The sequence below is a fragment of the Panthera tigris genome, chromosome B2, assembly GCF_018350195.1.
Source record: "Panthera tigris isolate Pti1 chromosome B2, P.tigris_Pti1_mat1.1, whole genome shotgun sequence".
NCBI classification, from domain to species: domain Eukaryota; kingdom Metazoa; phylum Chordata; class Mammalia; order Carnivora; family Felidae; genus Panthera; species Panthera tigris.
In genome coordinates this window covers 6,965,407-7,109,585 of record NC_056664.1, presented here as the reverse complement: position 1 = coordinate 7,109,585, position 144,179 = coordinate 6,965,407, and the positions used below count along the sequence as shown (strand labels likewise).

Sequence of the window (144,179 nt, the reverse complement as noted above, 5' to 3'; positions counted from 1 at the left end):
CAGATATAGAGGAGGGAGAGAGAATTCCAAACAGGCTCTACACTCTCAGCGTGGAGCCCAACATCCTGAACTGTGAGATCATGACCTGAGCCAAAATCAAGAGTCTGATGCTTAACCAACCGAGCCACCTAGGTGCCTCACAGATTTTCCTTTTTTAAAAATAGGTAATGGTGAGGAAGTCATCCTGCAGAAGTCCACATTTTATGTGGAATTGGAGGATGGGCTGTGGTGGAAAAAGATGAGGGGGAACGGCTTTCCCTGCTCAGACATCTACTTTGATTGGGTGCCATGTTTTTTTTCCCTCCAAATTACATCTGTCTGCCATTACAACTGAGGATCTGACAGCTCTCAAAGAGAAAGCACTATGTCCTGAGTGCGTTTATCTCTCTTGATTCGTGCTTTCCTATTCTTTCTGGCATGGAGATTTCCTTTGCTTTCCTGCCAGTCAAGTAAAGCATTTAGAGAAATTTTACACAAGATAGTTTGGGATTAATTTAAGTGTTTGCTGTTGTTGTTGCTGTTGTTAGGACAAAGTCTCTGGAAATCTCATCTAAAGTATTATCAGAACAGGTAGTGTGGGAAGGTCTTGTGTATTCTTTGTGAGCACATGTTTGTTTATCCGCCTGGACCATGAAATCTATTCAGTTTGAACCTGCATTTGAGTTAGTTCTGATAACTAACCTATTACCTGGTAGAAAATACCTGTCAGTAAATACATTGAAAAAAAAATTTTTTTAATGTCTATTTATTTTTGACAGAGAGACAGACATGAGCGGGGCAGGGGCAGAGAGAGAGAGGGAGACACAGAATCCGAAGCAGGCTCCAGGCTCTGAGCTGTCAGCACAGAGCCCGACGCGGGGCTCAAACTCACAGACTGCGAGATCGTGACCTGAGCCGAAGTTTGACGCTCAACCAAGTGAGCCACCCAGACGCCCCAAATATTTACATTTTTAAAGGACTGTGGCAAGGGAATGAAGGTTGGTATGACTTTTGAGAAGGAGTGAGTGGGCAACACTTTAAAATTCAGAAGAAATGTAATGTGTGGTCAGGAATGAGGAGAAGTCACTGGACATGGAAGTTAGAAAGTAATTTTTAAAAAGGAAGTTTTAAAGAAAGAGGTGAGCAGAGGAGCAAGAGATAATGGGGACGTAATGTCTCTGAGCAGTGATGGGAAAGGATGGAAAGGGTGCGCTTGATGGGGAGGGAGGACTGAGCAAATCACAGCTCTAATAGGAAAGATCTTTCATCAGAGCTTGGAGTGGGAGGATCTAATGAAGGTTGAAAAATTCGAAGAGGAGAGAGTCATGGATGAGGCAAGTCCATTGAGAAGGTAGGAAAAATACAGAATCCAGAGGAGAGTTAGTGCAATTAGCTTTAAATCAGAACAGAGAAAGAAAGAATGAGTGGAAATAGAATTCAGTCAATAGTAAGAAGCAAGAAAGATTGAGGCATATGTTACCCAATGAAAACTATTTTCTCATTTATTTATAATGTATTTCCCACCTACCTGAGAAGAACTAGAAGCAGCTGGAATTGTAAAAAAGAACTAGCAACTGCCCACAAATTTATAGGCATACGTAGCGAACATTGAATTCTTTATGAGAAGATAGCAAAGAGAAGAGATTGGGGGAATCCACTCATATGATTCAAAAGGAATCATCTTCTAGACTCTCACGCATTGTCACTTAGCACTTTGACTGGAACGGTGCAGAACACCAACTTTTTATTACGTCACAGCTCTTACACCTACTGGACTACTGTCGGGTTGTTGGGAGCTATACTTTGGGAAAAGTCGTGAGTCTTTCCTGAGGCCAGTGTGGAAACATCCCCGTCCTTCCAGTTAGATGAAGACAAGAGTGGGAAATGAGTCTGGACTCATGTTCCCTTCATTTTCAGCTTTGGAAACCTGGAGATCCCAGGGTGAGTTTCAGTCTATATGGCAACTTCAATACACGTACTACATCTGCTATCAAGGTGCTAAATCACGTCATGCAAAATGTAAGATGAATTTCTATATGGAGCAGACCTAGAGAACATTGTTATAATTAAAATTTGCTTCAGGCTTCACTAGCATTTCAGGTACAGTTATGTTAGAAAACTTTTTTTTCCCCAACAGCACTTAAAATGTTGTATAATAGTCAAGCGAGATGATGTGCAAGGCGGGCAAGCTTTCTTTGAATCAGTGTCAGGAAAGTATATATTTTTTTGGAAATCTTCTACTCTTAGATCTGCACCGTTGATTGCTTTAGATAGAAAAGAAATCCACAGCCCTGAATATCCACTTAGCTGAGTCACTGAAAGGCAATGGCCCAATACAAATATTCTAATAAAAGATGAAATTAAGGAGGACCCAATAAGAAGCAAAGATCAAATGGAAAATGTTCTTTCCAAAATGAAACGCTTAGTCCAGGAAAGCCTCCGGTGTCAAGCCTTGAACCTGAGAAGCACTTGGCTCTAAGATCTCGACTTCCTGCATGAGCGCGTCTGTTACTCTCTGTGTGGCTTCATGTGATATGTACTTCTCAAGCTTGGAGAAAGAAAATGAATTGCAGCCTGGACGGCAGGGCTGTCTGAGGACAACATTTGATTCATCTGTGCTCCTTCTCCCCCCAGGCTGCTATAATCCAACTTCCTCTTTCCTGCCCTATGTCCCAAGATCATGCTGCCTTGTGTGGGTCATGCAGTGTGTCCCATGAGATACACTCCCCCTTACCACCCTGTCAGTCACAATGCAACTCATATTCCTCGTTTGCTCAAAGTATCACCAACTAGTAACCAGTGAGTCATGTTATTTATTGACAGTATAACTAATTCCTCTTAATTAATGTATTATTATAGGAGAAAGGAGTGGCTAAACTGGAAATCATATCAAGAGGTGGGATTAACCAGTGGGAAAGGAAGCACTGGCTCAAACTGATCCATTCTTGTCCCAGACTTCTAGGTGAAGAGGAAGAATCTCTAATGTTTAAGGGTATTGAGCGGGTAACTTTATGCCAAACCCTGTGTTTGTTGCTTTCACATGCATTGTCTCTTTGAGCCCTTCCAAGAACACGTGGAGAAACAAGCCAGGGGGTTTCAGCATCTTTCCCAGGCGGGATTCAAACCCACGTGTACGTGAGACTTAAGTCATGTTAATTCCTCGATCATGATACTCCAGGTGTGGTTTCTAATCATACTTACAGTAACATCCAAAGTCTCTGACATGTTCTTCAACGTCTTACCCATCAGGCTTCTGTCCCCATCTCCACCTTTATGTCTATAGTTGCCCTCCCTGTCTGCAGTCATGTCACCTCCTTGTCCTGTTCTTCTAACGCAACAAGTTTGCTTACACGCAGGATCCTTGCACACCCTGGTCCTGCTGCCCGGAAGCTCTTCCCTTAGGTATCTGCCTACTCGACTCCAGTCCCTACCCAAAAGTTGCCTCCTCAGAGAAGCCTTCCCTGATTCCCTGCATAAAAGAACACACACGATGCCAGATCACTCTGTATTCCTTCACCCTACTTTATTTTACTTCGAGGCCTTTTTTCATTGCATGTGACTGATATTCCATTATATCCTGTTCTATCATATTTTTCTTGTGTTTCTCACTAAAACATAAGTCAGCTCCATAGGTGGGGACGTTTTATAACATCAGTGCTCAGAACAACATCTGGTGATTAGGGAGGTGCTTAATAAATGTTGAATAGGTGAATAAATGATGATTTGGTTTTTATCCACAGCCCAGTGCACCATTTCGATGCCACAGTAATGTTGGTTTTATTGTCGTTGCTAGTGTTCAACACCTTACAAACTGTATGACATTTAATTTTTGCACGCTCACATAAAAGCATGTAAGTGAGAATTTTTATTATTGCCTCAATTTTGCAGATAAGGATATGTTATCCTCAGAAAAGCGAAATAATAGGTCACAAAACTAGTAAGCAGGACAGCTGGGATTTCAAGCCAGGTGTGCCTGCCTCTCAAAACCACACTCACAACTGTATGGACAGACATGCCCACATTGTCTTGTCATTGATTTTGCTGTATTTAGAGAATCACTGACTTAGCCCTGCCCTTTCTTATACAGATGAGAAGATCTGAGACCAAGAGTAGTTTCGAGCACAAAAAACACAGCAAGATCTGGAACTCCTACTTCTTCACACTTTCCTGCACATACCAGAGCAGCCCGTGATCGATAGAATCTCATGAAGAACGTAAGCCACCGACCAAGGAGGACACATGTTTAGGTACTTCCTGACAACGCGAATCAAAATAATATATTCAGGGGCAACTTCAGAAGGGAAGTATGTGAAATTCACTTTGGGAAGTGTGAACAATATTTGGATGAAATAAGAATCCTCTGGGTGTCAAACTGAAATTCGCCCAGAGTATTGGTGAGATTTTAGCACACAGGTTTGACAAAGGCAGACTTTTGATTCGTAACAGACTTCTGATCTAGTTCGTAACCATTTTTAAGGTATTTAAGGGAACGTAAGCTGGATAAGTCAGAAGCTCACTCCGGCCCACATTTCTTCATAAACAATATACACACTTGAAGACAATTAGCCCCAGCTGTTGGGGCATATTTCAATATATTTGACTCACAGAGGCTGAAAATAGTATTGATGTTTTATTGCATTGAAGGATAAAATCATCAAAAAACAGATTATAACTACAGAACTCATAAAAAATGGAATATGGAAGAATGGATAGAGATCCAGACAGAGGGCAGTACTCATACATTTTTTTTTTTTAATTGCAGTATAGTTGACACCCTTGCTATATTAGTTTCAGGAGTACAACATGGTAACATGATGAAATCTGTGCATGATGCTGTGCTTACCCCCGGTGTAGCTGCCATCAGTCACCATGAGCACTATCAGAACACCATCGATTACGTTCCCTGGTATGTATGTGTTTTAACTCCTCAAGTTTGTTGTTTTAAAATATAAGAATACTTCCATTCAGAAGGCTCCCATTGAACATTTTTACTGATTACCTACCAGCGTGGCAGAAGCCGAACTGAATATTTATCTCTGTTCCCTCCTCCAAATAATACTAAAATGATACAGAAGAGAAAGACAAAAGAAGGACATATTTTCAAGGAAAAAGAGGAACGGGGATGAGACAACATCAGAAAAGAACATATTTTAGAAACTTGGGAAATGTAGGCGTGTAGTCGCTCGTTTATGGAACAGAGGGTGTAGTGAAGCCTGTAGAAGAGGGCAGAGCCAAACCAGAAGGAACGTGTTGACCCTGTGTGAGAATCCAGGACATGCCCCGGAACCAGAGGTATCCCTCACTGCTGAAGGTGGGAATCAGATGGGGCCACAGCCAGGAGGAAAGATGAAGGTTTAAGGAGAGGCATTTGGACTCCAAGGTCATCTGCCCAGACTTAGGGGGCTAGTGACAGGCTTCCTCTACTCCAGCAGAAGACTAGAAGTGGCCATGTGGACAGATTGGTCCAGGTAGACTCTGGGTTTGGATACAACAGACCCACGCAAAGGCAGAAGTGAGGTTGTGAGTCATCTTTTTTTTTTTTTTTAAAGTGTTATTTATTTTTGAAAGAGAGCGAGAGGGAGAGAGACAGAATCCCAAGCAGGCTCCACACTGTGAGCACAGAGCCGGACTTGGGGTTCCAACCCACAAACCATGAGATCATGACCTGAACCGATATCAAGAGTTGGACGCTTAACCGACTGAGCCGCCCAGGCGCCCCCATGAGTCATCTTTCTGAATGAGGACTAGAGCAGTACCTACAAACTGAACTCTAGCCCTGTTCCTGGGCTCATTGCCTCCAGTAAGCCCCCTCAGCCCCAGTAGGTCAGACCATTCCAAATCCCATAGCTTCACCTTCTCCCTTTCAGGTGGGAGATCTCCTTTCTGGAAAACCAACCAGTTCAAGAGAGGAGATCACCAGACAATGCCATTTAGGCATCCTCCAATGATATGTCCTACTCATCAGGGTCACCCAGCACTGGAGACCTTCACAGAAGAAGCTGCATTCCTACTTAAGTGTCACGTGAGTGCCTCATTTTTTTGTTGTTGTTTAATTTTTGTAAACGTTTATTTATTTTTGCGATACAGAGACAGAGCACCAGCAGGGGAGGGGCAGAGAGAGACACACAGAATCCAAAGCAGGCTCCAGGCTCCGAACTGTCAGCACAGAGCCTGATGCAGGGCTTGAACCCATGAACCGTGAGATCATGACCTGAGTCAAAGTCACATGCTTAACCGACTGAGCCACCCAGGTGCCCCTTGAGTGCCTCATTCTTAAACAAGAATGGACAGACATCACCACAAGAAACATAAGGGAAAGACGTTCACATGAAACCAAGAGACGGAAAGAAAAAGAAAAAGAGATATGCTTGCAATCAACACAGTACAGAAAAGAAAATTTCAGAAGAATGATTATTAATATCTCTAGAGAAGAAAGAGAATATATCACACCCATGGGAAAAAAAAAGAACCAAACACTATATAAAAAAGTCAGAATTGGTGAGAACTCGTGTAAACTAAAAAGACTACAGTAAAAAAAAAATCCATAGAAGGTTAGCAAGATGAAGTTAGGGAGAGTGTAACACAGAGGGGCTGTTTCCTATGTGCGCCTCCCTATAGAGAAAGGCCTGGAAACCTGGGGCCTACTTTCCAACAATCCCTGCAGTCCAGGATTGCAGGAGACACCTGCATGTGGCCTGGGCGGGCGAGGTGCATGTTGCTCTGGTGGCCAGCAAATGCTTGGGTCTGGGACGGTGACATTGTACAGAGGCCTCTGGACATCTTGCTGGGAATCACCCACTTCAGTGTTGGGGGTGGGGAGCTGCAGTGCTCAGGATCCCCGAGTCCCTGAATCTCAGGAGGGCTCTCACTTGTCCTCATTCATTCCACTGGCCCTTCCAGTGATTTTTAAGCTCTTTGTTCCTAGATTAAATTGCTGATTATGATACCTTGAATAGTTTTTGTGTCCTAAAGAAATTCTCCCATAGTAGGTAAGTAGGAATGAGGACTTTCATTGGGGCCAGTGTGTGTGTGTGTGTGTGTGTGTGTGCGCATGTAACAGAGAGAGAGCGTGAGAGAGAGGGAAATTGGAGGTAATCCAAGCATTTGCCAGTAGAGGAATTAAGAAGTAAAACGTGGTTATAGTTAGTGGTGCACAATAACGCATATCAGTTGCAAACCCCCACAGTACAGTATAAAACAACTTGGACAGATCCTGAAGACATATTTAGTGGGAACAACATGGAATGAGATTCATGGACTGCATTAGTGTAGATGGGAACACCAACACAGGCAAAACCCCCTATGGCCTTCCCTCTGGAATGTGCGTGTATGAGGGGAGAGGATGAGAGCTAGGATCAAGGCGGACGAAGAGGCCAGGATTAGGTTGCCCTCGGACAGACTGATAGCTGTGATGCTATTGATGAAGGGGCAGGACTATCTCAACTCTCCTCGCCTGCAGTTCCTCTCTGTCTCTGTCTCTCTCTTACAGGCATGCACACACACACACACACACACACACAACTAAAACTGGGCAGCCAATCTGGAACTATTGTCTACTGATGGTTAAGTCCAGGAGTGATCTGTCACCATGGTGGTAAGCATGGCAATGACAAGTAAGGGAAAAGGTGACACAAAACATTTTGGTCTGTAAGCTCACAGAAGACAGGGATGCAGTCTAGTTCACCCCTGCGTTCCCAGTGCCTGCAGATGCTCAGTACATTTTTGTAAAGCTGAACTGAATTACAATCAGCCTATATCCTACAACCGAGTTCAGGTTCTGGGGGCAAAGTTCCTAAACTGAAGCAAACCATGAAAATTCTCAGATCTCTCTTTTCAGTGTTCCTGCATCAATAGGATATAGTAAGGGGCGCCTGGGTGGCTCAGTTGGTTAAGCGTCTGACTCTTGGTTTCAGTTCAGGTCATGATCTCAAAGTTCATGAGACAAGCCCTGTATGAGGCTCTATGCTGATATGTCAGCACGGGGCCTGCTTGGGAGTCTCTCTCTCCCTCTTCCTCTGCACCCCCTCCACTCTTGCTCTCTCTCTCAAAATAAATAAGTAAACTTAAAAAAAAAAATAGCGTATAGAGAGCAGTGAATGGCCAGGCTTGCAGTTGCCTTAGTTTTGACAATAACAATGTCAAGTACAAGGACACAAAGTTGCCCTTCTATTTCCTAACCCTGAGCTTTTATACCAGCTCTCCGGAGAAAGCTTTAGTCGGGGGATCGGGGTCAGTGCCAGAGCAATGTTTGAGATCATAAACAGCCACATACAGAATCAGAGGACTCCCTCAATGACCATTTGAGAAAGCAAAACAAAACTATTTTTCATGCATTTTAAAGATTCTCAGTTTTAGACTTGAAATGACCAGGACTTTATATAATTAGGGAATCCCTTTCATCACTTCTGAGGATCAAATCATTTCCCACAAGACATCTCTATAAAACCAGACAAGTTGACAATTGTAACAAAGGTTAAGAAGTATGGAGTGTCTACAGATGTGTGTGTGTGTGTGTATAACTATAGTTATACACCCAGACACCCATACACACACACACACACACACACACACACACACACACACATATGTATATGTATGCACACACACACACACACACACACACACATATAATTCATTGACTGGACCCAGAGAACATTTGGCCTTATAAACAGCTTTATTGCTTAATTGGTAATTAGGTCCTGCTTGCCTGTGTGTGGCATTAACGTAAATTGCAAGAGAACAGCACCAGGTGCATTCAATTAAAAAAACTTTAAATGGAGGTATCATGTTTTACCACTTGGTCGCATTTTGAAAATATAGTCAACAGGTTTATTCCTGTTGTCAGGGTTGCAGTAAATGGAAATCAGGCTGAGTTAAAACAGACATGTCTTGAGGGTTAATCTTTCTGTCTCCTGATTTCCATCACCTACTTTGAAACTATATGGTCTTCTGTGTGTAGAACTTGCCAAAGCCTGTGGCTGAAGCCTGCCCTCTTCTTTATGCACAAGAAGAGCTACATTTTTTTTTTTTTCCACTGGGAGTGGTGTTAATCTGAGTCAGGCTAATCATCAGAACTAACAAGGCACAAGGCCAATTATATCTACTATTTCTGTAAAATGGCTCAGTGGACGTAGGCAGAGTCTGAATAAGAGAGACTTAAACAGAGGCATTAAATAAACTGTGAGCCTATTTGTAAATGTCCTGCCTCTTTTTACTATCCACTGAAGGGCTCTTGGCATGTGTGATGAACCCCGAAGAGCGGCCATCAGAAGGACATTAGAACATTATGCAGTGCAATTATTTTTAGACTTTTCTGAGCAGAGGAGAAGTTTATGAAGTAGCTTAAAGCTGAAAACTTGGGTACAGAGGGAAATAAGAGACAGTTAGCTTTAGATACTGGATTTCTCCGGGAAATTAGTCAATACCGATCCAATTAGTTGTTGCTAATAATTTCCTGGAAGAATATTCATGTCCCTGCAATAGCATAGTAGTTGCAATCTTAATATTTCTCAGCAGACATAGATAGATACATGCACACATTTTCTCCCCTTGCATCCGTCTCTCCAAAATTGAATGATTCCTAGGGTGACTTTTTACATGAAATTGCTAGGATCCCCATAAAATTGTTTTCTCTCAATACTCCCACTTGATTGTGTACCCAGAGCTGTACAATTTTAACACACTGTCTTTGTATCATTCAAAACCACTAAAGGAAGTACATAAGCTGTATCTTCAAGCCATATAATGAAGTAAATCTGTAAAGAGGTTAAAATTCATATATTTCATGTCCATCCATCCAAATCTTGCTCATTCTTTAAGAAAAATCTCAACTCCTGCCACATCCATAAAGTCTTCCCTGATTATTTTTGTATAAATGGGTACAAGTTTTTTTTATCATTAGAATCTGTTTTGTATTCTCTAAATATTTCATGCATAGAATTTTTTCTCCTCCATTAACTTTCAAATTACTAAGGGAAGGGTATTCGTGACATTTTATAACTTCCTGACACCTAATTAAGACGCTATAAATTCATGCTTTGAGACTTTCCCTTTTTGATCCAACATATGGCAAATAGCAGATAAAATATAAAACATACAATTAAGTAACTTCAAAGTGCTAAATGTATCGATAGGCTAGAAAATGGAATATGGCATGCAGAAAGGTAGAGACACTGACACTACCGGAGGGTTGGGATCACGGACCGGAAGCACGCAGAGGAGACCACGTGTCTGGATCCTGGGGGGTAGTAGGAAATAGGGGCCTCAAATTCAGGAGACACAGAGCTGGTCTCACTGCCCGGCCAGCGTGGAACTTCCGGACACTGAAAAGGCAGCTGAAAAAGCCCGGATTGACTAATTTGTGGGGATGCGCCATTTATAATGTTGCCTCTTCGAGAGGCACAAAGAAGCAGATGGCCCTACAGCCGGACAACCTGGGGCCAGCCACCGCTTGGCAGCAGGAAATGAAATCATGACAGATTAAGTGACGACGAGAGAAAAATCTCCATAGTGGTTTTAAAATTGGTATGGTTTTAAAAGAAGCGTGTTTAGAATCTATGAAGGGACAGAGAAATGATTAACTCCATGAAGAGAATGAGAAAGTAGGAAACCAAAACAGATAAAATAACGAAGGGTAGATAGAAAGAACTAGAAATTCGTAAAGTGAAAACCATTGTTGCTGAAACGAAACAAATTGGGATAACTGATAATTGAAATCAGACACAAAGAATTAATACATGGGACTATGGTTTTGAGAAATTTTGCAGAGTGTAGCACAAGAGAGATTCCAAACATGTATAAGAGACATGGCTATAGATCGAGATGATGTAATGTATATATACAAGTGTTCCAAAAGAGATCTGAGGAAATATCTGAGAGGCTTTATTTAAAAACGAGGTGGGGGGTGCCTGGGTGGCTCAGTCGGTTAAGCCTCCGACTTCAGCTCAGGTCATGATCTCACAGTTCATGGGTTTGAGCCTCGCATTGAGCTCTGTGCTGACAGCTTGGAGCCCGGAGCCTGCTTTGGATTCTGTGTCTCCTTTGCTCTGCCCCTACCCTGCTCGTGTTCTGTCTCTCTCAAAAATAAATAAACCTTAAAAAAATTCAAGTAAAAACATAGGAATTGTCTAGAGTTGAGGACAGACATGAGTTCAGAGTAAAAGTCTTCAAGTATCCCTCATAACGAGTAAAAATAATCCCATGGTTGTCTTAGTGAAATTGCGGTATATCAAGGACAAAGGCTTGATAGTTGGAAAAAAAGACATGATGCCTGACAAGAAATGCCCTTTACCCTGGTGGCTGGCTTGTCAGCAGCAATAACAGAAGTAATGCCTTCTTCACATTCTTGAAGGAATACGGTTTTTTAAAAGTTAATTGATTAATTAATTTTTGAGAGAGAGAAAGAGCATGAGCAGGGGAGGGGCAGAGAGAAAGGGACACCCAGAATCCGAAGCAGGCTCCAGGATCCCAGCTGTCAGCACAGAGCCCGACGCGGGGCTCAAACCCACGAACTGTGAGATCGTGACCTGAGCTGAAGTCAGATGCTTAACCGACTGAGCCACCCAGGTGCCCCAAAGGAATATAGTTTTACTATAAATCATATACACAGCTCATAAACTATTTAATAGTGAGGTTATCATAAACATATTTTGAAGTATATCAGGCTAGGAGAATTTGCAACTGTGCACACTCATTAAAACAATTACCAAGTGACGCATTTCATTTATTGAAAGTAAAGAAAAGGCGTAGAAGAAATCAATAACAAAATATGTAAATAAATGTGAAAACTGTGAAAATATTATGAAATTCTAAAAATGTAAAATTATGGACAATTACAAAGGTGTTAGGGGTCTTTGACACGTGTTATAAAGTCTTTGGATTTGGTTAGAAAATTTATAGAGTTATGTATGCTAAATAAGAATTGCTGAAGGAAGAGAGTTACCAAACCAGCAAAGGGAACTAGAAAAGGGAAAACAGTAGTAGTGATGATATGATAATTATTAGAGATTGCCACTGTCAGTCTAGAGGAAAGTAGAAAAACAGGGAGAAAACAATAACAACAACAACAACAACGAAGTCATAGTAAATCAAAAACACAAAACTGGCTGGTAGACGTAGAATTCATCACAAAATGTTAAAAAGATTAAATCCTCTTAATAAAATATTAGACTGAATGCAATCTATCCAGAGACTGGTTTCAAGGGTATAATTAAACAAAAGGGCATATAAAAGTTAATATTAAAGAACTGTGACTCAAATGCTAATCAAAAAAGCTGCTGCTTTTTTGTACTGAATCCAAGCAAAGTGACATTTCAGGCAAAAGCCTTCAAAGGGCGATAGCATTCTAATAAAAAGCCAAACAATATAAAAATAAAGACTAGGTATACTGTTAACAATAGATCCTCAACGTGCACAAAGCAGAAACAAACCCAGCTGGTATTGTTTTTATTTATTTATTTATTTCTATTTTAGAAAGAGAGAGAGAGAGAGCGCAAGCGGGGGAGAGGGGCGAAGGGAGAGGGAGAGAGTGTCTTAAGCAGGTTCCATGCTCAGTGCAGAGAGGTCAGACGCTTAACTGACCGAGCCACCCAGGTGCCCCTAAACATTTTAGATTTATCTGTTCAGTAAAAATGTTATTGACTTTGGGGTACATGGGTGGCTGAGTCGGTTAATCCTCCAACTCTTGATTTTGGCTGAGGTCATGGTCGCATGATTTGTAAGTTGGGGCCCTGTGTCGCGCTCTGCCCTGCCAATGTGGAGCCTGCTTGGGGTCCTCTCTCTCTCTCTCTCTCTCTCTCTCTGTCTGCCCTTCCCCCACTGGTGCGCGCGCGCTCTCTCTCTCTCTCAAAATAAATATACTTAAAAAAAAAAGAAAATGTTATTGACTTTGCTATTACTACAAAAGAAAAAAGCACAGTCAGCCATCATGAAACAATATGGTAGCTGGTAAAAGTCTCAATATATATGCTCATATATATGTGTATATGCTCATATATATGTGTATATATGCTCATATATATGCTCATATATATATATGCTCATATATATGTATATGCTCATATATATATATATATGCTCATATATATATACACATATATGAGCATATATATATATATGAGCATATATATATATATATGAGCATATATATATGAGCATATATATATATGAGCATATATATTTCATATATATATATGAAAATGTTCAAAACAAAACACTTACGTGGTTGCAGTTTATTGTTATAAACATTCTGACAGAAAAAGAAAGGCTGGCCATTTTTTTTAATTAGAGAGAGAGAGAGTGCAAGTAGGGGAGAGGGGCAGAAGGATAGAGAGAGAGAATCCCAAGCAGGCTCCATGCTCAGCCCAGAGCCCAAGGTGGAGCTTGATCCCATTCCCCTGAGATCATGACCTGAGCTGAAATCAAGAGTCAGAGGCTCAACCGACTGAGCCGCCCAGGCACCCCCAAAGACTGGCCGTTTTAAAGAGAAGTAGGCCTTCTGTCTGTAATATTTCACACTGGAGAGATACCATGTCCATAGTAACTTTACTCGATGTGCAGTTAACATCCTTGTACCTTTAGGGGGCGCCTGGGCGGCTCAGTCGGTCAAGCGTCCAACTGCTGTTTTTGGCTCAGGTCATGATCTCCTGCTTTGAGAGTTCAGGCCCCCCAGTGGGCTCAGTGCTGACGGCGAGGAGCTGCTTGGGATTCTCTCTCTCTCTCTCTCTCTCTCTCTCTCTCTGACCTTCCTGTGCTCTCTCTTTTAAAATAAATAAATAAATAAACTTAAAAAAAAAACCCACATCATTTTACCTTTATATATATTTTCCAATCAAACATGATTGCATAGTTATGTTTTACTCATTTAGTATTCTAAGAACAGATGCTCTTTCACTCTTGGGATTAAATCTGCACCTTCATTTCTTTCTTTCTTTCTTTTTTTTTAAATTTTTGTTAACGTTTATTTATTTTTGAGACAGAGAGAGACAGAGCATGAATGGGGGAGGGTCACAGAGAGAGGGAGACACAGAATCCGAAACAGGCTCCAGGCTCTGAGCAGTCAGCACAGAGCCTGACGCGGGGCCTGAACTCACGGACCGCGAGATCATGACCTGAGCCGAAGTCGGACGCTTAACCGACTGAGCCACCCAGGCGTCCCTGCACCTTCATTTCTGCCTCTCCAAATGCAGATACATATTTGGGTTACTATTTTCTTTTAAAGTTTTGTTTCAGTAATCTCTACACCCAATGTGGGGTTTAAACTCGTGACCCCGAGAGCAAGGGTCACACGCTCTTTCGACTGAGCCTAGCCAGGTGCCCGACCCAATATTTTTAACGTAAGGATGCATGGAAACGGAACTCAAATTGCAACTGGGAAAGTCTCGGCAACTGTAACTGCTCTAAGGACTGCTAATTTTCCCCATTTCATTTTGTGATCCTTCTAGTAACTCGCTATTTATGACATTTCTGCTTTCTTAGTATCTGCATCATTCTTCACTCTTCATTTTGTCTCCACCAAATTTTCTGGTTGATTTTTTTTGAATGATTGTGCTCATGATGAATAGGTGGGCAGGCAAAAAAAAAAGAAAAAGGAAAAGGCAGTGTAGTATAGCAAAGTGTTTTAAGAATTGAGAAAATAGATCTAAAATGCTTCTACCAGTGCATGGTGTGTAAGTGCTCAATAAATGGTAAACATTAGCAGCTCTGTCATAATTTTACTTATGAATATATTCTCATGGTTATTCTCTGATGAGCAGGGCTTTTGTTATGTCTGATTTTGAAGAGCAAAGCTGATGAGATGATTCCTAAGTGTCTTATTTATTTCAATTTTACAAGTATCCAAAGTGCTACATTTTGTCTAAAATTTGTCCCACCATGAAGAGTGACCAAAGAGAAAAGGGATAACACCATTTGTTCAAAAGCTTATCATTTGGGTCATATGGGATATTTTTCTGAGGCATCTGAAAGTGTGTTTTCCTCACCAACTCCTTCTAAACAATGAACAAACTCTCTGAAAGACAGAAGCAGTGCTTGTTGGAGATTTCGCTGATCTTGAATGCAGTGTTGAATTTCTATGCTCTGATTTTCTGTTACTTGATCTCTACTCTATGCTTTACGAGTCTTTGAATTTATATGAAATCTCTAAACTCCCTAGAGTATTTATATATTTCAACAAATAATGTACATGTTCCCTCATTTAGAAAAACCTGAATTGTTCTGGAGGCAAAATATTTCTTTCTCAATGTTTAAAAAAGACAAAGCCATTCACTTCCATTAATCCTTTGGTGATAAAGATAAATACCAACTCAATACAGGTATCTATACTCCAAAATTAAATGAAAAATTTAAGGCATTTGGTAATAATGAAAGATGAAAAACTCAATCAAAATTATTGTTCTTCTTCAAATACCATTTTCATGACTTCAAAATTAGACATCTTGGTTTAAAAACCCCCTCCCTGGGGCAAATGGGTGGTTCAGTGGATTGAGCATCTGATTCCTGGTTTTGGCTCAGGTCACCATCTCACGGTTCGTGAGTTGGAGCCCACGTCAGGCTCTGTGCTGACAGTGTGAAGCCTACTTGGGATTCTCTCTTCCTTCTCTCTCTCTGCCCCTTCCTCGCTTGCTTGCTCTCTCTCTCAAAATAAATAAACTTTAAAAAATCATAAAAATAAAAACTCCCTCCCTTTTATTGTTATGCACATTGTTGATGATTTCCTTAAATGGAAACGGTACAAATTATTTATTCTCAAAGTTTAGCATTTTGGTAATTATTTTGAAAGCTAAGAGACCTTTGGAAGGAAGAGTAAGAGATAATTGAGGCAAAGACTGAGATTATATCCTAAAAACTTTAGCAAGGCTTTCTGAAAGCTTTGGTTATTTTAACCGCTTGCGGGACACCTTAATATAATGGCAAGTGCAGAACTGAAATTGCAAAACCCATGTCCACGTTTGCTTACAGACAAGACTCTGCTGATCTCAGATCTTTCAAAAATGTGTTTTTATTGCATGAAGAACACGTCGCCCCCAAAACGTAAGAAGAAGTATGTAATTATAATATAATGAGAGAAACACTGGCAAGGCATGAAGCTAAATTTGGAGCCAGAAACAATTTGTGGGGAAGAAAACAACAGTAACTCCTCCAAAAGGATCACGTAATGCAAAAATAAAAAGATTTGCACTTTAACAAAACAGAGTAGAACTCGCTATTTTAATAGTAATGACTTGTAGTAATTGAACATTTATTAGATGCCAGACATGTTTGACACAAATTATTTTGTTCATTTCAAACAGCCCTTCTCTCTCTCAAATGGGTCCTAAGATTATCCACATTGTATTTATTTATGTTTTAGTTTATTTATTTTGAGAGAGAGAGAGAGTGAGTGCACGCAGGGGAGGAGCAGAGAAAGAGTGAGTGAGAGAGAGAATCCTAACAGGCTCCTGGCTGTCAGTGTGGGGTCTGATGCGGGGCTCAAACTCACGAACAGCGAGATCATGACCTGAGCTGAAATCAAAAGTCGGACACTTAACTGGCTGAGCCACCCAGATGCCGCGACCCACATTTTAGATTGAAGGAACTAGGTTTCATATAGTCTGACAAATTGCCTACATTATATATTTTGTTCTCCCTTTTCATTCAACTTCACATGTTAAGCATTCTTGAAGTCACTAAATTGTACTTTAAAAAACCTTAAAGACACCGAATATGGCTATCTAATTATGTAATTATGTAAATAGACCCCGTTATATGCATCTAATCCCCAATTATTGAATACTCACCAGCATTGATAACTTACTTGTTTAAACTTTGCTAATTATAAGGATAAAACAATAATTCATCCATTTTTCATGTGACAGAGTTTGAATAAATATTATCATGCAAGATTCAAATTAGAAAAATATTCATACTATGGAAACATTTTAATGTCTTTTTTTCCCAGAGTAGTTTGTAAAAGCTTCAAGCCTCCAAGAAATCAGTATAATGAATTATACTTATCTGTAACTGCCACTTTTATTAATCTTAGGGTGGCAATGTTCTTTCCATGATGGAGAAAACAGCAGTTTTGCGTGACATTGGTGATTGGTCACGAGGTCCACGTCGCCAGCATGCCTAACCACTTTGAAAACCTGCACCTTCTGTCCCCAGTCCCCGAATCCCATCATCAAGGGTAGGTAAAGATTTGACTCACTCTTCAAACTGATAATAATAAGCGCCTTGGGTCATTCCTTAAATTGTTCTTTAGCTCTGGGGCATCCACAGTGATACAGTCTATTCCCACCCTCAGCTTCTCTCTTGGATTCCAGAAGGCTGTGAGGCTTTAAGGCGTATGCTAAGTGGACACTGATAAAATATAGGGGTGACGAAATAAAGAAGCAGGGAACTTCCTGTGGCTTTTAAAACGGACAGAGAGGGGATTTTTCTACCCACGGTCGGGGAGGGGATTTCTTTTCTGTCTGATTATGTCTGCTAGAACATTCTAAAAGGAAAAGCCTTAACCCCACATACCAACCGTATATAAACGCTTCTGTTGGGTAAACCCAGAGGTGGCTAATGTTTTTAACGAAGACAAAAGCACTCAGAAAACAACTGCATTTATTTTATATCATAGTTCACGTCAGACTAATTGAATTTTAAACTAATTAAACAAGAAAACATCAATTAGGTATCTATTGTCTCTTGTACAATTATGTTGTTTTACTGCCTGTGTCTCATAGTTGTTGCCAAGCAGCTTTTTAAATCCTATCCCGAATTTTCCGAGACGGAAACAGAAGTGTTACACGTTTTGGACTCGAAGGTGTTTTGATAGGTATGTCTCTGCTGAAATTAGGTCCTTTTGACAAACAGGTGTTCTTAGTACATTTGACTTTTCAAACATCTTGACCTACTAGAAACAGCTGAGCTCACGGAGATCTAGTGCCTGAAAACTGATGATTGTAGTTGCTCGGGAGTATTTTGTATAACAACCCCCTCTACACCTAACCAGGTCACCATGAACACCACTTCCTACCCTCTCTGCCTCTCCGCTTTGAGCAAGAAAGATGATAACCTTTTCTTAAGTTTATTTTTTATTTTGAGACGGAGAGAGAGAGAGAGCAGGGGAGGGGCAGAGAGAGAGAGAGAATCTCAAGCAGGGTCCTTGCTGTCAGCACAGAGCCCCATGTGGAGCTCAGACTCAGGAAGCCTGAGATCATGACTGAGCAGCAATGAAGAGTCATTATCTCTTTACCTACTGAGCCACCAGGTGCCTGCAAGACAATAACTTAAAAACAAGTTGGTTTCAAGGGTCAGAGAAGCTAAGATCCTGCCGCTTGATCACGTCGCTGGGAACGCAGGTATAAAAGGCACACTCTTTGGGAGAGTGGTCCCAGTTTAACTCCTTAAATGCATTTCACTTTTCCCCAAGCTTCCTCCCATTCCCCCACTTCTGGAGTAAGCTACCATTAGGTGATCACGTTCAGTTGAAGAACACTGGCTTTAAAAATAGCATTTCCACGTAACAAGACCTCTTATGTTGTCTCGTGCAGAAGTTGCACTGGATATGAAATTGCATGTGTCAATGGACTCCAGCTGGCAGAGGGCTTCTCTTCATTCTTCAGCACCCTTATTCACGAATCTACTCCTTTCGATAGATCTTTATCCTCATTTAGTCTAATGACAAAATAATAATAACAATAGCATAATAATAACAGCCTAATCCTATCCATGATGAAACACGCCATCACACTTTGTCAGTATATCGTGGCCTCTCACAGCCATTGTCTGGACTGTCCTACCCATAATCTCATTTAAAACAATCCTGAGAGGGGTGCCTGGGTGGCTCAGTTGGTTAAGCATCCGACTTCGGCTCAGGTCACGATCTCACAGTCCATGAGCCCCGCACTGGGCTCTGTGCCCACGGCTGGGAGCCTGGAGCCTGCTTCAGATTGTGTGTCTCCCTAGCTCTCTGCCACTCCCCACTCTCTCTCTCAAAAATAAACATTAAAAAATTGAAAACAAAAACAAAAAAAACCTTGAGAGAAATTTTAAGTATTACTTTAAACACCTTACCAGGCTGGTAAACAAGTGAGGATTGCCAGAATTCTCTCTATTGTTTCTCCTACTACCCCTTCCCATAAGCTTGTCCTGATAACCACACACCCACTGATTTCTCCTGAAATTCCTTTGTGTTGATGCAAAGAACATAGGATTTGGAATTTGAAGACTAGCTTGCGTTTCTCTGTAAGGAAGTCTCTGGTGACTTATCTCTTAAATTATATTTTTAAGTCCTCAAAGATCAACATCTTCTGTGCTGGCCCTGTATAGCACCACACCGCGCAGTCACCTGTAAGGGGTGACAAGAAGAGAATGATGGTCTGTGCCTAATAGAATTTCTTTCACCCTTTGCAGGTATGGATCCTTCTCTACTAGGTTTTCTTGCCTCTATTTCCTTACATTTCGTTTCAGTTTTTGATAGGTTTTTGGTTATTTGCTCTACCCCTCGAATACTCCGTCCAAATAATACCTTCACATGTACGTGTTTACCTGGTGTGATTCAACTACCAGACAATGACCTTTGATGTTTGGCTTCTACCACTATGGCCCATTTGGCCGTAATCACACTCACTCCGAGTCTCCCCAGCCTTTTTCCTTCTTTCCAACTTTGCTACATGATCTGTGCTTTAGTGCAGCACAGTGAGCGTTGAGAAGAAAGGCCACGTGTGCATAGTAAGACCTCTGCTTACAGAAACATCACATTCCTTCCTACTATGCGAATGCCCATGATGTCCTATTATCTTTTGCAGCCACTAAACATTTCTAGTTTTCTAGTGCTTTCTCTGTGAAGTTGAGAGAGGAAATGTATCAGATTTGTCTTTGTAGCAGACTGTCCTAAAGAATGTTCTAAGAATATGGCTCCACAGAAAAGCGAAAAGAACTTGTCTAGCATTTCAAAGCGCATCGTATTTGTTTTCCCTTGTTGAGAGAGGGTAACTTCTTTTGCCCAAAGTGGGTCTCCCCCACCCAGAGGCAAAATGGCTGATTGGCCCCAGCAACCCAGAGAGAAATCTGAGTTGTTCTGAAACAGGTTAATGGTTTTAATTCGCCACTGGTCATTGTTGGTTACACTAGGAAGGAACATCCGTGTAGTTAAATACATGATAAATGTTGAAAGGTCTTTGTCCTTATAGCCAAGAGTACTATTCTGAAATATAAGGCTAGGTTGCAAAGTACAAGCTCACAGCTAGCTAGCAGGACTCAAAAAAAAAAAAAATGTAGAAAGTTTTATAACAAGTGTGGTTACATGGAAACTCCTGTAAGTATCAGTTTAGAATAGTCTTGTATGTGGAGAAATGTCTCTTCTTAAAATAATCTCTCAGCTGAGATCATGCTTTTTTTTTTTTTTTCTTCTTTTTGTCTAACCTAGAGGGAGTCCTAGTTACCAACAGCGTATTTGATATGAGCAGACCTTTACCTAATTCTTAATCACAACCAGCCCACTTTTCCTCTATTGTGGGAAGATTCTGGGAGCATTTGATGTATCATAACCGTGAAGTCTTATCTCTTACAATAGGCAAGAATCACTGAAAGGGCAAAGGCTACCCCTCTGATATGGCTGGTTTGACACGATCATGATGCTATTAATATATTGTGCCCCCCCCCCCCCGCCCCTCCCAAGAATACTACCGGTTCAGAACACTGGATTCCAGAAGATGTGAACTCGGGACATCCTCACACTATCCGACTCTGTCCCTTTGCCTGACCTCCACTCTGCTCTGGAGTCCCGGAGGAGGCTCCAGTGTCAGCCTTCAAGGAAATCAGATTAGGAGGGAAGCCTCTGACCCCACCACGCCATCAATGGCTCCTGAGGCAAGGGTGGAGTTTGCTGTGCTGAGATCAGGACCCACGTGGATACCTCGAGTTTGCACTAGCCTGTTACCGGTTTCCCCGCGAACACGCTCTCATCGTGTCACTGCGTTCTCCCAACACTGCCCCACGTCACCCTTCCCAGGCTCCTCCTGCACACAGCGTGACCCGCGCAACCTTTACGGCCCAAGTGCTCTACAGACCGATGGGCCCCGGGCCACCCGGCCATCCGACCTGTCAGCTCTATCATTCTAGAAACCACGGCGCCCACACTGGGGTCTCGGAGATAATGCACTCTTCGCGCTAGAACCTTCTCAGGGCGCGGGGCGTTGCGCGCGTCGGCGCGCGCGCGCGCGGGGGCCCTCGCGGGGCGCGCGCACCCAGCCCAGCGGCCGCCACCCGCTCGCGTCGTGGGGCGCCGCCGGGGCCTCCTCCGAGGCCGGGTCCGCACCCCCGCCATGTCGCGCTACTGCCGGCCCAAGTACAAGAGCGGCGACCTGGTGTTCGCCAAGCTGAAGGGCTACGCCCACTGGCCCGCCAGGATCGAGCACATGGCCGAGCCTAACCGGTACCAGGTGTTCTTCTTCGGCACCCACGAGACGGCCTTCCTGGGCCCCAAGCACCTGTTCCCGTACGAGGAGTCCAAGGAGAAGTTCGGCAAGCCCAACAAGAGGAGGGGCTTCAGCGCGGGGCTGTGGGAGATCGAGAACAACCCCACCGTCCAGGCCGCCGACTACCAGCTGGCCCGGGGGCAGGCCGGCGCCGACTGGCCCGGGCCGCGGCCGGAGGCCGGCGCGGACGCCACCGCAGGCCGCGGCGACCCGCAGGGGAAGGCGGGCGGCGACGCGCAGGCCGAGCAGGCCGCGGAGCAGGCGGCGCCCAAGAGGAGCGCGGGGGAGCTGCCGGAGGGCTCCCCCAAACGTCCCCGAGAGGCCGAGCCCCGGGAGGCCGAGCCGGTAGGGGAGCAGCCGCCGCCGCCGCCGGAGGAGGAGGAGGAGGAGGAGGCCGAGGCCGCCGGGGAAGCCGCGCCGCCGCCCCTCGTGGAGCTGGAGATCGGCGGCGCCACCGCCCCCGAGCCGGGCCCGGCCCAGGCACCGCCCGCGGAGGGGCCCGAGCAGCCGGGAGAGGCCGCGGCCGCGGAGGCGCAGGCCCCGGGCGTCGCAGAGCGCGAGAGCCTGTAGTCACCGGTTTGGAGAAGAGCCCCCACCCCGTTCCTGCTGCGGCCTGGCTGTTAACTGGGGAAACTGGCCACGGCCTACGAACTGGGACGCCTCCCCCACCCCCCACCCGCTCTCCTCCTCCGTCCAACCCCTTCCCCCCCACCAACCGCGCCCGGCCCTGGGGTTGACCTGGAGGGGCAGGCCACCTGGCCCCCGGCACCCCTGTGATCAGAGCCAGGACTTCCACCCCCACCCCCACCCCCTCCGGGGTTGAGCTGAGCCCACCGCGCCCCTCCCGGCCTGGAACTGTTTCCTAAGGTTTCAGTTGGGGCGTGGACCTGCCGTTTGCACCCTCTCTCCCTCCCCGGGGCATTCTGGACCTCTGCGTTGGAATCAGGGGTAGGAGGGGAAGGGGTGCAGGATACAGAGCATGGGTGGTTGCGGAGGGGGACTTCCAGGGGCTGGGAAGGGGCAGTCCTCAAACTGGGCTGGTAGTGGGTGGCCGTCTTCCAGAGCTCCTGCCCTGCCCCCCCCCCCCATGCCTGTTATACCCAGCAGCTCGCATTCCCCCAAGGTGGGAGGTCCTGTCTCCCATCTGGGTCTCCCCTTTTGCTGACCCAGGGATTTGTCGTTTTTTCACCAAATAATTTGAGAGCTTCCAAGTTGTTTGTGAGGTGGGAAGGGTCAGCTTTGCCCAGCTCTTTGGAAGGGAGCAGTGAGGAACATCTATCCCCATTCAGATGTCTGGGCTACTGGAATGTTCCGGGGAGACTCCTGGCCACCCCTTTTCCCTCTCCCCACAGCCTCAAGGCCACCCTACAGTCATCTGTATCACTCAGGCATAAAACAAAAGGCACGTTGTTTAGGAAACCTAATTTTTAATGCAAAGAATTTTATTTTTTATTTTTCAAAAATGAACTACCCTGGCGACGTCTTCAGTCAGCTTGCCGCTCTGCCATGGTTTACCCCAGGTCTGAGATGGACTAGGACGTTCTCTTTCCGTTGGGGTTTGATGACTTTCTTTTTGTAGTTAAGGCTTTGGTGTTCCTTGGCAGGTGCCATTTTCCATCCACATCCCACAATCTGCCTCCTATCCCACCCCCCAGCATTGTCACCAGACCTGAAATGTAACTTCCTGAGAAGAGAGAGGGCTAAGTGCCCCCTGCCAGCCTCTTCCTCCACTCTCTCTGGATGCCTCTCTTGTCTGTTGTCTCTTTCACCCTTGCCCTTCTCTCTTGGGCTCTGATGAAAAATTGTTGACTGTAGCTTTGGAAGTTGAGAGCTGAACTATTTCAGTTCCAGGAAATAAAACCCGTTGATTACTTTAAATACATCTCGGGCCTGTTCCTTTGGTTTCTGAAGAATTGGCCCTTCACTTTAAGGCTCCTCCTGTTTTCTGTCCATCCTGTGTGAAAAGCAATCATTTGTCGTGGACAGGGATATTTTAGAATCCCCTCCACTTTGAGAAACCTTCCATAGTATCCACCCCCCCCTGCCCCCCGCCCCACGACGCACACTGTTTAGAACCAGTGGGAAAAAGTCACCTTAGAATGTATGAATGGTGACACCCTGGGACAACAACTGAGTTTCTAATATTCTGCATTTACCAAACAGATTTAGAGAAGAAGAAGGGTAAGAGGATCGGTCCTTCTCTTATTGTCGTGATTGCTTTCCAAGATCTCATCACCACTCTGCTGATAAAAGGCTCTTGCTTTATATTTCCCGTTCTTAAAATATGTAGTGTCTGCAGAATATTTTGTGTATGTGTTTTTCCCCAGTGGTTTTGTGCATATATCTGGGGATATTGAAATATCCTTACTCATAATCACATGCTGGTTTCCAGGTAGGGTATTTGTCAACATGTAAAGACTTAGTAAATAGCAGAGTGCTTTTCAGTAGAACACACGAGGCAGCTAACCAGCACGGTGGGCAACAGAAGACGTCACTGTGCAAGATGATGCTATTTTACTCGAAGGCTTATATCCAGACGATTCCTTGTTTTTCCGCTACTGCTATTGCAGTATTATTAATACTAGGAGTTAGTCTTCAATGAATGTTTACCATGTGCGGAGAAGAACGACCTGGTTCAATCTTTGTAATGATCTGGGAAGGTGCGCATTAAAATTCAAATTTCCCATCGGAAACAGCTTGGTTCAGAGAGGTTAAGTGGCTTTTCTTGCACTTCACAGGGCTCTCGGGAATCAAATTGCAGATTTCACTGGTCCAAGCCTGAGCTTTGTCCCCCGAGTTACACATTCAAAAACAGCACTGACCATGAAATCCGAAGTCAACAAAATTGCCATTTTAGTATCAATAACAAATAATGATGAGAGCAGCTAAATGATATGTTCTCCACGTAAAGTCTTTATTAATACAACTACCCAATTAGGTACCTACTATTCTCTATTTTAAAGCTGGGGGAGCTGAGGTTCAGAGGTGCTAAGTAATTTTCTCAAAGTCAGACAACTAGTAACCTTGTTTTATTATAGTTTATGGGTTCTTGAATAAAACATCCTATTGGAATAAAATAGGAGTGCTTATTTTTCATCTACTATTTTGAAGGGAACATTTAGAAATTGACAAAGAATTTTTATATTAACAAAGAATAAATTAACAAACACTGCTAATGGGTGTGTGAAAAAAAATTAAAAGCAAAAAACAAAAAAAAAACCTGACAATGGTTTTGTCATTAAATGACTTGTTGAGATGGTGAGGACAATTGTACATTCCCTGTTTTTCAAGAAGTATGTGACTACGGGAAGTTCAAATATGGATTGGTATGTTTGCCACAGGCAGGCATGTGATTTTGATAAGTTTTTTTTACGGGGGGACGTCTTCTGAAATGGTTCAATAACTTGAAAGCTAGAAAATGAAATTACTACCATTTGAGTCCTTCATTTTGTGTTATCTCTTCCTTCCCTTTTTGTCTCTAATGTCGGGGATAGAAAAAAGTTGGTGTTTATTAGGAAGCATTGCATACGTTTGTCTTCTCAGCGACTATAATACGGTCATAATGGTAATGCAACTAACCGTACCCCTCAACAGTGATGCGCAGAATTAGCAAACACAATGAAAACTCAGTGAAGGAATGGAAACATGGAAAATCTGTATTCTCAGCCCTCTTCTCCGACACAGCAGACCCTATGAGTGTTTTTGGCTGTCTAAAATTTCCAGTCATTCTAGTGCTGCGGTCTTTTTTTGTTTTGTTTTGTCTTCTTCTGAAAACCGTGTGCCTCGGTGACAAAATTACTGATCGATAACCAGCTACCTTGCCAAACGGAGAGCACTGCTGGGCTGTCTGCCGATGCGGTGTTGGGGGGCATTCAAATGTGTTGAGGAGTGTTTGGAAGGTCTCGTTTGAGCATTCCATGCAAATGCATGCTGAGCACGTTGTCAGTGATCGGCACACACACTTAACATACTGGCTTAGGTAAGGCTTTCCAAGTGTTTGGTATTTCACACAAACGTCACTGGTTACATCACTTTGGCAAGGGACTTTGCCACTGACAGTTGTAAATTCTCTGTCTGTCTTCTAGCTCTCAACCCGTTCTGCAAATTCTCACCAAAGGTGCAGATTCTTCTTTTTGGCTCGTACCTCCATTTTATGCCCCTGGAAGTGTAGTAGATATTCAGGGCACACGGGACATCTTCAATTCCCTTCATCATCAACACTCTTGTCAAAGAGAAGCTTCTACTAACCTCTGCTGCGTATACATGCTGCTACTTGCATTCGGAAAACACTGCCCCCCCCCCCGCCCCCCCCTCTTCTGGGCCTGGCCAACTACTCGAGGTAAGAGCCACCCATGTGTTCCCATAGTTCCATGCTCGCATTGGCCATACTGTCATTTCCTGTGAAGTTTGTGCTTTTCCACTAAACTGGAGGAGGAGAAAGAACATATGTTTCGTTAATAGTTTATCCCCATTCCCAAAACAGGCCATAATTTCCCAAAACAGGCCATAACAAGCACACGGTAGATATTTGGCAGTCACTTAGAAGTCTGCTATGAGATACTCCTTTGAATCATGATGCTGGAGTAAAAGTCATATGTGAGGTTGAACCCATTCTGACCCCCACAGGGAGGCAGAGGAAACTGACTTGTCCACTAATGACATATGCAGGTTGGGGTGATTTTACGTCCATTGTTTTCATCATGCCCAGGTCCCCAGGCAGGGACGAGAGAATTCCGGTTGCTGCCTTCTTCAGACAGAAGCCATGTATTAACCCTTCAGCCAGAAATCAACAAGAAGTGTGAGTATGCCAAGGGGAACTGGGACCTGCCACTCCTTCAGCCTTTTATGATATAGATGCCTCACTGGTGTAGACGCTTCTCAGAATGGAAGGTATTTAAAGGAACAGGATCTGTTCACTACACAATCTGGCTCCAATCTCACAAGCCAACTAGCTGGCCTGTATAGAAACACTTCTGTTTCCTACTCCTGGTGGAAAAATTGACTGTATTAGACTTTGAGATCTTTAAAATAGAGACCTCCTAAGTGGTTTCCTAGAGTAATTCTGACAGCGGGCGATTTTCCTTTTGCAGTCTGGTTTCACATGTAAATTTCAACTTCACCGAGATGGTCTTGAGAACACACAGAAAAGACTGCGGCCAAGGGCTCCAGATGGCCTGGGGCAGCTTGAGGCGTATGTGGATCAAGGGCACCCCTCGTCATGGAGTGGCCGAATCTTTGGCGTGGGGACGGGCGGAAAACAAGCTTCACCTGCTTCCTGCCTGGTGTGTGGTCAGTGCCTGAGGACTGTGGACCATTTGGTGAGTGCCCTTGCCTCTCTGATTTTTGCCACTTTGAGACCGGCTCTTCTTTCCGCCCAGAACACGAACAGCTGCATTCGCTTCTCCCCTGATGAAGCTTTTCCTAAATGTACTACATCAGAACTAGGTTTTGCTCCAAAGTTGGATAAGACCCTGGTTTTCCTGTAACAACATCTAGTCCACTCCCTGATGCTCAGTAAAACAGTAAAATCCCTTACCCAGTAGGGTATACGTTCTATGGAGACAGGAACCGTGATCATTTTGCTTCTAAGAGCCCACCAAAGTGCCTGGTTCACATGAAGCTCTCAGTTGATGGCTGTTAATAATGAAATGAATGGATGACAAATCACCCCCACTCTCACCCCAAACGTCAGAGGAAAACTTGAGAAATTTTGTCATGCCCAGTAAAAACTCTAAGGGGAGCCTAAGGATTTTTTTTTAAAGGTGTGTGCCCCACTCATTGAATTAGATCATTTTGTCATTTTATATAGGTAGGAGTTGGTCTCATAAAATAACAAACCTTAGCAAGACTGAAGCCCAAGGGAGATCAATCAAATTATCCAAGGTCGCCATGTGAATCAGGGTGTGAATAAGCATATTCAACACAGTCATCTGGTTCCTTTTTTTTTTAAATGTTTATTTTATTTTTGAGAGAGGGAGAGAGAAAGGAAGAAAGAGCACTAGCAGGAGAGGGGCAGAGAGAGAGGGAGACAGAGAATCCCAAGCAGGCTCCGTGCTGTCAGCACAGAGGCAGACCGTGGGGCTTGAACGCACAATCTGTGAGATCGTGGCCCGAGCAAAAGTCGTACACTTAACCGACTGAGCCACCCAGGCACCCCCACAATATCTGGTTCCTTCAGTTACGCGTCCTCTTGAGTGCTTTGAGTCTTCCTTATCAGCTTCCCCTAATGAAAGAAGCAGCTTGGTGGCAGCTGGCCTTGGAGCGCCCCAGACTCACCGTTAATTCCTGACTTTGCTGTTGAACAGCCGCGTGATCTCAGTTTCCCTCAACTGGAAGTTGTGACCATGATTTTCATGTGACGGTTTGGTTGTGAGAAGCACATGAGCTCATACGTGTGAGAATGTCACACACTGTACCCAGCACGAAGAAGGCACGATGTCGCTGTGAATCCCCCTCCCTTCAGCGTGGTCCGGAGAGCTAACGGCACCGTTTGTGATCATTGGAGCCACCTTAACACGCTTATTTAGGAAAACACTGGGGCCCTCGGCCAGATGCCGTGCAGCTCTTTACCGAGGTCCACTTGCCAATTCTATATTTAGCCTGCCCAGACACAGAGAGTGGCTGAGATCTTATTCTCCTGTTTCCTCATATGGCTCTTCAAATAACTTCTTTAAATTCCCTCACTGTTAGCAGAGTTATTTTACACACACATATCCAATTATTAAACATTCCTCTTCTTTGGCCTGACTCAGCCCTCCCGTGGCCGATTTTATTGTTCCTGTTATTTCCCCAGGAGCCACTCACTGTTTTCCAATGGGGACTTTTTAAGCCCACCTCCTCGAATACCTCCTATGGGCCTGATTTTTCTTTTTTTCAACGACAGAAATAGTAATTGCGTTGCTCTGGCCGCTTCCTGGCTCCCTTGCCTTTTTGCCAGGGTACCTATCTGTTCACACCTAATTTTAATGAGCTGCCCAGTTCGATTACTGGGAGGCACTGGGGTGTTACAAGGGATCGACCATTGTTTCCAGAAGCCCTCCCAGGTTTCGTGTCCTCCTGTGATTTACCGAGTGTCACTTAATTCTGCTTTTTTTTTTTCTTTTTTCACACCCCGGCCGACTGCTCATCATAGTTGTCACCCACCTGTCTTGGCGACCTACTCAACACTTCATTAAAAATACGTGCAGCTCAGCTCCTTTCTCCCCGCCCCCCTCTCTTCACTTGTGACCAGGCCTGTTTTCCCCTTTCACTTGCCATTATTCTGCTGCTTGGGCTTGGTGGCTTCTTCGCAGGCCACTCCTCAGGTCCTCAGCCGTGTCTCTGTTTCTCAGCCTGCACTTCATCCGCTTCCATCCTTTTCATTAGTGTCCCTGTTTTCACTCTCAGATGTTTGGGACACGTGCACTGATTACAGTCCGTGGCTGCCTTGAGAACAACACCTCGAATACGTTATGGAAACAAAAGCAAGAAACAGGAAAAAGGCCAGAGTAACGTTGTATGAGAGTCCCTTTTGTGTGTGTGTGTTTTTTTTTTTTTTTTTGAAAATTAAAAATCTGCTAAATTATTAGACACCTAATAACAACGTTGCTCTCGTTGGCTTGTCGGATGTGGGACCTGGAGAGAGGAGCATTCTTGCTGCAGTCCCAGCGGGGCGTGTGGGGAGCACTGGGGACAGAGCGGTGACAAGACCAACAGCCATCTACCTTCATGAAGCTCATATTCTAGGGGAGAAACAGATAAGTAGACAGTAAATAAATATAATGAAAGTTTCCCAATGCAGTAACATCAAAGTGGGACAGAGAAATGACTAAGGGGCATATGTTTTCAACGATATTAAAACTAAACTTTGTGTCTTATAAGACTCTGAGTGAGTCTGGGGCTCACTGCATATTAAACTGTTCTAACAGAACTAAATGTTTCTGTCCTACTGTGACTTCATGGCACTATTGTCTCTCCTGGTGGTTCTCGGTCATTTTAATGCATAGAAAATGACCCCAGAGTCTTTCATGCTGGTGAGTGTCCCTGTATCTGTGCAGTGACAACACTAACAAAATTGCACCCGTTTATTGAGTACTTACTGTGTGCCGGAGAGTCTTCCAGGGGCTTAGAATCCATCAGGAAACAATTATAAACCAGTACCTGGCTTCTTGGTGCTTCCATTTTAGCAGGGAGAGAGAGGCAATCAAAAATAAACTTAGGGGCAGCCCGGTCTGTTGAGCGTCCGACTTTGGCTCAGGTCATGATCTCTTAGTTTGTGAGTTCGAGCCCCTCGTCGGGCTCTGTGCTGATAGCAAAGAGCCCACTTAGGATCCTCTGTCTCTGCCCCTCCCCTGCACACACTCTCACTCTCCCCCTCTCTCGAAAATGAACATACATTAGAAAAATACGTTTAATAAATAAGGAGATTCTATTTTATCCTAGAAGATTATGCAAGACACTGGGAAAAACAAACTAAGGTAAGCAGGGCTGCAGAGTGGCTGGCGGGGATTATGTCACGGTAACCAGGACAGTGAGGGTGGTGGCCAAGATGACCTGTGGCCCTGGGGCTCTCCCGTTTCCCAGGCCCTCAAGCCAGCACATGGGAATATACTTGAATAGAGCAGCATCTTTGCAAAGATGATCTTGAATCAATGTAGTTATGAAAACAAATAATTCACAAACTTAAATACTTTATTATTTATAATTACACTTATAATATATGATATATGTCGTATTACGTATATTACACCTCACCGCAGAGAAAGACACACGAGTCCTATAACACTCGAAATGAGAACCGTTGCCCAGTACCACCCGTTGCCAAGCTGTCACACACATCCATGTGGCGTCTTTCGCGCTGCGATATAGACCAGGATTTTATCTTTATGCTATTTAACATATTTTGGCTCTTTTTTTTCTTTTCCCACCCCAAACAGAAAGTGCTCAATCACGGGGGCCGTGAAATTTCCCAGATCTTCTGCAATACCTAGCCGAGCACTTCCCAAAGAGTCATCCGTTGTTATTAATTAACTGCAACTAATGAAGTCACAGTGTAGGCGGGCGTTGGCCCCGCCTCTCAGCAGCCAGAGAGCATGTGCACAGGTGGTGGACGTTTCGTACCAGACGTGAGTTACGTTTAGAGGCTGGACGCCAGGGCAGCGTCATGGAGTCTTCTTGGGGCATGTCGTCATCACAGCCTAGAGTTTCAGGTTTTCGGGGTTGGCGGATTTGCCTAAACAGTTCCCCACCCCAGGCTTCACTAGCCAGTGTCCCTGAATGCAAACCCAGCAGTACTTGCTGGAGTGTGAGCGTGGAGAGAAGTGTGTGCGGGTGGGGAATATTCCACTTTCTGTTGTAACGGTCAAGGGCAAGTTTTGGCTTACATTTTAGGAGGATACTTCTAGGTAGGTTGAGTTTCTAGTTAGTGTTAAGTCATTTTAGGCTTTAAAACCTCCACTTTTTTTTTTTTTTTCCTGGTCCAGAATCTGAATTTGTTGTTTCATGACAGGAGCAGAGTCTGGAGTTATAATAGACATAAATCAAAAATGTTTCCAGGGTCCTATATATTATCCCATCACCCAAGGAGAAGCCTGATGGTATCCCGGATTTTTGTAAAAGCTAACTTAGCCAGTCTTTCAGATGAACGCTATAAGCCAAGGGCGAGTGATGGTGCAGCATGTGTAAAGAGATGTGTTTTAGGTACGTTAAAAGTCTCCTTTCACACTATAGAGAAAAACAATAGTTTTGCTATTTCCACTTGATTGGCATTCCTAACAACTGCTCTGTTAGAGGGCTTTGCCATTAGATGTGAATGTCACAGCCTTGGGAAAAAAAAATCCACATTAAGGTCCCTTGTTGAAGCAGAGAAGGGCTGTTTGGATCACATCAATTAATGAGGGAGCTGAGTATCAACCTTCTCATATTTCTTATGACTGTCACGAGAAACGGACAGCCTGACTATATTTTAATCACATTGATACGAATGTTTCAATACCAAGTAGACATAATTCAGTGCAGGTATTCTGTAATATTTCTGATACTGCAGTTAAAAAGAGAGAGGTTGATGGGGGGGGGGGGGTGGGAGGGAGAGGAGGGTAGGTGATGGGCATTGAAGAGGGCATCTTTTGGGATGAGCACTGGGTGTTGTATGGAAACCAATTTGACAATAAATTTCATATATTGAAAAAAAAAGAGAAAGAATGATGAAAATAATATTTTACCATCCCGGTGCTCACTGTGCAACAAAAAACCCAAACACAAGACTTACTGTGCTTTCGTACGTCTCCTCCCTCAGTCCTCCCCCACCCCGGACAATATCACTTATATCAGCTCCCCGAAATAAATATTACAGCATACAGGGTGCCCTCTGATTGTGCTCACCCCATGAACTGGTTAAAGATATTCCCTCAAAGCTGAGCACAAATGGTAATGAACAGGTTAAAAATGGCGGACTCCAGTGGCCCTCGAACCTTCACACCCAAGGCACAGCTTGCTATGTGTGTTACCATAGAGAGTCAAAGAGAAACTTCCTTTACAGCAGCTGCATATTTAATCTTTTTTTTTTTTTCTGATTGTGTGAGCCCAGGGTGGATACTACGTATTTATCAATTTTCAAAAACGAACCAACCCTCCACCACAGCTGGATAATGACAGGGTGCCTCATTGCCGTACTCGGAGGGGGCTGTTTTGGTTGTTGAAATAAATAGATGCCCCTAAGAGTTAGATCATAAAAATAGTCCGCGTAGCATGTATCTGCGGGGCCATTCTTTCTGCGACCTCCACCCCCTCCCTCTGATAATGGCCATTATCCATAGCAGGGCACTTGAGGTCACTAGTGTGGTCTTTGTGCACAGGACCTTACTATCTCCGTCCTATGCCATCGTCTAGATTGTGAGCCACGGCAAAAGGATTGGAAAACGAGTTTGTTCTTTGTATATGAGACGTAGATTTGACCTTGTGTCGTCCTCCTGCATCTTCTATGATCTCACAAACCCTAGACACAAGACTTTCAAGCAGTCTGGTAAAAAAAAAAATCTCCAACTGTGCTTTGGTTTTGAGTTTAAATCATAATATTCCAATCATTTGTTTGTTTTGCTATGAAGATGCCTGGGGCATCCAGCTACAGCTGAGAGGGCAGGCTTGGCATTGTTAGTAATTAGAAGGAGCCTGGTAGTGATTCAAAGTAGCTAAGAATTCATACATTTAAAAAAAAAAAAAAGCCCACAAATGTGTTAGTGAGATGTAGTTTGCTGAATTCATTGTAGCTGTGTGGCTGTCTTTTTAACCTTGCTGCCCTACTCATTACACATGCAGTCAGTCACCAAAGACCCTGGTTTCCTGCTGTGCTCCTGAAGCCTGATAAAATGCATCGAATATGAGATGAATCTTCTGGTCTTCCTCTCTGTTGGTCACTGTCGCTGAGATTTCGGTTATGTTGATATAGCTATAAATTGAAATAAATTCCTAACACCTAGTATGTTTGCTAGGGCTTAGTAGGCACAGAATGAATGCCCAATGGATTAGTAAATAAGTACAGGACTAAATGAAAGGATGTTGTTTATGATAGTTCAAAGACAGCCACTTTATTTTACCAAAGAAATTAGTCAATAGAATTACCTGATCTTGCACACCCCAGGGGAAGTTCTCAGGGAGACAAAACTCAATGGCGTCTTCTCAGTGTTGTGTTAGTTACTAAGAAAGCAGCACGTGGGCGTAGCACAGTGTCACCTTACCAAAGGTCCCAATTCAAGGGGTATCTTCTTGATTCTAAAGAAGGTATTAACACTCGTTGAAAATAGACTCTCTAAAAATAGAAAGGGATGCTACGGCAAGGGGAGAAATCATTTTAGCAGTGAATCCAGGAAACACGGGTGGCATAGCAAATAAATGGATGTCTCAAGATAAACAACACGATCAGGTCATTTGTGATCATGCCATTTAGTCACTTCATTTCCATGAATTTCAGGGTTTCAGGTAGGCAAAGTAGAATCACGGAAACTTTTGGGGGTTGTTTACATTTTCATTTGGGTGACATCTATATATTTATTTTAGCAGCTCTTCCATTAATAAAACTGGATCCAGGTTTCTTGATCTACTCTTTGATTTGCTAGCATCATTCATCTGGAATTTAAATTTAGCTGGAGTGAGCCAACTTTCACTTTAATGTAAATGTGCACACAACAGATAACTAATAAATTTCCCGATGAGACTTTACTACTTATACCCCATCCATGTACTTTTGAGTTTTCATAGTATTATCAACCTCCTGAAGATGAACATAGTCATAAACAGAAGTTCAAGCTAAAGTTAAAGGGAATGAAAGAAACGTCATAAAGAAAAGTGAAAAAGAAAAGGGGGGATCTGGGGAATATTTTTGGAACCAGGCAAAATGGTCAGATTTCTCCGTGGGGAAGCCAGGCCCGGTCCATTTCTCCCTGATGTGTCCTGATGAGCAACTCAAGAGCCTTATCAAGTGATTCTGGCAGAATCTTCAGGAAGACTCCCAGGAAACGTGCACTGAGAAATTTGGAGAAATCAGCCACAGAGCTAGTTTTATGGAAAATGATGCCCTGTAGCTCAAGAGAACAAATTTCTCTACATGGGCATAATAGCAAGTGTTTAGAGAAATTTTCCAAATAAAATAAAATAAAATAAAAAATAAAATAAAATAAAATAAAATAAAATAAAATAAAATAAATTTTTTTAAGAGCCCCAGCTTACTTTATGACAAAATTCTTCCATCTTCCTTTCTAAGATGATAATAGCAAAATGTTTTGTTTTGTTTTTTTCTCCCTTGTGGTAGCATGTTATAAATTTACATCGGAAATTTATAAGAATTTCTGAAAGCTGTAGATACGCATTTATAACTTCACAGGACAGTTTTTAAAAGCTCAACATTTGAATAGTTTTGCATTAATTGGGAAGAGGGCTATTTAGGGAGCTCTAAGGATGGATTATGAGTTTTGATCTAATGCCCTTTGAAAAATGAAGAGAGTGTAATGATTTAAGCCGAACGCTAAAGCACTTCGCCACATTCTGTCTCTTTACCTGCCTCCTGGTCAATATCGTTTACAGCGTATCATTAAAGAGGTGTTGAGGTTCTTTCAAAGGGGATTTTAGAGGGGTGCAGGTGTGAGGGACTTATTTCCTACGCAAACAGGGAGGTGAGCGTGTAACTTCGGGATGGTATAAAGCACGGGGCTTCAACCTAAGTCCCATGTTCCCTCTGTGCTTCAAAGTATTTCACAGTCTTATTTAATGCCACTGTTTCTTTTCTGGCAAACAGAGCTTTATTTAGTGACCGGGATGACTCATTCCCCAAATCGCAGAAATACGGGTTTTCCGTGGCAGTCAGCATTTCTGGTTTCTGATCCTGAGGAGATTCCATGGGCATTAACACTGGCCAGAAGAAAACCGTGCAGCACCAGGGGAATGTGACTTCCCTTTCCTTACAGAGGTGGGTAAGTCACCCTCACAAGCAACGGAAAACATAAAACATTTTGAAATACAGATTTGCTTTGGCTGCAAACGAGGTCAGAGCTTGGTTCCCCAGTCTGAGAACTGGAGCCACGTGCGACCTACCAGACCTACCAGCCACCGTCCCAGATTGCAACCAAGCATGCGGGAAATGGGAGCATAGTGAAAATGTATGCATTTGACAGTATGATCCTACAGGGTCAGCTTGACTAATAATGTCTTTCGTGCTGTGTGCAAATGAAAGCACACTGGAAACCCCGTAAACTCAGCCCCAAGAGTGTCTCACATGCAGACAGAGGAGGCTGTAACAGTGGGGTCTGCGCTCTAGCATAAATCAGGGAGCCGTAGGGGAGGTTTGCCCATTGGCTTAGATGTGTACGTGATACTGACCCGTGGCGGGTTGCCTGTTGCTTAGATGGACATGTGATTTGAGTTTCGATTAACTAAATGATCATTCAAAGTAAAACTATGAACCCAGGAGTTTGTAAAAGAAAATCCTTGAACAGCCAGAATAGGTGTCATTATGCTTAGGGTGTTGTGTAGGGGTGGGACCCAAGGGGGACAGTGGAGGAAGGTTACCCTGACCCACGTGATGAGTCAGAAGCAACATCTCCCCAGGGCCTCGAAAGAGCCCAGCTTGTCCACCTGAGACAGTAAGGATCAATTCACCTGCCCTGGCAACAACCTAAAGATGACACCTGTAAGGACTTTTGGTCCTTTTTGCCCCACCCATCCTCCTGGACGGTCAACACAGAGGTACCAGGGCACAGAAGAGAGAGGAGAGGGGACGGGGGGTTGGATTGTGGTCACAGGGTGAGTCACACCGGGCCAGGAGAGGCAAAAAGTGTTCCACAGGCTGTGGGCTGAAGTTTTCAAGTGAGTTCAATTAATTTTTTTTTAATGCTTTATATATTTTTGAGAGAAAGAGAGCATGAGCAGGGGAGGGGCAGAGGGAAAGGGGGACAGAGTATCCAAAGTGGGCTCTTTGGTGACAGCAGAGAGCCCAATGCAGGGCTCGAACTCATGAACCGTGAGATCATGACCTGAGCAGAAGTCGAGAGCTCAACCAACTGAGCCACCCAGGCGCCCCTGAATTACTTTTTTTAAGTAGGCACCACACCCACTCTGGGGCTCGAACCCATAACACTGAGATCAAGAGTCCCATGATCTACCGGCTGAGCCAACCAGGCACCCCTAAACTGAGTGAAATTAGCTTGGACTTTTAAGCAACTGATAATAGTTGACAAATGACAGCATCTGATTGAGAGGACATTAAATTTCATGGAAAAGGGATTTTACAGAGCAGGTCTGAAAACAGCGGTGTGAGAAAGAAAAATCACATTTTCCTAAGTAAACATTTCAGTTTAACCTCATATTCAACACCTTTTCCTCGGTTATGTTGAATGAATGACTGAATGGATGAAGGAATGAATTTGGTTCTTGTCACTAACTGCAGTTAAGTGCGTGTTTTTCTGCACTTAAAACAAAATCAAAGCCTCAGTGAGCAGATTTTCCAGGAGACAAAGAACCTGGCCCATGCCCTTTACCTCACAGCACTGGGAGTCTGTGGTCTCTGTCCCACGGGTCACGTCAGCCCCAGCACATCACAAATTGTCAGGAAAGCCAATCTACAGCTTTCGTGTTTTTGTTTTTTTGTTTTTGTTTTTTAATTTCACTTAAATTGCCAAAAAAACCCTTCTTTTTCAGCAAGTTATTTGGTTTTTGAGAAGATTAACACTCTTCTATTGATGTTTTTACTTTCATTAAAATTTTTAGAAATGCACATTCTAAAAAGAACAATTTGCCCCAAAGGGAAAGCAGGATGGCTAAGAATAAAATTTTTTAACTTCCAATACTTGGTATTAGGGTTGACACAGCCTAAATTCCAAAAGGATTTAAACTTGACAATTGTGAACGACAGTATGTCCACTTCCTCTATGTGACAGTTTTTTAAAAGTGTTATTCCAAGAAAAGCAGCCGAACCCCTGCATGTTGTTTGTTATTTCCTGGCATGGGACGTTTGCTCGCATCAGAGTTTCACTGTTTGAAAGAGACTCTTTTTTTTTCTTCTAATATGAATATGAAGTATCTCCTTTGGGGTCGGAGGCATGCCTAAAGATGTATCATTTGCCTTTTAATGGGGCTTTCTGGTGACTGTACAGTTTTAAATTGTTCTGGATGCACCGGCTCTTCCTTACTGAACGTTCTTGCTGTGTGCTCTACAAATATGGATGGAAATAATTATGGCGAGGGTGGCTTCACGAGATGATGTCACTCCAGAGGACAAAACCTGCACCGCAGGGAGCGTTTCCAGTAAAGCATGGCAGAAACTGCGGGGTAATCAAAGTGCAAATTCCAATTTATTTAAGCAATATTGTTCTTGCTCCTCCATTTCACAAAGCTGTCCTTTCTCATTAAATTTCTGGAAGAGAAGGAATGAATTTTACCAGAATGAATCTGAATGCTAGCTGACCTTTTTTGAAAACTCTGCCTGGAACCCTGGCATCCCAGCTGCCTTTTCACACATACGGGGAGAAAAGAAATTGAGGCTTGTGAGGAGTAAAGCCCAATATATGCAAGACGCGATGCCATCCGGTGAGGCTTTTGTTTGAGGAGAGGTTCGCGTGTATCGAGGGCAGTGCATTTGTCGGTGGCCCCGGTAAGGGCTTGAGCAAGATCCGTGTCTAAGGATTTCTGTGTCTTCTGGACGGGACAGCCCAGGGACTGGCTTTGGTCTGAGCGTGCCTTTTGCTTTCTAGCAACAACCGAATGAATAGAAATATAATTTATAATATCTGTGTATTGGTGATGATTTGACAAAGTTCAGTTTTATTTGATAGTTTATTGAGTTTGTGGGGCACCTGTGTGGCTCAGTCTGTTAATTGTCCGACTCGTGATTTTTGGCTCAGGTCATGATCTCACGAACTGTGAGATCGAGCCCTGCATGGGGCTCGGGGCTGACAACGTGGAGGCTGCTTGGGATTCTCTCTGTCCTTCTCTCTTTGCCCCTGCACTCGGGTGCTCTCTCACTCAAAAATAAATAAATAAACTTAAAAAACAGTGTATTGAATGTGTTGTTTTATCAGATGCTTTTTTAGGCATCAGTGATGTAGCCGTTGACAGCCTATTGGGTGGAAGGATTACAAAATCAGATACAACACAGTTCTTGCCCTTAACATGCTCATCATTAGGAGGGGCCTTCTGATTCGTAGGCACAAAATTACAATACAGTGTGGTCCGTTCTATGATGGAAGGAGGCCCAGAGTGCTGTCGGAGGACGTAGAAGGGACCCCAACCCAGACGGGTCTGAGCAGGAAGCTTCCCAGAAATATCAGCTGTCTGATTTACATCTTTAATGACCAATAGATGGGGGGTCGGGGGCGGTGGTGTGTGAAGTAAAAGAGTCTGAAAGCAAAGGGTCTACAGTTTTCCAAAACACCCAACACAAGAAAAAGCAGGGATAATGGGGCACAGAATCACTTCCCTTTGGCTGGAGAGGAGAGCCAGTGAGGATGGGGAAGGCATCTAGTGGAAAAAAGAAAACAGGAGTTTGCCCATAGGGAGTCTTGTCTTCTATGTTTTGTTAAAAATATGTGGATTTCATTGGAAAGGCCACGGTGGTTATGACAGAAGTGCTCTCGTTCAGGCTGGAGGGGCCCTTGCTCTGGAGCCCATGCTTTAGGAGGCTTTCATTTAATATTCATAGGTAAATAAATAAACAAAGATAGATAAATGACTAAATAAATTAATGACTAAATAAATAAATTTTTAAAGAACACAAGGCTACCTCCGTACTTGGGTTCATGGTGGCCATGAACCATGGGTGACCCAGTTCGGCACTTAATCCTCCACAAACATTCAGGACCCAGGAAGGCATCTCTGGCCTGATGTCCACAGGAGACTGGGTCCTCGCTCTTTGAGGATCTGTGGTTTGCACTGCCCAACATTGCAAAGGAACACTGAGAAATGGAAAGAACTTGAGAGGGGAAAAACGGAAGTAATTTGCTTTTATGAACTTATGCTAAATGGATAAAGCTTCTCAAATAATAATGTATGCAAGAATTATTGCCTAATGAAGGGTAGTTTGAAACAGGACCAAGAAAAGATCCGTTTCCTTCTCCTTATGTTCTAGTTTGTAGACAAAGAGGCACAGGAACTGGGGTGGTCTTCCAAAAATTTGCACGTGAAGGCTCAGGAATATTTTACGGTGTTAAATATTCATATTGCTTTAAAAAATTCTCATTTTCCCCTCTTCTGTTCTCCATATATGTATACGGAGACCACACTCACATACACACAATAGATACATAAAAATATATACATAAAAACACAAAGTATGAACATTTTACATTGCTAAAATTTGAATGGCTTTCTTTCCATGAAAATATTACATTCTTTAAAATTACATACAATTTCAGCTTTATTTTAAAATATTTTCATTTAACATTTTGAAATACTTATTATAATTTGTCATTTGCCTTTTTAATTCTCAATGTTTTAGGAGAAAAGACTTTGAAAATATGACAAATAATATTCATTTTTCACTTGTACATTTAGCTTACGTCTTTAATGAATGAAAATATAGTAAGCTTTTGTAATCTTGGAATATTTCTCATCTTTTAGATCACTACAGTCACTAGAATGATGTAAAAATATTGATTAAAATAATATATTTCATAATTTTAATAATGTGAATATTAGAGGATATATAATAATTTATATTTTTGTGTGTTTTTATGACTCATTCTCACATCATCAGACTCTAAACACAACACTCAAGCATGTACAATAATAATATAATTAGTTTTATTGTTTTCCTGATTTCATTCATGTAAATAACATCTTACATTTGTGGTGATATTTTGTCCACATAAAGGCATACATCTCACAGGATATCTTCTGTTTCTCAGTTTATTAAATGGGAACTGTACTCTTACTGCATTTAGCTGTCTGTGTGTGAGATTCCACCTTGCCCCAAGCCCTTTTTAACCAAGGGGGGAGCATGATCAACACCACCCGTGAGAAATCTCACTCCCCTAGAAACAATAAGGCAAATTAGGAGGCCAATTAAGCCAGTTAGGCCATCCTCTGGGTGGGTAATGTTTCCACCTTTACCTTGAACTTAGGAGTCAACCTCATTCACTTTGTTCCTTAGCATAACTTCCGGAGAGGTGCTGAGCCCTGCCATTTTAGGTTTCCTGGCCAGCAAGTTCTTGGCCGCAGGCCTATCCGTGTTCAGACCAGGCATTTTTGACAGCCACAGGGGTGGATGGACTGAAGGCCTCCTGTCCTTAACTGAAAAGAAAGTTGAGAGATTACGGAGGCTGTCTTAGGTTTCAAAACCCGAGGCTCTTGCAATAAGTAACGGCAACCATTAACCACGGGGACTGTTGAGGCAAAAAATAACAGTGTTTTGAACCCACAGCAAAGCCATTGGCGGGAAAGCCCTCCAGACTTGAGTGGCAAAATAAACGAGACTCTTTAGAGTACTTGAAACCTCTAGCCTGACCACTATGCCAGTGAGTCGGAAAGGCTTCCCTGGATCCACTCAAGGTGCAGCCTTCCAATCTGATCAACCATGGGTGCCTCAGGGGTTGGCCATCCAGTGTCTTGTGACCAAGTGAGACGAGTGACAGAGAGGAGCCAGGTAGGTGTGAGATACTATTTCAGATACTCTGCATAGGTTTATTTTCTGGACAGAAAGGAATTATGGGACCAGAGACCAGAGTTCATTTTTCCTTTTTTTTTCCAAAACACTTTTCATTCTGGCTTCCACCTAAAATTGAAGGGGAAGTTTCCTGCCTACTGTCACTGAAATAAGATGTAGAACGAATCCTAAGCGAGAGCCAGGGATTCTAATTAAAGTTTTTCTTGGACTTACACATTTAGAAAGATTTCTCCTCTATTTTTATCTTAAAGAAAAATACAGAAATTTGACGGTGATGCCTTGGTGACATCAAGTTTCTAAAATGGGAAGGAAATTTTGTTTAGAAAAAACACTCAGTAATCTTAGAATGCTTTTATGTTTTATTATCGTTGATAGGAGAATATATTTTGATGGGAATATTGAAAATTAGTAAGGACTAAATTAAGGAGGAGATGAAATGGATTAGTCCTGATAAATTAAAGTTTATGCATATAAATGTATAATTTATGGATATATGCATAAATTTACATATATGATAATACAGAGACAGTAGTATTTTAATAAAGTGTATCATTTCTGTTTTCAATTCGTATAGAGTTTATGAATTTCTCATCACATCAGTAGGACTTCTGAAATGGACTTATGTAATTACAACTAGATTTAAAATGATTTTAAAATCTATGACTGTGATTACTCTTATTAGCAGTTTAACTTGCCCCAGTGCATTTTATTCTATTTTCTGCATGACATCTATCCCTTTCCCACAGGAGTAGCATGTGGCAGGCATCGTCAACTCCAAAGACAGCTTCATACAAGATTAGCATCTTCAACAAGAGTGTCAGAGGCATGTAGATGAGGAAAATGTAATCATAATCACTCACTACAAATTTCCTGGGCCAAAAATCGTGCTTGAATAGCAACAACAAAAGGTGAACTTGGTTAAAATGATTGATGGGCGCTTCTCCTTTGCTCAGTTGTATTCAGAACAGCAGAGGTCATATCTGGCTGTGTTCTCATCATACAGTTGATTATTGTTCTGGTTTTGGTCTGGGGTCTGCTCCTTACCACCATGTGAGACCTTAGTCAACTTACCTTTTCCTCAGTGAACTCATCCTTAAAATGGGGAGAATAACTGTCCTGGCCGGGATGTAATATAAGTGAAATACTACCTGTTGTACAGATTGAATGGCATGGTAAGAGGGACGTGCTTAGCACAGAGTCTGGCACGTGATCCGTTCGCGTTATATGTTAGCCGTTATTCTAGGACCTGCAAACCGTATTTAACTAACACCTGAGTGGCTGTGCTTTCCTTTTTATTTGTCCCTAGTAACTGGCCACATTGGATATTTGTTTTGAGCCATAATGAGGATGAAATATAAAGATAAAGCAGTCATCCCTCATATTATAATTGGAAAGAATCATCTTTAATAAACTTCAATTATAAGCCCTCAGGCAAGAATATTCTCTACGAGGCCAAGGATAAAGAGAGCCAATGCCGCCAAAGAATTGCACCCCATTTAAAAATTATTCACCCACAAGCCCAGGACAAAATAAAGTTGATTAGTGTCAAGTAGCAATTCTGTTATTTTGACCACCTGGATCGTGTCTGGCTGAGATAGAAGAAGATGGTTATTATTTTATTTTACTAAATGAGTTTTAAGTTGTTTTTTTTTTATATAAGTCATCTCTACACCCAACCTGGGGCTCAAGCTCACAACCCGAGATCAAGAGTCACGTGCTCTTCTGACCGAGCCAGAGGGGCGCCCCACTAAATGAGTTTTTAATGCATCCATCCCAGTCTCTCTGTGGGCGTGTTTAGACTCAGCAGAGAGCTCGATATGACGGACAAGCAGCGAGGAGTTAGTGGACAGCAGAACAGGAGCACTTCCCAAGATGCCTGAAGGCAGTAAAGTCCGAGAGCCCCGATCGAGAGTCTACCGCAGGAGGACACGTAGACATGAGCCACAGAATGGAAAACTCACAGGTTAGCACTTTGGAGTATTTATTTTGTCTACTTCTAAAATATTTAGTCTGGAACATTTAAACGGATACTTTATTGGTGCACACGCTCGTCCAGATTTACAGCAGCCGACACCGCGTGGAGCTTTGGCAAGGGTTCACGGCTAGCCGATTGTTTAGAAAGCTCCTATGTGAAAAGCCAGATCTTTCTGTGAACGTAGATAAAAAGTGGATCAAGCCAAGTGTATGGAAAATGAGATAATGGGAGATTCAAAGAGTATTCCCATGGGGGCCCGTTTCTCTGATGTCCAACTGAACTACATATTAATGAAGGATGGCAAACTCTCACAGCTGATAAGCAGGCTGTCTCCTGGCAATTATCATAGCTCCTGTTGCAAAATAGGTACTTTATTTGGACTTTATCCATTCCTTGACTTGCTCTCTGTGAGGAAGCACAGCCTCAAATAATTGCGGGTCTATTAGCACATCAATTACCTAAAGACCTTGATTTTAGCAAGGAGTGGATTTTAATCAATCACTGCAAATGTTATCGAGAGATTAGTTGTCCCAGAGAATAAAATTAACTACAATTAGACTGTAATAACTTGCAAGTGTCACTAGCATATATTTTCTAGTTCCTTTAGAACGAATCCATTCGGCTGCTACCTGGTATAGGAAAAAAAAAATACGTTCAGACTTTCACCATAATAACTGGAATTAATGTTACCTTTTAACTTCCTTCCTTGAAATGAAAGGAAGAAACTAAACTAATAAATAAATAGCTCACCCTTGAGTGTATGAGAAGTCTTACTAGACAAGTCAATTTGAGATGATTAATAGAAACTACAGAGTTTGTTAAGGGAGGATCTCATATCAGTCCTGAAATTCAGTCCTGTGTTCTTCTTAATGTTATTTTTATTTATTTTGAGACAGAGAGAGACAGAGCATGAGCAGGGAAGGGGCAGAGAGAGAGGGAGACACAGAATCGGAAGCAGGCTCCAGGCTCTGAGCCATCAGCACAGAGCTCGGTATGGGGCTCGAACTCACAGACTGTGAGATCGTGACCTGAGCCGAAGTCGGACGCTCAACTGACTGAGCCACCCAGGCGCCCCCAGTCCTGTGTTCTTAAAGCATTGGTAGAAGAAGGAATGACGAGGGGTGAAACGAGAAAAAGCAGCGGACAATTGAGGTAACAAGTGACTGATCTGGCAGATCTCGGAACATGTGAACAGTCTCCAGGCACCCGGAAATACTTGGTGAGGGAACTTATTAAAATATCACACTTGCCGTATTCATGTTGAACGGGGAACTGTTACAGTGTCTGTAATAACACACTTGAAGACACTTTGGCACACTGTATGATATTATGTGTGTGACACTTAGTTCAAGCTTCACTTCTGGGGCCATTCCATTTCTATAACCAAGAATCCATACTCCAAGGGTGGCGCCTGACATTATATGAAAAAGGCAAATTCCAAAGATGGCCACTGAAAGCCCTTTAACTATCTATAGCTCAGTCAACACCTGAGGGTTTTCTAATCAGCATAATGAAGGTCAGACATGGATTTGCTCAGGGAAATTAGTGGCTTGTTTAGCATGATCGCTGGTAGAACCGTATTCTGATTAGGTAGAATGAAAATTGTTCTAGGGATGTGACCTGGCTAAAATATTTTGGTAATGTTGCTCATATTTGGGTGGGTAGAATGTGGGGATGCAGGAAGGCCCAAAGCCTTCTTAGGAATAGCCCCTGCTCTTCACTGATAGCATGCAGGGAGCCCGCTTGGGATTCTCCTTCTCCCTCTCTCTCTCTGCTGCTCCTTCCCTACCTTTCTCCTATCTCTCTCTCTCTGTCTCTGTCTCTCTCTCTCAAAATAAAAGAAACTTTTAAAAAATATTAAAAAGAGAAACACCCTATCCGAGAAGATTCCCTCAATGCCAGGCCTGTTGCCAAAATTAAACCTAGCTGCCTAATCTATCTCTTTGTTTATGCAACATCATAGAAATGAGTGAATGTGGTGTGTGCGTGTGTGCAGAAGGGATAGGATTGAGATAGCGAACAGAATTTTAAGAATAAGGGCAGCTAGCAGAGTAGGGCCAGGAGAAGAAGGGACTAGAGTAAGAATGAAGTTGGGGTGCTTTTCTGAAGTCAGTGCGTACAATGGCAGAAGAGAACTTCATGGAGAACCATTTACTAGGACTCTTAGCTCAGCCCATCTCCTGCCTTGACATATCTTCCTGTGGGCAAAAAGGCTCATGAACTAAAATAGGCACTTGGGGTGGGGGAGTTAAGCAGACAGCTGGAGCCTTCAGAGCCCTGATGCTGGGCCACAGACTTGAAGGCTTTGGGCTGGCCACCTCAACGATCTGGGTCTAATTTTAGTGGGGAAAGAAGTCTCTGGTACCACATTCGTTGGATTCAGCTTTCTTACCAACACGTGTGTATTGCCCAAATCAGGAAGGGGGTTCCCTATCCTTGACTGCCCTTAAATAGTTGTGTCCGTGTTTGGCAGATCTTCATGGAGAATACTTGCTCTGTTCATTTGTAAAACATGGAGAGAAATGACCGGTGAGTTCCCATAAAGTCACAGATAGACCTTTCCTAGGTCGCGACTGACCTGTCCGAGACGAGTCTTACTGGTATCTGGGCCTGGAAACCTCGGGGTGAGAAGCAAAAACTGTGAGCATTGATTGGCCTGGTTTGAGTCCCATTTCCTCTTGTAGAGGCTCAGTTTCCACATCTCTAAAATGGTAATAATAAAGATAAAATAGTAATAATAATAATAATAATATCACCTCCCTTTGGGATGCTGTGAGGTTTAATCACATCCACATGGTATGGAGCATATGGAGGTACTTACTGAATTCTTCCACACCCGTCACCCCTGGAGTCAAATAGCTCCAGAAGCCTGATAGCCTCTACAGGGATAGATTTGCTTTCTGAAAAGGCTGTGTGACGAAATCTCCTTTATTTTACATGTTAATTTTATTTCAAAGTGGAGAGAGAAGCTACAACCTGTTTTCACTGATATTTGAGTAAATAAAGACCACACATACTCCACGGGAGAGATTAATGTCCTGGGGGAACAAGGTGAAATTAGGCGGTGGAAAAGAGCTGCATGAAAGAAGCGGCCTCATTTTCCACGTATGGACATATTCTCTCATTTACTGATTCATTCAGAAAGCACTCCTTCTCAGACGGCCATATCAGAAAGCACTGGAAAAAACAGGGGCAAGGGGAACAAATGATTTGTGGTAGGCACCGTGGTCGTCCTCCCCAAATAATTCACTCTGAACTTGGAGAAACGCCAACACGTCACCAAATGTTTCCTTGGTTTCCTTCCTTTCCCTACTTCATTTTATTTCATTTTTCTAGAGAGAGAGAGAAAGAGAGAGCAAGCAGGGGAGAGGGGCAGAGGGTGAGAGAGAGAATCTTAAGCAGGTTCCACACTCGGTGCAGAGCCCGACGCGAGGCTGAGCCCACGAACGGCGAGATCGTGACCTGAGCCGAAATCCAAGATTCGGTTACTCCCCCGCCTGAGCCACCCAGTGCCCCCTCATCTGCCTACATTTAATTCGTCAGCGAGGCCATCCTCCTCCGCTCTCAGAAAATGAACTGAGTCCATCACTTTGAGGCCAAGCCCCCGTCACCTTGCTGGATCACTGAAGCGGTCTCCTAGAGCATGACCCTGCTCTCACTCTTGGTCTTACAGAGTCGGTTCTTCACACAACGGCCACGGCAGTAGTTTTAAAAACGTAAGTCAGATCAAGTTCCTCTCCAGCTTAAAACCATCTAGCAGCCTCCCCTCCTGTTTCAGCTAAAAATTCCAATGCACGAAGGGGGCCTTGGGAGCCCGGTGCCAGATTCTCAGACCCGCGTGCGCCCTCTCTCTCATGTCTGGGTTCTTCACATTAGCGATTCCCTCTGATACATCCATGGCTTTTTTTTTTTTTTTCGTTTTTAATGTCCTTTGGTTCTCAGAGAGGCCTTTCAGGGCTGTCGGATCATTTGGCGGCACTCCATCCTATTCTAGTTCTCTGCTTTGCGAGGATGCTCTTTGATTTTGTTTGTTTCGTTAGTAGTTCGCGTTTGCATAGAGGTTCCTGTGTGTCGCTCATCATCTAAATCCTTTTACGTGTTTTAAGCGGAACCCGTCTCGGGTGATCCCCTTGCCCTTCCAGAGCGTCCATGAACATCCACGGACACGGTCGCAAAGGTGGGGACCGCCTGTCCTTTTTTTCCACCGTTGTGTCTTTAGACTTAGCGCAAGGTGTAGGTGCAGAGGAAGGGCTCAGTTAATACCTGTTGAATAAATGATTGGTGACTCTTAAGTTTCTCCTGGATTTTATAGCCATTAATTGCCACTAGATGGTAATACAAGGATCTCAACATTATGTGGAAAATGCAATTTCTCAGGGCGCCTGGGTGGCTCAGTCGGTTAAGCATCTGACTCCTGATTTGGGCTCCGGTCACGATTTCACGATTCGTGGGATCAAGCCCCACATCAGGCTCTGAGCCGACAGCGTGGAGCCTCCTTGGGATTCTCTCTTTCCCTCTCTCTCTCTCTCTGCCCCTTCCCCGCTTGTGCACGCTGTTTCTCTCTAAAAATGCATAAACATTTTTAACAAATGCAATTTCTCACCTTTCCCCCCAAATAACTTTTTCCTCCTGTGCTCTGTACATCAGCAAACGTGAACAGCCACCTGCACCGTGGCCCGAGAGCCGGAAACAATGTCACGGTGACCCTGAGCAGATTTCTCTTCTGCCCGCTACTAGTGAAATAGTCTAAACTCTTTAAAATCATCTGAACCCCCAAGGTCCTGTATGAGCTAGGCCTTGTTTCATTAGTCGAATTTGTCTCCACCATGTCCACCCTCCTGCACCGCTCCAGGTCGTACGTTATGATGTTACCATAATAAATGCCTGTTCACGTTTAAGGAGGCATACACGCTGCCCTCCTCAGATCGCAACACTGGTCTCTCCCATTTTATTCCACCCACCCAGCACCCCTGCCCCCGACCCGGCCTGGCCCCGACAACAACCTCACGCAAGCTTCTCCTTGATAATTCCCATCTCCTTTAAAGACTCATTTCCTCTGGGAAATGAGCTTTCTCTCTTGCCTCCCAGGGCATGCTGAAACATGGCTCTGAGTCGGGATGCCTGGAGCAGAGTCCCGAGAATATGTATTTTTTTTTAAAAAGCCCCCCAGGTGGTATTGATTCGGGACGATCGTGAATCATCCTAACATACGGCATTGTAGGTGGGCATTTATTTGTCTGTATTCTTCACTACACTGTGAGCGCTGTGAGACAGGGAACACATCCGTCTTGTTCACTTTCTAAGAAACATACAATCTCGTCGTAGGAGACCCTCAATAATTTTTTCCAATAAATAAAGGTGTAAACTTTGTGACTTTTCTTTGACTCTCCAGGGCTCTGTAAGTGGAGAGTTGGTATATAGGAGTATCTGGTAAGTGAAATGTAGCTGAGTCATTTTAGTAATCATGCCTCACACCAATCTACTGTAATATTATTCACATTTTTCCCCTAGCTTTGATATCATACCCAGGATTGTACATGAGATATCTGTTAGAGCTTAAATCCTGAGTGTTAATGGTTTCTGGTTTTCCTTATGTAGAAATGGAAAAAAAAAATTGCCAAAAGTGAAAGCCAATATTAGCCTCCTTGACAGATTCCGTACCCTTGATCAATATTTACCAAGAGCTTCTTTTGAGAATAACGTTGTAAGGTATGTGTTAAGAATAAATTGTTAAGTATAAATGCCATTACCAAAGTCCAGGTAAATGTCAGGGTAAAGGTATGTAAGAGTGAATTAGATGAAAGTGTACGCACGCACGCACACACACACACACACACACGCTTCAAGCTAGGGTAACATTGCCTGTGAATGTTAACTAACATTTTTCCAAATGTTATGCTGCAACTAATTTGAAGCCTTATCAATTGAAATAGAAATGAAATGTTTTCCCCCTTAAGAACAATTCTTTTTTTTTTAAATAGCCCCTTGTGTTCTACCTGCAAGTTTCTTGCTAATCATCACAGTGCAGCGTGTTTTTTTATCACCCTTCCCTCTTTGCCGCTATGCAAATCATAAAAAATGTCTTAAGATAGTTTGGAAAATCTACTGGTCTTCGTGTTTTTTAAATGCCATAATTAAATATGATTACCTCAGGGTATTTATAATACTTCAAGAACTAGGTAGGACACAAAGAATTGCTCGGATAATTGACATGACTTTCTACTTTGGTTTTGTCAAAAGGAAATCTACGTGTTGGCAACTCTGTCTTCCAATTATATAAGGTAGTCAATTTCTTCATTAAAAGCACATCTTGGGGTGCCTGGGTGGCTCACTGGGTTCAGCGGGTGGCCGACTCTTGATTTCAGCTCAGGTCATGATCTCACAGTCCTGGGATCAAGCCACACGTTGGGCTCCATGCTGAATGTGGGGCCTGCTTGGGATTCTCTCCCATTCGCTCTGCCCCTTCCCACTCTCTCTCTCTCTCTCTCTCTCTCTCTCTCTCTCTCTCTCAAAACAAACAAGCAAAAAAAAAAACTTTATAAAAGTCCATCTGTATCAGCTTAATGTGTAATCATTGTAGCGCATTTTGATAAGTTTTACAGAGTATAAAATACAACCCTTAGTGTCATATGTGGAGGTGATTATGGTGAGTAGTTGGTATCTTTTTACAGGAATGGAAATGGACTTCTCTTCCAGCAATTTGCCGTTAACTGGTGGAAGCAACTTGGCTTACTGTGTTGAGAAAAGCAGAAGCTGCTTCTGTGCCCAAATGTAAAACTAATGGTGATTGATTAGTAAAGACTAACAGGGGCCCTGGAGGGAAAGTGTGGGAACCATGCCATGCAGTTGCTAGCCTTGATTTTGAATGAAATACCCGTGTGGACAAGGATGTGTAGAATTCATTTTTTTTTTTCCTGAACAGATAAGGCTAATTCCTGAGGAAATTAGATACTGAAGGTGCACAAAATGCTCTCAAACCCTGAGTTGTGTGCGAGCTGGGCCACTCCTTATTTGTGGAGAATTAAGCACATTCCGTCAAATTTATACTACTGAAAGCTGTGCCTTTATTCAGTATGCCTTCTGCCAAGGGCGTGACCCTTTTTATTAAGTGCATCCTCTCTTTAAAAATAAGTATTCCCAGGGCACCCGGGTGGCCCAGTCGGCTAGGCATCCGACTTCGGCTCAGGTCACGATCTCATGGTTCATGAGTTCAAGCCCCGCATTGGGCTCTCGGCTGTCAGCGCAGAGCCAGCTTCAAACCCACTGTCTCCCTTTCTCACTGCCCCTCCCCCTGCCCTCAAATAAAAAAACATTACAAAACAAAACAAAAGTCTTCCCACCTCCAGGCTACGAAGCATATGGGGTTCTCCTCTTCATGACCACCTTTGAAAATTGGCTTACCATTTTGGCCCGAGAAGAGCAGAAGGAGGAAGAAGGAAGGGAATGAGACCGTAGAAGAGGGAGAGGAAATGAAAATAGGAACCTGAAGAGGGAGAGGAGAACACACAGATTTGGAGCCTAATTGCAACAGCCAATCCCAAGTGGAAAGGAAAACCAGTCCTTAAAAGGGCAGTGGAAAAGCCCGGAACCCTCACAGCCAGCCTCCTCTGGGGACGCCGACCGGGACACTGCCCTCCTGCAATCCGCAGGGTCTCCTGCAGTTAGGCTCGGAGCAGCTAAGTGCAACAGGCCTCCCTCACCTCCACCCCTGCCCTGTGCGCTGAGCCCTGGGAGGGGAGCAGCCCCGGAAGACAGCCGCAGGTGCACCATGGTGTCGCAGAGGTGGGTGGAGATGGGGGCGGGCGGGGGGCGGGGGGCAGCTGAGAGAATAGAAAGGCGACATGCTCAAGTAGCTTCTGTCGTGGGCGGGGACCTGGTGACTGACCCGGAGTAAAGTCGGACACTGGAGGGAGGAAATGGCAGGAAGAGAAGGGCTGTGGGAATCTGAACTGCAGGACATTCTCGGTGCCTCCCCCTTCCCAGTCACGGAGCAAAGGAAGAAAGATGTGGGTCAGTAACTTGCTTCACTAATGAGTCTGGGGAGAGCTGAGAATCCTTCAGCCCAAATGACCATTTGTGAATGGAAACAGGAGGAAAAAAATGCGGAAAAGCATTTGTGCTGCATTTTTGGCACTTTGGCTGGTATGCCAGAGGGGAAACTGTGTTCAAAACCTGTGGCTTTATTGAGATAGTACGTGTACTCTGCATTCTACCCGAATAAGGAAGTATATTAATTTTCACCCAGATATAAGAACCAGTGGCTTCAGCTGAGAGAGAGAGAGAGAGTGGTTCGAAGTTCGCAAGGACTGTGGACAGAAGACCGCTGTACCAGCCTGTGAACTCACCCCCAAGTCGTCAGCCTCCTGGAAGAGCCCGATCTCTGAGGCTTGAGGAGTAAAGTGGGAAGGAGCTGATACCTAAATTCAAGGGAGCCAGCTGCCATCCAGAGGGGGTGCCTCTACTGTAGTCTGTTGAGGCCACTGCAATAAAATGCCACAGCCCGGGAGGCTTAAAGTAACAGAGATTTCTCTCTAACAGTTCCAGAGACAGATCGGAGTGCCAGCATGTGTCACAAGGACCCCCTCCTGGTCGCAGCCTCTTGCATCCACATGGAGGGAGTGGCGTGGGGGGGGGAGCTCTCTGGAGCCTCTTTTTTTTTTTTAATTTATTTACTTAGAGAGAGAGGGAGCGTGAGCAGGGTAGGGGTGGGGAGAGAGGAAGAAAGAGAATCCCAGGCAGGCTCCACAGTCTTAGCACAGAGCCTGACCAGGGGCTCGAACACATGAACTGTGAGAGCATGACATGAGCCAAAGTCAGATGCTCAACCAACTGAGCCTCCCAGGGGCCCCCGGAGCCTCTTTTGTAAAGAGCACCCGTGGCATTCCTGAGAGTTCCACCTTCATAACGTAAGCACCTCCCACCTACTGATACTATCACCATTGGGGGTTACGATACCAGCATATCCATTTTAGGGGAACACAAGCTCTCAGATCACAGCCGCCTCTGAAAAGGAATGCTTTGAGGCGGCGATGACGACAGCGTTTGCAGAATTTTCACCAATTCCTCTTTATGCTGACTTCTCATATCTTTGATAGCAAGTAATGAAAATAGAAACCACACTTGAACACCTTTGAATGGCAGCGGTCTGAATAAGGTACAAGTATCTCAAGGTGAGGTTAGCTTTTGAATATTTGCTCTGGTTTTTACTCTAATTCATACATAGTTGTTATAATGATTAGAGTATAGTATGTAAATTGTCTAGGACACAGAAGGCTTACAATAAATGTTAGCTCTCATCTTCTATTTACCCGAAAAGTTAACCCTGATTTATTGGCTGACGCGTACTAAGGCAGACTTTCACCAGGTGACTGTTTTGAGAGTTATATAAATTTTTTTTTTTTACTAATTATTCTAATGTAAAATTTTAGATGTACCTTCGATCTTCTGTAGTACCACGGGAAATGTAACTGCCATGTAAGATGTTTGAAATCAAATTCTGTACTGGTATAGCAAGGCAGGAAGGGGATGGCAGCGGTACGCTCAGATGAAAAGACATTAATGTGCTTGCTTGGCCAGAAGTATGGCCAGGTTGAGAGAACCAGAGAGATCCCAAGCCATAGGATAGGGCAGCCAGATGGGTGGAGCTGTGGCCTTTCGTGAAGAAATGCACCCACTGGCAGCCAGTGGGCGAGCAGGGTCAAATTTGGACACACATCCTGACCTCACTCTGCTCATGCCTTTTCTACTGGAGTCTCCCATTGCCTGAACTCAGCGAGAAGCCAGAGCGAATCTGGGAAAGGGAACAAAGGTTATCCCACTCTGTGTGTGTGTGTGTGTGTGTGTGTATGTGTGTGTGTGTGTGTGTGTGTGTGTGTGTGCGCGCGCGCGTATGTAAAATCAAAGTCGAAAGAGGCTCATTCCAGGATCTCCACCCTGAGTACCCCCCTCCCCCGTTCCCAACATAAGGTCAAGTGCTAAAACCTGATTATTTAGGTTTGCAAGACAAATAACTTAGGCAGTTAACTATATCTGGGCAGAAGGTCAGAGCAGTGATTCATCACGTAATTTTCAACTTGTTGTTTGCACTGATAGGATAGCAGGGAAATGACTTCACTGGCCTGAAATCCAGTCTCTGTTCTTTGGAGAGAAAGAAAGATGGTTCCAAACTGAGATCAGATGTGAGTGGGTTAAAATTTCCATCTGCTTCTTGAGAAAGGCGGACATAAATCCCCCAGCGAACAGGCCATCTATTATTTACCTCACTTCATCCAGTACTCATGGCACTAAAAGTATCACCACGGGGACCCCAGTTTGGCCTTTTAACTAATAACTTTTTGGGGGGAGGGATCTGTTTTGCTCTTCGAGAGGGATGGTATGTTCCACCAGATGAAAGCTTTCAGATGTTCATGAAATTGGATTCATCCCTGACCCACTTCCCTGTGCGTGGCGTTTCCACCTGAGGGTGAACTCGAGGGATAGCCAATTGGGAGATAATGTCCTAAGCATGCCTCTCACATTTGTTTTCCAGGGCAAGCGATGCAAGTGAGGATTTCAGTATAACAAAGAGGTAAGTAGCAGTTCCTCTGTTCAAGTGAGTCAAGAGCAAATATGCAATCTGTAATTAGTGAGCGGACGACCTAGTCACTGCTTTTTATTTGAAGAGATCTGGGTTCCTACAGGAAACAATCTCTGAGTTTGGGAAGGACCAGAGATGATCATCTCCACCAAACCTAGGAAACACACCCAAGAAGCCCCCTCGTTCCTTTGGTCCAAAGTATGTGGGGCTGTGGAAGAGGCAAGCCATAAACGCTGCTACAAATTTTGACACCAAAGGATTTTTTTCTATCATATATTGACAGTGGTCAGTCCTATGCTGTTATTTATACTTACATTTCTCTGTAGACAGCCTTTAGATGAGACTGCCCTTTATTTCAGATGCTCCTTAGATCTCTGTGAAAACAGTGGTAAACCATAGACTTCCAAGAAATCCACTGAGCCTGGGAAATGTAGAGAAAAAGGCACTGAGCTGGGTGTTACTGTAAAACGTTTCTGAGAATGTTTTATCCATTGGAAAGTAAGTGGGCTGGTGCTTAAAAAGTATTTCACTTCCAAATTGCCTCAGTATGGACGTATGTTTCTATGTAACGTGCCAGAATATTCTGTTTTTGAAAAATGCATATTTATTTTTGAGACAGAGGGGAGGGGCGGAGGAGAGAGAGGGGGACAGAGGATCTGAAGCAGGTTCTGCGCTGACAGCAAAGTCTGACGCTGGTCTCAGACCCACGAACCCGTGAGATGCTCACTTGAGCCAGTATCAAGAATCAGATGCTTATGCTACTGAGCCACTCAGGTGGTCCCACCCCCGTTTTTGAATGTTTATTTTTGAGAGTAGTCTTTTTAAGGCATAGGCATTATGTTTGTTTTGCTTAAAGCCCCGCAAGTGTTTCCTCGTTTTGCTTAAAACCCGAGCCCCCTCAGTATGTGTTTGAAGGCCAAGTGTGGTCTGTCCCCCGCCTGCCTTTCCCACCTCATTTGCTCCCGCCTCTCCTTGAACTGGACCCTAGCCATGCTGAGCCCTTTGCTGTTCCTTGAGTGCATCAACCTTGTTCTTGCCTCGGGGTCTTTATACTTTTTGTCCCCTTTGCCTGAACAGCTCTTTTCTGAGCTTTTCGTTGGGCCCTTCGTCGGTCTTTACTCCTAACCCTGATTCGTGTTCTCTTCAGAGCACGCCCCATTAAGTGAAATTTTCCTATTTGTCTATGGGCGTGTGGTCTGTCTGTCTTCCCTCTAGAATGTAATCACTTTGAGGACAAAGACTTTTCCAATGAGAGCTTTGTCATTAGCCCATAAGGCAATAATAGTTGGCCACAAATAAGCTGTTTCTCCATAACCAGCTCTTGAGTGAATGAGTGTGGCATCTCTGAATTGAAGCCTTGCATCCTGAATCCTCTTCTGGTTTTATCCGTAGCCTCCAGATAAACCTGACTTGGATTTGAACTTGAGTTTACCCCTTATAAAATACGGCAATGTCAATTCTTGATCTCCGAGAGTCACATTCTTCCCAAGTAGCTTGGGATTCTTCAGACAAGCTATGTCAAAATTGTACCTGTAGCCATGGGAGAGCTGTTAGATGAGCTTGCTCAAAGGTTCTGGTGTTCGAGTGGCCATCTTGAACCAGTGTCGTTGAATGTAACTAAATGCCTCTTGAATTAACAAATGCGCCCTCTATGCTTAGCATGGTAAAGGTTCAGTGCACCGCTAAGCGAAAGGACATTTACTAGTCAATGGTCATTGTTGTTGTATTCGTATAATAGTGCTTCCCATGGGGGTTTGTTTTCATGGAGTAAATGTGTTGATCATACTGACACACGTATTGTCTATGAAACCACTACGTTTGCTAATTCCAGTGAATGATTTGACGTTCCGTTTGCCTAGCTGTCTCTCATGTACCTGGGTAATGTGAATCAATCCCTAAGAGGTGAATCTTTGTTTTGGATGTGGGCTTCCTTTAAAAGCAAAACAAAACGAAACGAAACGAAACAAAACAAAACATGGTATTCCAGTGCTACCTTACGAGTAGAGAGCCAGTCGGCTTTTAAAAAGTGAACACTCCTGTCTACCACTCACATCAAGAACCTCCTCGTTCCACTCCAGAGGTCCTTACAGATTAATTTTGCCTGTTCTTTCACTTCATCTAAGTGGAATAACATAGCATTCACCCTTTTGCTCTGTATTTATCCATATTTTTGTCATGTAGCAATATTTGCTCTTTTCTCTTGGTATATAGTATTCCATTGTCCATTACCACAATTCTTTTTATCTATTTATGTACTGTTTGTATTCCCAGAGTTTGTTTTTAATGAAGCTTGCTATGGGTCTTTAAAAATACTCTGTTAGAGTTCATATATATGCCTTTGTGTTGGGTATACCCACAACGGGCATTAGTTGTATGTGTGTATGTGTGTCCAGATTCATTAGTTGTATGTATGTTAGTTGTATGTCCAGATTTATTAGGTATGGGCCAAGAATTTATGGAAGTAATTGCATCAAGGTGTAGTGTCTGTGAGTCTGATTTGCTCTCAGTTATTTTAATTTTAGCCATTTTTGTGGATGTTTAATAGTATATTTTGCACTTGTTTTTCCTTAATGATACATGATGTTGAGTAGCTTTTGATGCGTTCATTGACCATTTGGAAACTAGAAATAAATTATATTTATTGACCTTTCTGCAAATTAGGAAAAATTCTCCATTTACCAAGATGCCCCAAAGCCGTCTTCTGGGAAAACTGTCACAAAAACCTTACATAGCTACAGTGACTTGAAGGTTCATGACAATGTCTGGGGATGTCTGGTGCCCAACCTGATGTGTGCAGTGAACCGTAGTCCCTGATAGACACCACTGCAGACATTAAAGGTAAGTTAGAAACTCACCTCAGAAATTTACATTGGCCAAAGGAAAGAGGGACACTGATCTTGTAGAAGATTCTCTGGGACCGTAAGAAGTTAAAGTAGACCAGACACTCAAGAGAGGAAGAGACTGCTGTGCCCCTGAGTTCTGTTAGGAAAGTCTCCTATGAAAGGATAGACTTGACTTAGAGAGTGTGCACCATGGATGAATTTCAAAGTACTTTGTCACCTGTCTTTGTAGCCACCGACCTGTCACCTGGACACCAACCGTAACAGGCTTATAGCTTAACAGATGCATGTTAGTCCCGGGCAGCAGGGTGCTAGGGACCAACATGGACACAGAAGGTATTTGGAGAAAAATTTGCACGCAAAAAAGATGATGTGATTTGCTTAGACCTGGCCCCTAGGTTCAGTGTTAAGAAATCTAGATTCTGCTGTTAACCAGTATCGCTAATCCATTGTGATGTCATGCAAATCAATATATATCCCTATAAGCAAATTTGCTTATATCTTTGAATGTAAGAATACTATAGTCCTCATTAATCCTCATTTGTTTCAGACAATATAGGTTCAGATTTAAAAATCGATAAAACCTGTTACCAACAGAAGATATTGTTGTTGGATAATTAAATGGCTACTATTAAGTGTTTCAGGTTCTTTTTAGATTTACTGTAAGAAATGTGAATCTCAGAACATAGAAAAAGGCTTTCACTAGATGTACATTTAGGTAGATAAAACACCACTTAAAAGTTGTTCTAAATTCCAAACAGAAGCAGAGTCGTATTTATAAAACTTAACCTTACCAAAATTAAAAAAAAAAACAAAACTCTGTTTGTGATAAGTCTCCTGACCTTTAGCTTTTTATCAATATAATTTGATAGGATAGGAGAAAGCTTGCAGCATATGAAGTATTTTCATTAGATATGCATTCAGATGCAAGAAAGCTCCATTTAAAAGTAATCTACATTCAGAATCCAAGCCATGGTAATATTTATAAAACCTATCAAAATTTAAAAAAAAAAGCTAATTGTTTAGTGACAAGTCTCATGACCTTTAGATTGCCTATTGCATTCAATTTTATTTTTAGTCCTTTCAATTATCATCCCTATACTCAGATATCTTACAGTGAATTAATTCTTATGTGGGAGAATTTCATCTTCTTTGTGGGGGGTATGAGTCATTATTCCTTTTATCTTATGCACAGCATTTCTCCCATCATCATTTGGGTAATAATGAACTATTTAAGCATTTCTGAATATAGAGAGTAAGGCTTGAGTTTGATGGTCATTTATTTGGAGTGAGGAAAATGATCTTATAATGTTGGTGATTATGCTAATTACTTCAACGGGGTGGATTCAGTATGTGAATAGAGAAAAATGAAACACAAGAAACTGATAATGTCGCTAAAACACACAAACAGCATGTATAAATGATTTAACTTTATGCAGCCTTAGGAACAAGAAGTTAAGTAAAATTACATAGGGTACTTTAGATTAAAATTTGATCAACTTTTATGTCATCTGTCTTTGCCTTTATTATTTTCTCTGATTCTCTGAATTTTGATGTCAGTATTTTATATGCAATTGTACTGGCTCTCTGCTTCAAAACTTAAATAAAGCGTTGCCTTTAATAATTGCCTCTATGCAGCAGACAGTTCAGTCCTTTCGAGAAAACACGAGCCTCTCTAGGTCAGCTTGCTTTTATAATGGTTTTGGGAAATCCAAAGGGCGCATATAAATAAGTGTATCTGAGAGCTTTTGGCAAAACGGTGCAAGATGTGTAGGTAATCGCTAAGATGCCGTCAACTGAATTTCAATTTAGGCCGGCTAACAAACTGGAAAGCGAACATAGCTAATTTAAACAAGATTTGGTGGAGGGGAAACAAAGTCACTTACTGCTACTCTTCTTAAAGTGGATTGTACATGATATTTAATTACTGGTACCCATGCTCTGAATTAATTAAGCAACCACAGCCTTGCAAGATGTTACGGAATGTGGACGGAGACAGGGTAAAGGGGCTGGAGTTGATATCCTCTGGAAATGGCTAGGAAAATAAGAATGTGCCAAAATGTTTTAGTGAGAACAAGTCAACTGGCCTGGAAAGGTAAAAAGAGAACCGGGGAGCTGTTCCATGGGTAGGAACCAGTAATAGAGTACTGATTTCTTTTCCTCACTGTATGTCTCAGAATAGGTATGTGTATGGAGTTCCCTTAATATTTTCAGACAAACTTTTGTGTGCTTATTCTCTTTCCTCCTTAACCATAGGCATAGTTTACAATGCCATATTGCGTAGTCATGCAGAAAAAAGAAAATATATATTGGTGACCAGAAAAAGGAATATTTGTGAGTTACATTCTCCTATTAATGATACTTAAATATGTATTAAAACTAGCTTAGAATAATACTAGCTTAGAAACACTATTCCGATTCAGTTGGGAATTCGCCCACTAGTACCATTTTGGATTTTAAACAAATGTCCCAAAAATGGCATTCATTTATTCCATAGACGTCGACTGAATGCAAAGGGGCAGAAACCGCTGCGGTCTACCAATCTCCTTTCTTCCTCACTGAATAAACAAGTTTCTTAGTTTCACCTGGATACACAGCCCCCCAGATAAGCGCTATTTTTCCCAGCTTCTCTTGGCAATGGCTTGGAGTGCCCATTGACTAGGTTCTGGTCGCAGTCCACAAGAGATGGGATGCCTCGGGAAAGAAGGACACCTCCTGTTTCTCCTTCCCACCGCGTGGGAGATCCTCCAATAAGAAACCAACATGGGGCGCCTGGGTGGCTCAGTCAGTTAAGCGTCTGACTTCAGCTCAGGTCATGATCTCATGGTCCGTGAGTTCGAGCCCCGCATCGGGCTCTGGGCTGATGGCTCAGAGCCTGGAGCCTGCTTCCGATTCTGTGTCTCCCTCTCTCTCTGCCCCTCCCCCATTCACGCTCTCTTTCTGTCTCAAAAATAAACATTAAAAAAAAAAAAAAAAAAAGAAACCACCAGTATGTCAGAGAGAAATAAACTCCAATAAAAGATACATATAAAAGACTTTGCATCTTGAGGTCTCCTAATTATGCCCACTTTGCCTGTAAGTTGAATAATACAGCCTCTTTTGGCAGGTGTAACACTAACTGAATTGGGGGAGAGATTTTATTGGTTTCATGTTTTAGGGTAAACTATTAGCACACATAATTTCCTACTACGTATACATATACCCTCCTGGCAAATTATTTTCAAAACGACACTACTCAAAACCAACCATTCGAATATTATTGCGGTGTCAATGCACTCCAAGCTGGAAATTCTCAGACTGTGTGCCTTCCCTCCTTGCTTTTGGCAGAACCCTCTGCCCACACGTACCCGTGCTTACACCTCGCTCAGGGGGAAAGCTATCACCAGAGATTTCATGCTAACTCCCGGGCATTATTCAAGCTCATATTTGATAATGGTAATGTCTAAAGATGTCCCTCTGTGAGACTAAATAAGGCCAGCAAAGTACGGGAAAGCTTAGATTTACCAAAATATTGATAACATTTTTATGTACAGTGATAGGGATATTTTTCCTTCAAAGACATTTTCTAAAAATGATCATCTTAGCAAGATTCCACAAACCTAAGTCACTTTTTTCCCTAATGCTCATATCGATTAGCTTCCCCTTTATCAATTAGCACTCTGCCCCCCGGTTGATAAAGGAGGTGACCTAACATATTTTTTTAGAGAAAATGATATATTTGTAATCAAAATATTGGCCTTACAAAAAAAAAATAAGAACTTCACTAGTTTTTTTTTTAATTTTCCTAGATTTATTGAGATACAATGGACTTATAACATCATGTGGGTTTAAGGTGTACAACATAATGATTTGAACCTGAATACATTGCGATATATTAACCATAATAACCCATCAGTGCAACATAGTTAACAAGTTTTTTCTTTATAATGAGAACTTTGAAGATCTACTCTCATAGAAACTTGCATGTATGCAATACAGTATTGTTAACTAAAGTCATCATGTAGAACGTTGTATCTTTAGAACCTGTCTTATAATGAGAAGGTATTGGGTATCTCCACCCAATACCCCTGCTCCTTGCCTCCGCTGGCAACCACCAATCTGGTCTCTGTTCTTCTGACTTTGGTTTTCCTAGATTCCACATTAAGTGAGAGCATACAGTATTTGCCTTTCTATTTAATTTAGCACGGTGCTTCAAAGTCTATCCATGTTGTTGTAAATGTCAGGATTTTGTTCATTTTGATGGCTGAATTGTCTTCCAGTGTGTACATATACCACATTCTCTTTATGCATCTATCCGTGGATGGATACTTAGATGGTTTCCAAGTCTTTGCTGTTGTGACTGATGCCGTCAAGAACATGGAGGTGCAGATACCTCTGTGTGGTAGTGATTTCGTTTCCTTCAGATATACATCCAGAAGTAGAGTTAATCGATCGTATGGTAGTTCGCTTTGATATTTTTAAGAACTTCCATACCGTTTTCCATAGTGGCTGCATCAGTTTCCATTTCCACCGAACAGGGCACAAGGATTCTTCTTTCCGGCATATCCTTGCCAGCACCTGTTTTCTCTTCTCTTCTTGAGATAGCCTTTCTAACAGATGTGGGGTGACCTGTCCTTGCGCTCGGAAATGTATTCTCACGATAATCAGTGATAGTGAGCACCTTTCCTTGTACCTGTTGACCATTCGAATATCCTCTTTGGGAAAATCTGTGTTCAGGTCGTTTACCTATTTTTTATTTTAATTAAAAAAAATTTTTTTTAACATTTATATATTTTTGAGAGAGAGAGAGAGAGACAGACAGAGTGCAAGCAGGGGTGGGGCAGAGAGAGAGAGGGAGACACAGAATCCAAAGCAGGCTCCGACTCTGAGCTGTCAGCACAGAGCCCGACGCAGGGCCCGAACCCACAAACCGTGAGATCATGACCTGAGCCGAAGTCAGATGCTCAATAGACTGAGCCACCCAGGTGCCCCTGTTTTAATTTTAATTCTTTAATGTAATTTATTGTTAAATTGGCTTCTATACAACACCCAGTGCTCATCTCACCAAGTGCCCTCCTCAATGCCCATCACCCGTTTTCCCCTCTCCCTCACAGCCCCCATCAACCCTCAGTTTGTTCCCTGTATTTGAGAGTCTCTTATGGTTTGCCTTCCTCTCTCTCTCTATTTTTTTCCCCTTCCCTTTCCCTGTGGTCTTCTGTTAAGTTTCTCAAGATCTACATATCAGTGAAAACCTGGTATCTGTCTTTCTCTGCCTGGCTTATTTCACTTAGCATGATACCCTCCAGTTCCATCCACGTTGCTACAAATGGCCAGATTTAATTCCTTCTAATTGCCAAGTAGTATTCCATTGTATATATAAACCACATCTTCTTAATCCACTCGTCAGTTGATGGGCATTTATGCTCTTTCCATAATTTGGCTTTGTTGAACATGCTGCTAAAAACATTGGGGTATATGTGCCCCTATGCATCAGCACTCCTGTGTCTCTTGGGTAAATTCCTAGCAGTGCTATTGCTGGGTCATAGGGTAGTTCTATTTTTAATTTTTTGAGGAACCTCCACACTGTTTTCCAGGGTGGCTGCACCAGTTTGCATTCCTACCAACAGTTCATTTTAGCCACTCTGACCAGCATGAGGTGGTATCTCAGTGTGGCTTTGATTTATATTTCCCTGATGAGAAATGACGTTGAGCATCATTTCACGGGTCTGTTGGCCATCTGGATGTCTTTTTTGGAAAAGTGTCTATTCATGTCTTCTGCCCATTTCTTCACTGGATTAGTTGTTTTATGGGTGTGGAGTTTGGTGAGTTCTTTACAGATTTTGGATACTAACCCTTTATCCGATACGTCATTTGCAAATATCTTTTCCCATTCTGTCGGTTGCCTTTTAGTTTTGTTGATTGTTTCCTCTGCAGTGCAGAAGCTTTTTATCTTGATGAGGCCCCAATAGTTCAGTTTGCTTTTAATTCCCTTGCCTTTGGAGATGTGTCGAGTAAGAAATTGCTGTGGCTGAGACAGGAAACCATCAAAACCCTGGAGGAGAAAGCAGGCAACAACCTCTTTGCTTATTTTTTAATTGTGTTTTGTTTTTCCTATTGAGTTGTATGAATTCCTTATATATGTTGATATTAACCCTTTATCAGTTGTGTACTTTGCAAATATTTCTCTCCCATTCCTTAGGTAGCCTTTTTGTTTTGCTAATGGTTCCTTCCCCTGTGTAGAAGCTTTCTGGTTTGATGTAGAGTACCCATTGTTTTCAATGATGTTTATACTTTAGGTGTTATTTCCAAAAAGTCATTGTCAAGAAGTTTTTCTCCTGTGTTTTCTTCTAAAGTTTAATGGTTTCAGGCCTTACATTTAAGTCCGTAATCTATTTTGAGTGAATCTTTGTGAGTGGTGTAAGATAGGACATGATTTCATTCTTTACATGTGAATATTCAATTTTCCCAGCCCCATTTTTTGAAGAAACTGTCTTTTCTCCATTGAGTATTATTGGCTCTCTTTTTAAACGTTAGTTTACTGTATATGCATGGGTTAATTTCTGGACTGTAGATCTGTTCCACTGGTCCCTGTTTCTGTTTTTATGCCAATACAATTATTTTTGTGATGACCAGAGTTTTGTATATAGTTTGAAGTTAGGAAGTGTGATGCCTTCAGCTTTGTTCTTCCTGCTCAGGATAGGTTTGGCTATTTGTGGTCTTTTGTGGTTCCACATGAATTTTAGGATTGTTTGTAAAAAAAAAAAAAGTACCATTCAATTCTTGATAGGGACTTCACTGAGTCTATAGATGGGTTTGTGTAATATGGACATTTGAACAATATTACTTCTTCCAACCCAATGAACACAGGATATCTTTCCATTTATTTGTGTCTTTGCCAATTTATTTCATCAATGTCTTACAGTTTTCAGTGTAGAAATCTTTTACCCCCTTGGTTGAATTTATTCCTAAGTATTTTATTGTTTTTGATAGAACTATAAATTGGACTTTTTAAAAAATGTCTTTTTCAGATAATTTGTTGTTAGTTTATAGATATGCTACTGTTCTAGTATGTTGATTTTGTATGCTACAATTTGACCAAATTTGTTCATTTGATTCTAATGTGTTTTTTTAAGTTTATTTATTTATTTTGAGACAGAGAGAGAGCAAGCATGAGTGGAGGAGGGGCAGAATCTGAGGAAGAGAGAGAGAATCCCAAGCAGGATGCATGCTGTCAGCACAGACTTGACTTGGGGCTCAATCTCAAAAACGGGGAGATCATGACCTGAGCTGAAATCAAGAGTCAGCCTACTGAGCTACCCAAGCACTCCTAGATTCTAATAGTTTTTAAGTGAAGTCTTTAGAATTTTCTCTATATGAAAATCATGTCATTTGCAAATAGAGATGATTTTACTTCCTCTTTTCCAGTTTGGATGTCTTTTATTTCTTTTTCTTCACCGATGACTTTGACTATGACTTTCAGTACTATGTAGAATAGGAGTGGTGAGGGGGGCACTCTTGTCTTGTTCCTGATCTTAAAGAAAAGTTTGCAAACTTTTACCATCCAGTATGTTAGCTATGGGTGTCATATCGAGCTTTAGTTATGTTGAGGCAAATTTTTTCTATACCTCATTTTTTGAGTTTTTATTATGAATTTATGTCAAATTTCTCCATATGCTTTTTCCCCGTCTATTGAGATGACTGTATGATTTTTATAGTTCATTCTATAGTTGTGGTGTATCACATTTATTAATTTGCATATGTCCTTGCATCCCAGGAATGATTCTTACTTGATCAATGTAGATCATTTTTATGTGCTGCTGAATTTGGTTTGCTAGTATTTTGTTCAGAATGTGTATTTCCATATTTATCAGGGATATTGGGTGGTAGTTTTCCTTGCTTGTAATTTCCTTATCTGGCTTTGGTAAAATGACTTTGGTGGTGTTCCCTCCAATTTATTTATTTATTTTTTGACAAGTTTAAAAAGGACCGGCATGAATTATTTTTTAAATGTTTTGTAAAATTTCGCCAGTGAAGTTATCTGGTGCAGGGATTTTCTTTGTTGGGTGGGGGAGAGTTTAATTACTGATTCAATCTCATACTCATTACTGGTCTGTTCAGATTTTCTATTTCTTCCTGTTTCAGATTTGGTAGTTGTATATTTATAGGAATTTATTCATTTCTTCTAGGTTGTCCAATTTCCTGATGTGGAGTTGGTTATAGGAGTCTCTTGTCATCCTTTGTATATCTGTGGTATCAGTTGTAATGTTTCCTCTTTCACTTATAATTTTACTAATCTCTCTTTTTTATGGTCAGTCCTGCTAAAGCGTTTTTCAATTTTGTCTTTTCTTTTCAAAGAAGCCACTCTTAGTTTTGTTAATCTTTTCTCTTGTTTTCCTATTTTTGATAGTATTTATTTCTGCTTTAATTATAATATTATTTTCCTTCTAACTTTGGACTTAGTTTGTTTTTCTTTTTCTAGTATCTTTAGGTGCAATGTTAGGTCGATTAGTTGAGGTCATTCTGTATCCTTGTATGCTTGTAGAGCTATATATCTTCCTCTTTGCACTGATTTTGCTGCATCCCATACATTTTTATATATATTGTATTTCCATTTTCATTCTCCCCAAGATACTTTTTTATGTCCCTTATAATCTCTTCCTTGAACCATTGGTTTTTCAGGAATATAGTGCTTAATTTCCATGGATTAGTGAGTTTTCTAGTTTTCCTCCTATTATTGATATCTACTATCATACCATTATGGTAGAAAAGACTCCTGGAATGAGTTCAGTATTCTTAAATTTGCTAAGACTTGTTTTGGGGCTTAACATATGATCTGTCTTGGAAAAGGTTCCATGTGCACTACAGAAATATGTTGGATGGAATGTTCATTACATATATGATAGGTCCATCTGGTTTGTGTCCTTATTGATTGTTTTTTTGGATGACTTATTGATTTATCCACTGTTGAAAGTGGGGTATTAAAGTCTACTGGTTAGGTTTTCTAGTTGGGTGCTTCTGTGAATAGGAATTTAGTATGCCAGGATCTGAGTGCTGGTTGCTTTAAGCCCTGTCCCTCCTCTTCACCACAATCTGACCTCCCACAGCCAAGCCCCACATTCCTCCTACAATTCCTGTGAAGTGAGACACAAATGGGCTTCCAAGGATGTGACACATATGCTCGGGGAGCTGGATGTCCACTTTGGGCTCTCTTCTTCCCACTGGGAAAAGCGTAGGCCCGGGGGGCCCTCTTGGTGTGGCACCATGTCACCCTGGGGGACAGGGGATGTGGTCAGAGTGTAGCTGTTCCCCTCTCCCCTCTAACGCACTCCTTCTCTGTCTCCGTGATCCAGGGCAGGGTTCAGCCTCGCCCCTCTGTTCTAGGACTTTCACCATGGTATCTTGTCTGTGAATGGTTGTTAGTTGGTCTTCTTATGAGGGGAACTAAAGTCAGGAATGATCTTTGTTGCTTTTTGATGCCACCAGAACTCCCTTAGTTTCTAAAGATGAAATGTAGGATTAGGGTTGGTGTGGAGAGAAATTCAAAGACAGTGATTCAAGAGAAAAGACAAAATGAAGAGAAAAAAATGGATTGTTTAAAGAATCTATGTAATAATCTCAGACATTTAGAGTTATAAAGGATGGTTTGTAGTGATACACTTCTTTCTTTATATTCCTGCAGTAAACAAGACAAGTTAGACAAGGGGGCCCAGAACTGATGCATTATAGTTACAGAATGGATATTTTCAATAATCTCTAAGAGACCAGGGAAAATTCTCTTCCGTGTTTCTATTTTAGTTCGTAAAAATTTGTCATTTTCCCTTAGACCCCCTCACACAAGAAAAAAAGATACGTAAAACTATAGCATGGATACTCTTTTTCTTACTCAGTACATTGGTCTCTAGAAACTAATTTTAGATTTTAGCACATGTACACATGCATGCATACATATGTATGCAGACTAGTTTTCCTAAAATTTGGTGTATACTGGTGGGGCGGTCACTTCTCTCTCTGCCTGACATGGAACATTGTTTTCTAGCATGTTTGACTATCTTTTGCTCCCATGAAACTATTTCCATTGATAAAGAAACACATATTTTACTCTGAGTTTGTTTCTTTTGTTTCTATTCTGGGTTTGTAAACCTTTCTATGTGTACCTGCTGCCTTTTTTTTTTTTTTTCTGTTTTTACTACTTTTAACAGCCCCTTGTTTCACAGAAATGAAACATGGGCACATGTGCATGTGTGTGCATGCACACACACACAGAGGCAAAGTATGTTGAGTTAACATGTAAGAGCTTGGGTCTCCAAGTCACCCAGCATTCAGGAGCCCTGCCTCTGCTAAGTGCTTCTCCAGCTGCCTTCTTATACCATGGTCAAATGACCACATGTTCTCAGCAGAAGAGGGAAACAAGGAAGTCTGCCACATGGTGTCAGACCCAAACATCTAAGAACATTGTTTAGTGGGGGTGGTGGGGAAGAAAACAAAACAAAATTGGGCCCTTTTGCTTCTGTTCTCATCTTGTTAAAATCCAATTACCACTTGCTCTTTTGTGAAACAAGTAATTGAGGGATGACTTTTTACAATCTCTAGGAGAGAAGACCAACTCAATGAGAGAAAAGAATCAGTACTAGAGCTAGGTCCTAACTCCACAGCATTCATGAAGTGAGAGATTAGCGAGACCCCATAGGAGCAAGGCCATGTTCAAATGGCCTTGGGCTGTGATGAGAGTCAACAATTATCACCTACACACCTACCATCTTCTCATAGCCACAAATGGTTTTTCTAACCCTGTCACTGCTCAGTAGAGTGTTCATTAAATGGAAGAGTAAATGACTTGGATTCTAGAGCTGCCTTTCCAGATAACTGATGGTATGCTAATTGTCACATAATTTATCCTGTTACTCTGTTTGAACCAAGGGGGGTTGATGAGGTCATCTCAACTCTAAAGTTCACTGACATGGAATGTGGAATTTAATTGATATGGAAAGTAGGGTCTAGTTAAGTTATTTACCCCGTGTCTATATTACTCCTTACCAACAGAGATAGGACTTGGTGTTTAATGTCTTTGCATTGAATTTAGAGTTCATGTCGCTCCCTGTAGTTTTTCATTGTGTAAAACTTTAAAGTCAAGATGGTTTTCCTCTCATTACTTGATACATTTTCCTTCTGTCACTAACTGCTTAACTATTAAAAGCTCACTTTAATTTTTTTAGTGTTTATTTTATTTTTGAGAGAGAGAGAGGGAGAGACAGCGTGTGAGTAGGAGAGGGGCAGAGAGAGAGGGAGACACAGAATCCAAAGAAGGCTCCAGGCTCTGAGCTGTCAGCACAGAGCCTGACATGGGGCTCAAATTCATGAACTGTGAGATCACGACCTGAGCCAAAATCAGACACTTAACCGACCAAGCCACCCAAGCGCCCCTAGAAGTTCACTTGAAAACAATCTATCACGACCAAATTTTGATGGAAAATTTAATAGAAAATATCAAATCTATCCCAAAGCAATAACCTTCTGATTTTCCAATAGTTTGTTTTTTATTATTATTGTTGTTTCTCCTCTAGGTAGCTGACTCCCATTCAGTGATTTCCAAATAGGCTTTCACCCCAAAATCCTGAAACAACCTGGGAAGAATCATTAGTCTCCAGAGACATTTCATGATCATTTGGGAATTTCTGAAATTATGGCAAATGTGACAGCATCGTAGAGATAGGCCTTAAGCAATTTTTGTAAATACTGTTTGTCATCATGGTAGGTATTTATAAAGCTAATTATAGGGGAGTGAGAAACAGAACTTGTTTTAATGTATTAGGAAAATATCATATCTGTACATAGAGGCAAACAGTATGTAGGATGGCCTTGAAAATGGTTTATCAGTGTAGACCGGTATTGACTGATCAGGTGATTAGAGAGGCATCTGTTTCCAAAAGTTTACTAGCAGAGGAACGTGAAGAAAAAATGCACTGACGGTAAGTGTTCTGCATTTCAAGTCCATTCCATAAAAATTAAGCACTTAAAAGTGTAGGTATGTTTCAGATTAAGGTGGACTAGGTCTCTGTATTGGAGCACTTAAAATATATCCCCCAAGTCTTTGAAAGTATTTGGATATATTTGGACCTGTTTTCCTTGTGGCGGAATGTGGGTCACAAAGAATAATCTTTCATTTTTCAGATAGAAATATACTGATGCCTAAATGTATTGCTTATAATGTATCAGTCTACAGGATATTATTTTTCTCGTAACAGAAAACGGCAGAAGTGGGTAACTGTATTCTTCTGGCGTAAAACGGAACTGAGCAATCTTTTGCAATTACAATGCATAGGCTACCCTGGTCCTAGCGCAGGAAGCATAACAATTTGCATATTTTAATTTAGAGGTGAGAGACCCCTGTCAAAGTAACAGCTTGGACCAGGCCAGCAAGGAGAAATCGAGAAGAGAGAAATAATTGAAAAGGCAGTTCCCAACAAAATGAAATTTGTCTCGTTGTCACTTAAGGTTGTCTTCTTGTCTTTCTGAGGGAGCAAGGTCAGCCTGAGAATGAAGGGAGGGTAGAGCACAGTGGATCACTAAGGGCCAAAGGATAATTTTTTTTAATAACAGTGGCAATTGCAATATATATTTATGAAGCGGAGACGAAAAGAATGCACACAGCTTTCCGGTTAAGAGTCGGCAGGTGTCCTTTGAGTCGAAATATCGCAGACGTGTACACGGCAGATCTAAAGTTTGTCCTCAAAGACAAGCAGGTTACAGAGCAGATGAAGTACTTAATGAAATAATTTACTGTGACATATTGATATTGAAGTCTGGAAGGCAGAAAAGGATTTGCAACAAAATTAAGGTATGTCTCTCTTGAAACAGTTCCCCATTTCTTTCTCCGAGGGCTGATAGGAGATTTTCATGAGAAGAGGAACCTGTTTTATTTCTCTCTCCAAGTTTATGCCAAAACATAGATGCCAGTGTGAGGTTCAACATTTGCCTCCACATGAGAATCTCATTGGAATAAGGTCCAGAGGGAAATCAAGTATGATATGTTCCTTGGTTATGTTTCAGAAAGGTTTTAATCTCTTCAGTGTCATGTGTTTTCAGTTAAAATGTACATTAGTGAAAAACTCAGGCACCAGCAGTGAAAGGAATTAGGCCTGGAGAATGTTAGTTTTAGATACAGGCAATGGAGGATGGCTAGGACTATTATCAGGGCATAAAAACAGCAGCCAAATTTCAACTCTGAGTGGGGATAAACATTGTCACAAGTATCTGGGAATATTAAAAAAAAAATGCTTTCTTTAGGAAACGCAGATACGTATTTCACATTCATGATATCGTTTCATCATTTACATAAAAAGGAAAGAAAAACACCCGCAGAAAAAGCCACATTCTGTGGTTGGCAAGCTGTGTTCTGTCCTAACACATTGGAGGGAAGCCATGCATCAAGATGGCTGACTTTGTCAGTGATTCTCAACGGGTGGGATGTTGGTTTTCAAAGTTTGGAGATGAGCAGGAGAGGGAGCATGAACTATTTGAAAACTGACCCCCTCCACTCCCTCATTGAGAATCAAAGGTAGAGCATCAATAGCTATTTGGAGGAATCAAAATATTGCCTTAGAGGACTAGCTCTCTAGCTGTGCAACCTTGGACAAATCCATTAGAAACTCCACATGTTAGTTTTCTCATCCTGAAACAACGCGTCGCTTTACCTCACGGTTTTCGTGAAGCTGCACAGATGATTGTGCTATTTTAAACTGTTGAGCGTGGGGCAGATTTCAGTTTTCCTTATGAATTGACAGAGACGAACACACATCCTTGGCTTCTAGATACTTGCAGACCCATTCGCTCAAGTCATTTTTCCGGAAGCTAAGTCTCAAACACCTATATTTCCTCTTTGGTCCCAATTACACGAACAATGTTATCACGGGCTTCTGGACACTTGCCTGCCCAGGGCATCATACAAAAAAGGGTGAACTTACAAGTACATTTTCAATATGTATGACAGCTGTTGCTCCAGAATGTTTCCAAATTTTTGCCCCCCTCGTCCCGCAGTGATTTTTCTTCTTTGAAACATACTAAGAAAATGTATTCATCACAAACCATGTCTAATAATGAGGCCATGTAAAACTCTTATGGCGGCTGGTAAGGTGCTGCTAAGTGCCAGTTTTGGAAAGAAAGTTTATAGAATTTACTTGGCAATGCTGAGCCTTTCCATTAAAAAAGAAAAGAAAAGAAAGACCACACAACACTCGCTATGAAAAGATATTACATTTTCTCCAGAGAAGTAACACTTCCTCCTTTGTTTGGAGGTTCTCCAAAGACTGTAAAGCATTTTTGCAGATTACTTTACCTAAAGTTTTTAAAAACTTGCAAAATAGCCATGAAGTAATAAAGTGGAAACTATTAGTATGCCAATCAGAGGCAGATATAGAAACAGTAGTCCTAAGAAAAGGTGACCTGTCTAACACCTCCCGCAAAAAGCTGATGGGTCCAGAAATAGAATCCAGGCAGCTGACTCGAAACATTGGGCAACACTTCCTCTCTTCAGAATTATTATTGTTAAAAGCCTTTGCACATAAACAACGTCCTGCTCCTTGAGGATGGATGAGATCATGCTAACAAGCTACCCATTCTTTCCATAAGAAATACTGCAGTCATGGCCATGAGCTAATTCATCGAGTGTTCATAGGCCACAGAGAACACACACACACACAAGCATGTATACACGCATACAAAAAAATCCCATTCTAGATCAGTTTGTTTTCTTAAACCAAGCTTTAGTTGAAATTTTAATTTCAAGCTTTAGCCCACCATTTTTGCCTAAATTTCACACTCTGTCCGTTTCTGTTTCTACATGTCCTCCCCTCCCTAAATCGTATAATAAAGAACTAGACCGTGGTAGAATGGATTTCTAACAGATTTTGCAATTTAGCTATTGTTACTTCCACAAAGGCCGTTCGTTAAACTAACGTGCACTAGGGACATGACTTAGAGTTTGGAAGGTTGGAAGTCATCAAATCTCTACCACGGAAGAGACATCTGATCATTTAAAGTTATCGCATCAGGGGGCGCCTGGGTGGCTCAGTTGGTTAAGTGTCCGAGTTCAGCTCAGGTCATGATCTCACGGTTCGTGGGTTCACACCCCGCATCAGCCTCTGTGCTGACAGCTCGGATCCAGGAGCCTGCTTCGGATGCTGTGTTGCCTCTCTCTCTGCCCCTCCCCCACTTGCTCTCTGTCTCTCTCTCTCAAAAATAAGTAAACATTAAAAAAAATTAAAGTCATCACATCAGAATTATACTTAGTCTTAAAGATGTTGAACAACAGTGAAGATTTTTAAGGAAACACTGCTCACAAATAGCATCTCAGTACAATATAGGTAATTTGTACAATTTATATGCACTTTTTCCTATACAATACTTGTGAGATAAGGCAATGGAAAAGCTGATAGTAGTAAAGAGAAACCGGCCCTCCAAAGACCAGCTGAAGTTATAGTCAAAAGGCCCATTGTCCATTGTGTGGTTTAAAAAAGACCATCGGCTCACACTGGGTTTTCGGCACATCTACCAGCTTCCTCTTCCTTCAATATGGAAGAGGGCGTTCTGGCTCCATTGTTGGCAGTCAGCAGCTCCTGATTCCCCCTCTGCGGTCCCTCCATTGTAACGATCACGAAAACGGGAAACGTGAGGCAGTTTCAACAACACTGGAAACTAGAAGTGCTCATCAAAAATGTGTCAGACAAAAAAGTTAGAGACAACTAGGGAAAGCTTAGCCTGGAGGCAGAATCACAAAGCCATGTGGGTGAATAAGGTGAGCGATTTCCACCTCCATCGCCTCACAGAGGCACAAGAGCACCCTTCTGTTTCGGGAAAGCTCCTTGATGGGGAATCCAAACACATTGTTCTACCCTTTGGCCCCACTTCAGTCTTTAACGCATCTCTGCCCAATATTCCTAGGGAATGAAACACCACTGAGGCCAACATGGGGGTGGATAACCTTTTAGATCCAGATGTTGGAATATTTGTTTCACCATTTAGAGATAAAGAGAACGTGCCATGCAGCTCATTAAATAAGAGCATGGGCTTTGGATTAAAAAAAAAATGCCTAATTATATATCCTGGTGCCACTATTATCTAACTCTTTTATCTTAGAAAAGTTACTTAATCTCTGAAAGCCTCATTATTTTCATCTTTAGAGGGGATAATAATAATACATTCTTCATAGGATTTCTGGGTGAAAAAATCATTGAGATAATATATTCAAAACGTTTAAATGGTGTTTCACATATAGTTAAGTGCTCAATAAATACTATTATTAATATACTAAAAAAACTAAAATGTAATCACAGAATTAAAATTATTAGAAACAATAAAGAGTTGTGTCAACATTACAGAAAATTGAGCTTTTAATAACGAATAAAATATTGTCTTAGAACCCAGAAGAAAAAAAAAACAAGGAAATGGAAACAATGATAGAAAAGATGATAGATATTAAAGTCATATCTTCAACATATGCTTACCTGGTATCATAATAAAAAAATAAAAGTAATAAATAAATTAGAATGGAAGCCAAACTTACTAAGCTGCATACTTCACTATGCAAAACAAATTATATACTAGATAAGTAAATGGAGAAAAACAGATATAAGTTTCTATTGTTTCGTTTTCTTTTTTCATATATTTGTAGTTTCACCTTTTTTATTTTTTTTTTAATGTTTTTATTTATTTTTGAGACAGAGAGAGACAGAGCATGAGCAGGGGAGGGGCAGAGAGAGAGAGAGAGAGACACAGAATCCAAAGTAGGCTCCAGGCTCTGAGCTGTCAGCACAGAGCCCGACGCGGGGCTCAAACTCATGGACTGTGAGATCATGACCTGAGCCGAAGTCGGATGCTCAACCGACTGAGCCACCCAGGCACCCGTAGTTTCACCTTTTAAAGAAATCTTAATCCAGGCAGCGCATTAAAACAAAACAAAACAAAACAAAACAAAAAAAAACAAAAAAACAAGCCACGACAAACCAAACTACAAAAGCCAGAATTGTTTCAGTGTTTTTTTCAGTCACACAAAATTCTAGAAACCAATCAAGCAACATCAGGGCTCACAATCTCAGTTTTCAATTGCGGATAGAAGTCAGACGGTATTGTGAAAGCGTCTTGAAGTAGTTCAGGTAAGTGCCCTGGTGAATTGAAGAGTGCAGGTGCAGACGAAGGGCAGAAGTGGCCACTCAACTCCAGCTCCTTATTGCTATGTGACAATGCTACCCAGGGCGCCAACTGTGCTAGCCTTTTGAGAAAAGCCAGAATTAATGACTTTTTATGTGAAGTCTCCAGATTTTTGAAAGCCAGCAACAAATTCACCTTTTCTGTTAATACTCTACAAGCCAAGAAAAACACATCAGCAGGCAGTATGGTCTCTAAACTAACCCCAGGTCAGCAGTTCATACAGCACAGAGCGATAACCTCAGTGCAAAAGTTCCATTTCTAGCCAAGTTTTTGTTCAAGTATAAGAGAAAAACAGATTTTCATATATTGATCATTCATTTTCATCTATTTCACATAGATCAGCTCTTTTATCTTTTTACTTTTTAACTTATTTCTTTATAAAATGGATAGGCAACATATAAATATACTTGGTATTCTCTATGTATTATATTAATTGTATAAATTTATACAACACAGTCCCTATCTTTTAGCTGGAGTTCAGACCACGTAGATTTGATGTGATTATTGACAATCTATTCTCCCGCCATCTGTTTTCTATTTGTCCCATTTTTCCTTTGTTCCTTTTTTTTCTTTTCCGCCTTCCTTTTAACGGAGTATTGTTTATGATTTCACATTGTTGTTTTTGTTGGAGCACTCATTGTAATTCATTAATGTGATATTTTAGTGCTTACTTAAGGGTCTTTAAGTGTACATCTTTAACTTACCAGAGTCCACCTTTAAGTTATATTACACAAATTCATGTATACTATAAGAAACTTAAAATGATGTATTTCCATTTTCTCCTTCTGAGTTTTTGTGTTGTTGTAACTATATATTTTGTTTTGACATATGTTATAAACCATATTACACATTGTTATTAATTTTGCTTTAAATGGCAGATCCTTTTTAAAAGATATTTAAATAATTTTCATACAAATCTTTATATGTACTTATGTAGCTGTGATTCCCAAAGCTCTTTATTGCCTTCTGGTCTTGTATATTTGAAAAATCTTTATTTAATATTTGTTTTTGAAAGATATTGTCAGTGGGTAAATAATTTTAGGTTGATAGTTTTTCTTTTCGTGTTTCTGGTTTGCATTCCATCCAATGAGAAATCCGCTGGGACACTTCGTTCTTTTATATGAAATGTACTTTGTTCTACATTTGGCTGCCTTGAAGATTTTCTTTATCACTGATTTTAAACAATTTGATTCTGATGTGACTTGGCAGAGTCGTTTTCGTGTCACTTGCACCCGAGGTTTATTCAGTTTTCTGGATCTTGGAATATGTGGGTTTCAGAAAATTTGGGAAAATTGTGTCCTTTATTTCTTCAAATATTCTCTCTGTACCTGTGGCTTCCTGTCTTTGAGCAACTCCAGTCATGTGTGTATCTGTTGCAGTACTCACTGATGCTGTAGACATTTTTTTTTAGATTTTTATCTTCTACACTAAAAAAATGTATTTATTGATATGTTTTCAAATTCACTAATTTCTTCTGCAATGTCAAATCAGCCATGGATCCCCCCCAGCGAATTTTTCATCTCAGATATTGTAGTCTTCACTGGTATAAGTTCAATTTCGTTTTTAAAAAATCTGTCTTCAGTGCCCTTAATATGTTCAGTCTTTCCTCTAGCTCCTTGAACATATGGAAGACAGACATAATAGCTTTTGAAATGTTCTTACTTACAAATTGTATCATTTGTGTAATTCCGCTTCTCTTAAAATAGTATTTTTGTTCCACTCACTTTCTCTCCTTGTAGCACTCAGTTGAATACATCAAGAGCTGGTGAACTTTTTCTGTAAAAGACCAGGGCGTAACTACTTTAGGGTTTTCAAATTGTTTGGTGTGTTACAAATACACAGCTCTGCCACAGTCGTGAGGAAGCAGCCATAGACAATGCATAAGTGGATGGACGTGGCCTGTTCTAGTGTTTCTCTTATGGGTAGATAACATCCTTTTTGACATTCGGTTATATTTGTCAGGTAGTAAGATTACTTTGTCAGTTCTCTTTTGTCTCGTAGTTGCTTGATCCACCCTTTTTTCTTTTCTTTTACAAATGATTGAATCTTTGCTTTTTTGCATGCATTCTTAGAGTCTATACCTTTTAACTCCTATGTTTAACTTACTTTTTTTTTTTTAATGTTTATTTATTTTTGAGAGAGAGAGAGAGAGAGCACAAGCAGGGGAGGGGCAGGGAGAGAGGGAGACACAGAATCTGAAACAGGCTCCAGGCTCTGAGCTGTCAGCACAGAGCCTCACGCGGGGCTTGAACTCACAAATCGTGAGATCGTGACCTGAGCTGAAGTTGGACACTTAACCAACTGAGCCGCCCAGGCGCCCCACTCACTTTTATAGATAAGTGTAACTGCTAGGTGAACAAGTGCTGTTATACTCGTATTTATTTTTCATGTAAACTTCACATGTTTTTCTTTTCTTCTGTTTATGCTTTTCTTTTTGATAGATTGTAATTTGCTCTGCTGTTTAAAATTTATACATGACATCTTTTTTCATTATTGTGGCAGTTGTCCTTCTCCAATGACCCATGGTGACGATTATGTTCTTGTAGCAAATGTTAAAGTTGTATTATGTAGACACACACACGCACATTTATATGTATATATGTTTTAAGAATTTTATACATTTTTCTTCTGACAAAACAAGTAATGCATGTAACTGAAAGGACATTTTTCTTCACAGGACAAATACCTTAATTCAGTCTCATTACTCACTTTTGCTACCTCATCAGATTGAATCATGTTGACTTTTAGTTCTGGATTATTGTATATATGCTTCTTCATTTGCTCTAGATTCACTCGCTCTCACGTTTTGCCAACAATAACTGTTAACCACAGTATTTCTCGTTCAACTGATTCTGTTTCTTCCATCCTGTTCTGGATGGGTCCGTTTCTAATGTGATTACATCCTCCAGAATTGTTTTCAGTTGGGGCATTAGTTCCTTCCTTTGCTCTCTATTTAGCAGTATTCAGATTTTCTCCTTGTCTTTTGTACTCTTAAATTTAACTGTATTCTGTCTAGGTGTGAGTTTTTCATTAGCAATCCCATTTTGGCGGGGCGTCTGGGTAGCTCAGTCAGTTAAGCATCCAACTCTTGATTTGGGTTCAGGTCGAGATCTCACAGTTCATGAGATCGAGCCCTAAGGTGGGCTCTGAGCTATCAGCACAGAGCCTGCTTGGGATTCTGTCCCCCTCTCTCTCTGCCCCCGTCCTTCTCTCTCAAAATAAGTAAATTAATTAAAAATAATCGATTTGCTACTCAGTTGTCCTTCTAAATCCAAGATCTTCCATCTGTCTTTAATTTTGAGAAAAGTTCCTAAATTTTTATATGTTTATATTCCCGAGAACTTTGTTGTGGCTCATTTTTCTTCTTTTATATGGCTGATCTTGCCTAGTATCTCCATATTTATCATACTATTTTTAGTTCTTAATCTGTCCCTTCCAATATTTTTGCTGTAGATGGTATATGTTGCCTGGTTTGTGCTTTCTCTTTTAGATTAATCGTAGGCTTTGACATCTAGTTACTTTTGGTGAGTTCGTGTTCTCCTGGTGCGTCGGCTACTCTGTTTCAGCGGGACATCTGAAAAGAAAAGATGATCCTGATTTTCTGGAAATGTGTTTGGGGCAAGGACGAAATGTCAGGCTCCAACCTCTGTGAATTGTGGAGAATTTACAAATGTGGGAGCGGGAGCGGGGGGGGGGGGGGTTGGGGGGGAGTAGGCCCTTGTGCAGAGTATCCAGGCACCACAGAACTTTGTGGATTCCAGACTGTTAGCTGTCTCACAGGACTTTCATCCTGCCAGTGATGCCTGCCCCATTTTTAATGGTCATGCAGCTCCGGGAGGAGGCTGTCTCCCTGGGCTGATATTCATTGGGGAATGAATATAGAGGGGGAGGAGGGGGACAGGGAATGTCCAAGGGCAGCGGGTCAGTCTTCACCTGTTTTTGACATCTGATCACTCAGGCAGGGCCTCTTTGCTGCCTCAGTATTCTCTCAGGGACACCACGTTAGTGATCTGAGCCGCCGTAGCAGCTTTCTGGCGAACACGAAGGCAAAGTTGTCCTCAGACAACATAAGGGAAAGGCAAGTGCCAAATCTGAAAGGCTTTCCTCCACTTGGTCTTCCCAAGGTCCTCTTTGGAGTGCATCCATGGGACGATACGAATCCCCTGGGAGGATGCACCCCCTCATCCTTTCCACAGGCCGCAATTTCAGACCTCTTGCAGCCTTCTCATGGCCTTCTGTTAGTGATTTTAGTTAGCTTCTCGGAGACATTTTCCTGCAGCGGCAGTACGACAAAAGAAACTTTAAGCAAGCTTTAGGCTCTGAACTGTCAGCACAGAGCCCGACATGGGGCTCAAACTCACAAACAGTGAGATAATGACCTGAGCAGCTCAAGCCATTTTGCTGCCTTGACAAAAACCGGAACCCTCCAATCAGTTGCTTGGTTAATTTCACGAGTAATTTGCATTTGTTTGCTTGTGTTGTTGCTGTCGCTTAAAGAGTTTAAAACCCTTCTTCCAACTTGGGTCTGTTTGCATAGTTTTCTTGCTCAAGGGCCCTTATATATTCATCAATACGTGCACAATCCATTAGACGTTGAGGAGTTCTGTGCTGAAAAGTGGTGTCCATATCAATGAGAACTGAATCAGTTTAAATTCCTGTCTTGTAAAGTGAAGGAAAGTGGGAGAGCTTGAGCTGAGATGGTTTCCTGTCACTGGATCTCATTTAAAATAGAGCTCTCCTGCCAGTAGTGAAACAAAGAACAGCCTATAGTGTGAAAAAAGTCGAATTACATGTTTGCCTGCCCCGCCTCAGTTTCGATGCATTTTCAAAAACAGGTATCAAAACGCAAAAAATATAAAACAAATGAAAATGCAAAAATCACCACTTGCACAGTCTGTACAGTTTTAATTCGAAATATTTGTAAGAACTCTTATAAGACTGCACATACACACATGCATATATATATATATATATATAGTGTGTGTGTGTGTGTGTGTGTGTGTGTGTGTGTGTGTGTGAAGGGAGGTGAAATGGATAATTTGAATTACAAAAAAGCCTTGATAACCCCCCACACATCAATTTACCTGTGAACAAAAAGATTCACACTGAGAAAATGGGATTTAGGACTATTTGATAAATTACTACAGACTACTTGAATATTCCATTAGCAAAATAATAGCTCGTTATGGAACCTCAGAAGAATGTAGTGTAATTACAATAGTACTATCCTCCCTTGGGGGGTGGGAGGAAGGTAAATGTTAAAAAATGAGAGCTATTTAACCAATGTTAGCGAAAAATGCCTCAAAACAGACTGAGAGGTTATATGATTTCTGGGACTCGGTGAAATTGTTGTAGTTTCCACCAGCTTTAATTAGTGGACCGTGTTTCTGCCAGGTGAGGATTATTTGCATGCCTGGACGCCTATAAACAGACGCATGAGCACCCCATGTGATAGTGATGACAGAATGGCCGTGGTCTGTTAAACTTGGCTGTGCACCACACCTGATTGTATTTGAGAAGTGACGGCATGCACATGCTCTCAGTACCAAGTTCAAACATTTTGGAAGATGATAACTGACCAAAGGTGGGTCAGAGGGAGTGTGATGGAGGCATGAAGGAGAGGATGAAGGAGAAAAGACAAGGAGGAAACGGAAACGATACATAGATGCCGAGTGTCCGGCATGGAAATGTGACTTCCGCCACAGAGCTGAAGTGCAAAATACTAAGTTCACAAAATTCCCCCCAGGTTCGTGCGCTGAATGAATTTGTAGCTAGTGCCCTTTTCTTGCAGTGAACCCAAAGTGACATGACGTGAATAAACAAAAATTCACTTTAAGAATTTAGCTTTATTTGTCAGGCCTTGGGTTGCTAACTGTGACATCCAACAAACCACCCTGCGAAAGATAAACTGTGCTAATCAAGTCGTGTAATTTCTTAAAGTTAAAAAGTTGCTTAAGAAAATAAGGGGTATAATTATTAACTTCAGCTGGGAGAGCACAGATCAGAGTGAAAACGAGACCTGAGTCAACATGTGGCTTTTTCTTTTCTTTTTTTTTTTTTTTTTGCTTTTGTAAACCTGACCTATTTGCCCAAATTTCAAAAATTTGCAAAATATTTCAAGGCAAGAAGCGAGTGTTATGCTCAACGAGCGGGGTTATTCATACCTAAACCATATGGCTATTTTTAACATCACTCAGTTGAAGGTGAAGTATATGATGGCCCTGAACTTCTCCAGGTGAAGTGTATCTGAAGAGAAATGTGATTGGTTCAATCTCCATGGTGTTGTAAAGATCACTACAGGCCAACACCATTTGCAGAATTAAGAAAAAAATATCTAGAGGCGTCTGGGTCGGTTGAACCTCCAACTCTTGATTTTGGTTCAGATCATGATCCCAGGGTCGTGGGATGTTGCCCCTCGTTGGGCTCCGCACTGAGCCCGGAGCCTGCTTAAGATTCTCTCTCTCTTTCCCTCTGCCCCTCTCCCCTGCTCACGCTCGCTCTCTAAAAAAATAAAAGACAAAAATACCTACATATTTAAAGCAACAATATGGGAACAATTGTGCTTGTTAGCTTGCCTATGGTATTTTATTCAAATATGCACACTGATACGATGAAGCCAGGACCTTACCCCATTTATTCACTGCCACACTGTGAAAGCCAGAAACAGATAGACACTCAGCATCTCCTGAATAATACAGAATGTATGATGAACACGTAAGACTGTACATGTATTTTCAATATGTAGCCACCTTCCCGCTATTTGTGCTAATGATAGCATTCGGTGGCGGAATGGTCCAAAATCATGACTATTTAAATTTGGGAAGTCTATATATTTAGGCACAAACGCTGTTACTTTCGAAAAGATGATTTTCTTGGACACTTTAAAAATACCCTCCTAGTCCTTCAATACACATTGGCAGTGGGGTGGGAAAGTGCCTAGGAATATAATCGAAGAAATTAGAATCCTTTGAATAATCTATAAACAGAAAACCAAAGGGGCCTTATTTAGCATTCATCCCTGAAAACGTTATCCAAAGACTCAAGAAGCAGCGTTTCGTGACAGGTAGGAATTCCCCCCAAACACGTATTCTCTCGTGTCCCTGGGGCTCCTTCTGGAAGGACGGGGGTCCCAGGCCCGGGTAACAAGGAGCAAGCGCAGGAGCGCGCAGAGGGCAGCTGTTTGGGGCCCCAGGTAAACGCTGCAGCAAGAGGGCTGGAGGCGAGCAGACCTCTCACCCTGAGCGAGCCCGCGGCCAGCTCGCCCTGTTGCCACCCCCGCCCGCACCTCGCACGGCCACGACCCTGCAAGCGAGCACTGCAGCGCCGTCACAGCACGCCCCAGGGAGAGCCGGGCTTCCGGCAGCCAGACGGGAAGTGCGAACCCTGGGAAATCCCGAGAAGCTCCACCCCCACCTGTGGCAGCGCCAGCCAATCCGCGGGCGGCGATGGGAGCGGCGGCTACGGAAGCGCAGAGGAGACAAACTAACTCGAAACGGGGTGGGCCTCTCTCCGTCTCGTGCAGCTGCGGTTCCAGAAGGCTGGGGCTGCTCCCCCTGACTGGTTCGCTCTCTATCCTCTGGCTGCAGGGCCCAAGGCTGCACGCACGCAGGATCATTTGTAGGTAATATTTCACCAGATTTGGAGAACTTTCAGCCATAATTCCTTCAAAATTTGTTTTCCAGCCCCACACGTTTTTCTGTCTCCTTCTGGCGTGAGATGATACGAGCCTTGGACCATTTGATATTATCCCACAGTTCCCTGACGCTCCATGGATCTCTTCCTTCCCCCTCCCCTCCGCCTCCCCTTCCTTTCCCTTCCTTTCCATCTTTCCTTCCTTTCCCTCCCCTTCTCCTTCCGGTTCTCCCTCCCTCCTTTCTTTGCTTCCTTCCCCTTCTGTTGGAATTAAGTATCTGTTCTTCGATCTTCACCTTTACTCTTTCCTTGTGCCACTTCCATTCTGTCATTGAGACCAAGCTAGGAGATTTGTATTTCAGTTCTTCCAGTTTTCAGTTCTGTGATTTCCATTTAAGTTCTTCTTTATGTCTTATTTCTTTGCTGGGACTTTTCTATCTTTGCGTTTGTGTCGAGGGTGTTTCTGTCGCCCGCCCTTTCTGGTTGGAGACCACTTATATAAAATAAGGGCTTTAAAGTTTGTCAGATCATTCCCGAATCTGTATCTTCTCACCCTGTCTCTTTCCTATGCCAGTTGAGCTGTCCCAGGTTCTATGTGTGCTGAGAAATTTCCAGTTGTGTTGAGGACATTTCGGATACCACCTTGCATCTCTGGCTCTAGTGGAAAGCCTACAGAGCATGTTGATATTTTTGTTCTGGCAGCATTCAACTTGATTGGGTTCAAATCACACGTTTTGACCAGACTTCTTTGGGTTGGCTTCCAAGGTCAATATGGTTTTTAAATCTGTCGTGCGTGTCCTACATGTGGCCAGCCTGGGCCTTGAGGGGTGGGGGCCCTATCCTGTCATTTATTTCTCGCCCTCTGTGTGTGCTGTTCAGACTCAGATCATTGCACATGCAGCTCAGGGAAGCCGGGAGTTCATCCACAACTGGAGGGAGCAAGTTTTCTCAAGCTCTTCCCTCTCTGCTGTCTCCCCAGTACTTTCCTTCCACTCCCCTTCTTCAGTCCTCTGGCCATAAAGCTGGAGCTATAATACCTCCTGCTGTGCTGCACACTTTCCTTGGGGTCAACGGAGGGGGGGCAGATGGGGGGGGGGAGGAATGGAGGTAACTGGGGCTTCTTCCCTTATTTTGAAACCCAAGCCACTGCTTGGAGGGGAAGTTTTCTTTTCTCAAAGTCGAGGATTCCTGCTGGATCCATGCATAGCCTTTGCCACCACTGCGCTAGGATCACTCCACTGAGGCCCTAGGGAGAGCAAAGAAAAAATAATAATAAAATGGGACATCCATCCTCTTTGTGAACATTTAGGAGACCCTTTTAGCACGTCTTGAACCAGGGCTGTAATACTTGTCTGGATTTCTGTCTGTGCCAAGGACCCCTTCTAGTTCTTGGGCCATCTTGAATTCAGGCCATGGAACTCCAGAGGGGAAGAAGGTTGGTGAGTTGTCTGTTTGATAATACTTTAAATTCTGGTCTTATCCAAACCACTTGCTGCCATTTTCTTTTTCAGAGTCCTCAAGGAACCACTCCATGCAGCTTTTTTAAAGCTGCCTTCAGCGAGAGTTGGAGTGGAGAGTGCTTAGTCTGTCTTAGCCAGAAGTGAATGCGTCTCTGTCTCTGTCTCTCTCTCTCCACCTTCCCATCTATCTATCCATCTATGTAGCCATCCCTGTGTTAGATCAGCTTAGAGCTACACTCTAAAGTTATAAATGGTTGATCAGCATTTTATCTTGGCGGCCCTATTCACCGGTTAGGTTAGAATTTCTTAAAAGCTGGTTTCAAGATTCCTTTCTATAAGATATTCAAGGGGTAATGATGTGGTTTAGGTAACTGAGTTAGTGAATATGGTGCACAAGTGTTGAGCTGTCGTTTTCTTATCCTGCTGTAGAGATACACATTTAGGACGGTGAGGAGTTTTATTACCCTGAGTGAATTCATATTTTAAGGGACACGGCAACTGAGCCATCTGCCCACCATAAACTTGATTCCCCTTGATCATATCTTTGCTAAGTGGCAGTCATTCTAGGATGAATCTAGAAATGCTGCTTTCCAAGGCAGTCCGGTTTGATTGCTATGAAATTCTTCTCTAAATTGAGGCCAAATCAATTTTGCTACATTTTCAACCCCTATTTCATTTTTCTATCTCTTGGGGTCTTAAGAGGGCTTAAAAAAATCTATTTAACTTTTTTTTTTTCCCCAAACAGGAAGACCTTTTAAATATTTGAAGACAACTTTGCTTTCCCCACCTAAATATTCCTGGTTTCTCTGAAAGCTTTTCATAGAAGAGTCTATGGCCCCGTTTCCCTGGGTGGTCTGCAGACCATCTGTTGCAGAATCTTCTGAGGTTCCTATTTAAAAATGCCGATCGTAGGGTTTCCCCTCAGATGTACCGAATCAGAATGTCAGATTGGAGAGCCGTAGCTCTGTGCTGTGGGAGTTGGGCCCCAGCTGGGCTCAGTGTCAGCCTGCTCTCCACTCCTTTGAACTGACTTTCCTCTGCCCATCAAGTGCATACCGGTGGGGAACTCGCCCTTAGAATCTCAAAAGTACTTTAAAAATGTTTCCAGAAATTGGCAAGGGCATTCGCCTTGGGATTCCTGTATTCTCTGATGGACAATACAATTTATAGCAAGTAATGTCATGAGAGCCAGGATCTCAGAGGGTCAGACATACTGAACGTACAAGTTGAAGGTACCCTTTCTGGATCAGAAAGACTAATTAGGGAGAAAGAGAGCTAGAGGTGTGGGGAAACGGTAAGGTGACTTTTGTTGTTGTTACATTACATCTGGGCTCAGGAGCTTAGCTGTTCCTCTAGAGGAAAGAGGCAGGAATAGTTTATCTTTAATTCTTTCTTTGTGTCCTGATAGAAATCCTTTCGTACAGAATTTGATCCTCAGCCGCAAAGAAATGGCAGCTCAGTGGGCGAAGTGGTTTTTAGTCCAGGTTCCCGTTAGATTCCCCTGAGAGTTTCAAAACAAAATACCAGGACTGGGCTCCATGTCTAGAGATTATGATTGAGCTGGTCTGGAATAAGGCCCAGATATCCATTTTGTTGAAGTGCTTCAGGTGATTCTAACATGCAGCGGGGGTCAAGAACTCCTATCCTAAATCATTAAAATAGAGCTACCTTCCTGCTGGCATTTCTTGTCAAAAGTGGTGTGAACTGACAAGAGAACCATGAAAAACCTGGGAGCTATTCGGAGACACAACTCCATTGCTTTTGGAAACAAAACAAAACAATTCCAGTTTGAATCTCTAGAGAAGACAGAGACATGTTTGTATTACTTGGAGTGGGGGGTGTGTGTTTCTCTATAGTAGGGAATAAGTAAAAGGAAATAAGTGACGTCCAAAGAGAAAATTCTCCACTTTGCTGCTGAATCAGGAGGGTACAGTGAAAATCAGCCATCAATTCTTAATGAATACTTTGGTTTCACTAACCTGTTCAGCATTTAGATACTGCCACCCCTCACTATTCAGATTATGACAGTTTAAAACAAACTAAAAACAGTGCATGTTTTCGGAGATGATCTTGGAGCATTTCAAAGACAAAGAGTTATTCCTTCTGCCCCTAGAAGCGTATATGTAATTGGGATTGTGGGCTCCGTGTCTACAGCTTGAAATAAAACTAACATCTTGGGTTTTTTTTTTCATTTTTCACTCTCTGCATATTCGAACCCAGTAGTTTTTCCCTCTTCTGAAAACAATACACTCTAGCAAAACCACATTATAATCAGACTTGACCTTCTTCCCCACCTATCCCCCAAGATTCAACTTTTCAACTTTTACAGCTGTTGTGAGCTGTGCACCAAATCAAAGCTGAGAGAAGCTTTGTAGTTTCTGAAATGTCCCCTTCTTTCCAGAAAGTGACAGAAAATCTTGGGATGTCTGAGCCACTGCCAGACGGCGACAGATCTTGCAAGACCTGCCTCCCCTCTCATCTCTCAGGAACTCAGCTGATTGAAGGAAGCCACCTGTTCCCAGGCCGCCGCCGCTCCCTGTAATCAAGAAATAACCACACTGGGGAGAAATATCTCTTTGTTGGTTCTGGTGAGTGTCCTAGGAGTTTGTGGCGTAACCAAACGTGAGCAAACTTGAGCCAAAATTAATGTCAAGAGAGGAGCAGAGGCATATCAATGGTCAGCGCTCATTTTTCTGCTATTGTCCTACGGTTCTCTGTGGATATTTGGGCTACTGCTTTGTCGTATGTAGTGACATAAAGAAGGTATTTTCCCTCCTTTGGAGTTTCAGACTTTTATTGCCAAGAAGACCTTATTTTTTGTTTTTAATTCTTATTTGTTTTTGAGAGACAGAGAGAGAGGGAGAGAGAGAGAGAGAGAGGGTGTGTGAACAGGGGTGGAGCAGAGAGGGAGACACAGAATCCGAAGCAGGCTCCAGGCTCTGAGCTGTCGGCACAGAGCCCGACGCAGGGCTCGAACTCACGAGCCGTGAGATCATGACCTGAGCCAAAGTCGGATGCTCAGCCGACTGAGCCACCCAGGTGTCCCCTTTATTTATTTATTTATTTATTTATTTATTTATTTATTTTTAAATTTTTAAAGAAGACTTTTTAAAGAAAGGTGTTCTAGTCGTAACTGACTTGTAGAGCCGGTTTGTGCGAGTAATCGGCAGTCTGCACATACCAGGACACGACCTGGTTTTGGCCAGTTAGATGTTTCAGCCTCTGAATTTTAATCTGGAGCAGAAGGTGCAAAGACAGGGAGACTGAAGATGCATTCATAGCTCTCGCTGTGAGCGGTGAGGGTGTGGTGTCCAGCCCCGTCCGTGTTCTGTGGGACCTGAGGTAACGTCTCAGTTGGGCATTTCTGCCACGAGGCAATTGTTTTGTTTCTTGCTTCTTTACCAAATTCCTTCACTTCTGGCGTACTTCCTGAGGCTGATTTTCCACCCTCGTGCAGATTCTGTGGACCCATCGTATTTCCAATAAGTACGTTTCTTTTTATTTAAGTTTATTTATTTTGAGAGAGAGAGAACACGCACACAAGCAGGGAAGGGGCAGAGAGAGGGGGAGAGAGAGAGAGAATCCCAAACAGGCTCCATGCTGTCAGCACAGAGACTGACAAAGGGCTTGAACTCATGAACCTCGAGATCATGACCTGAGCCGACATCAACAGTCCGACGCTTAACAGACTGAGCCACCCAGGCACCCCTCCGATAAATACATTTCTATTTAAATAACCCAGGACCACTTTGTGTTGCCTGCAACTGAGGGTCGTACCTGAGACACAGGAGATGAGCAGTGGTGCACTCATTACAATGAGAAGCGATCATTTTTATTCCAAGCCCAGCAATATTTCTTGGGAAAAGTTCTGCAGTTTTGCAGTACAGTGTATGAAATTATAATCCAGAGCATAAACATGAGATTAGAGGTAAAAATCAGAAAATTCAACTGTGGAATACTGTAAGAAGTTGACCGGGGTTATTGGATTTTGAGATTGAATATTCTCTTCCGGAACGCCTTAGAGTGAATCACATGCTCATTTTTGTACAATGATCTGGATGCTTTGAAGCAAGGACCGGTCAGCATTCCATATACCATGGGTGTGAGAGGCTCTCTGCGATTAAATGTAATGTGAGAACTATTGCCATTTCTTTTGTGTTTCGATACAGGATTGGAAATCTCTTCTTCTGATGATTTGAATCTGGGTCATGTATTCTCCGCTATTGTGGGGTTGAGGAAAACAAGCAATAACCACTGGAACTTTTGGAACGTTCCAGCCCTTTTATCAATCACCTAGGTCACCTCGTTTCAAAGGATTCTTCTCTGGGGCACCTAGACTTTGAGGAACCCCAAAGGAAAGAAAATAAAAGCTTTTTTGTTGTGTGAGGCCTGTAGCAGGTGAATGGAGGGAGTGTGAACACTTCTCTGGTTAGACGAGCTAGTTAAATAAGAAGTCCTGGGAAAGCCCTTGGGAGTAAAGCCATTCTCTCTATAGTTTTCCTTTGTAAAGGATAAAGATAGGGTTGAGTGAACCCAGAAGCTTTTTCCTGTCAGGGGGGAATCCGAACAAAGATTTCTTTTAAAGACAGCGTGCTTAGTACTGTCTAGTGACAGATGAATCTCAAAAGACTCGGTCGTGATAAAACCCCAACGTGTGGATTCTCGGTGGATGCACAGAGTAACTTCTCTAAACTTTTCTCTACACGTCCTTTCTTGCCCTGACACCGAATTTCCTGTTTCTGACTCTCTTCCCTCCTCCTAATACCATCTGGCCCTTTATCTAGAAGTATTATTTTAAAAAATGTAAAAAAAAAAAAAAAAAAAAAAAAAACACCAAAAACGAAAACAAAAACAAAAAGCCCCACAAAACGCCTCCAAGTCGTTCTAGAAAGAGAGCTGCATGTTGTTGAACACCCATCCTTTCAGAGTAGAGCACCACGGTATTGAAATAGTCAAAAGAGTTCTTTTTGTGGACATTAGACTCTCTGGCTCATCTTCACCTTCTAAAGTCATTGTTTCCAAGAGACTAATATTTCTTTGCAGGTCAGGCATTCTGGGATGATTAATGAAGGATGGTGAGTAGACCGCTCAAAATGCCTCCTGCTCCGGAAGTAATAAATATGGTAACAATCCCACCATACACTGTTAAGGCACAGCTCTCCCTTCCCTGCATTCATTCCCTTAATTCCAGCCTTTTCCCAGCACTTGGGTGCATAGCTCCACGAGGTTCTACACTCGCCAGGTGTTTCTCTGTCCTGAGTTATGACGTTGACTTCCGATTATGACCCGTGTGTGAGGTGATGTTTTACTCCTATGAAAATAATTTTGTATTACCTTATCTTCTCACACATTACCCTGGAGTATCATGTACCCAAGGATGGCTGCCTAAATATATATGGAAAAACTGTTGAAAAAATATTTGACTGAGGTGGGCCTAATGGCATAAAACCCGTGGAATTGCATAGCTCTCATTTTCAGCCCTTGGATTCTGGGTTCCTGCTGTTACTTCTGTTTGTCCTTAGCGAAGTTCTCTCTGACACCTGGAGACGTGAACACAGAGAACCGTCTCCCCAGCAAACACCCCCAGGGCTGCTGTGTGTGATGGCATAGATTATAAGGAACCGGTGTCCGTGGCTGCCCTTATACACCTCATCTTATTACATTTTCTTCCTTCCTTGAAGACAGGACTCACTAAATAATGTATACGACAGAGATATTCATTAGATGGCTAAGCCAAATGTAAGCGTGTGGGCTTGGTCAATGATTCGATGATTGGAGGCAAGTTGGCTCCTATCTATTTCCAGTCTTTCGACACCGTTCATTCATGCTACATATGGTATTCGGATCTCTACCACGTGCCAGGTGGCTAGCGAAGCAATAGCTATGTGATCCCCCCCGATTCTCTTGTCATACTTGCAAAACCTGAGTTTGCTGCCCTGCATTATATTTCCAGGTCTTTGGGGGGCGCCTGGGTGCCTCAGTCGGTTAAGCGTCTGACTTTGGCTCAGGTCATGATCTCGTGGTCCGTGAGTTCGAGCCCCGCGTCGGGCTCTGTGCTGATAGCTCGGAGCCTGGAGCCTGCTTTGGATTCTGTGTCTCCCTCTCTCTCTCTGCCCCTCCCCTGTCCATGCTCTGTCTCTCTCTGTCTCAAAAATAAATTAAAAAACATTAAAAAAATATTTATATTTCCAGGTCTTTGAACATCGTGCGTTTGGGCCCTTCTGAAAAATAAGGTATAATGCACATACAGTAAAATCTGTCCCTTTTAGAGTAAAGTTTGATGATACTTGAAGTCTGGTAACTACCACCACAGGCAAGATCCAGAACTGCCCCAGTACTCCACAGTGTCCTTCCTGCCCCTTTAAAGTTCGCCTCCTCTGACCCCGTAGAAACTGGTGATTTTGTATTCTTTCTCTATGGTTTTCCCTTGTCCAAAATGCCACACAAATGGAATCATAAGTTATTAGTGTATTAAGCCTGCCTCCTTTCACAGAACATAATGCATTTGAGATTCAGTAACATTATTAACATGTATCCATAATTTGTTCCTTTTTACTGCTGCGTAGTAAGGATGTACCATGGTGTGTTTATCGATTCATTCATTGCGGGGGTGGGAGGTGGCATTTGGGATGTTTCCAGTTTGGGGAGGTTATTTTTTTAATGTTTATTTTTGAGAGAGAGAGAGAGAGAGAGAGAGAGAGAGAAACCAAGTGTGAGTGGGGAGGGGCAGAGAGAGTGGGAGACCCAGGATCCGAAGCAGGTTCCAGACTCTGAGCTGTCAGCACAGAGCCTGACATGGGGCTTGAACCCATGAACCGTGAGATCATGACTGGTCCAAAGTCGGATGCTTAATCAACTGAGCCACCAGGTGCCCCAAGAGACTCTAAATGCTCATGAAGAGGTTTTTATGTAAACCTAATTTAAAAAATTTCACTCGGGTGTATACCTAGGAGAAAGATTGCATCATTTGTTCAATGGATGTTTAACTTTATAAGAAACTGACAAGCTGGTGTTAAAAGTACCTATACCATTTCGCATTCCCACCAACAGTGTATGAGCCATCTAGTTCCTCCACATCCTCTCCAGTGGTTGGAATTGTAGTTGTTTGTTTTTATTTTGTATTTTAGCCATTCCAATTGTGATGTAGCGGTATCTGGCTGGGGTTTTAATCTGCATTTCCTTAATGACTGATGATATTCGCGCATAGTCCTATTTGTTTTTCTGTACTCTGATTTTTTTTTCTTCAAGTTTCCGTCGTATGTGGACTCTGACAACAGAGCACATGTCATCTTCTCTAAACACCTTCTCAGACTGTCAGCCGGAGAGGTACGTTCTCTCTCTTTGCGGTTTGAGGGTCAATAGCAACTTGCATGGGCTGGTGCATTTCTCATTTGCCTCCAAGCTGTCTGGTTCAATAGGAGGATGGTGGATGTCGGGTGAATAGGGACTGTGTTCTATTTATATTTGTATTTTGAGTGCCTGTTTCAGAGCCTGGTGTTGAGCTTGTATCTGACCAGTTAATGATTAGATGTATGAATTCAGATCAACTGCGTTTCCTCCTGTGTCCTATAATAGGGTTAGACAGTATAATTACAATAATCCTGTCTGTCCAGATGCTGTAATGATTCCATCACTTAGTCTCGCTGCAGGAACAAGGTCTAGCAAACATGTTGAGGCTGCAGGGTGGTGGTACACACATATATACCACGGTTGATGATATAATAATGAACTATTAATAATATACATTGAGTGCATTAGAAGCGGCAGGAACTGTACCAGGTCAGACGTTTAGTACATTATTTAATTTGTTCCTCATAACAACCTTATGAAGATATTATTTTTTGAAATGCTCATTTATTTATTTTGAGAGAGAGCGAGAGAGAGAGAGAGAGAGAGAGCACGCACACGTATGTGAGCAGGGGAGGGGCAGAGAGAGGGAAAAGAGAGAATCCCAAACAGGCTCTGCACTGTCAGCACACATCCCGACTTGGGGTTCGATCCCACAAACCGCGAGATCATGACCTGAGCCGAGATCAAGAGTCAGATGCTTAACGGACTGAGCCACCCAGGTGCCGCTGAAGTCAATATTATTATCTGATATTTTCATGTTATAAATCAGGAAACGGGGTATCAAAGTGATTGAAGCAACTTGTCCAAAATAGCCCAGCTCTAAAGCCCTGGAGCCGAGCTATGAACTCCGGTCCGTCACTCTCTAAATCTTTTGTGATTCCCTGCTGGGCAGCAGGGTCCCTAACCTGTGCCATGTGCTGTCCTAGATTCATTGCACCGTCTGTGTCCTGGTCTGTCCATCTAACAGTCACAGCTGAAAGATCCCGGGAATAAGGGGTTTCTTGCTTTTAAACAAAACTAACTAAAATGTTAGTGTTTTACAAATAACCACTTTCAATAGATACGAGGGGAATACAGAAATAATAGATGGAATTTAATGAGCTGTCTGGATAGCTAAGGTTCTTGAGCACGGTTGAAAATAAGGTACCTCTGATGAGAAATCAAACTGCTGTATTCGAGGCGGATGGGCAAGGGGACGGACCCAAGCTCAGCAGCTGTTAAATGGCAGCGTTTTATGCAAGCTACCTTGGGGGTGCAGCGGTTCTATTTCTTCCGTTCCCTCCTGTCCCTCAGCTCAAGATCCTGTTGATTCCCCTAATTGCTTCTGTTTTATTCGGTAGTACCTCACAGTTTATTAAGGAAGAGAGAAACTGCAGTGATTTACCATTAAACTTCCACTGTAATTACATTTCCACACACGTAGGCTCTTGTCAGCCTCACAAGTCAGCTCAATATTGCATACATTAATGTTATTAGGATATTAACAACTATTAGATGCTAGGCAGAGCAATCTGTTTTTTCATTAAGCACTAAGTAACATTCAGGGCTGTGCCATTGAGGATATCGACAAAGAAGCAGAGCCCTGGGGCGCGGAGACGGGCCCTGCATTAAAGCTGAGGATTGTGCTGCCTCCCCGCACTTGCAAAAACGCACGGTGTCACCCCGTGTGTCTCCTGGGAGTGTTTGGCACAACCGGCCTGGCGGGATTTGAGTGCAGGGGAAAAATGTCTGACGCAGTGGAAAAAAAATTAAATAACCTTCTCATAGTATGATTTATGGGATGCATTCTGGAGGCTAGAGGGATGGCATTCTATCACTGTATCAGGTGGTCAGAAGGTGTGCTTCCTTTTCTCATTTTCCCCTCTCTCTTTGGCTGAGAGACCATTCTTTTACTCCTCCTCCAGTATTCCTCACTCGGCACGTAGAGCCTAAGTCTGTTGAAAGTAGTCTGGCCAGATCTTAAAAACAGACTACGTGGCGATGAACGTTCTGGCAATTGTTTTGTGAAATTCACAAGATGGTGAATGAAACGGATGAAGCGCCTGATGCCAGGATGGCAAAATTCTATTTCAAGTTCTGCAAAGCGAAATGGAGTACGTTGCAAAATGGAGTTCTTGTCTTCAGAAAAGAAAGGCATGGGTGAATCGTTTGATTTTCTGAATGAAAACGTTCTTCTAGTTAGGAGTGCCTGGGTGGCTCAGTCGGTTGAGCGTCCCACTCTTCATCTCGGCTCAGGTCATGATCTCGCAGTCTGTGGGTTCGAGCCCAGCGTTAGGGTCACAGCTCAGAGCCTGGAGCCCGCTTCAGAATCTGTGTCTCCCCCTCTCTCTCTACCCCTCCCCAGCTCGCACTCTGTCTCTGTCTCTCAAAAAATAAATAAACATTAAAAAAATTTAAAGATTCCACATGCAAGTGAGGTAATTGGATAGTTGTCTCTCCGTGTCTGGCTTATTTCACCTAGCATAGCATCTTTCATATTCATTCATGCTGTTGCAAATGGTGGATTTGATGTTAACCCTTTATTAAATATGTGGTTTGCAAATATTTCTTCCCATTCCATAGCTTGCCTTTTTACTTTGTTGATTAATTGCTTTGCTATGCAAGGCATTTTTATTTAAAGTAGTCCAACTTATTTATTTTTTGCTTCTGTTATCTATTTAAAAAATTATTGCTAACACCAATATTCAAGAGTTCTTTCCTCTGTGTTTTCTTCTAGGAATTTTTTGAGTTGATTATTGTGTTTGGTATAATATAATTTAATTCTTTTGCATGTGGATATCCAGTTTTTTCCCAACACTATTTATTGAAAAGAGTCTTCTTTCCCCATTGTATATTCTTTGCACTTTTGTCAAAAATTAGTTGACTTTTTTTTTTTTTTAATTTTTTTAACGTTTATTTATTTTTGAGACAGAGAGAGACAGAGCATGAACGGGGAAGGGGCAGAGAGAGAGGGAGACACAGAATCGGAAGCAGGCTCCAGGCTCTGAGCCATCAGCCCAGAGCCCAACGCGGGGCTCGAACTCACGGACCGCGAGATCGTGACCTGAGCCGAAGTCGGACGCTTAACCGACTGAGCCACCCAGGCGCCCCAAAAATTAGTTGACTTTTTATGCGTGGGTTTCTTTCTGGGTTCTCCATTGTGTTCCATTGCTCTGTGTGTGTGTGTGTGTGTGTGTGTGTGTGTGTGTGTTTTGCCAACACTATATGGTTTTGGTTACTATAGCTTTGCAATATAGTTTGAAGTTAGAAATTATGACTTCAGATGCCTACAGCTTTATTATTCTTGTTCAAAGTTGCTTTAGCTATTTGGTGTCTTTTCTGTGAGAAATGCCACCGGAATGTTGATTGGCATTGCATTGAATGTCTAAATCACTTTGGATAGAATGGGTATTTTAACAGTATCAGTTCTAATCTATGGGCACAGGATATCTTTGCATTTATTTGTGTCTTCTTTGATTTCTTTCATCAAGATTTTATAGTTCTCAGCGTGCAGATCTTTCACTTCCTTGTTAAATTTATTTCTAATTATTTTATTCTTGCCTATGTAATTGTAAATGGGATTGTTTTTTTAAATTGTATTTATTTATTTATTTATTTATTTATTTATTTATTTATTTATTTTGAGAAAGAGAGAAAGAGAGAAAGAGAGTGAGAGAGTGCACTCACATGTGTGAGGGAGGGGCGGAGAAAGAGAGGAAGAGAAAAACTCCAAGCAGTCTTCATGCCCAGCACAGAATCAGATGCAGAGCTCAATCCCGACTGTGTGGTCATGACCTGAGCTGAAACTGAGTTGGATGCTCAACCAACTGACCCATTCAGGTGCCCCAATGGGATTGTTTTCTTTTCTTTTTTTTATTTTTTATTTTTTTTAACGTTTATTTAGTTTTTGAGGGACAGAGACAGAGCATGAGCTGGGGAGGGGACAGAGAGAGAGACGGAGTCACAGATTCTGAAGCAGGCTCCAGGCTCCGAGCTGTCAGCACAGAGCCTGATGTGGCGCTGGAACTCATGAACCACAAGATCATGACCTGAGCTGAAGTTGGATGCCCAACTGACTGAGCCACCCAGGCGCCCCGGGATTGTTTTCTTAATGTCTTTTTTGGGAAGTTTGTTGTTAGGGTATAGGAATGCAATTGGTTGTTGTATGTTGACTTTATAGCCTATCACTTGTTCTATATTTGTTAATGGTAACAGTTTTTGATAACATCTTTATGGTTTTCTATATATAAGATTATGTCATCTACAAATAGAGACAATATTTCTTTTTCCTTTCTAATTTGGATGCTTTTTTTTTTTCTTGCCTAATTACTCTGGCTGAGACTTTTACTACTTACTTAATACAAGTGACAAGAGCAGGCACTATTATCTTGTTTCTTATCTTAGAGGAAAAGCTTTCAGCTTTTTGCCATTGAGTATGATATGGGCTTGTTATATATGACTTTTATTGTATTGAGGGACATTCCTTCCATATGTTAACTTATTAAGAGGGTTTTTTTGTCATAAAAGGTGGTGAATTTTGTGAAATGCTTCTTTTTGTATCAAGATGATTGTATGGTTTATATTTTTCCTTTTTTTAATGTGCTGTATCACATTTATTGGTTAGCATACATTGAATCATCCTTGCATCCCAAGGATAAATTCAACTCGATCATGGTGTATGATTCTTTTAATGTGCCATTGAATTCAGTTTGCTGGTATTTTGTTGAATATTTTTGAATCTATGTTCATTAGGAATATTGGCCTGTAATTTTCTTTTCTTGTAGTGTCTGGTTTTGGTAATCAGGGTGATGCTGGCCTTGTAGAGTGAGTTTGGAACTATTCCTTCCTCTTCAATTTTTTAGAAGTTAGAGTAGGAATGGTATTAATTCTTCTTTAAATGGTCAGTAGAATTCACCAGTGAAACCATCTAGTCCTGGATTTTTCTTTGTTGGGTGGGTTTTTTATTACTGATTTTTATTTCTTAGTCATTATTGCTCTGTTCAAATTTTCTATCTCTTTTGATTCAGTCTTAGTAGGCCGTGTGTTTCTAAGAATTTCTGTTTCTTCTAGGTTGTCAAATTTGTTGGTGTATAATCATTCATAATAGTGTCATGATCCTTTGTGTTTTTGTGGTATAAGTTATATAGTGTCTCATCTTTCATGTCTGATTTGATTTGAATCTTCTTTTGTTCCCTTAGTTATTCTAGCTAAATCTTTATTAATTTTGTTTATATTTGAAAAAAAACCCTCTTCATTTCACTGATCTTTTCTATGGTCATTCTAGTCTCTATTTCATTTATTTCTACTCTAATCTTTATTTCTGTCCTCAAACTAACTTTGAGTTTAGATTGTTCTTTTTTTTTTCTGGCTTCTAGTGGTATAAAGACAGGTTGTTTATTTGAGTTCTTTCTTTTTTCTTACTGTAGGTATCTATCATTATGAACTTCCCTCTGAGAACTGTTTTTGCTGCAGCCCGTGAGTTTTGTGTGTTGTATTTCCATTTTCGTTTGCCTCAAGGCATTGACAATTTGTTGATTTCTTCTTTGTCCCCCCAGTTGTTTAGGAGCATGTTGTTCAATCTCCCCATACTCGTGAATGTTCCAGACTTCCTTCTGTGGGCTGTAGCGGCAAGAGCTGCAGGGGCTCATGGTGACTGTGCCGGCCATTAGTTTCCTCAGTGGTGAGAGCTGCTGGGGTCCTCTGTGGAGCAGTCTGCTGAGGACTGGGACAAAGTCGTCAGTGATACAAGCTCTTAGGGTTCGCAGTTGTTTACAAGGGCTGTTGAGGTCCTCAGTGGTGAAGGCCCCTGGGAACCATGGTCACTCCTACTGTGTGGATGCTCTTGGTAGTACCTGTTCCTTCTCGTTCTAGTCATCTCTAGATGTTTCAGCTGCCCTGGTCTCTGCATGGGCTGAAACCAAAGCGGTCCTTCACGCAGTGCCCCGAAAGGCTGAGGAAGCTTGTTGCTCACCCCTCTCTCCTTTTCCTGTTGAGGAAAACTGTCTGAGGCTGGGGAGTTCTCTCTTGGTGCTGAATGGTGCAGGCCTAGGGGATAGGATGATGCTGGCAAAATGAGACCATTTCCCCTGTTTCTTTTTGTGCAGTTATTCTCAAGATGTTTCTTCCATTGTGTTACTGAAGCTTTGCAAGTGGATTCGTAAGATCTTCCAGGGCTGTTTTTGTTGGTGAATAGCCACCGAATTGTTGTTCTTTGTGAGGGATGAAGGATGGAGGGAGTCTGCTATTCTACCACCTTGGTGACATCACTCTCTCTCTCCCTTTTTTTTTTTTTAATGTTTACTTATTTATTTTTGAATAAGAGAGAAAGAGTGAGCAGGGAGGGGCAGAGAGAGAGGGAGGCAGAGAATCCCAACCAAGCTCCATGCCATCAGCACAGAGCCCAACACGAGACTTGAACCCAGGAACCATGCGATCATGACCTGAGCCGAAATCAAGAGTCAGAGGCTGAAACGACTGAGCCACCCGGATATGGTGATGTCACTCTCTTAAGATTTTTGTTTGTTTATTAGTTATATTATATCCCAAGGCAGCAATAGGCCTTTAAAAATGGAGGGTCTATGTAAGGCTGTTCAAAAGGAAGTGTAGTAATACTTCTGGAAGGAAACAAAGCAAAATGAACCTATGAGAAATTGTTCATAAGTTACATGCAATGTCATAATTTCATAGGCTGGTTTTTAAAGCAACGGCTTTAGTTACCACTTGGGCAAGGTTTATGTGTTATATTTACTAGACTTGTTTCAAAATGTATTGACCAAGTATTGAATTTTATATAACCTTATAGATTTTCCCAAATTAGAAGTGTCTGTTACCTATTTAGAGTACTTTTAAGTACTATTCTAAATTTGTTGTAAGTTGAAGGACTAAAGTGTAGCTTATGTCATGTAATAACATGACATTATGTGTGGTGGAGAGAAATCACCCACTTCACGAATTCCTTACTTTGTTGTGTCCCAAAGAAAGAGAACCTATGTATATGGAGTTCACCATATCTCAATCTTTTCTTTGTTTTTGGACTCATTTTGTAATGACACTCTAACAAATGCAAATTATTATTACTGTTTTTTTTTTTTAATGTTTATTTACTTTTGAGAGAGAGAGAGAGACAGAATGCAAGTGGGTTAGGGGCAGAGAGAGAGGGAGACCCAGAATCCGAAGCAGGCTCCAGGCTCTGAGCTGTCAGCACAGAGCCCGACATGGGGCTCGAACTCACAAGCCATGAGATCATGACCTAAGTCAAGATCGGCCGTTCAACCGACTGAGCCACCCAGGCGCCCTGCAAATTAATATTTTTAAAGCAGCTGGTTATTGAAGTTTTTCTCAGCAACATTTTCTAGAGATAGAGAATAGCAGAATTTGAATTTTAGGAAAGCTGTCTCTTCCCCATTGACCCGTTCCTTAGTCCTCCTCACATTCCTTCTGTTTACCCAAACACACACAGGAATTGCCACTTTGGCCAGATTCCGAAACACAGATTGGGCCCATTTTGTAGTGGGGGATAGCTCTGCGAAAAGTGGTGCCCGTGATCGTCGTCCTGTCTTGCCTCCATGTGGTAAGCAGACATCCCTGCCGCTAATGTTCTTCCTTGATCCCTTGTCTACATGGTAAAAGCCATAGAGTTTGGCCTTTTTTTGCGGGGGGCGGGGGCAGGGGGGGAGAAGGGAAGGGATGATGAGCCACCTTCATCTTATAAAACTGCTTTCATGCATTGGATTTCTCATTAATTTGGGCTCAGCAACTTGCTTGTGACGAGAACTTAAAAGCCAGGGAAGGGCCTCTACGTCTGTGGAGTCAAGCATTCCACCCCAGCTTTACTACAGGGCTTAAGTGGGAGTGATGGACAGTAGGATAATTACAACAAAGTGGTGATTGAACTTCTCATTTGTCACTGTCTCTTGTGTGGGTAGGGCTGCGTGATCTCATAGGTAGGAAAGAAGATCCTGTGGCAGCGTGGGAAGGCTTCCTTCATCTCATGGGTATAAATCAGGGTAACAGAGAACTTCACCTTTGACTCCGTGTATTTTGGGGTAGATTAAGTTTAGTGATTCACTTTCAGACCTCCGTAAAGATGATACAAATATACAACCTCTTCCCAGATTTGGCACGGATGAACTCTAAGAAGAGCTACTTGAATGGATGCTACTCATATTTTGTTTTTTGAAGTATTGAAGCATATATTTCCCCCAACAACATTGTAAACACCTTGAGGAGAAAAAGGGCATATGAATCATTCTTGTGGGATGCTATCACAACGCATAGCACATGGTTAGTGCTCAATAAACGTTTGTTGAAAAGAACTGATATTAATGTCAGTCGTTGAAAAGGCTAATTTTCTGCTTATAGTTTTGTTGTGTTTTTCTCCCTTTTTGACATTTTAGGAAAACAATATTAATAGTTATTTACAGGCCTTACTTTTGACCTTTTCATCTGACTTAAAAATAAGTGTAGATCATTGGTGCATTTGATTCAGAAATTATAATTACGTGGTCATTAATAGGAAGAAAGGTTGGAAATAGCAAGACAGCAGTCTTACGGTTTATTTCCAGTGCAGACTGTCAGTCAGCTAGTCCGATCTGCCAACATACCGAGTTCAGCTGCATTGTTAAATAAACATATGTAGAATTAAATTTGCTGAATTGAAGAACCATATAGCAATTTCGTTTTGTGTACAGTTTCAGAGAGGCTCAGCTCAACTTGCTCGGCAACGTCTATAGCACATCCTGCCAGGGTGTTTTGGTTAAAGAATGTAATGGAGGAGGGTAATATTGTCTTTTCCATTTGTGTCTAGTTTTTTATCTTTAGAGTTTCTATAGTTCTCCATTGCTGTTGAACAGCAGGAGACAAGTAGTTTTCTTTATTCTGGTATGCTTAGACATGACCGATAAAAGCTTATTGGTAGAGGGCAGTTCCTTCCAACATGAAATTTTATACGGAACTTGGCTTTGTGAAATTTTATATTAGAAAAGCTGATAATAAGAAAAACAGTTCTATTCTAAGGCCCATATGACTCCATCAAATAAGATTGATATGGCAAAGAGATAAAGCACCATTGAATAATAATTGATTTGGCAAACTGTACATTTAGATTTTTTTCTATACTGGAATATTGCAGGGAAGGTGCTGAAACTTGTGTCCTTTGAATGTTGAAAATCGTATCTTTTTTGTGACACTCGTTCAGATCTTAGAACGTGCCTACCCTACCCAACAATGGAAATTCTCAAGATTACTTTGCTGGCAGAATTTCAGGAAGTAATGGGGATTTTTTTTTTTCAGAATGCCTTAAAATATTATTATAATTTCACTCTGCTATGTATAGTCACAGCCATAAAGACTTTCATGCAGGGCAGTGAAGGAGCCAGTAAAGCATAAGCCATACTTTCAAAAGTATGACAGTGTGGCTAGGAACTCACATCTGGAGCCAAAGATGAGTTCAAATGCCAGCTTCACTGCCTTCTCTAGCAGAAATTGCCAACTGTCTATCAAAGATTTGTGTACCCCATCCGTAGTATGAACATACTTCCGGGCAGAGGCTTCTATGCTGTGGTCTCAATTTTCCAATCTTCCTTGCTTCTAGACAAAGCCGTAGGACTGATTCTCACTAATGGACAGTACGTGGGAGTGAAGAGTATCACTTCTAGGGTGCTGTGATTTTCCTCTTCCACAGTGACTTTGTAAGCCGTCTTGAAGAGAATGTAGCTGTTTAGTTTCTCAGGATCCAGGGGAAAAAAAGGGGGGGTTAGAGTGGGAGAGAGCCAAAGCATAAGAGACTCTTAAAAACTGAGAACAAACTGAGGGTTGATGGGGGGTAGGTGATGGGTATTGAAGAGGGCATCTTTTGGGATGAGCACTGGGTGTTGTATGGAAACCAATTTGACAATAAATTTCATATATATAAAAAAAAGAGAATGTAGCTATAACAATACAAATCTTGAGTCTAAAATCACTGCAAGGAAGATTATCCACTTAGCACTCTCTTTGGACTGTTGTATAGAAGAGAAACTTCTATTGTTTTAGCTGCTAAGATTTCAGAATGTATCTTTGCTAGCAACTAGTGTGGCCTTAACTACTGCGGTCACTCAACTTCAGTCTTCCTCACAGATAAGATGAGAGTGAAGTTATTTAAAGTTCATACATACAGTGATTATCAGGGTGGCTCTCGGGTGGCTCAGTCGGTTAAACATCTGACTCTTGATTTCAGGTCAGGTCAGGATCTCACAGTTAATGAGTTCAAGCCCCATGTCTGGCTCCGAGCTGACATTGGGGAGCCTGCTTGGGATTCTTTCTCTCTCTCTGTCTCTCTCTGTCCCTTCCCCTACCCTTCCAGGAATAAATAAATAAATTTTTAATAAGGACTTGGCTCTTGTTATGAGGGTTTGCTGTTGCCGTTTTGTGATCTCTGTAAATGTTTTAAACACCAGCATTTCCTAGATAGAGGACAAGCCGTAGCAGACCCCAAGAAATTAAGCATATATGCATGTGGAAAATAATTAACGTTGAGAGCATAGTCAATGATGTCATTTCTCCCCCTGGGGGTTGGGAAAGGGTTTCCATTATTTTAGTTTGCTGAATGCAGTTTGCCATGGGGAACATTACCTTGAAATCAGGTCGAGCACCAGCGTGGCTTTGCTCCAACATAAAAATAGGGGACCAATGCCTGCCGCCTCCGTCTTTTCCACTTCACTTCTCTTATTTTAAGAGATTCATTTTTGACTGTTATTTCCAGGCATTACACTGGTTGATCTTACATGTCCTTGAAAGCAGGAGGGGTGATATGGGGGTACTCACTGGTAAAGTTCCTAGGGAACTGTCGTGGGAAATCAGCCTCAGGCACTGCAGAACACGAAGGCAAAGGGTGATGTGAAGATAGAGAAGTAGACCCGTGACAGAATGGCCCAGCCAGTGCAACAAGTCATATGAGACATGTATGAGAACTGAGAACACCAGGCTCAACACTTGCTCTACATCACACAAATTCCTATTTATTCCTGTGCCACAGTTTTAAGACTTCTGAATTTCGCTATTCAAATAGTGTCTTTTCAAAAGCATTTCTGACTCCTTGAAGAGAAGTGATGACTTTTCCTGACCAAAACAAAAACAAAAACAAAAACAAAAACAAAAACAAAAACAAAAAACCAAAACCAAAAAACCAAAAAAACCCACCAAAAAACCCACAAAAAACCAAAAACAAAAAACCAAAAAACCCACAAAAAACAAAAACCACCAAAAACAAACCTAATTTTAAAGGGATTTTCCTTTAAAATTTTAAAGGGATAACTTTAAAGGGATATTCCTCTCTTCCAATTCCATTCCACAGAGACTGTCTACCCTTTAGTTTACATCTACATCTATGTGTTATTTTTTCCATAAAGACTTTTCCAGGTTTGTGCATCTATTGTCTGTTGCTATTTTATGCCATTTTTATTTGGTCATAGTATAGTATGATATTAAGATTACTATATGCAGAGTAGTTGGGATGGTGAAGTTGAAATAAACAGCTATAAATAAAAGTTATTAGAAATATACTTTCTCTACTTTTATTTTCATCCAAGATAGAAGTGTTTTTGGAGACAATAACAGAAAGTAAGGTATCTAATTCTAAAGAAAAACAAAATATAATTGTCCTTCTATGTCATATGTATTCTCTGCCATTCTATGTGAGTACCCAGATAGCCTTATATTCAAGATTAAGTATTCACAAGTGTTTTTCAGTTCAAAGTGCGGTGTTGCTGTATCCAACAAAATCTGGCCCCGTGTTTACATTCAGAGTTCACATAGGCTTGCAGTGTGAGAAATGGGACTGGGTCATTAAAATTGTGGACACAGCATTTCAGGAACGTGTTGCATGCCTTTGAGTAGAGAAGCTTCCATTGGCTCAGCAGTTCTATCATGCAAGAATCTTCTCTGAGCTATTCTGCTCCTGTCAGTTAATGTCCGAGTGAAGAATTTGAAGACCTCAGGCAAGGCTGAGGGTCCTTGATCCAAATGATCATAACCTCATAGACACCCTTGACACAGTATCAACACTGTAGAAGTGTCAAGAAAACCAAGAAAACCTGTGATAATGAAGTTACCTTACATTCGAAGGTTTGGTTTGTTTACATATTCTTCCCTTGTAGAGTTTTCTTATTCATTCTTGTTCTAACAGATGACCAGTGGGAAGCAACACATGATTTTCTACACTAGGAGAGCTAGAGATAGAGATGTATATAGATATATACAAATGTGTATAGATATACCTCTATATCTATATATACCTCTATCTCTATCATTATCATCTATCAATCTGTTATCTATCTATCTATCATTTTTCTATCTTTCCATCCATCCATCCATCCATCTGTCTGTCCACCCACACACCTATCATATATCATCATCTGTCAATCTATCAATCAATCTATGTGTTATCTATCTACCTACCTGCCTATCTATCATCTATCTGTCATCTATGTCTGTCTGTTTATCTATCATCATCTATCAATCTGGGCTTGTCTATCTATCTATCATCTGTCTTTCCATCCATCTGTCCATCTGCCCACCCACACACCTATCATATATCATCATCTGTCAATCTATCAGTCAATCTATGTGTTATCTATCTACCTACCTGCCAATCTATCATCTATCTATCTGTCATCTATGTCTGTCTATTTATCATCTATCAATCTATTATTTATCTATCTATGTATATACCTACCCACCCACCTATCATCTATCATCATCTATCCACCTGTCAATCAATCTGTTATGTATCTATCTATCTATCTACCTATCAATCATCTATCTATCTGTCATATATCTGTCTATCTATCAATCATCTCTCTATTTATCCATCTAGGGAAGAGAAAGAGAGAATTAAATATCCCATGCTATTTTAGGTTTTCAAACAAATTCTTTAGATGATCAAAATATCTTTTAAATTTAACTTAGAGAAGCAACATAAAAATGTATAACGTAGCAGAGCTTCTAAAAAGAATCTAAAGTCCTGAGGGCTATTTTTAACCTTGCCATTTACTACTTCTGCTGCTCTGAAAGAGCTACTTATTTACTTTGGTCTTCAGTTTCTTTAGCAGCAAGATGGAAAGAATAAGTTTTTATTGTGTTTAAGCACAGTTGCTATAATTCAATAAATACATAAAATGTAAATATAACAATATAATTATATAATTTATGCTAGGTTTACATATTAAATTGACTAAGTTCAGTAAAAACAAATCTTAATTTTATCCACCAGCATTTCTTCTTTTTACTGATCTTATCAGCTAATTAAATAAATGGTCTTTGTGCCTCCTATGTCCATCTGGTTGTTATCCCGCAGATACAGTTTTCAAAATTTAAGTCATCACCATGACTACCTTGACAATAGTCACAGATCCTTTTTCTTGATGAAAGATATAAATATTTCTGCAACCAAAATACATGTATCATTTCTGATTTTATCAGGCATCTAATACAGTTTAAGTATCTCCAGTGCTTTGGAAAAATTCTGTTTTCTTCAGAAAACTGGGGAAACCTCTAAGAAACCTGTTGTGGTAATACTTTACTGATTTTCCCCTCTGAAAGAAGAGTGATGGTGATATAAATAGTTTGAGGAACATTCTTTCCTTCAGATAATCCTGAAGTTTCTACCTTTTCTGTCATGAGTGTTCAAAGTACGAGGCACTTAGGCACGTTTTCCTGAAGTCAACAAATGAGTCTTTGATTCTCCATCTGTAAATATGCTCTACATTTCTTTCTGGGCTCTTCCAATGTGATTTCATCATGATGTAAGGCAAAGGGTTTTTTTGAAAATGTGCTTAGAAACCTTTGCCCCAATTCAGAGGACGTAAATTGTTGAGCTTGGGGGAAATCTTCTTTTCCCATAGCTCACTCAGTCCAGAAATTCTTGACTGAAGATCCTTGCTTCCCCACAGCTGATTAACAAGCCCAGGGTGCAAATACTGCTTTAACAAGGGAAATTCACACTGTTGCTAATCTGAAATAAGAGACTAATTCCTACTCCTCATTAGTTCATGTCTATGCCATCAGTGTTTTATTTCAGATACTTAATAAAACTTACATTTTTCTCTAATTCTTCTATAGCCAAAATCTTCTTTGATTTGCCCCTCACTGGTAAACAGTTCCCCCCACCCCCAAAGAAATGATGATGGCTCTCTTCTACTTTTACTCATTTTTGGTGGTCTAGCCCGTTCCCCTTAATATTGGCAGAAGACAGTGAATTGCAGACAGTTTTGCAGGGTTCATCTGGTTTGGCTTTATGAGTGAGATTGAGGAGGACAGGCAGGGGCAGAGCTCTTGCCTTCATGGCATCGCTTTGTAAAATGGACCTTTTCCTATCACACTATGTAAAAATGGCGCGATGTGCCTGCGTCATGCTCCCCGCAGAAGCTGGCAGGAAACTGGTTGAAATAGAGCTCTATCAGGAAGCTATTTCACTGTGGTAACAGGACGAAGGAGGAGACAGATGCTGTGCTGGCAACAGTACAGGAGCCAAGGGACCAGCAGCTCCTCCGTTCCCTGTCCCCTGACTGTTCCCCAAACCCCTCTGGGCTGCACCCCCAAACACTGCAGCTCACTGCCATGGAAACCCAAGTAGAGCAATGCTCCGTGTTCAGTGGCAGGCTTCTGGTCGTAAATAAAACAAATTGGAAGGCATGTGATAGTTATCACAGAAATGGGCTTTCCTTACCTGGGGTTCACCTGCCTAAACGCGCACACGGAAAAAGTACCTGTTAGGGTTTAATAATTCATTTCGAACCTTGTTTTCCATCTCAAAACTCAATTTTTCTCCCATGCTACAACATTGGCGCTCCTGTCTGTTTCAGATTTTACACTCATTGTTTTAAGGACTATCTAAGAAGCAAAATATTTTCACTATTGATAACTCGAAATGAACTATCATTAAACAGTTACAACGCAGTTCTGTGGGGTGACAAGGTCAACAAGATGAGGGTGCCCTCTTCCTCCCAGTGTAGCCACTTAATACGGGACAGACCAGGGTACTTTACATCCACGACTAGTGACAAGGTGCTAGCAAATTCTGGTCTATAACCCATTTTAAGGGAAATTAGCTTTTGGAAAAAAAATCAGGTATATATTTCCCTGATCTCATTTCTTCTGGGTAAAATATGAATAGCTAAAGAGACAAGTTAACCAGATCTACTAAATAAATCTTTTTTGGGGGGTAACATACTTTATTTCATCTAATTACTTGAATTCACATAAGTTTATAGGAAAAGAACAAAACAAAACAACTAGAGAGTTGGAAGTTAGGCATTGCTGCTGGTTGCAAACAAGCTCAAAGGCTGGGATATTTGGCCTGTTAAGCTGATGGACACTGAACACGTGCCAACATTGATAAGTACAGTCATCCATTCGGCATTACATCCACATCTTTGGGATGTAGAGCCTGGCAAGTAGGAGGAGGATTTTATCTTGTTGGAAGATGTGAGTTGGAAACTCAACCCAAAGGATATCGTGGAAGCCAAAGAGTGAAAGAGTTCTAGAAATTTTGTAATTGTCCCTTTGCTTTTAGCTGGACCATACTACGTGACTGTGTATACTTATTATTGTAAGATTTTTTTTAAGAGTAGCTAGAATTACAAAGACACTGTTAAGATGATAATATTAATGATATTTTGATGACAGTGTCCACATTTTTAGCATTAAAAAAAAATTGGTTAGAGGGCTTGGCCAACCTTTCTATCTATTGCCCAAATAAGTTAGACCATTTCAGTTACTGGCTTTTTGATGCTTTGCTAGCTGAATGCATTTGAATTTCTCTACCATACTTCTGAACTCTTGTGTCTATGTTTGGATCTGCATTTTCCTGCTGTTTTTCTCTCAACATTGTCAGTGTGTTTATACTGTTACTCATGTTTTACTTGGTACTCTTAACTTTTAGTGGTGGGGGATGAACTTGGAATTAAATGGGTTGAATTTATTTAAATAAGTGTCTGAATTTAGCTAAATAAACACATTTTCTCTGAAAACGAAAGCATCGGTATCCATGAACTTGCTTTAAATGGCAGTTGAGGGGCAGCTGGGTGGCTCAGTCAGTTAAGCATCCGGCTACAGCTCACATCACGATCTGGCAGTCTGTGAGTTCAAGTCCCGCATCGGGCTCTGTGCTGACAGCTCGGAGCCCGGAGCCTGCTTCAGATTCTGAGTCTTCCTCTCTCTCTGCTCCTCCCCCACTCATACTCTGTCTCTGTCCCTTAAAAATGAATAAATGTTAAAACAATTTTTTAAATGGCAGTTGAAATTAGATTATATTTTAAGACATCTTCACGTGGCATTTATTATATGGTAAGTTCTCAATTTTTTTACAAATGTTAATAACTTCGTTACTTGGTATAACAACTGAGTTATTAAGTAGAAAGTATTATTTTTATCCCTGATTTTCAGATGAGGAAATTCACTCACGGATTAGGCAAAGAGCTTGTCCATGGTCGTATGGGAGCGAGGATGAGATCCAGGATGGAAGCCAGATCAGGGTGGTTCTGGAGAGTCTTCTGTTACCAACTGCACCAATACCTACCAATCTAGTTTGCTGACCAAAATGGTAATTACAAAAACAAAACAAGGAATAAACTTAATGATTTAGCCAAGTAAACTTAAGTGAAGATATAGGCAGCCTGGATTTAAATCAGGTCAGCAAATATGTATTAGAGGCATAACGCACACCAGGCCAGATGCCTCCTACCTACACTAGCATTAGCACAAAGTTAGGTCTCGAAAAAGTAGCTGGCCAGGAATGGAGGCGGTGAAATGAATCACATTTAAAACTATATTTGCATTTAGTCAATTGGCTATACTTTGTTGATTAACAACTGAGAACAGCAAGACACATGGATCTAGTCTTGCTAAAGTGTAATTTTGGAGTCTTTTCTGGCAAGTACCACCCTAATTTTGATTCTTGTAAGATTAGTAACTGAGGCCTTAAAAAAATTTTGAGATCCCAAAGCTGTAAAATAGCAGTCTCAAATGTTTTAGTCGCAGGACCGCTTTACATACTTAAGAATTATTGAGAAACCCCCAAAGCTTCTATTAATGTGGGTTATGTCTGTCAAGAATATATATTAGAAATTAAAATACCGAAAAATTTTTCATAGTTAGTCATTAAATTACTTAAAACCAACAATAATAATCCCATTACATTTAGACATAATTATCTAAATAATAATAAAATAACTATGTTTTTCAACACAAAAAATTAGAAGAGCATGGTTTTAGATTTTTTAAAAAATTTGTTTTGTTTAATAGAAGACAGCTGGATTCTTAGATTTGCTTCTCTATTCAGCCCGTTATGATCTTGTACATTATGTACTCTCTGGAAAACCTCATCGGTCACTTGTGAAAGAATGAGAATGAAACAGCAAAAATAACATCTTAATTTGTTATGAAATTAGCTCTGACCTCATGGGCCCCTCATGGAACCCCAGGGGTTCCCTGACCACACTTTGAGAACCACTGCTTATAGAATTAGTCTGCCAACATAATCACTGGTTATGCTATATGTTTTAGCCTCTTTTCATCTCATATCATCTGCATGTGAACATTAGCCGTTCAACGTATTGCTTGTCTGTGATTTAAAATAAAAGGACTAGGTGACTCCTTTCTAGCATTGGTATAGGTTATATATTTTTAAATATCTCTGAATAAAACCTAAATTAAAAAAAATGAGGATGAGTGGTAGTGTCAGGTACTCCAATACCTGAGAGGCTACAGTAGGGTGGGCAGTGTGCAAAACTGAATCAAATAACAGATTAATTGAGATAGAAGGACCAATAGATAGAGAGGTGATAGAGAGATGATAGATAGATATGTAGATAAACAGAAAGACAGACTCAGACATATATGTAATTATACTAGGCAGGGGAGCCTGGGTGGCTCAGTCGGTTAAGCATCCCACTTCGGCTCAGGTCATGATCTCACGGTTCGTGGGTTCAAGCCCCATGTGCTGAGTGCTGAGGGCTCAGAGCCTGAAGCCCGCTTCAAGTTCTGTGTCTCCTTCTCTCTCTCTGCCACTCACCCGGTCATGCTCTCTCTCTCTTTCTTTCAAAAATGAATAAACATTAAAAAAAATTTTTAAAAATATATCTAGACATTTATGTTTGGCTTACAAAGCCTTTTTTTATTTATTTACTTATTTATTTATTAAAGATTTTATTTTTTCGTAATCTGTACACTCACCATGGGGCTTGAACTTACAACCCAGTATCAAGAGTTGCACCCTCCACCAGACTGAGCCAGCCAGGCGCCCCGGGACTCCTTTTTGAAATGGTCTGCGTACATGGATGTGTTGATTAAATCAGTAATGGCAACACTACTCTTATACAATTAAAATCACTCTCTAGGTTGGAATAGCCAATAAAATATTAGATATTTGTAATTCTTGTAATAATTTTAAATGTGTTGACTGTTAATACTCATTCGGCTAGCTTTGTTGTGGCGGAAATGTGGGCCCACAGGTAGTAAAAATGTTTCTAAGTCGCTGAAATTAGTAACTGTTGTGGGGTGTTTAGGTCCTTTGGTTTTCGTAAGGTCAAATAGACGTGAGTTTTAATTTTTGCTTTATTTTTTATTTTTCTTTTAATTTTTTTAAAACATTTATTTATTTTTGAGGGACAGAGACAGAGTGAGAGTTGGGGAGGGGCAGAGAGAGAGGGAGACTCAGAATCTGAAGCAGGCTCCAGGCTCTGAGCAGTCAACACAGAGCCCGATGCGGGGCTCGAACCCACAAATCACGAGATTATGACCTGAGCTGAAGTAGGACATTTAACCGACTAAGCCACCCAAGAGCCCTTAGACACGGGTTTTTAAATTTTACACAGGTTTATACACAGCCTTTGAAATACTATAATTCTTTTCCTTTTTAGTGTCCAAATCTGACAAATACAGAGCCTTTTAAAAAAATATTATGATTTAGTATTAAAGAGAATAATTCATTTTTATCGTTTCATAAGAGTAGTTGACAATTTTCAAATTGGCAGTTTGGAGGAAAGCACCATCCAACAATTTTATTTGAGAACAGGGAAGAGAAAGGTTTTGCCCACAGGATGCTAAACATTTTGAAAAGAAAGAAAAAATAAAAAACCCAGCAAATGATAGCGAGTGTGCTTGAGCGTGCCCTGCCCTTTTCAAAAAGAGTTGACACTGTAATGATGTTCATACTGATCTTTTCTGCTCGAGCGAAGAGGTTTCTCACTGAAATATTTAAGTATTACTCCAGTGGGGCAGAGACACAAAGTCTGGGCTCTCCTCTTTGTTGGACAACACCCTGCGCCCTGGCCTAGGTAAAAGCATAGTGGTAGTTTACATATAGTGGGAGCGTTCTGTTTCTCAGCTACTAAGGGGACTTAACGGTCTCCTCCCACATTTGGAGGCAAGGAGTTCTCTTCTTTCCTAGGCATCTTCCTCTGGCAGCTCTGGGAAGGTTTGTTATCCAGTCTCAGAAGATGTTCTGGAAGACGGCAGATGCTAAAGAATGACTTAAAATGCGTACATTCACTTCGAGTAAACCATGACAAAATAGGGTGAATAGATGCTTTCAGAATCAAGAAGTTGCTTACTTCTTCTCTCTTTGATAAGGTTCATTTATTCTGTTTTCAGACATTAGTCTGAAGCTTCTGTCGTCTGAAGTTTGTCGTGTTTTGTAATTAGTCGTAGGTTCGTGTTTGTAGAGATAGCCCATTTTCTAGTCAATCCCTAAAATACAATATTCCATAATCAAGGCCAGTGTGCTCCAAATTACGCGTTAACTGTATACTGTTGATAAGTTGGAACAGGACGTGAGCTGGATCCATTTATTTTGGTCAATAAATAACAATTGCTGAAGCTGAAGCCAAATCAATCATACAGCAAACCACAGCAATTGTTAGGGTGGTCAATATGAAGAAGCAATAATGGGGTTTATTTCACACGTAAGATACACATATAGCCAAAAAGTAATAAAGAACCCTACCATACATTGAAGCACAATACATAAATCTCAATTTGCAGCATAGTCCGGGAATAATTTATGCTTACCTGGAGTATTTGGAATTAGACTTGTACACAAATGTTCTGTTTTGACAGAGCATTATCTATGAAGCTAGTATACTAAGTAGCTTCTATAAAGGTCCCTGAACTAATAAGACCACAGCGAGGAAAATACTTACATTTGCTTGTTTTGAAACTTCATCACAAAAATAATCATTTTGTAACATCTTGGTTAAGTGCATACATATAATATTTAAAAAAAGACTTTTACTAATCAACGAATAAATCTAAAGATAATTGCTTTCTACTCTAATTAACATTGTCACAAAAATCTCAAAATTCTTCAGAGAGGACCACAACCGAGCAACTCTTGATGCTGTGGTGTGGAAATTGTATCATTTCCTATCCAGAAGGGTGATCAGTTTTCCAAAACAGAAAGTTTCTGTCCAAGAAGTTCCATCCTTTGTATGATTTGTTCTAACCTTTGAAATTTGTCTCCGTTCCTTCTAGTCAATTGCTGTCAATTGCGATTTCAAGAACTCACTTTCAAATACTTGAGTTTCTCCAAATAAAATGATGCCATGATACAGGGTATTAGGTTGTCTTTTTGCATAGTATGCAAGATTCTGAACTCATTTTAGATTTCACTGATGGAGAAGTATGGGAGATGAGGTAAAAGTTAAGTCCATAAAGAGCGGGAAGGAGAAGCTTCAATTGTAATAGCTTTTGGATGTGACCGAGAGCTTGGAGGATAATGGACTGGGGACGAATTCTTTGGACGGTAATGGCTGGGGACAAATTTCTGGGTCAAATGCAGTGATTGTGGTGAATAAATGTTCCAATTTCAGATTTGAAAAGAAATCATTGTTTCATAGACTGAAAAGTGAGCAAACAGGAAAAGTGAAGTATGTTCCTTCTGTAAGTTACAGGACATGGTGCAAATATTCAATTAGAATTTCTAAAATGCAAGACAAATCAGTCTCATGAATGGGAACTTTGATTTTGTTCTTGAACCTGTATTGTTTGCAGAGTCCTACGAGAAAGGACTTCTGTAAAGTATCTCATGATACATTGTCCCCTATTTTGAAAGGAAAGGAAAGTACCTTTCCACTGTGAATATACCCTTTGTGTTGTGTGTTATGTTAGGACAAGGCTACACAATGATTCTTTCTTCTATCAAATCCTCTTTTGCTTAGGTTAATACCGTTGTTTGAGGATTAGGAAACAGGTTTCTACTTTTCTAGGCTTTTTGACGTTTCTTGATGTTTCGTGTAACTTTAATGGAATACCTTGACGACACAATCCACTGTGGACTTCCTCTGACCCTCACTTGCCCTTAAAGGCCAAGACTGAGGGAACTTGGCTCCGTCATGAACACATTTCCTTCAGTGACAAATTTCCCAGATCAGGCAGGTATTTTGTGTACTTGAAATCGACCCGAGGCTTGATCTTGAGGAAGAAGTGGGTTGTAGATAAAGGCAAACCTGGACCCCAGAAACTCATCTTTTGAACTTGAATGTTTATAGGTATTCAATAGGAGAGTAGCTTTGCCAAGGGCTGTTGGAACTTAGAGATCTGATGGGACCTGACTCTTGAGGAAAACCTCAAATTAGAGAAACGCAGTTTTGTTAAATGAGTTGCGTGGGGCGTTTGCTCCCTCGCCTCAGCCGGATGGAAGCTCCCAAGGTAGAGGAGGGGTAATAATCTGGGCCTTGGAATTAAAGACTCACACTCAGATTCTCTCTGTACCACGCAGCTGCCAAGATTGCTTTCTTATATTCTTTGAGTCCAAGTCCCTTATCTCTAAAGTCTAAAATAACAATATCTGCCTCACAGGATTGTTAGTGATACTCATTGGCAAAATGGATGTAAAGTACATGGGTGAATATAATTTAATTTGGGTTAAGGGATTAGATTTTTGGAGCTGCTATGTGTTCCCTCTCTGACCGGCTCTATTATTTACATAGGTCTTTATATGCTTTTCCTTTTCTCTAATATTTTATTCATGTTTCAACAAATTTCTCGTGAAAGGAGGGAAAGTTCTTACATAAGATGGAACATACACTTGGGGGAACTATTCAGTAGGCCAAACAAAAGATGATAGAATGTCATCCATGGTTTTAGGCTGTGGATGAGCTCTAAAGAAGCTTGTTTGGGATCCGGACATGTTCTTATTCAGACCCAGATAATTTCCTTAATCTTCCAAATCCACTGATCTTTTAAGTTTGTTGTAAGTAAATCTAAGCACTGAACTCTGGCATTTCCAACACAATGGATTTTTAAATATGGAACATATTCTGTAGGCCGGCCGCTCATACAGAAATGGAAGTTTCTGGAAAACTTTGCCTAAAGAGACAGTCCACTGGAATCCTTCAAAAGTTTAATAGTAAAAAGTGTACATTTACATAACGCTCCAGGAAGGAGGCAGAAAAGAAGACCTTTAGCCAAACAGTAGACCTTTCACTTCAATTGATTTGCATTTCAGATGAGTAATTAGCAAAAATGGTCCTGATAAAAAGCCAAGTTAGGCTTTACTGGGCAGAACAACAGAGAAATTTCATTCATTCGTCTTGCATAGGGAAACCATTTTGTCTACGTTAAGATGATATTTTTTCTTAGCAATGAAGAGAAGAAGTTGGGAGATGGGATTTTGTTTTTCTTTTTCCCCTTTAGAAATGAGGAATGCTTGCCAAAGAAGAGAAAGCAGTTGTCTCACCGAGGTGGGCAACGATGCTTCTTTAACCCCAGAGGTGGCCACCAGGTCTTTCACATTTGTCCAGGACATGCAGCCTGTGGGAACTGAGTTCCAAACTCTGCCCACATATGTAGGAGGCTGCATTTGCATTTGAATGGATTCTGTGGCTTTCTTTTCCAAATTCTGTCCCAGATTCACATGGTCTCAACATCACCCTCTGCAGTACCTACTGGCAATTTCTACCTCCATAACAACATTCCAGCTGGGTAACTACTCCATTTCATCATGGAACCAGAAATCTCGAGGGACTCTTATCATATGGGCCCTGATGCCTCAACTGCTCCCTTTAGGGCCAATTAACAAAAATAACCTCTTTCCATCAAGGCAAGTCTTGACAAAGATATCTCTACCGTCTTATCACCTCCTATATCATACCAGAGAGGCCAAAACAAAATTAAAATTATGATTGTTATCGACTAAGGTCTCAGGATTTAGTATCCACACCCTTTCTTTTCAGTTATCCATGTTGAGGAGCAAAATTCAACTGAATATATTTTAAAGATCTTTTTGGCTTTAGCCAGTGATTTGTGAATCTGCAGCATGCGATGTAGCAGGTAGAAAGGAGGTCTGAGGAGCTGTGCAAAATGAAAGACTTTTATAGGCAGAAGGGAGCAGGAACAAGGAAGTTGTACTGGATGAAAAAGGAGACTGTTTATGTCAAGATTACTTTCCCCTAGGGGATGGTCTCCCAGGAGGGTGACCTAACTAGTGCTGATCAGGTGACTCAATGACTGACTGGTATAAGAGTTCGTTGCTGGAAGGTCTAAGAGTGTAATTAAGTCTCGGTTTCGTGGTGTGCAGTTTTGTATAAGCAACTTCATTTTGGGCTTGTTGTGTTTAACATCCATCTTTAAAACAAGTGAAGCCAAATTCTCCTTTTTCAATCATGGTGTGAATCAAATGGCATGTCTTTCAACCTTTAAGCTACCATGAACAGATTAACTGCAGACTTAGACAAAACAGAGATTATTAGAGCATTTAGGGGCGCCTGGGTGGCTCAGTCGAGTAAGTGGCCGACTCTTGATTTCAGCTCAGGTCATGATCTCACAGTTTGTGAGCTTGAGCCCCACTTTGAGAGTGGGAAGCCTGCTTGGGATTCTCTCTCTCCCTCTCTCTTTGCCTCACCCCTGCTCGTGCTCGCGCTCTCTCTCTCTAAATAAATAAATAAATAATAAATAAACTTAAAAAACAGTGAAATTAATGAAGACCATTGAAATTTGCCTCTTTGGAAATGCAGAACATATTTAAGGGAATTTTTTAATATGTAGATAAATGTTTTACTATTCAGGTTCCTTATAGGAAGTAAAAATTGGCCACTCATTAATAGTGAACACAGATACTGTAAACAGCAACAAAGTGTCTCTGGCATATTTCATGGTTCAGACATGAAAATAAAAAGCCACAAAATCTCCTTGCAGTAAAACAAAGTCATTTTCCCCCTGGGCATGCATGGCTAGTATCTATTAGCTACCTTGTATGTTAAGCAAATAAAATGTTATGTCATTCTTTATCAAAGGTATCAGACGTGTTTTTGAATACAGGTGAAATATCAAAATGTCTCTGTCTTTTATGTTTACTTTTTCCAACACTACACAAATGACAGTGACCTTGGCCATTGAGAAAAGAAGTCCATCCGCTCTGTTTCTAATGATTCTTACAATTAGTTGTGTATATTCAAAGCTCTGTTAATCATCTAGAAGTGGTAGGCAAACTCAGTAATTTGGTTTAAGGCATGATCAAGATTAGTGTTTGTGTTTTCCCTATCTTATGCCAAAAAAATGATATGTGGAAAATATTGACAGAAATGAATTGTTGCTATATAGCAACAATTCATTTCTGTCACTATTTTGTGTGTATATACAATATTGTGTGTATATACAATATTGTGTATACACACAATATTCTGTGTGTGTATATACACACACACACACACACGCACATATATATATATATATATATATATGTATGTATATACACACATATGTACGTATATTACTTGGGAGTTTTTCTGGGCTATACTATTATGAGAATTTCACATAGCAAAAGTGGGTATATCACATCAGAATGTCAGGGGGGTGCACAGCCAAAGAAAGAGGGCAGAGAGCCCTTCAGTACACTGAAGTACTTCAGAGTACTTCAGTACACCTGGAGTAGATTACACACGTGGGGTTTATGTTCTCCTCAGAGCCAGAAAGCCTTGGTAATGTGCCCTCCACTATGTGACAGAGCAGGGCAAAATTGGAAATTAATCATTCAGCGCTACCAAAGCAGTTCATTGAGTGCATTTGACAGCCTCCTCTCTGTATTTCTAGATGGCTGAGAATCAAGTAGTTGCACATCAAAATGTGAGGTTTTTTTTTTTCTCGCTTCTTGGCGCAGGTTCCTTATCTGTCATCATTTCATGTCTTCAAAGGCCTGAGAGATGCTGCCATCCTTGGGCAACAAAGGATGCCATGCAAAGCAGCCCAGAACTTGAATTGTTGCAACAGATACTGTTTTATGTTTTGCCAAAGAATAGCCCCTTTTATTTCCATCATGAATGCAGCCTTTCATTCCGTCTCTAAATGTTTTCCAGTATTAAACCTAATCCTTATCTATCATTCTCTTTGGATGATAGGCCGCCCCTTCGCCTTTGGATACAGCGTAGCTGTCACTATGTAAATATGGATTTGCAAAGAAATGGAAACTCCGTGTTCTTTACTTTCCAGCTCCTGCTGATTTCTTGGTAGGGGCGGTGGGGCTGCATTTCAAGGTCAGAGTAGCTGAGCCAAGCTATTCCAAATATAAGAAAACATGCTGACGTGGAAATGAACAATTTTACCCTGTAAAAATTCTCTGCTCACGGCGGTGGAAAGATTAGAAAAGGTTGCTGGTTGAGGAAAGCCGTTAGGTAAACAGAGCAAGCAAGAAAGTGCAAGATTATTTGTTCTTATGTTTGTTTCTTGAAACAGAACCCAGAAGGGCTGATGAAGGCAGAACTAAGGTAATTTATAGGAAGGGAGGCGCTTCTGCAAAGCAGCGAATGGAATTCGCGCTCTCCAGGGGTGTAATCAAGAGGGACATCCCAGAAATCCGAGGTTCGCCGGGCAAAGCTGGTACCATGTCTTCACCACCTCTGCGGGTTTCATCCTAATAAAAAGGATTCAGAATTATTCATGAAAGGTGCTTGGACGAAATGTTGAAGGTGGTTCTACTCCTGCTCACAAATCGAATCATTCCACACTATTGTCCTAGAGACCTGATTTTCCACAGTATGGCAGCAATTTCTTCTCTTGGGGCATGCAGGGGGGTCACCAAACTTCTAAACCAGGACTCCTCCCACTGAAGTCCCCGGGAGCACTCGGGTTTGTTTGCTCAGCCCGTCTGCTTGTTTTGCGGCTGCTTAGATTCACCAAGTCTTTATTTTGCCTTTTCAATACCAAGCCACTGTGCTGGTGATACATGCAACAGATAAAGGAGGGAGAACACTCACTCTAGGGAGGTTCACAGCTAGAGGGAATACTCCAGACACAATCGTAGCAGTGAAGACAGGAAAAATGCAAAGATATGAAGGATGAAGTACTGTAGAAATTTTCACAGATTTCACCGATTGATGTCCAGTCCTTTCTGCTTCCCTCTTCCTGTCCCTGGTGGGAATTATCAAAACAGCGACCATTGACATGCCCAGGATGCACAGAAGAGGGATCTGTGAAGAAAGCAAGAAGCCACTAGCCTGTGCGTAGGCTAGATATGCTTTGGACCCGTGTTCGGTTACTATTTTTGATTGAGAGCCTAGAAATAACCATCTGGGCAATCAGACTCTTGCATTAACATGCAATGTTGGCTAAATCCACAGGCAGCTGGCTGAGTACTGTTTCAACTGGGTACTAAGATAGGAGTAGGTCCTGACAGGCGGTAGTTAAGGGACACTCGTCTATTCTACCCATGTCAATGGTAATGATACTGTAATTCTCTCCAAAATGTGGTCCTTCTACTGTGTTTTGACAGGCTGCTTGTTATTCCCAGGGCCTGTGTTATTAGCGATACACAGACTAGGTTTTGATATACATACATGCATATGCATGTGTTTATATGGTTGTGTATATTTATGGAAGAATTCATGGAAGTCAGTCATCCCTACTTATCACATACACTTATGAGAAGCACTTTCTTGCGTGATGTAGACAAATCTGGAAAACATTTTAAGAACAGTAAGTCCAGGTGAGGTTGATTCATTTATTTTCCAGAACCTGACTTTGTGTTCCTACCACATAATTCATAGGGACCAGACAGAATCTTAATGATTCCTGGGTCTTTAGTTCTGTGATTCCTTCTTTCTAAACAGAAAATGAAAACAGTGTCGAAGACACACGGACGGGATTAGCGGTTAAGAGCATAAGCTTTGGTGTCAGGTTTACTTTAAATACAACTGCGATTTCTGCCACAGAAGAGTTCTATGACCCCGTGGAATTTATTAAATCTCTTTGGACTTCAGTATCTGTCACTGACAAATATTACTGTATTTGTATTACTGATCTAACCCCGTAGAGTTGCTGTATGCATTGACTGGGGCAAGGCGTGTCAAACATTTGCAGAAGTCATGATAGAGAATGATTATTACAGAATTGTTAGCAGCTATTATGGTGATAATTATGAAAGTAGTAAAGACTGACAAAAAGTAAGTCAGCAAAATGGAGGAAACTTGATTTCTTCAACTGACTGGTCTGAAAAGTGTTGGCTGGATAATTTTCCCCGTCCTGGGGAAAGAGAAATAGTGCATTTCTTTGTAAAGTATACAGGTAAGTGAGGAGATATTTGGGTTAAATCACCGAATTTCTATTAGCCCTGATTATTCCCACAAATGACTCTGGGTTTTAGGTAAGAAAACATGCATTATTTTAATACGTCATTAGCAGTGGTGTGTGTGTGTGTGTGTGTGTGTGTGTGTGTGTGTGTGTTTGTGTGCGCACACGCACATGTGTGTGCGCACACGCACATGCATGCCTGTGTGTAAAATCATCCTGGTACTTATGTGTCCATGAGAAAGAGCCAGGGACTATGGGTACCTTCTAAGGCAAGAATTTGGGTTCAGATATAGGCTCTAATAGCATCATTGTGGGCGAGTTATTTAAACTTTGCAGTCTCAGTTTACTTCTTTGTGCAGTTAGAGCTTTGGCTATTAAATTGTCTCTGCTGTAACACCATCATGGAATTCTATGACTCTTTGTCAAAAATGGTCCCATGAATGAAAACCTCTGCACGAAGAGATGGACTAGGATGAATTTCAATCTTGTCCGGTCCAGTGTTTCTCAACTTCCTCAAACTATAATTGGAAATATCAAGAGTCCAGACAAGGTCGACTCAGTCAGCAACCTCACCACCTTCCAGCCAACAATATTCTGTTCAAAGCAGTGGCCCTCCAGCCACCGCGTGCAGTCCCAAACCCAATAGAAGTACACTAGGAACCAATCATGTGTCAGGTGCTGTGCTTGATACTAGAAAACTAAGACAGAAAAGATACATCATCCCAGTGAGCAAGACACTTAATATTTATGTATTTTAAGTGCTAGGAGAGCATGAAGGAAAAGTACTAAACATTCCTGGTAAGGGCTGATAACTTTCCACGTAGATGTCCTTGTCAATGAGGTGATGACGGGCTGGTAGACATTCCCAAGCATAGAGAGCAACACTTGCAAAGATACAAAGGGATGACAAGCGTTGATACACTCAGAGAACAGCAAGGGCTTCATTACTGTGGAAGGGAATTGAACACATTGGCTGAGGACAGACATGCTGTCAGATGGTCTGGGTTCGAGTACCGGTTCTGTCACCTGGTTAGGTGAAATGCTCAACAGATTATTTAACCTGTCTGCTTCTGTTTCTTCATCTGTAAAACGGGAATGATAAGGTGTGGTGAGGATATGTTTTTGAAACATACTCTGTAGGTTGCTCTTTTTAGTAGCACGAAGCAGAGAGGGTTAGTGAGACAATAGAGAATGGACAGACTGGGGTGGAAGACAGCAACCTGATCATAATGAAAGGCTGTTTCATACATGCTTTGCCAAAAAGGGTGTTTTATATGGTGCTGATGGGGAGTCGTTACATGGTTTACAATGGAGAGTCTGGTGGCCATTTTCATAGCATGGCAAAGGGTAGACAAGGAAAAGGGCAAATTGAAGGAAAAGAGTCATTTTATGGGGAAAAAATGAGTTGCGAGATATGCCAATGTTCTGGCTTAGGTGACTGGGTGAATTGTGGCCATCGACACCCGAGGAGGAGGAACAAGTTATCGGGAAATTGATCAGCTTTGTTGCATTGGAAGGTGGCCATGGACATCAGCTGGACATGTTTAGTGAAGGCTTCAATACAGAACAGCATCTCAGAAGGAAGTCTGGAATGATGCTGTCCAACATTAGCCTAATGGAAGCTTCAAATGCAAAATCTGTAGTAGCCACTCGAAAGAAAAAAAAATGTAACGAAATAGGTGACATTAATCTTAATTATACCTTTGATTTAAGACAATAACTCTAAAATGTTATTTTGGATCAATGTAATCAATACAAAATTATTAACAAGACACACTGCTTTTTTTTTTTTTTTTTTTTTGCTAAGTCTGAAACTCAGTGTATACGTTATGCTGAGCAACCTCAAGCCACGTTTCTGGGGCTCAGAAGCCACAATGTGGGTCAGGGACTGCCATGAGGACGGTACAGTTTTAGAACATAGTAATGGATAGAATTTATCTAACAATTATTAGTTGAGAGATTCCAGGCACTGTGATAGGAGCTGAGAATTCAGTGGTGAACAAAGACATCATTTCTTCTTCATTAAACTTTCAAGTTATTAGAGGATCGGGCTTCCCTTAGTGTAAAAGTTCTCTTTGTGTGCATTAGAGAAAGACGTGGCCTCTGGGCAGAGCTGCCCCACTCCTGGGATCACGGAGTGTAGAAGACGTCTCTCTGCCTCTTCACCTCTTTTGCTCTGAACATCTGCATAGAACAGAGTGCACCAGGACACCAGTGGGGACTCTGCAGGGGAAACAGACACTTACAAGTCATTGAAAGCAAACAGGCTGAGTATTGTTATGGAGGAAATTCTTGCAAGAGGGACTCGGTTGTGCAAAAGTCAGAGAAGCCCACTCTGAAGCTGAAGGGTGACCAGAAATAAGACCAATGGAAAGATGAGAGGGTAATTCTCAGGGTGGCTCATGGAATGAGGAGAAGTTCAGGTCACATGTGGGAGGGAAGGGTTGGTAGGGCATGAGACTGGAGAGTCCAGGGGCCCCTCTGAAGGGTGGATTCAAGGAGCAAGGAGCAGGCAGACTCCTGGGCACCGATAACATCAGTGGTCACCTCTGAAGGGGTTGAGTACCAGGAGCAGTTAGAAATACAGGACAAAACCCAGAGACAGGGAATGTCGCAAAAGACGCTGAGAGAGAGAAAATACAGTCTGTGAAGGGGGCCAATGGTGGAAGAACAAATGGAGAATGAATGACAGAAGATACTTCAAAGAAGGCTAGCCATTGGGAAGTGAATGAAGGAGCTAATGCCATTGCAAGAAGAAAAGTTGTTTGCTGTCTTTTGGTTTTGTCCTTACTCGTAGGACACCAGCGCATCTCTAAAATGTCTATTTCCCTCATTCACTCTCCAGTGCTACTGCACCAAAGCAGAGAAATGACCTACGGAAAAGATCAATCTTGCATTCATTCAGTAAATACTGTGGAGCACCTACTTCGGGCCAGGAGCGACACCACGGCTACAACGGATTTGTTGATAATTGATTGTGTGTCAGTCTCTCTTCCCACGTTTTGACAAGTATCCCCTTATTTGCTCTCCCCCAGATCCTCACTGGGTACAAACCATTACTTATCCCTTCTTACCAATGAGAAAAAACTGAGACTCGGAGAAATTAAGTTGGTACCTAGAGGCACGTGGTTGTGTCAACAGGGCCTGCTGGTTCTGGAACACCTGCTCATAACCACCATGGCACCGGCCGACATACGACAATCCGAGGATTTGGTCCATTATCACTTCTTGTTGCGACTTTGGTCAAAACTCTTTTCTTGAAATTCCTAATTAACCCAAGCATCCCAGGGCACTGAATTTACCTCTATCACGATTCTTCCTTTGAGTCGCTTACGTTGTTTTCGTCAGCTATTGCAATGTGGCGTTCCAAGTTCACTTCCACGTGGATGTCGTACCAAGTCTTTATCGTTGCTGGTTTAGCACCTGGTAGCCATTGGGACCCTTCCAACTCTACAATTTCCCAACTTTCTTTTTTTTTTTTAATCATTTTAATGGGAGGGTCACATAGGGTTAGTTTCTCTACTGATACAGTCTTGACGTTTGAATCATGGCTGGGTGGAGCACCGTCTCTCCTGCGACTTTCTCTTTAAGATCCTCTCTCTCTCTCCATCTAGTTCCGACAGTGCTGATGAGATGACCAAAGGTGCCTGGCCTGATGCCAGCTGTTATAGAAAACACGAGCAAGGTATCACCAGCGTTTCACAGAGACCTACATTCTAAAGGATCTCATCAGAGCACAAGAGCTCTTCCAGATAATTAGTAATTGGTCCTCACAGCACCCCTGGGAAGTGCCTGGGTACGCAGCAAAGATACACAGAGCGTAAATGAGCTTTTCCGGAGTGCAGGACAATTTCCTCCTCAGTGAAATGGGGACAATTATAGTGATCCACCTTACAGGGATGTCAATTATTCACAATCTAAAAGCCCTGGGAATTATAACCTGCACTAGGAATACGTACACACAGCACACTTGTATTGGACTTAATTGACGTTCTCCTTTCCCATACCCCGCTATCTACAAATCACACCACAATGACACCGCTGGGTTTACCTTGGGTCCTGGTTATTGACATGGAGCCTGTCCCTCTGCATCAAAGATCTGCCTGGATCACACCAGAGGATAGAAGAACAGACCTGCCAGGTGTTGATGAGCCCATGACAAGCAACCTAAGTGGAATTCTGACAGGCCTTCACAGCCTTGTCCATAAACATAATTAATCAACACAGAATGCACACTCAGTAAGCTACAAGTAAAGCGGAACACAGAGTGTGAGGCTAAAGGGAAAAGCCAACAGATCTCATTGGATGATAGGAATTGTAAAAGCCCACCTGAATGGAGAAGGCACAAATGGAATATTCCGTGTGAACCCCCCTCAATGACTGCCTTCAATGTCCCCTCCCCCACCTTTGGACCCTGTTTGTTTGGGCCTTTGTGTCTCCCTCCTCTTTTCCATCCTCGGCCCCCACCACCAGGGTGATGAATTGAAATTGTGAGCCCCGGGCAAGGAATCTATCCTATATGTTATTTTGATTCAATTAAATCTGAAACACAGTTACAAAAACAAAGCCATTTCTGCTTCATTGCTCTTCACCTGTGGTAACTGTTTATGCATTTCATTGTTGGCACATTTACCGTTGGATTCCTTCCATTTTCTCTGTTTGTGCATTTCTTTATACACTTCCTCATTTCATGCAGTGGCTCTGATTTTACTTGCTCTTGCACAGACTGGTGAATTGTCCTCTGCAGAGGTCACTGCAGGACTGACTCTAACATAATACATGTAAATAACAATTTTAGATGAGAGAAATCTCCCATATTTTACACTGACTACCTAAATCCCCAGCTCGCCTAAAGAGATGTGGGGCAGGGATGTAGTCCAGCAGGTGTAGAAGGGACACTGAAGATAAAGGAAAAGAGGAGGAAACTGAATGATCATCAGATACAGTGAGAAGCAAATGAAAATTCATAAGCCATCCAAAGAAATGTCGTTCAACATATAAGACCAACTCTTGCTAGGAAATACCGGTACCTAATGCTTTTTATCCCAAAAATATGCAGCTAAGTACTTTCAACTTGGACTTTTTTTGAGGGCAGAGAAAAGCCAATGGTATCACCTCTATGATTTCCAGAGAAGTTGAAAAAATTGAAACAGATCATCTCTTGCTATCGAAAAGGAGACAGAAAGAGAGGGCCGGGGAAATTAGAGCCAATAGGTCTTGGAACAATTGCACAAACTCCTCAAACCTAAGCGACTAGAAAGTTCCATGGTTTTCATTAGTCGAACGCTTGCCCCACCATTGTAAACCTGACCCTTGGTTGATTGCCCGCATAAAGGAAAAACTGGTTCGGTGACCAAGGGAGAAATTTTTATATTTATCTTGGGAAAAGCAGGAGTGACTATCCACATTTTAATTCTAAAGCTGCACTGAATAATAATAATAATAATAATAATAATAATAATAATGCCCTAAAAATACAAAGCAAGTTACAAATACAGCAAGCAATGATTTCCAGAACTCTCTTTCCAAATGCAACAATGTGGCTGGAAAATCATCCATTTTGGAGCTAAACAAAGATTTGTTCCTTCGCATTAAGTGAGAAAATAGATCGTGCCAACCCCAGAAATCAACACTAACTCTGTTTTGAGAGCTTAAGAAAAATTTTCAGCAGCTCAGGCCATTGATATTGAACAAGAGGAAATTTAAAGCATTCCACCCAGAGCTCACAGTGGTGTCCACAGTGTGTATGGAGATAGACACACATGCATTCGGGAATGGTTAGGCTCGGAGTAAGCTTGTCAATGCTGATTTAAAAATACTCTGTCAAGCTGTTAGGAAATGCCTCATTATGAAGAGAAACTCTGCTTTGGGGTGGTTGATAAAAACAAACACAGTAGTTAAACTTTATAGATTAATGCTTTCTTGATATTTTGTGCAATACTTTAAAGACAAGGTATTGTTGGAGATACGAGCATGTAGAAACCAAGAAATATATTAACTTATACAACAGAAATGCATAAAACATAAATTTATGTAAGTACCAAGCTACAATATATTTTTGTGCCTGAATTGTCTAATTTAGGTATTTACATATTTTAAAGTTGCTGTCAGTCTTCCCTATCAGTTTTGTGCTGTATAAATCTGGTGAACGAAGGACCCAGGGCATTCATATATTATTTATTCATTTATTTGCAAGATTTGTCTAGCATACAGTCTCCAAATAGCTAACAGCATTTTGCCAGGGTTTAGCATTGGGACCTTGGAAACAAGCAAGTAAGAAATTTCTTCAGCTCTTTGGGTATTGTGGCTATGTAGCAGGACAAAACAACATGGATTTAATTTAATGAATCTCAATTAGAAAAAAAAAGATTAAGGGATAAGAGAATTTAAGCATTTTTTTTAAAGTTTACTTTCAGAGAGAGAGAGAGAGAGAGCCAGGGACAGGCAGAGAGAGAGAGAGAGAGCAGGGGAGGGGCAGAGAGAGAGGGAGAGAGAGAATCCCAAGCAGGCTCTGCACTGCCAGCACGGAGCTTGATGTAGGGCTTGATCTCACAAACCATTAGATCGTGACCTGAGCTGAAATCAAGACTCAGACACTGAACCGACTGAGCCACCCAGGTGCCCCATAATTTAAACATTTCTCTGCCTGACTTACTTCACTTAGCATAATGCCTTCCAGTTCCATCCACATGGCTGCAAATGGCTTGATTTCATTCTTTTTCATCGCCAAGTAGTATTCCATTGTGTATATAAACCCCAATTTCTTTATCCATTCATCAGTTGATGGACATTTGGGCTCTTCCCATAATTTGGCTATCGTTGAAAGCACTGCTATAGACATGGGGGTACCTGTGCCCCTATGCATATGGGATACATGTGCACTCCTGTATCCTTTGGATAAATTCCTAGTAATGCTATTGCCTGGTCACAGGATAGTTCTATTTTTAAATCTTTAAGTCAGGGAAAGACATATCATATGTTTTCACTCATATGTAGATCTTGAGAAACTTAACAGAAGACCATGGGGGAAGGGAAGGGGAATAAATAGCTGCAAACAGGGAGGGAGGGAGGCAAACCACAAGAGACTCTTAAATACAGAGGACAAACTGAGGGTTGATGGGGGTTGGGAGAGAGGGGAAAATGGGTGATGGGCATTGAGGAGGGCACCTGTTAGGATGAGCATTGGGTGTTGTATGGAAGCGGTAAACCATGGGAATCTACCCCCAAAACCAAGAGCACACTTCACAGAGTGTATGTTAGCCAATTTGGACAATAAATTATAATTTAAAAAATTAAAAATTAAAAAAAATTTAAACACTTCTAATTCATATTCTGAAGAGTGATATTTCTATGTCACTAAAGATACCAAGATGATGTTAATATTGGATGTAACAGCCTGATAAGACACTATCCTTGGCAGGAATCGATGCTGACTGTATTTCAAGGGAGGTTTACAGTCAGGTGATAAAATGTTTACAGGCCTAAACACAGCAATAGCAGAAAAATTCTGATTCATCCATCCACCCATTTGTTCATTCATTATGATAAGGGGTCTCCAAGGATTTGTTTTTGGTCCCCTGAGAGCTCTGTTTCTCACAGTTGTCTGTATCCACCTGTTCCCTCCAGTGCCTCTCTGAGCGATCTTTTAAGTAAATATCTCAGGCTTGTATATACATCAAAGTCTCAACAGTCTAGTGCTATAGAATGTCATATGTGGGTTGAAGGATGAGATTTGGGGGGCCCAGACTGATAAAAGAGGATGGCCAGTGTCGTATCAGTTAGCTGCAGATCGGAGGTAGATTCCTAAAGTCTCATTCTCATGCAGGTTCCTCCAGCAAAACTTCTTGTGTTCATTAGGGAACAAACATGGGTACAGTGTCGCCTTGTAAAGTCAGTGCTTACATCCAAGGTCAATGCTGGGCGTCTGTGCATATCCCATAGAACTGTTTGAGTTTAAGTAGCTCTTTCAGGATCAGGAGGCCCCATATCCCACTTGGATATTTCCTCTAAAACGAGTGGGAAACAGAAGTTTTGTCCAAGGGGTTTCCTGTGGAGAGAAAAACATGGTCACCGAATCAGTGGGTTTTAGCACCATTTTATTTATTTATTTTTTTTTTTTTTATTTTTTTATTTTTTAATATATGAAATTTACTGTCAAATTGGTTTCCATACAACACCCAGTGCTCATCCCAAAAGGTGCCCTCCTCAATACCCATCACCCACTCTGCCCTCCCTCCCACCCCCATCAACCCTCAGTTTGTTCTCAGTTTTTAACAGTCTCTTATGCTTTGACTCTCTCCCACTCTAACCTCTTTTTTTTTTTTTTTTCCTTCCCCTCCCCCATGGGTTTCTGTTACGTTTCTCAGGATCCACATAAGAGTGAAACCATATGGTATCTGTCTTTCTCTGTATGGCTTATTTCACTTAGCATCACACTCTCCAGTTCCATCCACGTTGCTACAAAGGGCCATATTTCATTTTTTCTCATTGCCACATAGTATTCCATTGTGTATATAAACCACAATTTCTTTATCCATTCATCAGTTGATGGACATTTAGGCTCTTTCCATAATTTGGCTATTGTTGAGAGTTTAGCACCATTTTAAAGAGAGCTGGGGGGTTGGGTCATATGCTTAAAGAATAATTGAAAATACTTGAGGCTCTCTGCACCAGATGATCTCACAGGCCTTTCCAGCCTTACCTCTGTGGATATGGCTCACCGGACAATGCCAATGCCTTGGAACGACTTCAAACCATGTCTTTTCAATGACAGCCTGAGTTCACAGGACCTCCCTGTGACAGCAGCCAAGTGATCTGGCCCGGAGTTTTGTTCCATGCCTGAACTCATTCTTTGCTGATAAAGTTATACCCATTCTGTTGCCAGGTTCCGCACCCTGCAGTTCTCCCAGGGATCCCACAGCTGGCTGTGGCTCTCACTCAGTGCTGCTCTATTGGAGCTGTTATGTGGAACCCTGGTACCCCAACCAAGGCTTCTATATCTCTACCTGCTCCTCCCTGAAAATTGGGCCTCCAAGGAAATTAGCAAGGATGTCTAATTTTGTTCTGAGGTTGCATTGCTCAAACCACAAAGCGATGTTTTCTCCCTACATTTATTACATGAAAGGTTTGTGTCCAAAGAGTTGTTCTGGGGAAGCTTCTTTCCTGTCACCCCTTCCTTCGTCCTGATGTACCTCTTCTGCAGCACATAACACACGGCAGCCAAGTGGAAGGAAGCTGACTGAGTCTTAGAAGGTGTAGCTCCAACCCTGCCATCAGCCATCTGCTTGCATTTAGGCAAGTCTTTAACATCTTTCTGAGTTGCAGTGTCCTCATAACAAGCAGAAGAACGTCCATCTACCAAGTGGGAAATATGTGTCATAAGAGAGTTTGGAAAAATAGTTTACAGGGCTATCTATGAGCCGACCAGCACAAGTACAGAGCCGTGTGAAAGTTAAAAAGGTCACTGCTGTTCATTTGGTCCTTCCTTTCTCCTCCTCTCTATTTTGGCTTTTGTTGATTTCTCTTAGTCATTCAACTTGCTTGAATGAGCGAATCGCAACTATGCCTCGGGAACTATGATAGGTCCTGGGGCTTTGAAGTTTAGTAACACAGGTCCCTTTCTTTAAATAGCTGGTGATCCCATGGAAGACACAGCAGACTAGAGATTACCTGTTGAAGACCCCAACGAAGATGTCTGTACGGGCTTCGTCATCATCATCAAAGACTTCCTGGATGAGGTGATCTTTCACGGGAGGGGTGAAGGGACAAAAAATGCAGGCGAAGATGGCAAGTTTAAGAAGCAAGCAAGCCTACCTCCATCAACAGGGGACCATGTGTACAGAAGCTCGGGGGTAAAATAGCTTTAAGGATTTGGGAATGTGAACCGCCTCCTTATTGCTGCAGCACAATGGAGTGGTGAAGACCAGGGGGGCGGCAAGGGGCTAGAATGGCACTCAGGGCCCTTTCCAGTCACAGGGAAAATCTCGGGCTTTGTCCAGGGCTTGAGCAAACAGCGATCTGTCGCTGCTCACGGTGACTGTCTCAAGAGAGATCGAATCGGTGCCGTGGATGTGTGCAGACACGCAGGGCGTGGGACCAGTCGCTATACAATAGTTTCTATTTTGAGATCATCCAGATTTGCAACCTCCCACCCCCATATATATACATTAACTGGTTGGGCCATGTCCTTCAACATGATTTAAGTTTTAATCCATCTCAAAATGGGAGTAATTCGAGTTCTAAGAATCGGTAGGTGTTCAGGGGTCTGACTCGAATGATTGATGGGATTAAAATCCAAATGCGAGGAAACGGAACGCCACTCTAAAACCACAAGCACGATGGCCATTAAATTGGACGTGTCAGGGCAGTTTTGTAGTCACTATGTGATGGACCAAAAAGGTATGGCAACCGAGATTGTCATTCCGTGGTATTTATTTTAAAAAACTGAAGGAGGAGCACCTGGGTGGCTCAGTCGGTTGAGCGTCAGACTCTTGACTTCAGCTCAGGTCATGATCCCCAGGGTTGTGGGATCAAGCCCTGTGTTGGGCTCCATGCTGAGTGTGGAGCCCTCTTGAGAGTCTCTCTCTCTCATCCTCTGCCCCTCTCCCCCCCCCACCGACTCCTGCTCACACGCTCTCTTGAAAATGAAAATAAATACGTACATAAATACAATAAAGGCTTGTGATTTTTATTAAAAATTTTCAGTCCCTGTTTCTGTAACTTGGTGGTGGTATTAACAGTGTTTTATGGACCCAGGCAGTAAAGGTTCCTGATGTGCTCTGTACTTATAGACTCTCTGGTCTTCCTTCTCCTTCGCAAACCCCCCTCTCCCTCCCCCTCCTCCTTTTGCTCTTTATTGCAAGTAATCGTTTTTTCTTTCTTTTTTTCTTTTTCCCCCTGCAACCTTTGGCACTGATTTTGTCAGGCCTTCAGAAATCATTTCAAAGTCTCTTCTTGCTTATTTTTGGAGACAGAGTTTCACCCCGGGGGAATTAATTTCCTGACCTCTCCCGGTTCCTAATAACTAACACACCCACTTGAACCCACATCTATGCAATTATGGTTTACCCATAATCTTTGGAAATTAGTTAAAATTACTTAAAAATATTTGTCTTCTATTTACGTGGGAATAACAACCTAGGTTCACTTCCTGGTGTTTTCTCCTTCAGGTTAAACTGAACCATTTCTTTTCTGCTTCATGCTCAAGGAGACCTGCGACACCTAATTTTAAGACTTTGCTAACCAGACACCCATGTAGAGGTACATAACGATTTTTCATTTGAGACCAGTACCCATGTAGTTAGAAGAATCTTTTACTTCTCGGGAAAGCAATTAGTAGTAACATTAAATCCAAAGGTCCTTTTTATTTTTCTTTTTTAATAACAAGAGTTTTTACCGTGCTCTTTCTGTTTGAAACTACACTCAGTGCTCTGCAATTTATGTTTTAGCTTCCATAATGTTAGCGAGATATTAATATATGCATGAAGAGTTGCAGTGAACGTAATTACAGTGGCAAAGTGATAAACACAAAGCTATTCTGCCTGGTAATATTATGTATTTAACAGGTTTATTTGTTCAACAGTTTTAACTTTAATTATGTTTTGCCATTTGGGATTTTTAGACATGTAGCCATCATAGCCCTTCTCTGGCTATTAGTCTAAGAAGATTGCATTCATTATAAAAATAATCTGTATTTGTTTATTTAATTTTTTTTTCATAATGCCTTACAAGTAAACTAAAAAATGACAACTTTCTTTGCTGCTGGTGTTCTGTGCCTCATTTGGATGCTAAACACATCGGTTTCCATTCCTATGTGTGGCAGGGGAAGGTGCCGAATCGGGTTCTGGCCCCAGGCCTGCGGGGTCTCAGGAGCTGTGCTGGCTTCTCTCACACAGACTTGGCGTTCGGTGTTAGGTGTCCCCCAGACGCTGGCTCCAGAGCACACTGGGACAGTCCAGTGCTTTGGGAAGCACACTAACAAAACATGAACAGGCAACATGGCCCGTAGCTGATGGATGGTTGCAGAGGCCCAGCCTTCCTAACGGCTAGGGTAGGCCTTCTGTGCTCAGCCACAGTAGAATAGTCTCCCGGCAGTTCACCCCTGCGGGCAGCGAAGAGGACATTGGAGTACCCCCCAACGGGGTGAGTTTGTAGGAATGTAATGGACCCACGTCACGTCACTGAAGTTGCGAGAAACGTACTGGTTTCTGTTTTGCAAATTGACTAGTATATGTTGTGCTCATTATTTTGGTGCTGCTGCAGAATGCAGCGTATGCTTCAGGACCAGACGCCTTTTTCTGCCCCAGATGACTGTTCAGGCACCTTCCTCGGCAGTCCTCTTTAGCTGAGACAAATTATTGCTGCAGTAAAGTCTTTCGATAAAAGCAGGTTTTTCCCCTACCTGGCCTCATGGCACATTTTATTTGGCTTGCACCGTGTTGTCGCTGGAGGCGTAATGTACCTGCAGTCAAGTGCACAGATCTTGGGTGTACAGTGTGACAAATCACACTCGTGTGTGTGGCCATGCCTCTCAGGATGTGGAACAGCAGGATACCCCACGAGCCTCTCTCATGTCTCCCTCTCAGGACTCCACCCTTCCCCCGCGTAGCGTGCACAGAGGTATTTATTTAGGTTTTGATAAAAAGCAGATTTAAGGTTAAAGAGATAGTGACAACTTCCTGATGACATATCGTTATTAATTTTATTATTTGGGCATCAAGTGTTTAAGTACAGTTGTTCATCCCTGATAAATACAACTGCAAAGTACCGTGTGCCAGAGGAGACAAAAGTTCTTCCTCATTCACTCATTAAACAAACATTCATTGTCATACGTAAAATGCATTAGTTGCAGGAAATAGATTAAAAACCAAAAAAAAAACCCCAAAAAACAAAAAAACAACAAACCACCCAAAACAGAAAACAAACAAAAATGCACCACAGACCTTGCCCTGTAGGGTTCTGTAGTTATGATCCTTTGGCTATTATTTTAACCACGGTTGCAAATGTGTGTGTGTGTGTCACATACACATACACATACACATATTCACACACAGACATGCACCCTTTTCTCCTCGTACATAAAACTCAAAGAAACGCACACACACACACACACACACACACACACAAAGGAAGACCAGATGATATGGTCAGTATGTCGGATGAGCCAGGTCAGTGGCTTCCATGAGGTCAAAAGCATTCTTCTGCTCCTGGTAGATTTACTCTGGTATCTTGGGTATGGATCTTGTTGCCTTAGGACCAGCTTCTCCCTCTTCAGCTTGGTACTTCATCTGGACCACAAGCTTGGTTCTTGCTGACCTGTCTCCTGGAGTGAGTTTCCATTGTCTCTTGGTCCATACTCTGAACCCGACACACCGTCTCCTCAGACAAGTCTGGCTGCTGGCACCCGTGTCGGTTACACCTCACTGCTCCTCCAACAAAAGTAGAGTTCCAATTGTGGGCCCTTGCTGTAACAAGATAACCTTGGCATAAATATTTGCATTTATAATCAGTTTTCCACGTCCCTTGATTCCACCAGAAAATACAACATTTTCTTTGTAAATTCTCTTTCCTTGGAAATTTCCATGGAATTCTCCTGAAGAATGTCTTTAGGACTTACCAGGTTGGTAAGTCAATGATTGGAATTCTCTTGAAGGATTTCTTTAGGACTTACCAGGTTGGTAAGTCAATGATTATTTTTTTTGTCTTGAATTGAGTTTTGTCTTTTAATACCCTTGAAGTAGGATGCTCGATGGTAGAACTCCTGTTATGAGAACATGGACCTTTAATGTGGCCAGCAATCCCCAATTACTAACACACACACACACACACACACACACACGCTTATGCTTATGTACACGTAATGGCTTTACAACTTTTGCAATAGTTGTTTAGCTATTAATTATTCTTTCAATTTTAAAGTGGAGATAGGACCCCACCGTGAACTTGTCAAGCTTTTTCCCTTTACAAATTTAGCTTCAGTTTGAAAGGAAATGTAATTGATGAAGCCCTTGCTGTGTATCATGAGTTATGGGTATCTAGCATGGATTAAAAGGAAAGAAACAATATCACAGGAATGTGTGTGTGTGTGTGTGTGTGTACATGAAGAAAAGCATCAGTCTGGACTTGGAGTGTTTAATCTACCAAAGCTTTGTTATTCTCTTTCCTGTTTGTACCAGTCTGAATTATTTGGCTCTATTTGGTTCTATGGCAGGATATTCAGTTTCGGAATAGAAGAAATTGAAGCTTAGTTCATATACATGCAAGAATACCATGCTCATTCAATCATATAGAGATAGAAAGAGTAATCCAATGGAAATAATTTCTTCCCCCTATTCTTGTGCTTTTCCTAAGTTTTAGGGTATGAGGGTATGATCTACTTCTGCCTGTGGTATCATCTTAGACTTTTTGATACTCTGGAGGATACTCCACAGCTAAGCCTACAAAATGACGACTTCCTTCTTGGTGGCACTCTGTCATTGCTGATGTCATAGCTCGCCCTTCTTCCACACGTGGCAGGTGTATCATATATGGGGTATACCTTGCGGTGTGCATAAAAAACACCATGCTGATCACTTATTCATCTCACCTTTGAGCCTTCTTTTTGGAAAATAGGTATTCTACGAGAAATAGAATAGAATTTCAAAACCTAGCAAAATAATACACAATGATTAAGAAAAACTACGTTTTGGTGGAAAGTCCATTCTTGCTTAATTTTGTAAAGTGTAGAATTTGCTTCTGGCATTGGGTTGGTGTTTTGTAGAACATAACAGAGCCATAGATATTGCCTTCATGTGTCTTCAAAATCTTCTTTTAGAAGCCGGCTGTCTTGGGGCGCCCGGGTGGCTCAGTCAGTTGAGTGTCTGACTTCACCTCAGGTCATGATCTCACAGTTCGTCAGTTTGAGCCCCACATAAGGCTCTCTGCTGTCGGCACAGAGCCCACGTTGGACCTCCTGCCCACCCCCTGGCCCTCCTCCGCTTGCTCTCTCTCTCTCTCTCTCTCTGTGTCTTGAAAATAAATAAAAACATTTTATAGTGAAACACAAATCCATAAAACCAAGAACAGTTTTCAGGAAACTATAGAATGTCATCATTTTTGTGTTTTGCACCATCCAACATGTGCAGTGTGTATTTCCGGGTACGACAAGCACGCAGAAAGACAGTATCACCAATTCCTTAAAAGGCTGCCGAGTGTATGAGATTCATGAGCAATAATGACCAAACAAAAATCGTTACTTTTGTGCTCAAGTCTTAGCATTTTAACTCAATACAGCTTGGTTTGCCCTAAATGGTTTTGCATGTCCTGGTTAAAATTAGAAAGAGCATGAAAGTGATTTGAGTGGATTCCTACAAAATAATGTTAATATAAGTCCCTCCCACTGGTGACTAATTGATACTGTAAGCAGAAAGTATATTTATACTATCAAAACTAAAAACATTATCCAACGAGTTTTTACTTAGTAAATTTGGATTAGTTGGCTGACTTCAAAGTTGAGTCTAAAGGAAGCGAAAGGTTACATCCTTCAGATCAAATAACACAGGTCATGCCTGTGAATAAAATGAAGTATGTTGACTCGATGGCATTGACCTTATAACAAGTTAATAATGAAAAACTGGCTGTATCTAGAATTTAGCAGCTCTTAATAATAGAGTTATTATTAACTTGTTAATAATATGTTTATTTATATATTTTATCTTAAACACAATTACCAGTCTCATTATTCTCAGATAAAACAATGAGCTTTTGAGAAACCTACATGGCATTGTCCAGAATTAAAGAAAGATTTTGAACATCATGAGCAGAGTCCACCAAAAGCATATCCACACTTCATAAGTTACTCTGTGCCCTTAAGGTCCAAAAACTTAACGCAATTTATGTTACAGAATCAACACACAGTTTCATTGTAGAAATTACTTTCAATTTTTGAGTAACGTATTTAAAGTATCATATTCTCAGAAATGTGTATTTTTAAAAAGATAAACAGTCACTGGCTTAACTGTTTCCAATTATTCCTGTGACTGCTTGGAAGTTTATCCATATGGTTTTCCACATTACCATTTGATGTTTAGACATGAGATTATTGGAATAATTCTGTGAAAAAGCATAGACAGCTGGACTTTCGGGAAGAGTAACTAAGGGATTTATAAGGTAGATAAAAAGTAAAGATGGCCTGAATCTCCACACAATCCCAACACATTCCTGTCTCCTTTGAATTTTTTTTTTTCGTGTTCATTTATTTTTGAGAGAGAGGGAGAGAGAGAGCACAAATGGGGTGGGAGTGCAGAGAGAGAGAGGGAGAGAGAGAGAGACAGAATCCAAAGCAGGCTCCAGACTCTGAGCTTCAGCACAGAGCCCAACGTGGGGCTCGAACCCACAAGGTGTGCGATCATGACCTGAGCTGAAGTCAGACGCTTAACCGACTGAGCCACCCAGGAGCCCTGATTCCTGTCTTCTTTGTAGGGCTGAGGACACTGAGGGAATCTGGGGGCAGTGGCCTGTGTCCATAGTTGCTGGTTTGTCTAGCTCTGTTAAACATGAGTTGTCAGTCTGGAATGTCAGTGTTCAGGAAGCAGTCATTGTGTAAGAGACACACAAAAGGTGGCATAGTCAGGGTCCGGTTGCGGGTGGTCAGGATGTTGAACCACCATCCCAAATCCCTGGCTTTGCATGGTGAGGGATGTTGGGAACAGCACAGCCAGGTGGAAATGGTCTCTGGAAGCAAGCTCAAGTCCCCATTTCATCCCTTACAGGTTCTCCGACTTTGGGCAAGGCATTTAACCATTCTGGATCTTGTTTTATTCATGTTTAAAACAGGAATAGTAATGGTCTTGTCTCTTAGGATGACTAGAGAAATGAAATGAAATTTATGCTTATAAATGTTTAGCAGTATGTCTTTTATATGATAAAGACACCAATAAATGGTAGCTATTATATTATAGCTACCCATTATGTTTTCCTGCATAGGCTATATAAAGCCTTTATGTATTTGTTCAGAGATATGTATGTCCACAGCTTAGCTTGACATGATTTTATGTAATTAGTAGTTGCCAGCACATTTATTAGGGAGGGATTGGCCAATAAATAACATGAAATTGACCTTTGGGAAGATCTTTTGAAAATCACCCATGGCTGAGATTTAGAAACATAACCAACAACCTACCTAACCATCATAGGTAAAGTCATGCCGTTAGGTATTAAGGAAGGAGTGTTGCTGGTATTGAGCCTTTAAGTATAACTTCGATACTGTATACACTAGAGGACTCCCTGTAGTTATGTGATCAAATGAAGGGTAGAACAACACAGGGTTCGTTTGATACTCCACAGAATCTAGGAGAATAAGGAGTAAGAAACTCAAATTGTATGAGAAGTTTAACCAAATATAACATAGAGCTATTTTCTGAAATAATGGACCTAATTTGCTTTTATGCTGGGTCATCACATCACTTGGTCAACTTAGGCACTTAGGAATTTGACTCATATAGATAATGGCCCTCTTACAGGTAGTATGCATTTATAATGCGAACTGCTTGGGATCTTTGTGCGTACCATGTGTTGTCCCAGAGAAGGTCATGAACTACCACCAATTTATGAATATTATTTCATATTCATAAGGCATAAAATTTTTTTGAGAAGCTTGTTAGCTAGAATATGAAAATTTAGCCAATGAAAGAACCGAGGATCTAAAAGATCCGCTCAGATTTATAAAACCAATCATCGTAAAACCAAGACTCGCCATTTCTGAACCACTCATTTTATTTTTACTCTGTTTGCTTTGGTCAGATGGTCCATTTTGGACAAAGCGGAGTATACCTATATTTACATCCAGCACATAAGTGTTCCAAAATTTCAAGTTGAATTGATTTACCTGTTTGTTTCCCCAAATTTCTTACTGAAGCAATTTCTGACTATGACCAAAATTGCAAACATGTAAGTATTGAAGTAGGACCACAAGCTGTTTTCACCCAACTTAAAGCAGGAAATGTTGGCAAGGATAGAAAATCCTTCTTGGATGGTTTCCCATTGGCTTCCAAAGGGAGTAGATAAGCAATGTATGAATACCCAAACATTTGGGTTTTTTTTTTTTAATCTTCACTAAATCCTTACACAAACTTTAAAAATCCTATCCACCCCTCATTTATCTACACAATATATTTGGAAACAATAAAGGAAAATCAATGAGGCATTGAGTTGGCAGGTTCGTGGAACCTGAATTCAGTGTTTGACTTTGAAAAATAGGGCTGTAGCAGAGCTGCCGAGATATCCCACTGGGAGGGGAAGCCGATGGTAAGCCGGGAGAATGTGCTGCCCTTGGTGTCTTTGGAATTGGTAGTACTCAGGTTTGTGGATGCAAATCCAGAGCAACATACCGTTCGTTACTCATCCGGAACTCAGTCATCTGAGCTGATAAGGTGGATGCCACACAAGCACAAAGGAACTACAATCCAAGATTTACTGTAGGGACTGCGTAATATGTAGGTACCTGCCAATGCTACTTGGGATAATTAGCAAGCCTGTAACAGCAGAAACATGAAATAAGTAAAGTGACAGTATAAAACCTGTAGTAGGCATTTACCGAATTCACAAGTATTCTGAGAGAGGGGGCGGGGGATGTTGGCATTAGATTCAAATACAAGAGGTTTTCTCTTTATACAATCTATCTGTTCATTAGATGAAATATACATTTTTAGGTACCTGGATCTTTTTTTTTCATGATTTTTTAACTTCATGGTATCTCAACCCTTGTCTTTTTTTTTCAGTTTATTTATTTATTTTGAGAGAGACAGTATGTGTGGGGGGGAGGGAGAGGGGTCGAGAGAGGGAGAGAGAGGGAGAGAGAGCTCCGCACTGTCAGCACACAGCCCAGTGCAAGGCATGAACCCCTGAACCATGAGATCATGACCTGAGCTGAAATCAGGAGGCGGATGCTTAACCCACTGAGGCACCCAGGGACCACTAAGTGCCTGGATCTTAAAGAAAGAGGAGATTCTATAGCCTTAGGTTGTGCTTCACAGAAAGGCGATGGGCCAGCCTTATTCTAGACCTAATAGACCAGAGGTTTGCTTTTTTCCCCTAAATGCAAGAATTCTGTCTACGAATCCATCCCCAAAAATCTGTTTGTTTCTTAAGTTAGACACTTAGTGATCTCCTGCATATTCAGGTCTAAAATTTTTGTTAATTATATTTCTGATTGCCACCTTTATGCCTACATTTAATTCTTCTGGCAAAAATGATACGTTGGCCTTGCAATAAAGATTGTAATATTACATGGGCACCTGGGTGGCTTGGTTGAGTGTCACACTCTTGATTTTGGCTCAGGTCATGATCCCAGCGTCTTGGGATGGACTCCTGCATCTGGCTTCATACTGAGAGTAGAGCCTGTAAGAGTCTCTCTCTCTCTCTCTCTCTCTCTCTCTCTCTCTCCCTGCCCTCTCCCCAACTCACTTGCTCTCTCTCTCTCTAAAATAAAAAAAATTAAATTAAAAAAGATTATAATATAGATTTTGGATTAATAGAATGGGTATTGACATGCTTTTTGGTTATTTGTTACTGAACTGATTCTGAAGGTACAAATACTGTTTATTTCACTCCATATTCTTTTGAACTTTACTATAGTTATGCCCTATATTACCCATAGTATAAGTTTTTGGGTAATTGTATGGCTACTCGTTAGTACTTTTCTGACCTCAAGCAGACCTATTAAGCACAGAGAACTCTAAAAAGATCTCTCTGCTTTCAACAATAGCCAAATTATGGAAAGAGCCTAAATGTCCATCAAATGAAGAATGGATAAGAAATTGTGGTTTAGGTACACAATGAAATACTACATGGCAATGAGAAAGAATGAAATATGGCCTTTTGTAGCAACGTGGATGGAACTGGAGAGTGTTATGCTAATAAGTCATACAGAGAAAGACAGATACCATATGTTTTCACTCTTATGTGGATCCTGAGAAACTTAACAGAAGACCGTGGGGGAGGGGAAGAAAAAAAAAAAGAGGTTAGAGAGGGAGGGAGCCAAAACATAAGAGACTCTTAAAAACTGAGAACAAACTGAGGGCTGATGGGGGGTGGGAGGGAGGGGACGGTGGGTGATGGGCATTGAGGAGGGCACCTGTTGGGATGAGCACTGGGTGTTGTATAGAAACCAATTTGACAATAAATTTCATATTAAAAAAAATAAAAAATAAAAATAAAGAGATCTCTCTGAATTGGTTTACAATGAAATTAATTAATGGTGAGACAGTTAAATAGAAAACATTTTTAAAAGTACCTGTGAATTAATACACCACTGGTATTTCTTAGGCATTGGAACGTCTGTATTTGTAGCTCTCTGTTTTCTTATGCACTCATGGAAAATGAAATGGGATTTCCCTAGTTTTATAAGCAGAAGGATGTATTTTATTAATTTACCTAACCGTCATTTATTGAGGAAATGCCATTGCCAGTGTATGAAACAGAGAGAGCCCATGCTATCTTGGAGATTATATCCCAGTGGGAGAGAGAGAAAATAAATGTGTCACAGGCATAATAATTTCATATCCAGACAAGTTCTATGAAGGAAGTCAAACAGGGTAATATGTTAGAGTTTAATGTGGTAAAGGGAAAACTTTTAGAAAGGGGAATGTGAGAAAAGTCTCTGGGGTTATGAATTTAAACTGAGACAAGAAGGAGGAGGGGCGCCTGGGCGACCCAGTCGGTAAAGTGTCCAACTTCGGCTCAGGTCATGATTTCGAGGTTCATGAGTTCAAGCCCAATGTCGGGCTCTGTACTGACAGCTCAGAGCTTGGAGCCTGCTTCGGATTCTGTGTCTCCCTCTCTCTCTGCCCCTCCCCTGCTCAGGCTCTGTCTCTCAAAAATGAATAAACGCGAAGGGAAAAAAAAAAAAAAAAAAAAAAAAAGAAAGAGGAAAAGGCAACATACGAAGATGCTGGGAATTAACACCTTGAAATCTGAGACTGGAATGTGCTTCGCAGATACAAAAACAGGGACACGTTAATAAAACACCGCGCCCTGAGGTGAGTTCTTCTGTCAATCACAACGGCAGCCTTCCCTACACTGGCTTGGTGGAATTCTGCCCTCCCCGGGCCCTAGAGAACAGGTCTGTGTGAGGGCCAAGCATTTGGTCTGCCTTCTGGATGGGATGATCTGAGACTAGGTTCTCTGTGAGATCAGCGTGCAGGGACCATGGGGGTAAATACCCGAGCCCCTTTCTCTTTGCCCAGGGTACACGCTAGCTCACATTTATCTGTTTCCTGGGCAGTTAGACGTTGCCATGCGACTGACTCGTACCAAGAGGGTGTGGATGGAACCGGCAAGTGTCCACGCAGTTCCCTTCCTCTTTCCCCACGTGTTTGCAGAATTCAGATAACTGTGAGGCCCTAAGGAGGGCAGGTCCACACGGCAGACTGTGCCTGAATCCCTACGTAGCCACGTGCAAGGCGACCCGCCTGTCGGCCAGACTTATTTCGGACCAAATGTGAGTAAGTCGTCCACTTCTGTCTCGTTGAGTCCCTGCGTGTCTCAAAGCGGCTGGCGTTGTGCCGACTCACCCAGCAGACCTACTGCGTCTCCTTCTGTGTGGACACCCTCCGTCTTCTCCCATTCTGACTACGTCTCCTGCCATACGACCCCCAAATTACTTTCTGCTGCCCAAACGTCTGCATCTCCCCAATTCAGAATGAATGACTAGCAGCTTTCAGAGGCCAAGGGCCCACAAAACGGGAAGCTGTCAGCGAGCGGCCACTATCGCAGGGTATGAGATACGGTTCTTAAAGATAGTTTATTACTATACCTGAGATATCTCAGGTATCTCAGGAGAGTGGGGGCAGAATCCACAAGTGTGATGCTTTGTTCCCTGCACGGCTGAAGGCATACTTTGGGCCAGCTTCTAGGAAAGCTTCCAGAATCTCAAGTGTCAGGCTCTTTCTTAGTTTAGGGGCTTAAGGTGTGCCTGATTCGGCACCTTGAGAATGAGAGACAATGCAAGGTACATCTTGCTCAAATTGAAATCTTCCCGATGTAAAATATGAATTATCTTTAATTTTTAAGAAGTCATGCTTTCCTCCCCCTTCTTTTTAAAAAATTTTAAAAATGTTTTTTTGTTTATTTTTGAGAGAGAGCGAGTGAGAGAGAGGCAGAGACAGAGACAGAGAGGGGAGAGGGAGACACAGAATCCAGAGCAGGCTTCGGGCTCTGAGCTGTCAGCACAGAGCCTGATGCAGGGCTCGAACTCAGAGCCGTGAGATCATGACCTGAGCCAAAGTCAGATGCTCACCCAACTGAGTCACCCAGGCGCCCCTCCTCCCCCTTCTTACATATGGACCCTCCCTTTCAGAAAAGGCTCTCGTCTTCATTTATTAGTGTCCTTCCATCTGTCCTCAAGTGACAAGTGATTTAATGCTTACAATAAAAGTCATTATGACTTCCATGGTGAATGGTGGGAAATTACATTGAGAGTGGTAATAAACTATCTTTAGGAACCATATAAGGGGAGAGAGGCTGAAAATTCAGTTGCAGACACATGAGTGAAGCATTAGGGAAGGACTTCCTCTCCCTGACTGATGCATGATGCAGAGAAGGAAAGGTGGTTTTTCTTTGAAGACCTTCCCCTTCTCGTCTCCTGATTTGGTGTCTGAAGGACTTTAGAGGCACCAAGTGCAAGTTGTCACTCTTCAGTGGATGGGTTAAAAATCCACGGCTGAGAAAGTTGGGGGGAAATACGGGCTTTAAAGCCAAGCAGGTCAGACTAATTTTGGCCACTTTGTATTACCACGTCCAGATCTCATTTTTCTCCGTGGTTGATAATACAGTTCACTGCACAGGGTTGTTGTGATGTAAGCTATAAAGTGATTGGCAAATAATAACAATCACGATGGTAATTAAACTAACAAGGAAATGAATAAAATGATGAAATTGACTGAGTGCTTGGGTGCACCGAGCCCTGCCTTCATTGCTAAATGTGCCCTCTCACAAGTATCCTTGATGGGGAACTCTACTGTCATCTTTTTCACAAAGGAAGAAATAAAGGAACAAAGATTCTGTAACTTGCCTAAGGTGGCATTCTAAATAAGTATGAATTCCTGCTACCTTCCTAGAAATTGATACTGTTTTTGTGACTCTGTCTGGCCCCCTCTCCTTTTACTTTAAATACTCTGCTTGCCTGGAGTTTAGGCTGAAGAATTTGGGTGCTCCCTATCTGTCCGTCAAGAAGAATCAGATAAAAACAGTCAATTTGAGTGTATTTAGTCTGTCAGGAAAGAAAAAGGATATGAAAGAAGTCAAATAAAACCTAAATAAATGGAGACACATACTGTGTTCATGGACTGGAATACTCAGCATAGTAAAGATGTCAGTTCTCCCCAGCATGATTTATAGATTGAACCTAATTTCTATTAATATCCCTGCAAGGTTGTTGTGGACATAGACAAGCTTATTCTTAAAACTTTATATGGAAAGACACAGTACCGAGTAAGCTGAAATTATTTTGAAAAGGAAGAATGAGGTGGGAAGGGTCACTCTATCTTACTCTGTAGCCACAATAGCAAGACAATATGGGTTGGCAGAGGGATAGACTCATGTATCCATGGATCAAATTAGAGAACCCAAAAGTAGACCTACAAGAAATGTACTCAGCTGATTTCTGACAACAGTCCAAAAGATGGTCAATGGAGGAAAACTAGCTCTTCCTACAAATAGTGCCAGAGCAATTGGACATCCAGAAGAAAAAAAAAAAAATGACCTTAGCCTCAACCTCACACCTTGTAAAAAAATTAATTCTACATGGACAACAGGCTTAAATTTAACATTGAAAACTATAAAACTTTGAGAAAAAATAGGAGAAAGTCTTTGAGAACTAGACAGGCACAGAGTTGTTAGATTCCATGGGAGGGAAAAAATTGATAAATTGGATCCCATTGAAATTGAAGAACATGGGGCACCTGGCTAGCTCAGTGGAGTGTGTGACTCTTTTTTTTTTTTTTTTTTTAATTTACATCCAAATTAGTTAGCATATAGGGCAACAATGATTTCAGGAGTAGATTCCTTAGTGCCCTTTACCCATTTAGCCCATTCCCCCTCCCCCAACCCCTCGGGTAACTCTGTTTGTTCTCCATATTTATGAGTCTCGTCTGTTTTGTCCCCCTCCCTGTTTTTATATTATTTTTGTTTCCCTTCCCTTATGTTCATCTGTTTTGTCTCTTAAAGACCTCATATGAGTGAAGTCATATGATTTTTGTCTTTCTCTGACTGACTAATTTCACTTAGCATAATACCTTCCAGTTCCATCCACGTAGTTGCAAATGGCAAGATTTCATTCTTTTTGATTGCCAAGTAATACTCCATTGTATATATATACCACATCTTCTTTATCCATTCAGCCAACCATGGACATTTGAGCTCTTTCCATACTTTGGCTATTGTCAGTAGTGCTGCTATAAACATGGGGGTGCACATGTCCCTTCGAAACAGCACACCTGTTTCCTGTGGATAAATGCCTAGTAGTGCAATTGCTGGGTCGTAGGGTAGTTCTATTTTTAGTTTTTTGAGGAACCTCCATACTGTTTTCCAGAGTGGCTGCACCAGTTTGCATTCTGACCAACAATGCAAAAGAGATCCTCTTTCTCCGCATCCTCGCCAACATCTGTTGTTGCCTGAGTTGTTAATGTTAGCCATTCTGACAGGTGTGCGGTGGTATCTCATTGTGGTTTTGATTTGTACTTCCCTGATGATGAGTGATTCTGAGCATTTTTTCATGTGTCGGTTGGCCATCTGGATGTCTTCTTTGGAGAAGTGTCTATTCATGTCTTTTGCCCATTTCTTCACTGGAGTATTTGTTTTTTGGGTGTTGAGTTTGATAAGTTCTTTATAGATTTTGGATCCTAACCCTTTATCTGATATGTCATTTGCAAATATCTCCTCCCATTCTGTCAGTTGCCTTTTAGTTTTGCTGATTGTTTCCTTTGCTTTATTTTGATGAGGTCCCAGTAGTTCATTTTTGCTTTTGTTTCCCTTGCCTCTGGAGACGTGTTGAGTAAGCGGTTGCTGCGGCCAAGATCAAAGAGGTTTTTGCCTGCTTTCTCCTTGAGGATTTTGATGGCTTCCTGCCTTACATTGAGGTCTTTCATCCATTTTGAGTTTATTTTTGTGTATGGTGTAAGAAAGTGGTCCAGGTTCATTCTTCTGCATGTCACTCTCCAGTTTTCCCAGCACCACTTGCTAAAGAGACTGTCTTTATTCCATCGGATATTCTTTCCTGCTTTGTCAAAGATTAGGTGACCATACATCTGTAGGTCCGTTTCTGGGTTCTCTATTCTGTTCCATTGATCTGAGTGTCTGTTCTTGTGCCAGTACCATACCGTGTTGATGATTATAGCTTTGTAGTATAGCTTGAAGTCCGGGATTGTGATGCCTCCTGCTTTGGTTTTCTTTTTCAAGATTGCTTTGGCTATTTGGGGTCTTTTCTGGTTCCATACAAATGTTACGATTATTTGTTCTAGCTCTGTGAAGAATGCTGGTATTACTTTTATAGGGATTGCATTGAATACGTAGATTGCTTTGTGTAAGATTGACATTTTAACAATATTTGTTCTTCCTATCCAGGAGCATGGAATCTTTTTCCATTTTTTTGTGTCTTCTTCAATTTCTTTCATCAGCTTTCTATAGTTTTCAGTGTATAGATTTTTCACCTCTTTGGTGAGATTTATTCCTAGGTATTTTATGGTTTTTGTGCAACTGTAAATGGGATCAATTCCTTGATTTCTCTTTCTGTTCCTTCATTGGTGTATAGGAATGCAACTGATTTCTGTGCGTTGATTTTATATCCTGCAACTTTGCTGAATTCATGAATCAATTCTGGAAGTTTTTTGGTGGAATCTTTTGGGTTTTCCATATAGAGTATCATGTCATCTGAGAAGAGTGAAAGTTTGACCTCCTCCTGGCTGATTTGGATGCCTTGGAGTGTGTGACTCTTGATCACAGGGTTGTGAGTTCAAGACCCACATTGGGTGTCAAAACTACTTAAAATCTTAAAAAAAAAAAAAAAAAAAAGAAAGTGAAACACAAAACAAAGCAAAACTTTCGCATTGTGAATGACCCCGTGAGGAGGATGGAGACGAGCAACAGACAGGGAGAAAATGTTTGCAGAGCACATATCTGACAAATGAAGAATGTCTAGAATATATTAAAAACTCTCCAAACTAAGCAGTCTAATTAGAAAACACATAAAAGGTACGGACAGACTATTCACCTAAGATGTACAATTGGCAACGGAGCACATGAAAAGGTGCTCAACATCTTTAGCTGTTAGGGCAATGCAAATTAGCACCACAATGAAAGATCACTGCACACTCATCAGAATGGCTAAGATAAAAAAAAAAAAGTGAAAACAGCAAAAATCTGGTGAAGATGTGGCGAAACTGGACCTCTTGTGAATTGCTGGTGGGAATGTAACATGGTACCATCACTGAAAAGACTATGGACGTTTCTTACAAAACTATAAGTGTAACTATCATCTGACCTGGCAAGTGCACTCGTGAGCATTAGTTAAACTTATGTTCATGTAAAAACCTGTCCACAGATGTTGAGAGTGGCTTTATTTATAAAAACCTTAAACTGGAAGCAACTTGAAGGTCCTGCAGTGGGCAAATGGTTTCACAAAATGAGGCACATTCTTGCTGTGGAATACTACTTAGCAATAAAAAAGAATAAAATATTGATATACATGAAAATTTAGATGGATTTCAAGGGAATTATTCTGGGTGAATAGAGGCCAATCTCAAAACAATTACATACATAAAAAACGATTCTATTTTTATGTTACTCTCAAAATGACAATATGATACAGAGACTATAATAGCAGTGGCCAGTTGTTAAGTCAGGAGGATAGTGTATTACTACAAAGGGATGATAGCAGAATTGATCTTCATGGTAAAAGAACAGTCTATATCTTGACTTTGGTGGTGATTACATGAATCTACATCTGTGAGAAAATTGCATACAGGTACACTCACGTGCTTGTACCGCTTGAAATCTGAATAACATCTGCAGATTGGGCAAGTGCCCATTTCCTGGTTTTGATATTATACCATAGTTATGGAAGAAAT

General features: G+C 41.6%; 1 protein-coding gene and 2 long non-coding RNA genes across 4 annotated transcripts; all 3 read left to right on the top strand.

Moving 5' to 3' along the window:
* Positions 1–910: 910 nt before the first annotated feature.
* Positions 911–4,878, top strand: LOC122238336. The gene is made up of 3 exons (XR_006217244.1): positions 911–977; positions 4,067–4,226; positions 4,768–4,878. It is a non-coding gene; the product is annotated as an uncharacterized LOC122238336 (long non-coding RNA).
* A 16,307-nt stretch (positions 4,879–21,185) lies between these two features.
* HDGFL1 (HDGF like 1) lies at positions 21,186–23,306 on the top strand. The gene has a single exon (XM_042985608.1). It carries the CDS (start codon positions 21,276–21,278, stop codon positions 21,996–21,998), a length of 723 nt encoding a protein of 240 aa, XP_042841542.1. The 5' UTR covers positions 21,186–21,275; the 3' UTR covers positions 21,999–23,306.
* A 29,128-nt stretch (positions 23,307–52,434) lies between these two features.
* Positions 52,435–127,568, top strand: LOC122238542. Of its 2 annotated transcripts, XR_006217467.1 has the most exons (6): positions 52,435–52,704; positions 53,055–53,093; positions 55,764–55,940; positions 84,617–84,803; positions 89,464–89,541; positions 126,712–127,568. It is a non-coding gene; the product is annotated as an uncharacterized LOC122238542 (long non-coding RNA). The 2 variants fall into 2 exon arrangements; XR_006217468.1 differs by lacking the exons at positions 52,435–52,704; positions 53,055–53,093; positions 55,764–55,940 and adding an exon at positions 80,655–80,744.
* The last annotated feature ends 16,611 nt before the right edge of the window (positions 127,569–144,179 follow it).

Excerpts from the sequence above, each read along its gene's own strand:
- HDGFL1 (XM_042985608.1), top strand. The coding sequence starts at position 21,276 with ATGTCGCGCTACTGCCGGCCCAAGTACAAGAGCGGCGACCTGGTGTTC.